Below are 119,061 nucleotides of genomic sequence, written 5' to 3'. Positions count from 1 at the left end.
ATCACTTTAATATTAAATTGATGAATCCAGCCACTAACAAAGAAAATGAATAAGAAATGCACTGCAATGCATTATTATTCCTATAGACTAATGATTCGGCAGGATGAAGAAAATTATATTTTAAAATGCCGTGAATTGTTTCACCAATTTGTCGTGGATATGTATGCTAAAATTGAATCAGAACGTTTGCTATATATCCGCCTGAATCAGACCAAGCTCCGCTCTGAACAATACATTCATTTGCGAGATGCAGTTATAAATGACGACTTGCCGTAAAAAAAAAAAAAACAATGGAAAACCTAATAGATGCCACAATCTTGACAGGGCCTTATGAGGGTGAGGCTGTTCTTATTCCTCGCATTCCCATGATTCCAACGGATCTGCTTTTTCAATTTAAAAGATTGCAATTCCCCAATTCGATTAGCATTTGCAACCACCATCAACAAAGCTCAAGGGCAATCACTAGAAAAATGCGGTATAGATCTTAATACAGATTGCTTTACCAATGTACAATTGTATGTTGCATCTTTGAGGGTCGGTAAACCTGACAATCTATTTATACGCACAGACAATGGGACAGCGAAGACTGTTGTATATTCACAAGTTTTACGTAGTTAATTTGTATTGTATCTATCTATCTATCTATCTATATAAAAACGAGTTGTGTGTATGCATGTTTGTTTGTTTGTAAATAGAGCGTTTGCATATGACGTCATTATTAGTACATACGGCTTTGTATATGGACAGACAATGGGAAAGCCAAGAATGTTGTATATTCGCAATTTTTACGTAGTTTGAAACACATATATAAATCTATCTATATTCACAGGTGGGACACAGGGACACAACTACAATGGCGCGTAACTAATATGGCGCGTAACTAATATGGCGCGTAACGACTTATGCGCGCAGGGGGGGCTTGGGGGGGCGCGAAGCGCCACCCCAACAGCTAGTATAGATATAAAAATAAGTTGTTTGTGGGTTATGTCTGTCTGTCGAGTGACGTCGTGTTTGTGTGTCGACTGACGTCATGTTTTAAACTGACGAAATTACAAACCGGGACATCGGGACACAAATGACGACCGGGACACCGGCACATAGGGAATATAAATGACGACACTCAAAGACAAAGCGACCGGGACAAAAGGAATGTTCGATTAGCAATCACCATCAGCAAATCACCGGGACACAAATGACGACCGGGAAACAGGGAACATAAATGACGAACAGGACATAAGTAAAAAAAAACTAAAAAAACTAAAAAAAAGGTAAAAACTATAAAAAAACTAAAAACTAATAAAAAACTAAAAAAGCTAAAAAAACTAAAAAAACTAAAACAGAAAAAAAAGAAAAAAGGAAAAAAATGAAAAATAAAGGAGAAAAACAAAACTAAAAAAACGAATGTATATACAGACCGGGACACCGGGATACAAATGACGACCGGGACACAGGGAATATAAATGACGACCGGGACACAGGGACACCACTACAACGGGGACGCCGGGGGGCACAGGGGGATATAAATGACGACCGGGACACAAGGAATATAAATCACGCCCGGGACACTCAAAGAGAAATCACAGACCGGGACACCGGGACACAGGGACACAACTACAAAGGGGACGCCGGGGGGCACAGGGGGATATATAAATGACGACGGCGACACAGGTAATGGTCGATTAGCAATCAGCATCAACAAAGCTCAAGGGCAATCATTAGAATCATGAGGTATAGATCTGAATACGGATTGTTTTCCCATGGACCATTATATGTTGCATGTTCAAGAGTCGGTAAACCTGACAATCTATTTATATGCACAGACAATGGGACAGCAAAGAATGTTGTATATTCGCAAGTTTTACGTAGCTAAAACATACATATATATATATATATATATATATATATATATATATATATATATATATATATATATATATATATAAAAATATAATTAAGTTGTCTGTCTGTGTGTCTGTCTGTCTGTCAGGTGACGTCATGTTTCTGTGTTGACTGACGTCATGAAATTAGTTGTCGTCATTTTTGCTTTGACGGTGACGTCATTAATGGTATTTAAGACATTTGTTCACGGAAAAATGTTTAATTGTAAAATGACTGAAGAACCTACAATGGCAACAGCCGAGGAAGCTGCTCAAAGAGTTTATGCCAAAAAACTTGCCGCTGATAGAGAAAGTAAGAAAAGAAAGCGTTCCAAGGAATCACAAGAACAGCAAGAAAACAGGCTTGTAGCTGATAGAGAAAGTAAGAAAAGAAAGCGTGCCGGGGAATCACAAGAACAGCAAGGAAACAGGCTTGCGGCTAAAGAACTTAAAACCGCGCAGTTAGATGAAAATCCACCTGGACAGCGAGAGTCAAAACATATCAAAACTGAAAATGATAGCGATGATGATTGGGTTTGGGATTTTGACTTGGATAAGGTCATCAATACCTACCAGATTTAAGTTAAAAAAACAAAGGTTCGTCATAGTGACGCTGAAAAATAAAGAAGAAAAAGAAAACTGAAAAAAGAAAAAAGGTAAAAAACTAAAAAAAAACTAAAAAGAAAAAACACTCAAAGAGAAATTACTGACCGGGACACAAATGACGACCGAGACAGAGGGAATATAAGTGACGACCGGGAACCTCAAAGAGAAATTACAGACTGGGACACCCGGACACAAATCACGACCGGGACACAGGGAATATAAATGACGACCAAGACACAGGGACACAACTACAACGGGGACGCCGGGGGCACAGGCGGATATATAAATGACGACCGGGACACAGGGATTGTTCGAATAGAAATTACAGACCGGGACACCGGGACACAAATGAAGCCCGGGACACCGGGACACAGGGAATATAAATGACGACCGGGACACTCAAAGAGAAATTACAAACTGGGATACCGGGACACAAATGACGACCGGGACACAGGGAATATAAATGACGACCGGGACACAGGGACACATCATTAGAATAATGAGGTATAGATCTGAATACGGATTGTTTTTCCCATGGACAATTATATGTTGTATGTTCAAGAGTCAGTAAACCTGACAATCTATTTATATGCACAGACAATGGGACAGCGAAGAATGTTGTATATTCGCATGTTTTACGAAGTTAAAAACATATATTTATATCTATCTCTATTCACAGGTGGGACACAGGGACACAACTACAATGGCGCGTAACTAATATGGCGCTTAACGACTTACGCGCGCGGGGGGGCTTGGGGGGGCGCGAAGCGCAACCCCAACAGCTAGTATATATCAGTGCTGCAACAAGTACTCCAAATTTTTACTTAAGTATCAAGTATTAAGTACTCATTGTTTTTTTACTTAAATATCAAGTAATAAGTACTTTCCAAATTCTTACTTAAGTATCAAATATCAAGTACTTGCCAAAATTGTACTTAAGTATTACTTCAAGTACTACTTCAAGTATTTATTCTATGTGTATATATTTATTCTATGTGTATATAGTCGTTACGCGCCATATTAGTTACGTTTTTTCTATTGTTTGGTAAATGACGACTTATACTTATTGACATGACTGCCTGTCCATGGATTATTCCACATGGTTGATTGTGTATGGCTATGCTGTTTGACCTATGTGATTATATGGATGAGTAGGGTTAAGGCCTCATTCAAGTGCTGGTCTATATTAATCACTAATTTAGGAAAACAGTCTTCCTTTTCTCCTTCTGTCTCTTTTTCTTTTTTTTTTTTTTTTTTTTTTTTTTTTTTTTTTTTCTTTTTTTTTTGTGTTTGTGCTGTTACATTGGTGATTTCTCTTTTCATGATATAATTGTCCATGGGAAAAACAATCCGATTCAGATCTATACTTCATTATTCTAATGATTGCCCTTGAGCTTTGTTGATGGTGATTGCTAATCGAACATTCCCTGTGTCCCCGTCGTCATTTATATATCCCCCTGTGTCCCCCGGCGTCCCCGTTGCAGTTGTGTCCCTGTGTCCCGTTCGTCATTTATATTCCCTGTGTCCCTCGTTCGCGTAAGTCATTACGCGCCCTATTATTTATGCGCCATTGTAGCTGTGTCCCTGTGTCCCAGCTGTGAATATAGATAGTTGTGTCCCTGTGAACCTGTGTAAACATATATCTATTTATATAAAAATAAGTTGTTTGTGTGTGTGTGTGTCTGTCGAGTGACGTCATGTTTGTGTGTCGACTGACGTCATGTTTTCGACTGACGAAATTACAGACCGGAACATCGGGACACAAATGACGACCGGGACACCGGCACATAGGGAATATAAATGACGACCGGGACACTCAAAGAGAAAGCAGCCGGGACACAAGAAATGTTCGATTAGCAATCACCATCAACAAAGCACCGGGACACAAATGACGACCGGGACACCGGCACATAGGGAATATAATTGACGACCGGGACACTCAAAGAGAAAGTGACCGGGACAAAAGGAATGTTCGATTAGCAATCACCATCAACAAAGCATCGGGACACAAATGACGACCGGGACACAGGGAGTATAAATGACGACCCGGACACAAGTAAAAAAAACTAAAAATCCAAAAAAAAGGTAAAAACTACAAAAAAAACTAAAAAAAAAAACTAAAAACTAATAAAAAAAATAAGAAAGCTAAAAAACTAAAAAAACTAAAAAAGAAAAAAAAATAAAGGAGAAAAAAAAACTAAAAAAATAAAAATAAAAAAAAAACTAAAAGAAAAAAAACTAAAAAAACTAAAAAAAGTAAAAACCAAAAAAAAAAACTAAAAAGAAAAAAAGGGAAAAATACAAAAATTTATTTCATCATATACCATTTCAAAAACGAATGTATATACAGACCGGGACACCGGGATACAAATGACGACCGGGACACAGGAAATATAAATGACAACCGGGATACAGGGACACAACTACAACGGGGACGCCGGGGGGCACAGGGGGATATATAAATGACGACGGGGACACAGGGAATGTTCGATTAGCAATCACCACCAACAAAGCTCAAGGGCAATCATTAGAATCATGAGGTATAACTAAAAAAACTAAAAAAAGGTAAAAAACTAAAAAAAAAAAAGACCAATTCAAAAACGAATGTATACACAGACCGGGACACCAGGACACAAATGACGACCGGGACACCGGGACACAAGGAATACAAATGACGCCCGGGACACTCAAAGAGAAATCACAGACTGGGACACCGGGGCACAAATGACGACCGGGACACAGGGAATATAAATTACGACAGGGAAACAACTACAACGGGGTCGCTACGCGACCCCGTTACGCGCCATATTAGACAAAGTCGTTACGCGCCATATTAGTTACGCGCCATTGTAGTTGTGTCCCTATGTCCCACCTGTGAATCGACCATTCCCTGAGTCGCCATCGTCATTTATATATCCCCCTGTGCACCCCGGCGTCCCCTTTGTAGTTATGTCCCTGTGTCCCGGTCGTCGTCATTTATACTCCCTGTGTCCCGGTGCTTTGTTGATTGCTAATCGAACATTCCTTTTGTCCCGGTCGCTTTCTCTTTGAGTGTCGTCATTTATTTAGATTGTTTCTCCTTTATTTTTCAGTTTTTTTCCTTTTTTTATTTTTTTTTCTTTTTTAGTTCTTTTAGTTTTTACCTTTTTTAGTTTTTTTTAGTTTTTTAGATGAAAATTTTTTTTAGTTTTTTTCCTTTTTTTCTTTTTAGTTTTTTATTGGTTTTTACCTTTTTTTTTAGCTTTTTTAGTTTTTTTCGTTTTTTCTTTTTACTTTTTTTTTCAGTTTTTATCTTTTTTATTTTTTTTATTTTTATTCTTAATTTTATTAGTTTTCTTTTTCTCTTCTATTTTTCAGTTTTTTCCTTTTTTTTAAGTTTTTTTTTTAGTTTTTAGTTTTTTTGTTTTTTTTTCCTTTTTTCTTTTTAGTTTTTTATTGGTTTTTACCTTTTTTTTTAGCTTTTTTAGTTTTTTTCGTTTTTTCTTTTTACTTTTTTTTTAGTTTTTATCTTTTTTATTTTTTTTTATTTTATTCTTAATTTTATTAGTTTTCTTTTTCTCTTCTATTTTTCAGTTTTTTCCTTTTTTTAAGTTTTTTTTTAGTTTTTAGTTTTTTTAGTTTTTTAGTTTTTTTAGTTTTTTTAGTTTTTTAGCTTTTTTATTTTTTTTATTAGTTTTTAGTTTTTTTTGTAGTTTTTGCCTTTTTTTAGTTTTTTCAGTTTTTTTTTTTTAGTTTTTAGTTTTTTACCTTTTTTGTGGATCGTCACCTGATCCACAGATACACAGATCCACAGACACACAGACAACTTATTTTTATATATATAGATAGATATATATATATATATATATATATATATATATATATATATATATATATATATATATATATATATATATATATATATATATATATATATATATATATATATATATATATATATATATATATATATATATATATATATATATATATAGATATATATATATATATATATATATATGTGCAAGATCTTATCCAGGAATTTTTTGGGTGGAGAGGAGTTACAAAAGAATTCGTTCGTGGGCGGGGGGTTTAAATTCATTTTTGTAATGTTTTTACGATTCAGAAATATATATATATATATATATATATATATATATATATATATATATATATATATATATATATATATATATATATATATATATATATATATATATATATATATATATATATATATATATGCAAGGTCTTATCCAGGAATTTTTTGGGTGGAGAGGATTTACAAAAGAATTTGTTCGTGGGCGGGGGGTTTAAATTCATTTTTGTAATGTTTTTACGATTCGGACTAATATATATATATATATATATATATATATATATATATATATATATATATATATATATATATATACTAGCTGTTGGGATGGCGCTTCGCGCCACCCCAACATCTAGTTGGTGGGGGCGCTTCGCGCCCCCCCCCAAGCCCCCCCGCGCACGTAAGTCGTTACGCGCCATATTAGTTACGCGCCATTGTAGTTGTGTCCCTATGTCCCACCTGTGAATATAGATAGATATATATATATATATATATATATATATATATATATATATATATATATATGTTTTTAACTACGTAAAACTTGCGAATATACAACATTCTTTGCTGTCCCATTGTCTGTGCATATAAATAGATTTTCAGGTTTACCGACTCTTGAACATGCAACATATAATGGTCCATGGGAAAACAATCCGTATTCAGATCTATACCTCATGATTCTAATGATTGCCCTTGAGCTTTGTTGATGGTGATTGCTAATCGACCATTCCCTGAGTCGCCATCGTCATTTATATATCCCCCTGTGCACCCCGGCGTCCCCTTTGTAGTTATGTCCCTGTGTCCCGGTCGTCATTTATATTCCCTGTGTCCCGGTCGTCATTTGTGTCCCGGTGTTCCAGTCTGTGATTTCTCTTTGAGTGTCCCGGGCGTCATTTATATTCCTTGTGTCCCGGTGTCCCGGTCGTCATTTATATCCCCCTGTGCCCCCCGGCGTCCCCAATGTAGTTGTGTCCCTGTGTCCCGGTCGTCATTTATATTCCCTGTGTCCCGGTTGTCATTTGTATCCCGGTGTCCCGGTCTGTATATACATTCGTTTTTTAGTTTTGTTTTTCTCCTTTATTTTTTTCCTTTTTTCTTTTTTTTCTTTTTTAGTTTATTTAGATTTTTAGATTTTTTAGTTTTTTTATTAGTTTTTAGTTTTTTTGTAGTTTTTACCATTTTTTTAGTTTTTTTGGTTTTTTTTTTTTTACTTATGTCCTGGTCGTCATTTATACTCCCTGTGTCCCGGTCGTCATTTGTGTCTCGGTGCTTTGTTGATTACTAATTTATATTATATTTATATTTATATTTTTTATATTTATTAATATTTTTTAGTTTTCTTATTCTCTTATTTTTCAGTTTTTTCCTTTTTTTAGTTTTTTCTTTTTTAGTTTTTAGTTTTTTTTTGTTTTTTACCTTTTTTTAGTTTTTTTAGTTTTTTTAGTTTTTTAGCTTTTTTAGTTTTTTTATTAGTTTTTAGTTGTTTTTTTAGTTTTTGCCTTTTTTTAGTTTTTTCAGTTTTTTTTAGTTTTTAGTTTTTTACCTTTTTTTAGTTTTTTTTAGTTTTTTAGCTTTTTTAGTTTTTTTTCTTTTTAGTTTTTTTTGTAGTTTTTACCTTTTTTAGTTTTTTTTCTTCTTTTGTATTAGTGTGAAATAATTCAGACGTCATATGCGGACAAACACGACGTCACTCGACAGACAGACAGACAGACATAACCCACAAACAACTTATTTTTATATATATTTATTCATATTTTTTTAGTTTTCTTTTTCTCTTTTATTTTTCAGTTTTTTCCTTTTTTTTAGTTTTTTTCTTTTTTAGTTTTTAGTTTTTTTTAGTTTTTTACCTTTTTTTTAGTTTTTTTTAGTTTTTTTAGTTTTTTAGCTTTTTTAGTTTTTTTATTAGTTTTTATTTTTTTTGTAGTTTTTGCCTTTTTTTAATTTTTTCAGTTTTTTTTTAGTTATTAGATTTTTACCTTTTTTTAGTTTTTTTTAGTTTTTTAGCTTTTTTAGTTTTTTTTTCTTTTTAGTTTTTTTTGTAGTTTTTACCTTTTTTAGTTTTTTTCTTCTTTTGTATTAGTGTGAAATAATTCAGACGTCATATGCGGACAAACATGACGTCACACCTGATCCACAGATCCACAGACAACTTATTTTTATATATATATATATATATATATATATATATATATATATATATATATATATATATATATATATATATATATATATATATATATATATATATATATATATATATATGTATATGTTTGTAAAAATCTGTAATTTCTCTTTGAGTGTCCTGGTCGTCATTTGTGTGCCGGTCTGTAATTTCGTCAGTCGACAAACATGACGTCAGTCGACAAACAACTTCATGGCGACATACAGTTCAATCCTTATAATGACGTCAGTCGACAACCATGACGTCAGTCGACGCACAAACATGACGTCAGTCAACAGACAAACAACTTATTTATGTATTATATATATATATATATATATATATATATATATATATATATATATATATATATATATATATATATATATATATATATATATATATATATATATATACTAGCTGTTGGTGGGGCGCTTCGCGCCCCCCCAAGCCCCCCCGCGCGCGTAAGTCGTTACGCGCCATATTAGTTACGCGCCATTGTAGCTGTATCCCTGTGTCCCACCTGCGAATATAGATAGATTTATATATGTGTTTCAAACTACGTAAAAATTGCGAATATACAACATTCTTGGCTTTCCCACTACTGGGAGCTTTCCGTTTCCAATTGCCAGCAATTGATCTGAAAATGTTTGACCTGAGTCATCGTTTTGCAATCGGACATGCATATTTGTAGTTAATTTTAATATTTTTACGTGTGCCCATAAATTAAAATTTTTCAGGCAAGCATTCATTTCGTCTGCAGGAGTTAAACTACGTAAAAATTGCCAATATACAACATTCTTGGCTTTCCCATTGTCTGTGCATATACAAAGCCGTATGTACTAATAATGACGTCATACGTAAACGCTCTTTTTACAAACAAACAAACCTGCATAAACACAACTCGTTTTTATATAGATAGATAGATAGATAGATACAATACAAATTAACTGTGTAAAACTTGCGAATATACAACATTCTTCGCTGTCCAATTGTCGCTGCATATAAATAGATTGTCCGGTTTACCGACCCTCGAACATGCAACGTACAATTGTCCATGGGAAAAACAATCAGTATTAAGATCTATACCACATTTTTCTAATGATTGACCTTGAGCTTTGTTAGTGGTGATTGCAAATGCTAATCGAATTGGGAATTGCAATCTTTTAAATTGAAAAGGAAGATCCGTTGGAATCATGGGAATGCGAGGAATAAGAACAGCCTCACCCTCAAAAGGCCCTGTCAAGATTGTGGCCTCTATTAGGTTTTCCATTGTTTTTTTTACGGCAAGTCGCGTGCCATTGCAAAGCTTTGGTGGGTTGATATTTCTTAAAAGTATTATTGGTACGCCTATTTTTAGTTGTAGCACGTGTGGTGGAAACCTTGAAAGATCTATGGAATTTAAAAATTCAGATGGATAATTAACCGCTTCATTTGGTTCCAAAACTGTGTCGACTGACTTGTAAAGGACTGCCTGGTCTCGAATCTTGGTCAAAACAATATTGTTGATTTCGTGGACGTCTATATTTTTGGGTGCGAGAATCGCTCTTTCACTTAGCCATTTATTATTTTTATAATTTTTTAGAATATTCGGAAATACTTTTTAATCAATTCATTTTTGGAGGTCACTAAATTACAGAAATCAGCAGGTTGTTGTATACGTCCTGAAATTGAGTCTAACTTCATGACGTCAGTCGACACAGAAACATGACGTCACCTGACAGACACACAGACAGACAACTTATTTTTATATATATAGAAGATATATATATATATATATATATATATATATATATATATATATATATATATATATATATATATATAAATATACATATATATATATATTTTCTTTTTAGTTTTTTTGTATTTTTTACCGTTTTTAGTTTTTTTCTTCTTTTGTATTAATGCTAAAGCCAAGGTTCAAACCTGGAGCCTCTCGGACCTAGAACCTGAAACATAACGCTTTACCAACTCAGCTACTTCGGCTTGAATACATTCGTTTTGAGCAGCTTCCTCGGGTGTTGCCATTGTAGGTTCTCCAGTCATTTTACAATTAGAAATTTCTCTTTCAACGGTCTTCTTACAATTAAAAATTTGTCTTTGAACGATATTCTTAAATACCTGTGTCCTGGTCGTCATTTATATTCCCTGTGTCCCGGTCGTCATTTGTGTCCCGGTATCCCAGTCTGTAATTTCTCTTTGAGTGTCCCGGTCGTTACTTATATTTCCTCTGTCCTGGTCGTCATTTGTGTCCCAGTTTGTAATTTCTCTTTGAGTGTTTTTTCTTTTTAGTATTTTTTAGTTTTTTATATTTTTCTTTTTTCAGTTTTCTTTTTCTTCTTTATTTTTCAGCTTCACTATGAAATACATATCGCCGAACCTTTGTTTTTTTAACTAAAATCTGGTAGGCATTGATGACCTTATCCAAGTCAAAATCCCAAACCCAATCATCATCGCTATCATTTTAGTTTTGATATGTTTTGACTCTCGCTGTCCAGGTGGATCTTCATCTAACTGCGCGGTTTTGCGTTCTTTAGCCTCAAGCCTGTTTCCTTGCTGTTCTTTTGATTTCTCGGCACGCTTTCTTTTCTGACTTTCTCTATCAGCAGCAAGTTTTTGGCATAGACTCTTTGAGCATCTCCATCGGCTTTTGCCATTGTAAGTTCATCAGTCATTTTAAACTTAAACATTAATAGATTTCTACGCGAACATATAAGTCTTAAATATCTTTAATGACGTCACCGTCAAAGCAAAAATGACGACAACTAATTTCATGACGTCAGTCGACACAGAAACATGACGTCACCTGATCCACAGACAGACACACAGACAGACAACTTATTTTTATATATATAGATATATATATATATATATATATATATATATATATATATATATATATATATATATATATATATATATATATATATATATATATATATATATATATATATATATATATATATATATTTATATATATATATATATATATATATATATCTATCTATATATATAAAAATAAGTTGTCTGTGGATGGATGTGTGGATGGATGTGTCAGGTGACGTCATGTTTCGGCTGACGTCATGAAATTAGTTGCCGTCATTTTTGCTTTGAAGGTGACGTCATTCAAGTTATATAAGACATATGTTCGCCGTCATGTTTCGGCTGACGTCATGAAATTAGCTGCCATCATTTTTGCTTTGAAGGCATCATTTTTGCTTTGAAGGCGTGACGTCATTCAAGTTATATAAGACGGATGTTCGTGTAGAATTCTATTAATGCTTAAGTTTATAATGACTGATGAAGATGCTCAAAGAGTCTATGCCAGAAAACTTGCTGGTGATAGAGAAAGTCAGAAAAGAAAGCGTGCCGAGGAACTACCAGAGCAACGCGAAAGCAGACTTGCTGCTAAAAGAGAAAGTGAAAAAAGAAAGCATGCCGAGGAACTACCAGAGCAACGCAGAAGCAGACTTGCTGCTAAAAGAGAATGTGAAAAAAGAAAGCATGCCGAGGAACTACCAGAGCAACGCAGAAGCAGACTTGCTGCTAAAAGAGAATGTGAAAAAAGAAAGCATGCCGAGGAACTACCAGAGCAACGCGAAAGCAGACTTGCTGCTAAAAGAGAAAGTGAAAAAAGAAAGCATGCCGAGGAACTACCAGAGCAACGCGAAAGCAGACTTGCTGCTAAAAGAGAAAGTGAAAAAAGAAAGCATGCCGAGGAACTACCAGAGCAACGCAGAAGCAGACTTGCTGCTAAAAGAGAATGTGAAAAAAGAAGGCGGGCCGAGGAATTACAAGAACAGCAAGAAATCAGGCTTGCTGCTGATAGAGAAAGTAAGAAAAGAAAGCGTGCCGAGGAATCAGAGCAATCTGAAAGTTATCGCCTGGCATTCAGGTACAACCCAGTCGATGATTATAGCTTGAGTAGCTGTGTTCAAATCGGGACAATGTCTAAAATTTGTCCCTATTGCAAGGCCTTGAAATTCAATGGTGAAACAATGGGAATGTGTTGCGCCTCAGGAAAAGTTAAACTTCCTCTATTGGCTGCACCACCAGAGCCATTGAAGACTTTCCTTACTGGAACTACGTCAGAATCTAAGCGTTTTTTGTCAAAAATCAGACAATACAACTCATGTTTCCAAATGACGTCGTTTGGAGCCCAAATCGAAAATCCAGATCAATTTATGTCTACTTTCAAAGTAAAAGGGCAAATTTATCATAAAGCAGGGTCCCTTCTACCATTATTAGGCGAGAATCATAAATTTTTACAATTGTACTTCATCAGTGATAGAAATTCTGAATTGAATGCACGTTGCGAAATTTCTCCCAACGTTGAAAGGACAATCGTTTCCCAATTGCAACATCTTTTCCACGAAAATAATAATTTAGTGCGTCTGTTCAAAACAGCCATCGATTTGATGCCTACTGATACTCATAAAATTGTTATTTCCGCTGACAAAACGCCTCCTGGCCAACATGTGCGTAGATACAATGCTCCGACTATCGACGAAGTGGCAATCGTTATGGTCGGTGATCAGTTTTTACCTCGAGATATTATTCTACATAAGCGAAACGCCCAGTTGTTAAGAATTGCTGAAACTCATCGATGCTACGATGCCCTACAATATCCTATCATTTTTTGGGATGGAGCCGACGGCTATCACTTTAATATTAAATTGATGAATCCAGCCACTAACAAAGAAATGAATAAGAAATGCAGTGCAATGCATTATTATTCCTATAGACTAATGATTCGCCAGGATGAAGAAAATTATATTTTAAAATGCCGTGAATTGTTTCACCAATTTGTCGTGGATATGTATGCAAAAATTGAATCAGAACGTTTGCTATATATCCGCCTGAATCAGACCAAGCTCCGCTCTGAACAATACATTCATTTGCGAGATGCAGTTATAAATGACGGTAATACCACAAACGTTGGAAGATTAACAATTTTACCTTCGTCATATGCTGGCAGTCCACGTCATATGCATGAATATGCTCAAGATGCTATTGCGTATGTTCGTCTCTATGGTCGTCCAGATTTATTTATTACATTTACATGTAATCAATCTTGGGACGAGATACTGCAGCTTTTACTTCAAGGACAATCGGCGGTTCATAGGCATGACATTACGGCACGTGTCTTCCGGCAAAAGTTGAAATCACTGATAAACTACCTTGTAAAACATGAAGTGTTTGGTTCAGTGCGATGCTGGATGTACTCAGTGGAATGGCAAAAACGAGGTTTGCCACACGCACATATACTAATCTGGCTACATAAAAAAATTACTTCAAAGGAAATTGATGATGTGATTTCCGCTGAAATACCTGATAAAAATGTCGATAAGGGGTTACATGATATTATTGTAAAAAATATGATACATGGACCTTGCGGTGCACTGAACGAAAATTCACCATGCATGGCCAAAGGAAGGTGCACAAAGCAATATCCTCGACTTTTAGTACCCACAACAATTACTGGCAATGATGGTTACCCACAATATAGAAGAAGATCTACTGAAGATGGCGGTAAAACAGCAATAATAAAGAAGCGTAACGGTACCACCATCGAAGTAGATAACCAGTGGGTTGTTCCATATTCCCCTTTATTATCCAAAACATTTAATGCACATATAAACGTTGAATACTGTAACTCCGTAAAGGCAATAAAATATATATGTAAATACGTCAACAAAGGCAGTGACATGGCAGTTTTTGGCTTGCAGTCCGAAATCAAAGATTTCGATGAAATCGTAGAATATCAGGCTGGAAGATACATAAGCAGTAATGAAGCTGTTTGGCGAATTCTTTCATTTCCGATACATGAACGTAGTCCAGCTGTTGTTCACTTAGCGGTACATTTACAGAATGGTCAACGTGTTTATTTCACGGAAACCAACGTGCAACAAAGAGTCCTGAATCCACCGGATACAACATTAACAGCTTTTTTTTCGCTTTGCAAAAATGATTCTTTTGCGAAAAAACTGCTGTATACTGAAGTGCCTTCGTATTACACGTGGAATACTAAAAATAAAGTATTTGAACGTCGAAAACAGGGTAAGTCAGTCGACGGCCAACCTACCATCTTCAAAGATACCACGATAGGAAGACTCTACACCGTTCACCCCAATCAACATGAATGCTTCTTTCTACGCCTGCTTTTGGTGAATGTACCCGGTCCGACATCCTTTGAGTATTTGAGGACTGTAAATGGTACTATACATGACACTTACCGTAGTGCATGCCAAGCTCTGAATTTATTGGAGAATGACCAACACTGGGATAACTGCATCAATGACGCGTGCGAAACGTCAACCCCAAGTCAAATTCGTGCATTGTTTGGCATCATTTTAACAACTTGCTCTCCATCAGCTCCTACAGAGTTATGGGAAAAATATAAGTCAAAAATGTCCGAAGATATACTTCATCGAAAACAGTTAGAGACGTCAGACATGACTTTTGATTTTACACCAGAAATTTATAACTACACTTTAGTTGTTATAGAAGATATTTGCATAAGTATGGCAAACAAACCTCTTCAGGGTTTGGGAATGCCTTCACCTAACCGTATCGCTGCTGTTTCGACATGTGTAGAATTGGATCGTGAACAAAGTTACAGTACGAGTGATCTATTGTCGTATGTACAAAATAACATTTCCAAGTTAACGTCGGAACAAAAAGACATTTATGATACGATAATGCATTGTGTCGATAACAACGTTGGAGAAATTTTCTTTTTGGATGCGCCAGGAGGTACTGGTAAAACGTTTGTGATAAAACTGATTCTGGCATCAATTCGATCTAAAAATGATATAGCGTTGGCAATTGCGTCGTCCGGAATAGCCGCAACATTGCTGCCTGGTGGAAGAACTGCTCATTCCGCTTTGAAATTGCCTCTGAACTTGCATTCTACAGAAACTCCCACGTGCAATATTTCCAAATCATCTGGGATGGGTAAAGTATTGCAGCAATGCAAACTTATTATTTGGGATGAGTGCACAATGGCACACAAAAAATCGCTCGAGGCTCTGGATCAATGCTTGAAAGATTTAAGAGGGAATTCGAAACCCTTTGGCAGCACATTAATATTGCTTGCAGGAGATTTCAGGCAAACATTACCTATAATACCTAGATCAACTCCTGCAGACGAAATGAATGCTTGCCTGAAAAATTCTAATTTATGGGCACACGTAAAAACATTAAAATTAACTACAAATATGCGTGTCCGATTGCAAAACGATGACTCTGGTCAAACATTTTCAGATCAATTGCTAGCAATGGGAAACGGAAAGCTCCCAGTAGACTCAATTTCAGGACGTATACAACTACCTGCTGATTTCTGTAATTTAGTGACGTCCAAAAATGAATTGATTGAAAATATATTTCCGAATATTCTAAAAAATTATAAAAATAATAAATGGCTAAGTGAAAGAGCGATTCTCGCACCCAAGAATATAGACGTCCACGAAATCAACAATATTGTTTTGACCAAGATTCAAGACCAGGCAGTCCTTTACAAGTCAGTCGACACAGTTTTGGAACCAAATGAAGCGGTTAATTATCCATCTGAATTTTTAAATTCCATAGATCTTTCAGGGTTTCCACCACACGTGCTACAACTAAAAATAGGCGTACCAATAATATTGTTACGTAACATAAACCCACCAAAGCTTTGCAATGGCACTCGACTTGCCGTAAAAAAAACAATGGAAAACCTAATAGAGGCCACAATCCTGACAGGGCCTTTTGAGGGTGAGGCTGTTCTTATTCATCGCATTCCCATGATTCCAACAGATCTGCCTTTTCAATTTAAAAGATTGCAATTCCCAATTCGATTAGCATTTGCAATCACCATTAACAAAGCTCAAGGTCAATCATTAGAAAAATGTGGTATTGATCTTAATACTGATTGTTTTTCCCATGGACAATTGTATGTTGCATGTTCGAGGGTCGGTAAACCTGACAATCTATTTATATGCAGCGAGAATTGGACAGCGAAGAATGTTGTATATTCTCAAGTTTTACGAAGTTAGTTGTATTTCGGAACAGACTGTTGTATATTCACAAGTTTTACGTAGTTAATTTGTATTGTATCTATCTATCTATCTATCTATATAAAAACGAGTTGTGTGTATGCATGTTTGTTTGTTTGTAAAAAGAACGTTTGCATATGACGTCATTATTAGTACATACGGCTTTGTATATGGACAGACAATGGGAAAGCCAAGAATGTTGTATATTCGCAATTTTTACGTAGTTTGAAACACATATATAAATCTATCTATATTCACAGGTGGGACACAGGGACACAACTACAATGGCGCGTAACTAATATGGCGCGTAACTAATATGGCGCGTAACGACTTACGCGCGCGGGGGGGCTTGGGGGGGGCGCGAAGCGCCCCCACCAACTAGGTGTTGGGGTGGCGCGAAGCGCCACCCCAACAGCTAGTTTTTTATATTTATTAATATTTTTTTAGTTTTCTTTTTCTCTTATTTTTCAGTTTTTTCCTTTTTTTTAGTTTTTTCTTTTTTAGTTTTTAGTTTTTTTTTTGTTTTTTACCTTTTTTTAGTTTTTTTAGTTTTTTTAGTTTTTTACCTTTTTTAGTTTTTTTATTAGTTTTTAGTTTTTTTTTAGTTTTTGCCTTTTTTTAGTTTTTTCAGTTCTTTTTTGTTTTTAGTTTTTTACCTTTTTTTAGTTTTTTTAGTTTTTTAGCTTTTTTAGTTTTTCTTTTTAGTTTTTTTTGTAGTTTTTACCTTTTTTAGTTTTTTTTCTTCTTTTGTATTAGTGTGAAATAATTCAGACGTCATATGCGGACAAACACGTCGTCACTCGACAGACAGACAGACAGACATAACCCACAAACAACTTATTTTTATATATATTTATTCATATTTTTTTAGTTTTCTTTTTCTCTTTTATTTTTCAGTTTTTTCCTTTTTTTTAGTTTTTTTCTTTTTTAGTTTTTAGTTTTTTTTAGTTTTTTACCTTTTTTTAGTTTTTTTTAGTTTTTTTAGTTTTTTAGCTTTTTTAGTTTTTTTATTAGTTTTTATTCTTTTTGTAGTTTTTGCCTTTTTTTATTTTTTTCAGTTTTTTTTTAGTTATTAGATTTTTACCTTTTTTTAGTTTTTTTTAGTTTTTTAGCTTTTTTAGTTTTTTTTTCTTTTTAGTTTTTTTTGTAGTTTTTACCTTTTTTAGTTTTTTTCTTCTTTTGTATTAGTGTGAAATAATTCAGACGTCATATGCGGACAAACATGACGTCACCTGATCCACACACAGATCCACACACAGACAACTTATTTTTATATATATAGATAATGACGTCAAATGCAAACCCATAAACAAACAAACATGCATATATACAACTTATTTTTATACATATAGATACAGTTTCTTCTTTAGTTTTTTTTCTTTTTTAGTTTTTTCTTTTTTTTAGTTTCTTCTTTTTATTGATTTGTTATCTTCAATTTGTCAATGTTCATTCTAACATTGACACTTGGAAAAATCTTTACGTGCCAAGCATGCTAAAGCTCCAACAATTTATATTAAACCTCAATAATGGGGTATCTGTTTTAAGGTTTTCGAATTACTTTAATCTATTGTCAAAATATATTGAAATATTTGTGCAATTCCCAGTTTTTTTAGTTTTTTTCTTTTTTTTAGTTTTTTAGCTTTTTTAAGTTTTTTTTCTTTTTAGTTTTTTATCTTTTTTATTTTTTTACGTTTTTTCTTTTTAGGTTTTTTCTTTTTTTTTTTTTTTTTTATTTTTTTAGTTTTTTCTTTTTAGTTTTTTTTAGTTTTTTACCATTTTTCTTTTTTCGAATTACTTTAATCTATTGTCAAAATATTTCGAAATATTTATGCAATTTCCAGTTTTTACATTCTAGTTTGTTTTCTTTTATATATATAGAAGATATAATCTGGCGTAACGGACAGACAACTTATTTTTATATATATAGATATATATATATATATCTATCTATATTCACAGGTGGGACATAGGGACACAACTACAATGGCGCGTAACTAATATGGCGCGTAACGACTTACGCGCGCGGGGGGGCTTGGGGGGGGGGCGCGAAGCGCCCCCACCAACTAGGTGTTGGGGTGGCGCGAAGCGCCACCCCAACAGCTAGTATATATATATATATATATATATATATATATATATATATATATATATATATTTCTGATATTAAGTCTATGCTACCTTTTTTTAAAGCCATTCTGGAGGCTTCTTACTCCCCTTCCCTTGCCTATAAAATATCCCCTGTCATTCTTCTTTTGGAAATCTTAATCAAGAACCAGAATTTCCGTTTTATCGTTTTTAACCGTTTTCCTTGTTTGGCTGGTACCCACCCAACGAAGTCCAAAAAATAATCTTAACCAATTTTCAACACAACGGCTTGAAAGCAAAAGCCTTTCAAAACAATTAAGTGCAGTCAAAAAACTACTGATTGGATCAGACAGATCACATGACAGGATTGACACAGTGCACGTAGAGTTGAACTTCTGGTGATTAGTGTTCAGTCAAATCTGGCACGTTTGAAAAAATACACGACTATTCTGAAACATGTGGGAATTATAAAAAAAAATAATAAAAATATTCTTTTCCCTTATTTGGCTGGTAGACACCCAACGAAGTCCAAAAAATAATCTGAACCAATTTTCGATGCATCGGCTTGAAAGAAAAAGACTATCAAAACAATTAAGTGCTGTCAAAAACTTCTGATTGGATCAGACAGATCATATGACAGGATTAATACAGTGCACGTAGAGTTGAACTTCTGGCAATTAGTGTTCAGTCAAACCTGGCATGCTTGAAAAAATACAGGGTTATTCTGAAACATGTCGGAATGGTGGAAAAAATATTGAAAATAGAAAAATAAACTTTGGATTAGCTTTAAAACAGATAAAAGGTAATAAAGTAGTTAATTCTCTGAATGAATAAGTAAAAACCTTAGCAACAAAAAAATTCAAATGTAAAAGTAAGGAGCCAAGTGAGTCAGTTGCAGACTTTTTTAATAAAAGAAATCAAAGCTCACTAAAAAAGAGCAGCAAGAGGGTCGTAAACGTGAATAACGTAGATAGTCTTTTTACATAAATCATCACTGGAAGACCGAATCCAAGAAGGCATATCTATTATACAAAATCGAGTAATTATTTTTCTGTTTTCGTGCCATCTAGGAAGCCGGAGGAGGAATTTGCAATATCTAAAATAAGCTGCAAGTAGAGTATGGCGATTTTTCTTACGAAACAGATGAGACATGCCTGATAAAAACAAAAGCACATGGGCACAATAAGCATTATAAATTATGCACAAACCGTTGCGGTTGTACCGGCTTTTGTTCGGGGATATTTTTCCGTAAGCGACGCGTAGGTTTTTCACGGCTTGATTCACTAGGGATGAAAAGGTAGTGGAAAGTGTTGGACCGAAACACAGACCAAGCCAACTAACTAAAGAAGAATATGGCAGAATTGCAGTCCCAGCAACCAATGGAGGGACCACACAAGGGCTATTAAAACAAATAAACTCGCATTTAGACGCATTAACTCACAGTCCAATCTTAGATAGTTCATTGGTTAATATAGTAAAATTGGAAAGCAATCCACAGCGAGTCCGGGAAACAAGAAGAACGTCGTCTGCATATTCAATAGAAGACAAACCAATATTACCGTAAGAAACAGACCTTTTAAGGGGACGCAGGGACGATGCAAGCACACATCTAAATATACTAGAAGACAATACGGCAGAAGTTGCAACCTATCCCTTTCTACCAGCAGTTTTCACACCATGAAGTTGCAAAAACCATGAGACTAAGTCGAAAATCTTCTGAGAAAAAAGGAATAAAACAAGAGCTAAGAGCTCATATGGCACTTGTGACGAAGTCGGAAGAGCCAAGAGCTCATATGGCATGAGCTCTAGCAAAATTATAAGAATCAATAGATTAATTTAAAAGAAAAATCGAGGGCTTAATGACGGTCGGCATTTAAAATAAGAGCTCTGAGACACAGGGTCCTTTTAAATATCAAAATTAATTAAGATCCGATCACCCACTCGCAAGTTAAAAATACCTCATTTTTCTAATTTTTCCTCCTCCCTTCTCCCTTACCCCCAGATGGTTGAATCGGGGAAATCAAACTAATCAAGTCAATTTGTGCAGGTCCCTGATACGCCTATCAATTTCCGTTGTCCTAGCACGTCCAGAAGTACCGGACTCGCCAAAGCACTGGATTCCCCTAACTACCCCAAAGATAGTAGATCCAGTCCGGTTTCGTCAATCACGTATCTACGACATTTGCTTATTCTACCCACCAAGTTTCATCCCGATCTCTCCACTCTAAGCGTTTTCCAAGATTTTCGGTGTCCACCTCCAACTCTCCCCCGATGTCACCAGAACTGGCCGGGGTTGAAAATAAGAGATCCGAGACATGAGTTCCTTCTTAATATCAAATTCGAAAATACCTCACGAATGGTCACCCGCTCTTAAGTTAAAAATACCTCAATTTTATAATTTTTCCGAATTCACACCCCCTCCAACTCCCCCAAAGAGAGCAAATCCATTTCAGTTATGTCAATCACGTATCTAGGGCTTGTGCTTATCCTTCCCACCAAGTTTCATCCTGATCACTCCACTCTAAGCGTTTTCCCAGATTTCCGCCCCCCCCCCCAAATCCCCCCAATGACACTGGATCCGGTCGGGATTTCAAACATGAGATCTGAGTTACGAGGTCCTTCTAAATATTAAATTTCATCCGAAGAAATTCAAGATCCGATTACTCCTTCGTCAGTTAAAAATACCTCATTTTTTCTAATTTTTCAAAATTAACTCTTCCCCCAACTCCTCAAAAGAGAGTGAATTCGTTCTGTTTTTGCCAATCACGTATCTAGGACTTGTGCTTATTTTTCCCACTAAGTTTCATCCCGATCCCTCCACTCTAAGCATTTTCAAAGATTTTAGGTTTCCCCGTCCAATGTCACCTGGTCCGGTCGGAATTTAAAATAAGAGCTCTGAGACAAGATATTCTTCTAAACATCAAATTTAATTAAGACCCGATCTAATTTTTCCAAATTAACCGTCCTCCCACTCGCGTGTGCCATACAAAATAATTTTTCTCTGGGGATGGAATATTTGGTTGAAGGTTGGCTTCAGTATGACTTATTTGGAAAAGGGTAATTTTTAGGCTTTGGGCAAGCCATGGGTGGAAGTAGTTAAAGACCCTACTAAACTGAAGGAAAACTCGACTTTCTTAAAACTTGAAACCACCTACCCCTCGCCCTATTTTATATAGGACTTGTGATATCAGAGCTCGATATGAGCCCTGATTCTAGTCATCTTTGGTCTAGCTTTCATTTGGATCCGTTGCTCCATTCGCACGTTATATTAAATAAAACCAAAAGCTTGACTTTTTCAGCACTTAAAACCCACTCCCCCTCGTTCTATTTGAGCTAGGGTTTCCATCTCAAAACTTGATGCCTGCCACGGTCTTAGGCACCTTTGGTTCAATCTTTTTTTTTTTTTTTTTTTTAGGTAGGTAGGTATGAGTTTATTTCATCAAATTTCATCAAATAAAAATTACTAAAATTGCACTTACAATCAATAATATACTGCTCAATTTAGGGACCTAAAATGTCCCTGTTCAGCAGCAAAACTACAACAAATAAATCATAACTATTCATTCAAAATCAAAGAAATACGAAAAAAAAAAGAAAAAAAAAAAAAAAAAAAAAAAAAAAAAAAAAAAAAAAAAAGACGAAACACTATACAATCTCTAAACAGCCATCTCTCATCATAAAAAAAAGAAAAAAAAAGGATAAAAATTTAAACAATATAATTTATAATTTATTCAAAAAATTATTTTTTATTCTTACTTTAAATAACATAAGATTTTCAGAACACCTAACACTCTCTGGAATTGAGTTCCAAATAACAACACCTACATGTTTAATCATAAACCCAGATCGCGTTGTATGCCTGATTTCACTAGTCAGCTGTTCAGAGCTCCTAGTAGAATAATCGTGATAATTTGAATTATATCGATAAAAACTTCTAAAATATTGAGGAGACAATCCATTTAAAACCTGGTATACAAAAATTAAAATCTGTTGAGATTTAATAAAATCAATATTCAAAATATCTAAATCTCTAAAACTATCTCTAGTACTACCACACGCAAGATACTCACCCAAACTTCTAATTGCCTTATTCTGCATAATCTGGACCCTTTTTACATGACTAGAAAAATTGCTTGCATACAATGAACAACCATACACTAAATAAGGATGGACAATTGAATAATAAATTGCTTTCAGGACATGTAGAGGAAAAAAATTATGAAATCTTCTTAAAATACCGACTCCGCGAGCCAATTTTGAAGATAAAACTTTGCAATGATGAATCCAACTAAAATTTACATCAAAATAAAATCCTAGATATCTACATTGAAAAACCTGACTAATGGAAACACCTTGTAAAAGAATACTATGACAGTTATTTATAACTTTACCAATACGATTAAATATCATATAATTAGTCTTCTCAGTATTCACTGCAAGAAAACTATGCTTTGTGAACTGAGATAAATTCTCCAAAGCTACATTAGTTATCTCTATAATATCTTTGACAGATTCCCCAATCACTGTAAGAGCTGTGTCATCTGCGAATGATGTAACTACGGCACCAGGAATGTAAAAACGCATTGTATCCACGTATATAAGAAACAGTAAAGGTCCTAATACCGAACCTTGGGGCACTCCACAATTCACATTGAAGGGTTTCCCTACCACATCATCTATCATAACTTTGATGGACCTACCATGCAAGTAAGACCTAAACCAATCCAAACACTTCTCACGGACTCCCAAACAAGCTAGCCTACTTAATAAAAGATTAAAATCAACGGTATCAAATGCTTTTTTAAAATCTATGAACACAGTAAGAGGGATAAGATTCCTTTCTAGGGCACTATTAACGCACTCCATTAGATGGTATGCCGCATGAACAGTTGAATGTTTAGTTCTGAAACCGAACTGTGACTCACTTAATATTCCGAGCTTGTCTAAATATTCATACAGCTGTCGATGTACTATTTTCTCGTATATCTTTGAGAATAGTGGTAACAAGCTTATAGGTCGATAGTTCGTCATATCTTGCTTATTGCCTGATTTGAACAGTGGTAGGACCTTTGCTTGCTTAAGCGCTTCAGGGAATTGGCCGACTTCAAGTGACAGGTTAACGAGGTAGAGAAGATATGGTAGTAGATACACTGAAACTACTTTGAATGCTTTCAGATTCAAACCGTCAATACCAGCAGCATTTGACTTTAAATTCTTCACAATTTTTGATAATTCTTCAATTGACGCTTTTTCAAATTGAAATTTATGATGCTCACCTCGATTATCTTCAAAGAGCGTGTCACTTTTCGCTGGGTCTCCGTGAGAAGTGTCTTCCCTGATTCTACTTCCAATACCAGAGTAGAATTTACCAAACTCGTCAGCAATCTGCTGCTTATCAGTCACTGTAACACCCTCGACAGTGATAGCATTTATGAGGCCATAATGTTTACCTGTGCCTTTAATCACGCCGTTAATGGTCTGCCAAGTGCCCTGCATATCACCTTTTTGTTCATTAAATTTTTCGATGTAATATTTTTTTTTTTTTGAACGTCTTAACTTATTCACTAAATTTCGTTGACGAATATATTCAATTTTACTTTCTTCAGATGAGTCATTTAAACTTTTAAAGAAGCAAGCGTTACGAGCATTTATAGCTTCAACAACTTCATCATCAATCCAGGGTTTTCGGGGGATATCTCGTTCTTTTTTCCTAGTAAGTTTCAAGGGACAAGCAGACTCAAATATCGGAGTAATTATCCCAAGAAAGTTGTTGAGGGCACGCGAGGGATCCGGTTCTTCATACACTTTCTCCCACGATATTACACTTATTTGTTCACGGAACTCATGTAAATTTGCCGGCCGAAGATCTCTTATAAGTTTACGCCTAAACTTTTCGCAAGTCGGGATCCGTTGCTTTATCGTACATGAAACAGGAAGATGATCAGATCCCGGATGGATCATGATATCACAATAAGAATCAGGAACTAAATTTGAAGGGAGAAACACATTATCAATAAGAGTAGCAGAATGTTCAGTTATTCTAGAAGGAAGGCGATTCATTGGAAAATAACCATGCGATAACATCAAGTTAAAAAACTCAAAATTATAGCTATTCAAACATAACAAATCAAAATTAAAATCACCCATGATTATGCATTCATTTTTTACAGACAGAAGTTTACATAAATAATCATCAAATAAATCAAGGAACTCAACCGAGGGAGTGCTAGGTGGTTTATAAACCAAACAAATTACTATCTTTTTATTCTCAACAAATACAATTTCCACAGAAAAAATTTCCACCTTCCCTTCAATCCAAAGGCATAAGTCATCCCTTTCTTCAAATTTTATTCCATTTTTCAACAAAAAAGACAAACCTCCTTGTCTCATCCGATTTCTAACCTTCGAAATCATTTGGTAACCTGGAAAAATGTAAGACGAGAGACAGCTGTCCATAGATAAAAACGTTTCACAAATATCTAATACATCAATACTACTATTCATAGCAGACAAAAAATTTTCAATATCCTCAGACGATGACGTAACATGGCAATTCCATTCAGACACACGAAAACTCTTATTTTCTTTCCGTATTGGAAATTCAAATGATACATACTGACTTTTTCTTACTGGCTCAGGGCATTTTACAACACTATCTTGAGCAATTTTACACTCTAAAATTTCATTAACATCTAAAGCATTATTTTCTAATTCATCCAACCGATCCTTCTGGTGTAACGGCAAAACTAATTATCAAGAAATAAGAACGATATAAACTGTACTGATTCCTATTGGAAAAAAAAAAAAAAAAAAAAAAAAAAAAAAAAAAAATCTAAGCGACATCTTGCAACGACCATAGGCGACGGGGGAAAGCATCACTCGCAAGGCGTATATAAATTCGGCCTTGATCAGACCACACTTGTTTATTACCGTATTTTTCACGTGCTAGGTTCAGAATATCCCGTCTCTGCTTTGTTAAATTTTCTGATACAAATACACCAGTGCGCACTAGTTTCAACTTAAGCTTAAAAACTTTTTGGGCAATTTCTTTCGACCTGAATTTGACCAGAACCGGAGCTATGGCATCTTGACGAGTTGTAGAACTGTTTATTTTAAATCTTCTCACTTCCACAATATCACCATCAGACACTTCAGATATTTCCATTTTATTGCGAATCACACCCCCGATTACAGACTTTAAGTCACTACTTGGAGGCTGTTTGATACCATTGAAAAGAAGACTATCTAGCCTTAAGTCCTGATCATACATATCTAATTTCTGCTCTGCATTCTTAACTCTCTCCTCAAGAAATATTATTTGATTTCTTAGGAATTTCAGCTCGTTACTGAGGGCTAAGAATTTCGGTTCAAACTCAACAATCAAAGCTGAATAAACTTCACTAACGATAGTTGAACTCTGAGCTTTTATGGCATGCAAAGTGTCACTGGATAGAGACTGCCTACCAGCAGCAGTGGCCACTAGTTTTTCATCCAGCTTTTCGTCTATTTTTTTAGCAAGATTTTCCATCACACTTTGGATTTCCTGTTCTGTCGCGGAAATGCGAGTAATAATAGCCGACGATCCCGCTATAGTTTGTTGCCCAGGAATTGGAATTTGGGTTTTTAGCTTCTCTTTGCAAAGTTCTATATAAATGTTCGGTTGATGAATAAAATCATCAAATGCTCCCTTTACACCCTTGCTAGTAGATTTCATAGCTTCAGCCTTATTTGCTTCAAACTGCATAAGCTGTGACTCGAGAACAAACTGGGTGTCACGGGACCCGTAGCAAAAAACCAGATACTTAAAGACTTTTGACTTTGAGTTCGTAGTCTTTGGATTCAAAACCTCAATAATACGAACTGGCCAATCGGGGAATCCTCGAAACTTTGCTAGAGCCAGATCATGAATACTAAATTTAGCCATTATCTGTAGCTCAAATTTATCAAAAGTATTTTACAGACCTGCTAATTGATTTCTTCACCGTACTCTTAAAAAATATCCAAATATCCAAGCATCCAAAATACTCGTGCCAAAAATCACACGTCACTAATTATCAGAGCTAGCGAAATGCGACTGCATTGAATGATCTGAGATCTATCGATCTCTCACAAGTTACACTGAATTAAATGAAAAACTCTACTTTTTTAGCACTTAAAGCCCTCTCCCCCTAATTAAGCTAGGGTCTTCATTTCCAAACATTATGTGTCTTATGGTTTTGGCATCTTTGGCTTGACTTTCATTGAGATCCATTACTTCATTCGCAAGTTAAACTGAGTCAAACAAAAAACTCAATTTTTTAGCACTTAAAGCCCCCTCCCCTCGCCCTAATTAAGCTTGGGTCTCCATCCCAGAACTCGAGGCATATATACTCTTAGGCATCTTATTCAATTTTCATCGAAATTCATCTCTCCATTTGCAAGTTACAGTGAATTAAATGAAAAACTCGAATTTTTTTAACACCTAAAGCCCCATCGCCCTAATTAAGCTCAATTTTAATCCAAATAGTTCAATTTTAATACAAATCTCATTGGCAGTTCTCCCGCTATACTCGATTGCACAGACGGGCGGACAGACAGACAGATCTCAAAAACCTATCTTGATGGATATTTTCCACCATCCAAATAGGTGATGATGCCTGGATAATGATATGCTATTGTTTTCTTTTTTGGATCCAGTGAGCCAACATGGCTACCTAAGTCCGTCCGTCTGTGTAATCACGTAAAGGGGGAGAACCGCTGGTTGGATTTGGATGACAATTTTTATGGCTAGATTTGGTGCCAAGGATCATGAGAAACATCAAGTTGAAAGATGAAGACCCTAGCTCAAATAAAACAGGGGGAGAGGGGTTTACCAGCTAAAAACAGTTTTTCGTTTAATTCAGAGTAACTTGCGACTGGAGTGATGGATCTGAATGAAAATTGAACCAAAGATGCCTAAGACCATGACACATATCAAGTTTTGAGATAAAGATCCTAGCTCAAAATTAACAAGGGTAGTGGGTTAAATTCCTGAAAAATTTAAGTTTTCTGTTTAATTTAGTATAACTTACAAATGGAGTAACGGATCCGAATGAAAACTAGACCAAAGATGCCTATGATCAGGGCTCATATCAAGTTTTGGTATTGCAAACCCTATCTCAAATAGGGCGAGGGGGAGAGGGTTTCAATTCTTAAGAAAGTTGAGTTTTCCTTTAATTTAGTAGGGCTTATAACTTATGAATGGAGTGACAAATCTGAAGTCAGATTCGTCTGAATACCTGAATTTGTTGGAACAAATTTGACAAAATATCACTGCATTGGATCCAGCTAGAATTCCCTTGACTTGTTTATTGCAGACAACATTTAGATGGGCAAAGATTCATAGCTTCAGTAGTTTTACCAATAATATGGTCCTGAAGATGATGAAATGGTAGACATCTGGTTCAGTTGACGAGATGACAAACCTTAAACACTAATGTCAGAAATATAAGCCCAAATAGACTACAGTATGCAACATTTAGCACAAAACCAGGGATTCTAGCTCACTCTCGACCAGTGAACTGTGAAATAATTTCAATTTTCTTTGTTATGTAACTTTAAAACAAAAATTAAACCAAGTGTTAATCATACTATAATTTTTTTCGTAAAAAAAAAAACACCTTATTTCATATCCAAAAACAGGGCATGGAATTATATCTGAGTCTACTCTAAATCTAAAGGGTGATGTTTTCTTGTACATTACCAAAGCATACACACACAAAAGCTATATCTGAGTTTGCTCTAAATCTAAAGGCGGTGTTTTCGTGTACATCGTCAAAGCACACACGCACAAAATTTTCGTGTCAAAGGTAAAGTATTTGAAAAACAAGTACATTAAAAGTATCTTAAGTAATAAGTATTTCGTAATCTTACTTAAGTATCAAGTAATAAGTACACCCTAGAGTTTTTACTTAAGTAGTACTTCAAGTAAAAGTACTTCAAGTAAGTGACAGCACTGGTATATATATATATATATATATATATATATATATATATATATATATATATATATATATATATATATATATATATATATATATATATATATATATATTGTTGAGCATTATTCCGTCATGAAGTTGTTTGTCGACTGACGTCATGTTTGTCGACTGACGAAATTACAGACCGGGACACCAGGACACAAATGACGACCGTCGAACAGGGAATATAAATGACGGACGGGACCACCCAAAGAGAAATTACAGACTGGGACACCGGGTCACAAATAACGACAGGGACACAGGGAATGTAAATGATGACCGGGACACTGGGACACAACTACAACGGGGACACCGGGGGGCACAGGGGGGATATATAAATGACGACTGGGACACGGGGAATGTTCGATTAGCAATCACCATCAACAAAGCTCAAGGGAAATCATTAGAATAATGAGGTATAGATCTGAATACAGATTGTTTTCCCCATGGACAATTATATGTTGCATGTTCAAGAGTCGGTAAACCTGACAATCTATTTATATGCAAAGACAATGGGATAGCGAAGAATGTAGTACATTTGCAAGTTTTACGTAGTTAAAAACATATATATATATCTATCTATATTCACAGGTGGGACACAGGGACACAACTACAATGGCGCTTAACTAATATGGCGCGAAAACACCTAAAAAAAGAAAAAACCTAAAAGGTAAAAACTTTAAAAAAAGCAAAAACAAAAAAGGTAAAAAACTAAAAAAAAAGCTAAAAAAAAAAAAAAAAGTTGGAAAACTAAAAAAAAAGAAAAACTAAAAAAGAAAAACTAAAAAAGAAACAATATCTATATATATATAAACAAGTTGTTTGTAGGCATGTTTGTTTGTTTGTGGGTTTACATATGACGTCATTATAAGCATATAAGGCTTTGTATATGACATCATTATAAGATGACACTACAGACCGGGACACCGGGACACAGGGAATATAAAACTACAACGAGGACGTCGGGGGGCACAAGGGGATATATAAATGAGGACGGGGACACAGGGAACGTTCGATTTGCAATCACCATCAACAAACCTCAAGGGCAATCATTAGAATAATGAGGTATAGATCCGAATACGGATTGTTTTTCCCATGGACAATTATATGTTGCACGTTCAAGAGTCGGTAAACCTGACAATCTACTTATATGCACAGACAATGGGACAGCCAACAATGTTGTATATTTGCAAGATTTACGTAGTTAAAAATATATCTATCTATCTATATTCACAGGTGGGACACAACTAAAATGGCGCGTAACTAATATGGCACGTAACGACTTACGCACGCGGGGGGGGGCTTGGGGGTGTTTGCGAGGGGGTGTTGGGGGTATATACAGCTAGTATATATATATATATATATATATACTAGCTGTTGGGGTGGCGCTTCGCACCACCCCAACACCTAGTTGGTGGGGCGCTTCGCGCCCCCCCCAAGCCCCCCGCGCGCGTAAGTCGTTACGCGCCATTGTAGTTGTGTCCCTATGTCCCACCTGTGAATAGAGATAGATATATATATATGTTTTAACTACGTAAAACATGCGAATATACAACATTCTTCGCTGTCCCGTTGTCTGTGCATATAAATAGATTGTCAGGTTTACTGACTCTTGAACATGCAACATATAACTGTCCATGGAAAAAACAATCCGTATTCAGATCTATACCTCAGTATTCTAACGATGTGTCCCTGTGTCCCGGTCGTCATTTATATTCCCTGTGTCCCGGTCGTCATTTGTGTCCCAGTGTCCCAGTTTGTAATTTCTCTTTGAGTGTCCCGGTCGTCATTTACATTCCCTGTGTCCCGGTCGTCATTTGTGTCCCGGTCTGTAATTTCTATTCGAACAATCCCTGTGTCCCTGTCGTCATTTATATATCCCGCCTGTGCCCCGGCGTCCCCGTTGTAGTTGTGTCCCTGTGTCCCGGTCATCATTTATAATCCCTGTGTTCCGGTCGTGATTTGTGTCCGGGTGTCCCAGTCTGTAATTTCTCTTTGAGGTTCCCGGTCGTCATTTATAATCCCTGTGTCCCGGTGTCCCGGTATGTAATTTCATCAGTAGACAAACATGACGTCAGTCGACAAACAACTTCATGACGCATACAGCTCAATCCTTATAATGACGTCAGTCGACGAAAGACGTCAGTCGACACACAAACATGAGGTCACTCGACACACACACACACAGACAACTTATTTATATATATGTACTAGCTGTTGGGGTGGTGCTTCGCGCCACCCCAACACCTAGTTGGTGGGGCGCTTCACGCCCCCCAAGCCCCCCCGCGCACGTAAGTCGTTACGCGCCATTGTAGTTGTGTCCCTGTGTCCCACCTGTGAATAGAGATAGATATAAATATATGTTTTTAACTATGTAAAACATGCGAATATACAACATTCTTCGCTGTCCCATTGTCTGTGCATATAAATAGATTGTCAGGTTTACTGACTCTTGAACATGCAACATATAATTTTCCATGGGAAAAACAATCCGTATTCAGATCTATACCTCATTATTCTAATGATGTGTCCCTGTGTCCCGGTCGTCATTTATATTCCCTGTGTCCTGGTCGTCATTTGTGTCCCGGTGTCCCAGTTTGTAATTTCTCTTTGAGTGTCCCGGTCGTCATTTATATTCCCTGTGTCCCGGTGTCCCGGTCTGTAATTTCTATTCGAACAATCCCTGTGTCCCGGTCGTCATTTATATATCCCGCCTGTGCCCCCGGCGTCCCCGTTGTAGTTGTGTCCCTGTCGTCATTTATATTCCCAGTGTCCCGGTCGTGATTTTTGTCCGGGTGTCCCAGTCTGTAATTTCTCTTTGAGGTTCCCGGTCGTCACTTATATTCCCTCTGTCTCGGTCGTCATTTGTGTCCCGGTCTGTAATTTCTCTTTGAGTGTTTTTTCTTTTTAGTTTTTTTTTTAGTTTTTTACCTTTTTTCTTTTTTCAGTTTTCTTTTTCTTCTTTATTTTTCAGCTTCACTATGACGAACCTTTGTTTTTTTAACTTAAATCTGGTAGGCATTGATGACCTTATCCAAGTCAAAATCCCAAACCCAATCATCATCGCTATCATTTTCAGTTTTGATATGTTTTGACTCTCGCTGTCCAGGTGGATTTTCATCTAACTGCGCGGTTTTAAGTTCTTTAGCCGCAAGCCTGTTTTCTTGCTGTTCTTGTGATTCCCCGGCACGCTTTCTTTTCTTACTTTCTCTATCAGCTGCAAGCCTGTTTTCTTGCTGTTCTTGTGATTCCTTGGAACGCTTTCTTTTCTTACTTTCTCTATCAGCAGCAAGTTTTTTGGAATAAACTCTTTGAGCAGCTTCCTCGGCTGTTGCCATTGTAGGTTCTTCAGTCATTTTACAATTAAACATTTTTCCGTGAACAAATGTCTTAAATACCATTAATGACGTCACCGTCATAGCAAAAATGACGACAACTAATTTCATGACGTCAGTCAACACAGAAACATGACGTCACCTGACAGACAGACAGAAACACAGACAGACAACTTATTTTTATATATATAGATATATATATATATATATAAATATTTCTATCTATATTCACAGGTGGGACACAGGGACACAACTACAATGGCACGTAACTAATATTACACATAACGACTTAGGCGCGGGGAGGGGGGGGGCTTGGCGGGGCGCGAATCGCTCCCAACAACTAGATGTTGGGGTGGCGCGAAGCGCTACCCTAACAGCTAGTATGATATATGGTTATAATCTATACGGTTATAACGTCATTCATCAAGCTAGTACACGAAAATGCAGTTTTTTTCGTCATATTGATTCTATTTTAAAAACTATTATATTTTTAATTACATAAGGCACTAGATGTAGCAATTTCCCTTATAATGAGCCATCATACAGGTCCTTGTGATTTTCCAGTGTCCAGCTAGCTGAGGAGAAAGAAAGTGGAAAGAAAGAAAAAAAAATACGGTATATGCAGAATATCGTGGTTGCATCCACTTCTTTTTATTTTCAAGCCAATGTAATTTCCTTGTTGTTCATGCCAAGAGACGGTAAAATTTCTGTATAGGGCTTTGAGATAAGGCCGTTCTAAAAGTGTACTTCTTTTTTTGATCTGGCTCTATTTTTAGGAGCTATGATTATTTTAGCTTTTACTATGGGGCTTGATGATTTGTTGCTAGGTTGCTAGCTATCGCTGCAACCCGGATCTCACTAGACAGCTTGTAATTGGCTACTACGGGCCATGGTTCATGCTTTACTAGTTTGCAGCTATCCAAGCAGTTATGTTATAAAACATCAATATTGTGATACTGATCAAAATATTGTGATCAGTATCACAACGACTGATCACAGTACTGTGATCAGTATCTATCAGATCAGCATTAATCTGATTCATTTTACCAGCATTAACACATCTATTTGCCATTGTCATAGAAAAGTACAGTCGTTTCTTTCAATGTAACCAGCAGGTCCTATGACAACTAAACTATCTTCTATCTGAATCTATATCGGAGTTGGTAGCTAAAACCTAGTAAAAAACAAACACGGCTCATAGTAACCAGATAAATTAGCCCTAAACCATCTAAAAATGGCGTCAGATCAAAGCAGAAAGTACAAAATTAGAATTGGCGTGACTAAAACACCACATATGAAACTTACTGTCCTTTGGCTTCAACAATGAGAAATGTCCAACGGATCAAAAAACAAGAAAAGTGGCTGCAACCTTGAAACTGCATTGAAAGTATTTTTTATTCGTTTTTCCTCCTTAAAGCTAGGAGGCAATGGAACACATTAGAGAGCAGTTTAATGGCTTATTTAAAAAAGAAATTGCTAAAATTACTTACTTTTGCAATTCCCTAAAACAATATTTACAACAAAATCAATTTTTACGAAATTATTTTCTAGAGCTAAAATATTTCCCTTTGGGATTTATCAGGTAAACTATAAATGCAAATTTTTGTTTCGTCAGTTTTGCATATAATGGATATAGAAGCAGCTATTGAAAACCAGTTGACCAATTTACCACCACCCTGAAAGAAGAGAGAGACTTTGGTCGCAAGTACTATTGAGGAAAAGGCAATACGTAACACCACTATAATGGCTGCAGGTGCGATTAATAACAAAGAGGAGCAAACTCTTGCAGAGCTAGAAATTCTTTATGCAATTCTCAGCGATAACAAGGCCAATAAAGAACGGAAATTTCGTGTAATTTTTGAATATGCAGGTCGTAAATACACGACAGACGCCACAAAATCAGACAATTGTCCATACTGGTCAGAAACTAAATGTAAATTTGTGATAAGTGATTCGAGAAGAATAAAATTTTTGGTTCAATGCAAACGGTTTAGATGGAAGGAAGTTGGGCATGGGTTGCTGGATTTTTCCAATGACAGCGTTTGTCAAGGAATTAGTTATGTCATCCTTTATCGTAGCAACAATAGCATTAAAGAAGATAAACCAATAACTAATCCTGAACAAGATAGGCAGGGTATAAGCAGTAAAGAAGATGAACCAATAACTAATCCTGATCAGAACATGGAGCTCAATAGTGGTAAAGAAGACAAACAAGTAACTGATCCTGAACAAGATAGGCAGGGTATAAGCAGTAAAGAAGATGAACCAATAACTAATCCTGATCAGAACATGGAGCTCAATAGTGGTAAAGAAGACAAACAAGTAACTGATCCTCAACAAGATAGGCAGGGTATTAGCAGTAAAGAAGATGAACCAATAACTAATCCTGATCAGAACATGGAGCTCAATAGTGGTAAAGAAGACAAACAAGTATCTGATCCTGAGCAAAATATACAGCTCGATAGTGCTATAGAAGACAAACCAGTAACTGATCCTGAACAAAATAGGCAGCACAATAAGGTTGAAGAAGATGAACCAATAACTGATCCTGAACAAAATAGGCAGCAAGATAGCGCTAAAGAAGACACACAGACACCTAATCTTGAACCAAATAGGCAGTATAATATTGCTAAAAAAGATGAATCAAAGACTGACGCTGAAGCTGAGGTTAAGGTTGGTCGTCTTTGTGTTCGTTTTGATATTTGGGACATTGAGAAAAGAAATCAACAGACACGCGAAATTAATGAATATTTTAACAAGCATAGGCAGTGTCCACAACCTTGATCATTAATGCTGAAAATACAGTTTACTTGCAAATGATGTTTAAGGTTCGTAAAGTTTCTAAAGAATATTGATAAAAAGGTAAAAATTTTAGTGTCAATAGCATGAGCGAAATATGACGTAAATGGCACACGATTCGATGCAGAATATCGTGATTTCAGCCACTTTCCTTGATTTTCAAACCAATATTTTCCCCTAGTAACTCAAGCCAAGGGACCGTAAGTTCCTTATTTAGGGGTCTCAGACAAGGCAGTTCTAATAGTGGACTTTTTGTTTTTATCTAAATCAATTTTCAGGAATTATGGGCTATTATATTTTCAGGAGTTACGGGCTATTATATTTTTAGCATTAGATGTGATAGTTTCACGAAATTCTAAAAGGTTCGGTGTTAAAACTACTTCAATAAGGGCAACTAAACCAAAGGACATTGACATATTGTCTGAAATAATTAAAATTCAAAATGAAGAAGAAAAAAAATGGTGCAAGAAGATAAGTGACAGCGGAGTGAAAACTTACCAAAATTGAAAATGATAAATATGATAGTTGGATTTGGGATTTTCACATGGAAAAGGTCATCAATGCTCACCATGCCTTTGTTTAAAAAATAATTTTCAGCAATATGTGTTTCATAATGACAAAAGACAAAATAGAGCAAAAGTCAAAGTTCAACAGTTTATAGAAGCTCCAAGCGATGAGACAGCAATAAATGACGACATTAGAGTTTATAAGCACGTAAGCCAAGAACCTGATACTGCATCCGCCTCTTTTTTTAAACAAAGGTTCGGCGTTATGTTTTCATAATGACGTAAGAAAAGCCAAGGCAAAAGTTAAAGTGCATTAACAAAAAAAATAATTTTACAATGGCATTAGTGGGAATCGCAACTGCTAAAGAAAAAGACGTGAAAAAAAACGACAGTGAGAATTGTATAGAATTGTAAACAAAATTTTTAACGGTTATCTGTGGTTGAAAACTGGAAAAGACACATTTGTTATCTATAAGACCTTAAAAAATTAAATAAAAGATGTATGAATCTAAACTGCTAAAGCAAACGCTGTAGAAAGAATTTTTCCACAGAATTCGCATTTTCACAGGGTGGCTGTATCGAACTTGTGGAACGTCATCACATAAAGAAAAGGCTCAAATTGTCTGCCGCTAGAAGACAAGCGATAACAAGAATCCATATATGGATGCCTGCCGCGTGCCTTTAAATGAGCAATGATTGCTTATGTATTTTTACTCGAAAACGGTACCATAATTTCTCAGGAGAATTGGTATCCTAGGATATTTTGGCCTAAAAAACGATCTATATACATCAGAAATTTGAGAAAATTCGTCAAAAGACTTAACTTTGGAAAAAACTAAAAGATTCGTGTGAGTGATGTTTATCACCATATTTGTGAATACATTCGAAAAGCAAACATGCGTCATATTTGCTTCAGTATTGGTTGTATCAATTTTAATGTCTACGATGCACGCATAATTACACAAGAAACATATCATTAACATTACAAAAGAAACAAAACCAAGCATAAAAATACCAAGGGTAATTAGTCTATTTGCAAAAGGCGTTTCAAGTCGTTTCATAAGGCCTAGAAGACAAATGAACAACAAAAATCATCAAACGTCACAAGATCAATCCGAGCAGCTAAGGTAAAGGGGATTGAAAAATCTCTAAAGCAATGATAAACGAAAATGAAGAGCAAAGATATACAGTCAGAATACTTGCGTCAGCGACAATTACAACTAGAAAAAGAAAAAGTGAATAAGAAAGAAATATCCGGTTGGAAGATAAGCGACAACAAGTATTAAACCAAATCAAAACGAAAGTGAAGAGCAAAGAAATATGAGGTTACAATACATGCAACAACAAGGAGTAGAACGAACTAAAAATGAAAGGGAAGAAAAAAGAAATATGCGGCTAAAAGATATGCTACAGTGAGAACAAAGAAATATGCGGTTAGATTATAAGCGGCAGCAAGAATTACAAGCGACAGCGAGTATCAGAACATGTCGAAAATGGAGTGAAGAACAAATAATTGTACCAAATAAATTCACCAAAGGAAACACATTTGTTTGCGGCAACTTTCGCGGCAGGCTTGTATATATTTGATTTTCTTATTACATAATTCGCGTAATCATCAGGTTATTCTTTAGTTTTAGTAACATTTGATGGTCTAAGTTGTTCGTTTTCACCCATTGTGAATCTACATTTCTCAGGTCGTCCCTCTCGATATTGTCCCACATTATGGTTAAATTTGTTCATTTTAAGCAACTGTCAATATACTTTTTTGTTCTCTGGGTATTATGTAAGTGGTGAAACCCCTTTTGCACATAGATTCATTATAGTTGGTATTTTATACTTATCTATGCTTCTCGTGTAATTTTGCATGCTTCATAGACACTAAAAATGATACAACCACTCCTGAGGCAAGAATGACGTATTAATACCATTGGAATTATCGAGCCGTTTTCAAGAGAAAAAACTTTACAAATAAAGATTCAATTATTGCTCGTTCAAAGAGATCAGACGTACATCATCATTCACTTTTGCAGTTTCATGTAAACTTTGGTATATTTTTTTTATATTTCGCAATATATCTTCCACGAAATCCATTAGACTATGCGAGATCCCATAATTTAAAGGATGCGCAAGGTATTCTTCAGCAGCTTCATCGAAGTCTAAAAAGTATATTTGGCCATATGAAGGTGGTTCAAAGTCACCTTCAGGGCTTTGTGATGAATGAGCCGGTAAATTGATTTTGCGATAAATTTGTCCATCTACAAAAGAGAGAGAGAGAGAGAGAGAGAGAGAGAGAGAGAGAGCAGTATACATGCAGTACCATTTGTATTGTTTGTGTAAATTTATTTTGATACAAATTTATTTATTTTTTACACAAAATAATTTATTTCTAAGAGCTCTTTCTTGTATTTTCACCGTTATTTAAAGATTTGGCAACAGGTGAAGCTGTACCGAGAAGCACTTTTCTAGATAGTCTCATTTTCCCCGAAACAGGATCTCGTCCAAAATATTTGACAGTTATTTCTTTTCCGGCATCAAGACCCAAAGCACTTGGATGATGAACCTAGAAATAAATTAAGTAAAAGTAAACGTTAGCAAATTACCTCCGAGATCTAATCGCAGCTATGTCGCAAGGGCAGGTCTCTTTTTTAAAGGCCTATTTTCTATCGGTTACATTCAATGCATTCATCCTGATGGTGATTGTGAAAACAAAATTTCTTAAGCCATGATTTTGACGTTGATTCCTACTTTCACTTTCTCATGAAGCACTATATTCAAAAGGAAATGTTCTGCACAAGGGCATACCTAGGATTTTTGTTCAGAGAGGGGGAGTTATTTCTCTTAGGGGAAGGGGGTTCTAAAAAACAATAACTTACAAAACGCAAAAATTCATTTATATGTATTTTGTTTTTTTTTTGAGTCGAACAAGCATTTCGGGGGGAGGGGGGGTCAGAACCGGTACCCCCTGGATTGGTTCTACACAAAGTGTTCAAAATATATGACACAGAATTTTGAAAAAGTCTCTCCACAAAAACTAAAATTTTCCAGGAAGTTAAGAAACAGTTTTAGATAATTAATTTCACCATAAACGTATTACTTACACGCTTATTACTTGGACAAAAGTCATTTTATGAATTTATCTTAAATACAAATCCAATAATAAATCTAAGTAAATGAAAAAAGTTAATGTGAATTGAAGTAATTAGTGATGAAATCTTCTCAAATGAGTTATCCTACCACAATATATCATATCATAAAAAAAATTAAAATTCAGTGCTTAATAGAAGCGCTGAATTTCTTTTCAGTATATACCCTTTTCTTTACGCGTCATTAATTCCGATAAGAGGCTATTGGATAAGGCGATTCCTGTTTAAATGTGTAAGAAGTGAAGAAATCAGAAGATTCCCGAGTCCAAAAAGGTGAGTAATGACAAAAAACACTAAAAACTCCATTGTGATAGAGCCCTTATTGCCAATTTTAGGAATAATTTATTCTGAGATCCCTCATTGAAGCTGAAGTTCCGTTAAGTAACGAAGAAGTTTTCGACACACGCATCGACAATTAATATCCCAAAAAGCAGTGACAATGATCATGGGAGGATAAAACAATACGTTAATATGAATCATGGGAAACAAAGCAATTTTTTTTTCATCACTGGTAATTGCAATTGAACAGAAATTGAGCCAATTATTAAAAATTTTCTTTTCTTTTTAAAAAAAAATGCTTCCATTTATTTTTAAGAATTAGTATTGACTTTTTCTAGCTTAAAATCACAGATGCACAAAAATTTGGCCTTTAGGAGGAAGTGCTTAAATGTTTTATGGCCAAATATTTTCAGTTTCACCTAATTATCATTGGGGGAAAATCGTGTGTGGAATGCGCCCCAGATCCTGTAAATAGTATCAGCAATTATAAATACATATTTACGAGCAATGAGGAAAACGACCAGAAAATTTGAAAACACGAATTTATTCCATAAAAGATTCAATAAGAAAAGAAAAAATATTATTTTTGAAAATATTTTCCATCTTGAAAAAGACAGTTCAATCTGTTCTTAAATTATTTTTTTGAGCGTTTTTTTAACACTTCAATCCAGAAATCAGGTGGGACTTGTACTCTATTCAAAAATCAATGATCTTGAATCAAAGAAAGAAGTTTTCCAAAGAAAAGTAAAGGTAAAAATAAATGAATCCTAAAAGGAACGAAAATTAAAGTAAATAATTACACAAAAAAATTAATACAACAGCTATTACATTAGAGGAATAAATAAATCCAAAAATGAATAGAAACTAAAATGAATAACCAAGTCAAACTCAAAACGAACAATATTTACCAAAAACAGGAGAAGGGTTACAACCCCTTAAACCTTCAAGTTACGCACCTGCCCCCTGATTTTTTTGATCATTCACAATATTTCGGGAATAATTTGGAAGATCGAGCTGAAACTTCAAGGTACTTTTGAGTAATGGTGAGGGGGAGGAAGAGAGGTTGATGCAAGAGAACTTCAAATTTTATTGTGGGGCGGTCGAGGGTTACATATGTTTTGTGCGAAATCAACCTAAACACTTTTGCACTATAAGCCATTATGGGACTTATAATCTGTTTACGGTTAAGTAGTGAGATGGATGAAAAGCCACTGTGGGACTATAGTTACTAGATCATCAAACTAGCTTATCTGCAATATCAGAGGCAACGCTATATCGTTACCTATAGTAAAGGCCATGCGGCTTCAAAGTTGTTTTTCTTCCAGAGGTACTTCATATGAAAGAGATCGTCGTATAAACTTCAGGGAGCTCATTTGATTGGAAATCCGAAGTTCTAGTGATCTTTCTACGAGTTAAAAGTGATCAAAGGGCAACTAACCCCAGAAGCACTTTTTCCCTAAATACATCCGATAAAATTTTGAGATTGCCATTTGATTAAAAATAGCTCAAAGACCATATAAAAATAAACTCCGGGGTCGACATATTCCCCTAGGGTCCGGGGTTGTAAGTTATGCCCAGGGGGCATATATGGTTCTTAAATAAGGAATGTTCGTATAAACTTCAGAGAGGGCTCATTTGATCAGAAATCGAAATTTCTAGTTAACTTTCTTTCAGAATCAAATGTGATCAGAGGGCAACTAGTCCCCCCCCCCTTAGCCCCTTGTTCCCTAAACCCAGTCGATAAAAAATTTGAGATAACCATTTTGCTAAAAGTAATCCAAACATCGGATAAAACAACTCCAGGGTCGACAAAATCCCCAGGACCCGTGGGCAGGCGTTGTAAGTAATGCCATGGGGGCATATATGGTTCATACATAAGGGGTGATCGTATAACATTCAGAAATGGTTCATTTGCTTAGAAACTGAAAGTTCTAGTTCACTTTTTAAGAGTCGAAAGAGATCAGAGGGCAAATAGCCCCCCCACGCTCTATGTTCCCTAAGCCCATCCGATAAAAATTTTTAGATAATCATTTTGTTAAAAATAGTCCAAACAATAGATAATAAAGACTCCGGGTTCGGCACAACCCCCCAAGACCCGGGAACAGGCGTTATAAGTTACGCCCTAGGGGCATATATGGTCCTTATAGAATGAATGCTCGTACAATCATTAGAGAGGGCTCTTTTGATTAGAAATTGAAAGTTCTAGTTCGCTTTTGAAGAGCCAAAAGAGACAGAAGGGCAGCAATTCCCCCCACCCCTTTCCCCCAAACCCGTCCGATAAAAATTTTGAAATAGCCATTTTGTTAAAAAAAAGTTCAAAAATCAGATAAGTAAAACTCCAGAGTCGACACAAACCCCAGAGCCCGCGGCAAGTATTTTAAGTTGTGTCCCGAGGCCATTAAAGGTTTTTATACAAGGGTACGTCATATAAACTTTGGAGGTGGCTCATTTGATTGGAAATTGAAAGCTCTAGTTACCTATTTAGGAGTAAAAAAAGAGGGTATCTATCCGGCACCCACACACAAACCCTCAAATGCGTCCAATCAAAATTTCGAGATTGCCAGTTTGTCTGAAATAGTCCAGCGATCAGATAACAAAACTTCGGGGTCAAAACACCCCCCCCCCCTTGAGACCGGGAAGGGTTTTAACTTATGCCCTGGGGGCATATAAAGGTTTTATGGAAGAAGTGGTTGTAAAAGCCTCGGAGGGGACTCAAATGATTAGAAATTGAAGTTTCAATTTCCTTTTTAAGGTTTAAAAGCAATCCAATTGCAACTAGCCCTCCTCTCCCCACCAGCCCTCTTTTCCCCAATGTGTCCGATTGAATTTCTTATATAGGCATTTTGTTCAAAATGGACCAAAGATCGCATAACAAAGACTCCAGATTTTTTGTCCTGTGGTGGCGCAGTGTATTTGACCTTAGCTTGGTAATACGGGACCCAGAGATCGAATCACGCTGCAGGAATGCACTGCAGGGCCGACGCAGGGACCTTAGTAGTCAAGAAGCGTCGTTAATTCTTAAATAAATAAACAAAGACTCCAGGGACAACACAGCCCACCGAAACCTGGGGACAAGTGTTGTAAATTATATCCCAGAAGCATATAAGGCTTTTATGGAAGGGATGGTATTATAAACTTCGGAGGGGGCTCATTCAATTGTAAATCGGAATTCTAGCATCCTTTTTAAGAGTCAAAAGGGATCGGAGGGGACTCTCCCCAATGGCCCCTTTTTTCCCCAAATGCATTTGATCAAATTTTTGAGCAAGCCATTTTGTTCACAATAGCTTAAAGATCAAATAACGAAACCTCAGATGTCAACACAGCCCCCCAGAGCTCGGGAGAAGTGTTGTACGACATGCCCCGGGTGCATATAAGGTTTTTATTAGGGGAAGTCGTATAAACATCAGAGGTGGCGCATTTTATTGGAAAATGACTCATTTCCATTTACCTTTTTAAGAGTCATCAAAAGTGATCGGCAGGCATATATACCCCCCTCCCCTCTTTTCCCCAAATGCATCCGATCAAAATTTGGAGATAACCATTTTGTTTGAAATATTCCAACAATCAAATGACAAAACCTTTGGGTCCACATACCCCCCTCCTGAAACCCAAAGGAAGGGTTGTAACTTATACCCCGAGGTTATATAAAGTTTTTACGGAAAAGGTGGTTGTATAAACTTCGAAGGGGACCAAATAATTATAAATTGAAAGTTCTTGTTTCCTTTTTAAGAGTCAAAAGTGATGCAGTGGCAACTAGCCTCCCCCAACCACCTCCTCCAAGCCCATAAGGCTCCAATTTTTTTCTCCAGAGGTACTTCATATGTAAGGGGTGGTGTTATAAATTTCGGAGGGGGCTCATTCAATTACAGATAATAATTTCTAGTGTCCTTTTTAAGAGTCAAATGTGACTGGAGGGCATCAAGATGACCCTCTTTCCCCCAATACGCATCCATTCAAAATTTTGAGATGGCTATTATGTCCAAAATAGTCAAGAGATAAATAAATTAAAATAATTATTCCTCGGGGATTGACAAAACCTCCCACTGCCCACAGGGCAAGGGGTGTAAGTTGAGCAAGCTGCCTATTGTTCATATATAAGGTTTTTATCGAAGACTTCAGGAAAGCCGAAGTCTTTTCGTTTAGACTTCGGAAAAGCCCGATTTGATTTAAATCGAAAGTTCTAGCTCCATTTTAAAAAATCAAGAGTAATCAGACGGTAGGCAACCTTTTTCCCACCTTTTTTTCTAAATGCTTTCAATCAAAATTTTGAGTTGGCCGATAACTGTGGTTAAGGGTTTGAACAAGCCCCCCATCCCCCAAGCCCTGGGGGACAAAGCTGTAAGTTATACTAGCAGCCTACCGTTAACATATAAAGCTTTTATGGAAGGCGCAGTCGTACAAACTTTGGAGGAAGTTCATTCAATCTGAAATGAAAATTTATTGTACCCTTTTCAAGAATCAAAAAGATCAATAAGTAACAAGTCTTCCCCCCCCCCCCCCCCCGAATGCAGTGTAGCTAGTATGGTCTCAGAACATATTTGCATCTTAGAAAAATTTCGAAATAGCCATTTTGCTCAAAAATAGTCCTAAATTCAAATTATTGTAACTTAGAGGCTGAGAAATTCTCCATCCAGGCAAAGGTTTGAAACTTGTGTAAATTGTACATTATTAGAGTATAAGTTTTCCTGTGGAAGAAGTGGTTGCATTAACTTTGGAGGGTGCTCATTTGATCGGCAATTGAAACTTTTAGTTCTTTCTTTAAGATTCAAAAGTGATCAACGGGCAATTAGCCCACACCTCATTTTCCCAAAGGGTATCAGGTCAAAATTTTGAGATAGCCATTTTATTCAAAATAGCTCAAAGGCCAAATAAATATGTTTCCGAGTTTGAAGCCCCCTCCCAGCCCCAGAGAAATTGCTCTGAGTTACGGAACTTGCTTATTGTTACTCTGATATTTTGTTTTGATATCTTGTTTACTTAGACACTTTCTTTACTTCGATACTCTGGTACTTTAATAATAGTTTTGATACTTTGAGGAAATTTTAATGTTGAAAAGAAAAACTTTAAACTTTTTGCAATAAAAAACGAACAAAAATCAATTTAAAAGAAAACTTTCCGAAATCAGGAGTTTTTCAAAGAAAAGTAAAGGCCATATTAACTTGAGATCAGCAGATACTAATACCTTAGTAAAATTCAAACTAGAAACGACAAGAAATTACTATTAAAGAACAAATGAAACCCCAAACGAACAGAAATTACATAAGCAATCATAGCAAAAAACTATACAAGTACTAATTTAAATGAATAAATTACAAGAAATTACTATCAAAGAAACAATGAGACCAAAACCAAAGGAAACTAAATAAACAATCATAGCAAACAAACATACAGTAAATAGTAATATAAATGAATAAACAAATCTTAAAACAAGGGAAACTCGAACTTAATATATAAATCAAGCTTGAAACGAACAAAAATTACTACAAACAAGACTTTGGGTTTTACCTCTATCTCTAACTGTAAAAGTCTAAAACCTACTGCGTCATTGGCGCTTTATAGAAAATTAAATAAAAAAAACAAGTTTTTTTAACTAAAAGTAAGGAGCGACATTAAAACTTAAAACGAACAGAAATTACTTCGTATATGAAAGAGGCTGCTTCCTCTTCAACGCCCCGCTCTTTACGCTAAAGTTTGACTCTGTCTCTCAATTCTTCTTTTTAAAACAGTAAAAAACTTTAGCGTAAAGGGCGGGGCGTTGATGAGGAAGCAGCCTCTTTCATATACGAAGTAATTTCTGTTCGTTTTAAGTTTTAATGTCGCTCCTTACTTTCAGTTAAAAAAACTTATTTTTTCTATTTAATTTCTGAACGTTTTTGAATCAATGCATGTTTTGATTTTAGCTCTCCGCAGAGGAATAATTAAAACGAAATTTGCATTTGTGTTTTTTTTTGTTTTTTTTTGGCTAAATGGCTTTCTCATAATTTTGATCGAATGATTTTGAGAAAAAAAAAGCAGGGGAGGAAGCCTAGTTGCCCTCCGATTTTTTGGTTAATTAAAAAGGCAACTAGAACTTTTAATTTTTTACGAATATTTTTATTAGTAAAAGATTTACGTAACTTATAAATTAACTTACGTAAAGAACGTTTGTATTCTCAGATTTTTATTGCATATACGAGGGGGTTCGCCCCCTTGTCAGATCCTCGCTCTTTACACTAAAGCTTAAATTTTATCCCATTAATAAATTTTAATTCATTAAGAATGGCCCCAGAATCACAAAAGCCGTAGAATAAATAGTTGAAATTACTAAAAATACTTTAGCATAAAGAGCGAGGTATTAGGAGGAGGTGAGCCCCTCAAATGGGTAATAATTTCTGTTTGTTTTAAGTTTTAATGCTGTTCCTTACTTCCAGCTGAAATAACTTTTTCATATTTATTTTTTCATTTTTTTTTTAAATAATGCTAGTAAATCCTGCGCTCCCTTCATGGGGATTTTCTTCCCCCATGACAAATTATCGATGGAAAGTTCCCCCAGCATATCCCCCTCTTCTCAACCCCTCCCCCAACCAAAAAAATCCTCCTGAAAACGCCTGTACACTTCCCAATAACCATTACTATATGTAAGCATTGGTCAAGGTTTGTAACTTGTTGCCCCTCCCATGGGGACTGTGGGGGAGTAAGTCGTTCCCAAAGACATAGTTATAAGGTTTTTCGACTACGCTGAATAAAATGGCTATCTCAGAATTTTGATCCGTTGACTTTGGTAAAATAATTAGCGTGGGAGGGGGCCTAGGTGCCCTCCAATTTTTTTGGTCACTTAAAAAGGGCACTAGAACTTTTCATTTCCGTTAGACTGAGCCCTCTTGCAACATTTTAGGACAACTGGGTCGATACGATCACCCCTGGGGGAAAAAAACAAATAAACAAATAAACACGCATCCGTGATCTGCCTTCTGGCAAAAAATACAAAATTCCACATTTTTGTAGATAGACGTTTCCCCCTATTTTCTAAAATAACGCAAATTTTCTCAGGCTCGTAACTTTTGATGGGTAAGACTAAACTTGATGAAACTCATATATTTAAAATCAGCATTAAAATGCGATTCTTTTGATGTAGGTATTGGTATCAAAATTCCATTTTTTAGAGTTTTGGTTACTATTGAGCCGGGTTGCTCCTTACTACAGTTCGTTACCACGAACTGTTTGACTATATGTGTCTTAAACAGTCTTGGAAATTACAAATAAAATCAAACTAAATATTTGGTATACAATGATGTCAATTGTTGAAAGATAATCAGTTCAAGATTTTATTACGCTGTAATTTCCATTTTCAGTTTCAATGCTGTAATAACTGGAAAAAAAAATATTTGTAATATAATTCGTTTTCAGTGAAGCACCAATGACGGAGCAGGCTTTAGACTTTTACAGCTAAGGAAGGAGGCAGTATCCAAACTTTTGTTTGTAGTGAAATTATATTTGTCTTGAATAGTCTGGGAAAGAACTGGTAAAGTTAAACTGAATATTTGATACGTTAAAATTAAACTGAATATTTGATACGTTATGATATTAGTTGCTGAAAGCTCATCGCTTCAAAATTGAACTCTACTCTAATTTTTATGTTTATTTTCAATGATAGATAGATATATAAGTGTATTTCAAAAGCCCATGGGCCATATACACGCAAAAATATGAATAAATAACAAACAAGCAAGGAAATTAAACTACAGTACGAATTACAAATACGCACAAAAACAGAATACAACGCGAAAATGCCAAATCTAACAACAAAAGAAATTAATCCCCTTGTGTTGGGTTGTTGCCTCTGAATTATTTGTCTTTATTGTTTCTATTGTTTGATAAATGACGACTTATACTTATTGACGACATGACTGCCTGTCCATGGATTATTCTTTATGGTTGATTGTGTATGGCTATGCTGTTTGACCTATGTGATTGTATGGATGAGTAGGGTTAAGGCCTCATTCAAGTGCTGGTCTATATTAATCACTAATTTAGGAAAACAGTCTTCCTTTTCTCCTTCTGTCTCCTTTTTATATGTGTTTGTGCTGTTGCATTGGTGATTTCTCTTCTCATAATATACAACTTTTTCTTCTTATTAAGGATTTATCTATATACACTCCCACTCAAAATATTGTGGTTAGGCTACTATTTTGCAGAATGCCCGGAAGCATAAAATCAATCCCATGCAAATAAATTTCCTGTAGATCCAAGAGCACCGGGCATTTCTGGAGAAAATGATCCAAGTCATCATCCTCATCTTTAAAAAGGGGACAAACATACCGTCTATCATCTTTTTTTTGGCAAACATTTTTTGCCTGTTCTGGATTGGAAGACAACTCGCCCTAAGCTGAATCCAACGACGTAGAATCAGAGCCGATAAATTAAATTTAAAATGTTGTAACAAGTAAAAAAGAAATTGTTTGTAATATAATTCGCTTTCAGCAATTCATTTTAAAGAAACAATCATAGCAAACAAACATACAATAGGTGTTGATATCAATGGAAAAATAAATCTTCCTGTTAAATTTTAATAGAATTTCTATGTTTGTTTTCAGTATTGTAATAAGTCCGAAAGAGAAACAGATGAGATTCCTTCATTGATCAATTCACAAAACAACAAATCAAATTAAACAAACATAGCCACTACTAGAAGGTCAAATAACCTTTGAAAAAAGAAAATACTTTTAATTAAATTCGTTTTCAGCAAACCGCCAATGATACAAGAGGTTTTAAACTTTTACAGTGAGAAAAAGAGGCAAAACTCAAAAATGTATGTAGTGATTTTTGTTCGTTTCTAACATGATTTGCATATTCAATTTCAGTTTCACTCGTCTTAAGGTTTATTTATACGTTAATATTAGTACCTATTGTAAGTTTGTTTGCCATGATTGTTTATTTAATTTTTGTTCGTTTTGGGGTTCATTTATTCTTTGATAGTAATTTCTTGTAATTTATTCATTTATATTAGTACTTGTTATATGTTTTTTGCTATGCTTGCTTATTTAATTTCTGTTCGTTTCGGGTTTCATTTATTCTTTAATAATAATTGCTTGTCGTTTCTAGTTTGAATTTCAACAGGTATTTGTATATGCTGATCTTAAGTTTAATATAGCCTTTACTTTTCTTTGAAAAACTTCTTTAACGGAAGTTTTTCTTTTAAAATTAATCTTGGAAACGGCTCAACGGATTATGTTGAATGTTTTTTTGGGGGAAGGGGCCATCCGGACCTTGAATTCTAACCTGGGGGGGGGAGGCAGAGACGCCCTTGATCAGGCTTAAGCTTTCAATAGCCATAAACACACAGACAAGGATGGGCGGGTTTGAAAATTTTAGAGGGGTTCGATCCTAAAAGGAACGCATTTTCAAGACCCAAGCAGCCAAATTTTCTGTATTCTAGCAGCTTTCCTTATTAGTTTTTTGGAGGCCACCTTTGGACTGGCGTAGGGAAGGGGTAAAGGGACTCACTATTCTTCGTAAGAGTGCTCAAATGGTTGTGCCCCTAAATCACGGTTTTTTCGCTTACCTTTCTTGTGTCTAGTTGTGTATTGTGTAATAAAGCTGGGACCATGTTTGGATATAATGTAACCATCACTCCAGTTTCTCTGATTTCAACAATTTTCGCTTTATAGATGGCACCAAAAACAAGTTCAGGCTCTTTTTCTTCTTCCAAGAACTTATCAATGAGCTCTTTTCCTTCTGTCATTGCTGTTTGATTTGGAGCAAATAGCATAAAAGTAGTTTCGTCAAGAGAGGATATCTGACAATAGAAGCAAAGAATTAGACTAATCAGTTTGTATTTGAAAATAAAGAGAAAAACTACTACTATGACTAAAACTCTTCACAACCAGTGGCATAATTTCATTGAAATCCTTGGGGGATAGAAGGAGAAGTTATACCTAATTTTTTGAAATCCGTTTCTCTGGATTCCTGATATGTGAGTTTATATTAGTTTTGACAAGATTTTGAAGCAACTAAATTTCAGCTGGGGGGAAACTGTCCTCCCACCTGCCCCATGGCAAATTACCCCCCCCCCCCTCCTGTTCAAAAAGTTAATCCATTTGCTAGCAAGAGACTTTCAGACACTACCTTTTCACCTCAGTTGTTAAAGCTTCTTCTTTGGCCATCTCATAAAATTCGCTAACACTATACGTCATACAGTTTTATTCCTAACTAATCGGTGGAAACATTATAGACTTTTCAATGCAATGTGAGGAAATGTTGAAAACAGCTACCCACTTCTTTCATAACCGACATGCCAAGTGGACTCAAACCACGTCGGTCATAAGGAGTTGTATTTGACATCATCATCAGCAAGCTTTGTTCCTAAAATTATCCTTAAACAGTTCCACTCAAATGGAACATCCGTTCGTCTTTCTTCAGTATCAAGTGTGACATGATGCTGCTCTGAACTTTGAAAAACTCATGGTTGCAGGCTTGAAAAATCTAAGTTTCGACACTCTTCATATCCTATCCTCCCAAATACTTCCTAGGTGAGCGACAGAGTAAGCAGTCTCATGAGTCATGCCCATCTTTTCCCAGAAGAAGATAAGCAAAAAATCGGAAGATAGTTGTTTTTTCCCCTAAATATAAGCTTTGCAAAAGACACGTGCGACGCAATATTTGTCCTTCCAGTGGCTCCGTGAGGGATATGGTAATGGTGTTTTTTGGATCTTACGCTTATCTTTAGAAATCCCGGTTCCTGACTGCACTCAGGTGGGTACAGTTCCAACAATCAATGATACGTGGCAATGAGCTTGCAGCGAATTGTTCTAATAAAAATTCTGGTTGAAAATTTTCTGCTTAAAACTTTAAAAGCAGACCCCTCCCTCCGGTAGTTGAGGGGAATTCCTCACCTCAGTCAATTGGTCTGTACTACAGATATGTGAGCAACCTAATTGCACTAAAATTTCCACTAAAGACATTTTGCTTGCTACTTGAAAATTTCACTCCGAATCAGCTAGTTGATCTGATAGTATATCTTCAAACATTTAATAAATGGCGCAGTAATTATTTTTTGGTAGTATTTTTACTAGGATCAAGTCATGGATTACTTCCTGATTTTTTAACGGCGGTTAATCTGGTTCCTAGTCAGAAAAAAACAGTATGCGTGAATCTGGTAGTGCCGATAATTTTTAAGCAGTGTCATTGACGTCAACAACATCAAAACTGCTAGAGCATCAGTTATTTTTTCGACAGGAATCTTTTCTACATTCAACTAACAATCAATTTGCCTATAGAAAACGTCTTTCAGAGTAGACTGCAACTTTCATTCTACGTGCTGTTACTGAATGTGCTATTTTCTACGTTTGTTTACGCAAACATAGTCAACGCAAACGCAAATCGCGTCAACAATTTGAAATTGCTTAATATTCTAAAATATCGTAGTGTATTTTAGACATTACGATTTAGATTTGCATTATTAAGCATAAATGTTACGGAAGTGATATTTGAATATTTTGAAAACCAAGCTTTAGTCAGAGATTCAATATAAAAAAACAAGTTTTTTCAACTGAAAGTAAGAAGCAGCATTAAAACTTAAAACGGACAGAAATCCTTACATATATGAAGGGGTTACTCCTTCAAAACACCTCGCTCTTTACGCTAAAGCTTTATAGTACTTTTAAAAAAGCTTCTTATTGTTCTAATTAAACGAACATCGTGTTTCAGGAGTCGATCTTGAAGGATTTGGACATGATTCAAACTTTAGCGTCAAGAGCGAGGTGTTGCAGAGGAGTTGCTCTTACTTTCAGTTGAAAAAAACTTGCTTTTTTTGTTTAATTTCTGATCTTTTTTAAATAATGGCAGGAAATCTGGCTACTCCTCCACGGAGAAAGTCCTCCTCCCCAAGGATTTATTCTCTAGAACAGTCGTTATCAAACTTATTTAGTCACTGTACCCCTTTTAAAACACGAAAGGTTTTAGGTATCCCTTTTCGTTTTCAGTTACCGGTACTAAGTAAACGATAGCTAAAATATTAAGCAATTCTTAAAGCCTTAACCTTTTATACTCAAATATGCATAATGCCAGTAAAAACAAAAATATATATTTTTTTAAAGCATTTTTACTTAAAAACGAACACACAAAATTTAAAGAATAAAAAGCACTTACTTTCAAAAAGACTTATAAGAAGGATGAATTTTTTTTTCTCTTTACACTGTTTAGCAAAATTGGGTTCTAACTTAGTTAAATACAATCTTAAATCATCTACAACATTTAACTTGTTTCTACATTTACTTTGCAGATAGGTTGAAATCGAAAAACCCTTTTCCCGTCAATAAGTGGTGGAGTACCCTACAATAAATTTAACAGCAGTGCTTGACAGTTCTTTGTATTCCTTCCCAATAGCGATCCAAAAATCTAACAGTGTAGTATCAGCAGTCAAATATTTACTTTTCAGCGTCATATCACATGAGACTCCAACGAGTTGCTCCTTTTGAAAGGTAGTCAGGTTAATGACAATAGCATCAGGATTAAAGGGCTCACACATCCAGTCCAACTGCTTCTCCAAAAATGGAAAGTACTCTCTTATGCGTATCTTCAATGCATTCAAATGCTGGATCATTTGAGCCATGAGTTCAGTAAAAGCACACATGTTTTTCTCATTATCTTACAAAAATGTATGTAATATTTCAAACTGCTCGCAGTTGTTATTTTCTATTGGTTTTTCGCAGAGATTGATCCATTTTGCCATCGCATCACTTTTATTTTCTGCACAGCCGGCATGGATAAATTCCGGATGTTGAGTTTTTCAAAAATATCATTCAAATAAGCCAACTTCAAAAGCCAATCAAAACCAGTAAGTACAGAAAAGACCTGGGAATTTGTGTTCGGTAAAAAAAAAGTCATTTTTTGTGGAGTTCAAATACACAGACAAAACATTTCCCCAAGAAAGCCATCGTACCTCAATATCTAACAATAACCTATCATGGAGGCTCCCCATTTCCTGGCACAGAATTTTAAAGCAACAAGATTCAGTAAAGTAACAAGATTCTACTCGAGCTGGTTTTCGGAAAAACATAATCTAACAATTTGAGAATATCTTCACCTTTTGTAGAAGTTTTAAGTATCTTAAAAAATAAAATAACTTCAAATGTTTCATCTTGAAAACACAATGTACAAAACCGAATAGTTGGGCAATGTCAGCGACATGCGTGGTTTTATCAAGTTGTATACCAAAGCGAAAACCAACTTGAAATGCTCCGAAAAGTTTTTTTTGTGTCATACGCCATATGACTAATTCTGCTTGAAACTGTATCGTTTGACAATGGAATTGTTTCAATTCTTTTTGCCTCTTTGTCTCCAAACACGCAAGAAACAATTTCTGCTGCGGCACGGAGGATTTGATATTCATCAATAGTAAGCTTTTTACCAGTCTTCGCGATCAAATGACTAATTTTGTAGCAACCCGACTTCAGCTTATTTCTAGAAAGTGATAAGGGTCTAACCTCTGCGGCTTTTATGGAAAGTGTGGACCTTAGGCCTGATTGATGAATATGACTTCGCATTTTTGAAAGCTTCACAGAATTCTTGTCTGGGGTCAAAAATCTATTGATTCTACCCATTTCTGTTCGTGATTTCAGCCGAGTTTATCATTGGTTTTTCGCACTTGGTATTTGCAGTAAAGGAAATGTATCAGATGTGCCTCTTAAACTTAAAAAGTTCTCTCATTGCCAAAGAAATTAGAGTTTATCCTTTATTCCTTTCTAAGTGATGACGTTAGCAACTCGGCCTACGGCAAAAAAGTCAACTTTTGAACTAAGACAAATATATTTTTCGCGACGGCAGTCTATAGCTCTTCAAGAGCTGATCAAATATATATCAATATATGTCATCCATTTTTTGGTAGAAAAATTCCTTCATGAAATATATCAGTATGAAAGTTTAAAGGGGTTGAGAACTTCATTAGTAAGGTACACACAGAAACCAAAAATAGGCCGATACAGAAATGGTATCAAATGGGCCTCTTAAACTTTAAAAGTTCTTTCATTGCTAAAGAAATTAAAATTTATTCTTTGCTCCTTTTTAAGTGATGACGTTAGTTTTAAAGTCAACTTTTGAACTAAGACAGGTAGATTTTTTCTCGACGACAGTCGATAGCTCTTGATGAGCTGATCAAATGTATGTCATCCATTTTTTGATAGAAAATTTCCTTCACGAAATATTAAGTTTGAAAATTGAAAGGGGTTGACTACTTTAATGGTAAGGCACATGCTGAAACTAAAAATAGGCCAATACGAACTGTGAGACATATAGGGGAGATTTAAGCAACAGCCGGCTGTTAGCTCATAACCATCTTCTGCAATGAGGGGTTCGCAACTTTTGCTAGTTGGTGTAGCCTACCTATTATTTGTTTCCGGTGTATTTGATGGTAAGACCAATTTAGTTCTAGTGGTAAGACATGTGGGAGACTTGTCATCAATAATCAGCTGTTAGGCTACAATCATATTCAGCGATGACGGGTTTGCAACTTTTGCTAGTTGCAAACTACTTATTAACAACTTCAGCGTTTAATTGAAGCGAGGAAACAATACCAAAATGTTGCTCTCTCAACACTTTGGTTAAATTTCAATTTGGTTAAATCAATTTTTCTTGGATAAAATTTCAGAACAAACAACACGCTGTGGATTAGGCTCGTCTGAGCTTCCAGCCCAAGTAAAACCTAATTTTTAAGTACAATTCGTCATATTTTCTTCTTTTACTTTTAGATTTATTTGCCAGTTTTCCGTTTTTATTTTTTCCTTGTGGTGCTCATTAGTAACAAGCCTTCTTCCATTTTGTGAAGTTGGTGGCCCAGAACTTTGATTCAGATCTTCATGAGGCCTTTTTCTTTAGGAGTCTTTTATCCATTGTTAATTTTTTTTGTAAAATTCACTTACGTACTTGAATCTATACATTGACGTACTGTATGAATAGGATTGAATGTCTGCAGAATAACAGAACACACCACAAAAATAACAGAATGCTTGTAATAACAGGCAATGCAACAGCAATGTAGTGATACGACAGACTAGCCGAGCACGAAAAAAAAAAACAACAACAAATAAACACGTATTCGTGGTCTTTCTTCGGGTAAAAACTATAAAATTTCAAATTTTTTCAGATAGGCGTTTGAAACTTCTACAGTAGGGTTATTTGATACGCTGAATCTGATGGTGGGATTTTAATTAAGATTCTGACTTTCAGTGGGTGTTTCCCCCTTTTTTTCAAAATCAGGTAAATTTTCTCAAGCTCATAACCCTTGATGTTAAGATTAAACTTATATATTTGAAACCAGCATAAGATCCGGATTCTTTTGATATGTATATTGGTATCAAATTTCCGTTTTTTAGAGTTTCGGTTACTATTGAGCCGGATCGCTCCTTACTTACAGTTCGTTAACAAGAACTGTTTGAGAGACATGAAATTGCTCTATCCTTCGCTCCACATATCTAAGAGCTAGACAAGGGGCATTTTGCTCTCATTACATAAACGCATGGTCCGTATAATAGTTGATTATTGATGACTACTCTAAACTATTCAAGGGTGCGCATCCAAGGTTGCCACCCCCTAGTGATTTATCACTATTTCTACTAATTTTTCATGTTGCCTAAACAAAAAAAAAGTCCCTAAATCAACTAGAAAATTACTAAAAACCATGGCATGGTTTTTTTTTTTTTTTTTTGTCACCAGGATACAGCCATAGTCGTATCACTAACTATAAGTCTACGTACAAGTCCACTAAACATAGGCCGAAAAGTCGATCGTCAACTTACTTAAGAAACATTTTATTTAGTTTACTAGACAACGATTTTTGATTCGCTGGAGTTATGAATAATAGAGTCTACTTTTCCTGCAGGAAACGACGTTCGTCAGAGGCGAGGGAGGGGTGTGTGTATTGTCTGCTTCTCTTTTTTGATTTAGTGTGATGACCGTCATGAAATTTTGTATGATTTTTCTAAGTTTGAACGTGTTTCCGGCACAGTAGACTACCTAAAATAGAGACCCGCAGTGCCATAAAGTTGACCAGAAGATAAGTCTTCGATTTGAAGACAGGCACACACTAAGTGGTTTTTGGGCCCCTGCTAGAAAACTAAAATACAAAATTTCCAGAAATGCAACCATTATGAATTCAAACTCCGCATAATTTAGCCCTTGTAGAATTGAGATCTAGAACAAGTGTGCCACCAGCACACTTGGTCTCCTTCATATGAGTCAATCAGAGACCAAATAAATCAACTCCGTACAATATATATATATATGTATATATATATATATATATATATATATATATATATATATATATATATATATATATATATATATATATATATATATGTATAATTGAAGGTTTTAGCTCTTGTTGAATTGAGATCTAGACCAAGTGTGCCAGCCAGCACACCTGGTCTCCTTCATATGAGTCAATCAGAAGCCAAATAAATCAACTTCGTACAATCCCCCAAGCCCCCCCGCGCGCGTAAGTCGTTACGCGCCATATTAGTTACACGCCATTGTAGTTGTGTCTCTGTGTCCCACCTGTGATATATATATATATATATATATATATATATATATATATATATATATATATATATATATATATATATATATATATATATGTTTTTAACTACGTAAAACTTGCGAATATACGACATTCTTCGCTGTCCCATTGTCTGTGCATATAAATAGATTGTCAGGTTTACCGACTCTTGAACATGCAACATATAATTGTGCATGGGAAAACAATCCGTATTCAGATCTATACCTCATGATTCTAACGATTGCCCTTAAACTTTGTTGATGGTGATTGCTAATCGACCATTCCCTGTGTCGCCGTCGTCATTTATATGTCCCCCTGTGCCCCCCGGCGTCCCTGTTGTAGTTGTGTCCCTGTTTCCCGGTCGTCATTTATATTCCCTGTGTCCCGGTGTCCCAGTCTGTAATTTCTCTTTGAGTGTCCCGGTCGTCATTTATATTCCTTGTGTCCCGGTGTCCCGGTCGTCATTTGTGTCCCCGTGTCCCGGTCTGTATATACATTCGTTTTTGAATTGGTCTTTTTTTTTTAGTTTTTAGTTTTTTACCTTTTTTAGTTTTTTTAGTTATACCTCATGATTCTAATGATTGCCCTTGAGCTTTGTTGATGGTGATTGCTAATCGAACATTCCCTGTCTCCCCGTCGTCATTTATATATCCCCCTGTGCCCCCCGGCGTCCCCGTTGTAGTTGTGTCCCTGTGTCCCGGTCGTCATTTATATTCCCTGTGTCCCGGTCGTTATTTGTGTCCCGGTGTCCCGGTCTGTATAAACATTCGTTTTTGAATTGGTATATGATGAAATAAATTTTTTATTGATTACTACTCTAAACTATTCAAGGGTCGCATCCAAGGTTGCCACTCCCTAATGATTTATCACTATTTCTACTAATTTTTCATGTTGCCTAAACAAAAAAAGTCCCTAAATCAACCAAAAAATTACTAAAAACCATGGCATCGTTTTTTTTGTCACCAGGATACAGCCATAGTCGTATCACTAAGTATAGGTCTACGTACAAGTCCACTAAACATAGGCCGTAAAGTCAATCGTCAACTTACTTAAGAAACATTTTATTTAGTTTACTAGACAACGATTTTTGATTCGCTGGAGTTATGAATCGAGTCTACTTTTCCTGCAGGAAACGATGTTCGTCAGAAGCGAGGGAGGGGTGTGTGTATTGTCTGCTTCCCTTTTTTGATTTAGTGTGATGACCGTCATTAAATTTTGTATGATTTTTCTAAGTTTGAACGTGTTTCCAGCACAGTAGACTACCTAAAATAGAGACCCACAGTGCCATAAAGTTGACCAGAAGATAAGTCTTCGATTTGAAGACAGGCACACACTAAGTGGTTTTTGGGCCCCTGCTAGAAAACTAAAATACAAAATTTCCAGAAATGCAACCACTATGAATTCAAACTCCGCATAATTTAGCCCTTGTAGAATTGAGACCTAGACCAAGTGTGCCACCCAGTCCACTCGGTCTCCTTCATATGAGTCAATCAGAAGATATATATATATATATACATATATATATATATATATATATATATATATATATATATATATATATATATATATATATATATATATATATATATATATTCACAGGTGGGACACAGGGACACAACTACAATGGCGTGTAACTAATATGGCGCGTAAAGACTTACGCGCGCGGGGGGGCTTGGGGGGGGGCGCGAAGCGCCCCCACCAACTAGGTGCTGGGGTGGCGCGAAGCGCCACCTCAACAGCTAGTATATATATATATATATATGTATATATATATATTATAAAATATATATATATATATATATATATATATATATATATATATATATATATATATATATATATATATATATTGTACGGAGTTGATTTATTTGGCTTCTGATTGACTCATATGAAGGAGACCAAGTGTGCTGGCTGGCACACTTGGTCTAGATCTCAATTCTACAAGAGCTAAAACCTTCAATTATATATATGTATATATATATATATATATATATATATATATATATATATATATATATATATATATATATATATATATATATATGTATATAAATATATATATATATATATATATATATATATATATATATATATATATATATATATATATATATATATATATATATATATATATATATATATATATGTATATATATATATATATATATATATATATATATATATATATATATATAACGCAAGTTTTACGTAGTTAAAAACATATATATATATATATATATATATATATATATATATATATATATATATATATATATATATATATATAATTGAAGGTTTTAGCTGATACAAAAATTGTTTTGCGTTAGCTCATATGTCAGATGATGGGAAATACGTTTACACAAAGCTTAGTCAGGAGCAATCTAAATCAGCGGTCAACAAAATATCATATAATCCAATGGCCAGAATAAGTTTTTTCGCTATGAATTTAATTACTGATTCTTATTGTTAGGAAATTTTCTGTGAAGGTATGAAGTCAAAAATCGTTTAGGTGATTTTAACTCTAAAACCTAGAAGACAAAGAAATGGCGAAGTCGTTCAGTTTGTCTTCTAATACTAGAGGAAACTTTATTTGAATATTTACAAGTCATTTATTTAACCAAATTTTACCCACTCAAATGATCTTAAAGTTTAATTTTCCTTTATTTTGATGACATTCCTTCAGTTACTAATGCAGTTATTTTAAGTTTGGACGACAGGCTTGTTACCTGTCTCTGTAAACTAGACCTAGCAACTAAAACACTGATTCAACCCCCTTATGCCCCGTCAATGGCTCTGGAAGATCTTTATACTTTATCTTAGCATAGCAAGTAAAGAAGCTCCATCAAAAGCAAATCAGAAATAAAGAAGAAGAAATAGAAATTTGTGGAAAATATTTCCTTTTGGATTTGGAACTTTTATTAAGGATTGACAAATTATTCAAAATGTTTTCTTCCCTCAGATGACCATCTTAGTGTTGCTATTAACATAGCATTGGGGGGCCAGGCCATTTGAAAAAGGCTGAATAAAGCTTGGATCTTTCCTGGAGACTAACGTTAACATCTCAGCGGGAATAAGCACTGTCTGTCTTCCCCTCACACTCATTTTCCAATGCCTGATCATCCCTTAAAACTCTGTTATGTAATATTGAAAAGCATAGGTGTCAGTGGCTAGTGATAGGTGACTTTAATTGTGATTACTCCTCTACTCGTCCCAACTTAGTTTCAGATTCGTTACCAATTGATTACCGTATAGCACCAAAAGCTCATAATTATAATTATATTCATAATAGTGATACGGTGGCCAATATTGACCATTGTATCTGCTCCACCAATGTTCCCTGTTCTGTCGTTCATGTTGGCGAAGACGAAAATGATTTTGACCACCTTCCTCTTTCCCTTACTGTGACATTAATCCCTGATGCATTTAATAATCTTTGTATTACTACTCATATAAAATGGTCCATGAAACGAGAGTGGAGCAAAGCCAATTGCCCTTTAAACATTTCTACCCTAACAGCTCTATTATCCTCCGTCAAGATTTCTTTTAACCTACTGTGCACGAGGGTTTTTTCGCCACAAGCCAGAGTAAAACTGAGTGTTTATTAGCTTCGCTTAGTTGAGTGCATGAAACAAGCCAAGAATGTGGATGTCCACATTCGGGTGGATTCGGGAACAAGGGATGTCCCTTGTACGGGTTAAAATGAAAACTCGAAGTCTAATTTGAAAAGAAGACCCAGGTCTTAAACCCGTCAAAAATCGTACTAAACTCTGCCTTCGCATCTGGATTGCGTGTGGGCGGCCCTTACGGGGCCAACTATTTGATATAAAAAGTAAGACAAAAGCAAAGTTTGGCCGGTATGTTCGTTTCGTTCAGACGCAAAAAAGAGCTGTAAAAACTATACTTGGACAAAACTATTCAACATACGAGGATGCACTGAAACAACTCAATTTGGACTCACTTGATAGTCGTAGACATGGCTTAACACATAGATTTGGACTAAATTGTTTGAATTCCCCAACTCATTGTCGTCTACTACCCAGCCTTGAGAGCCCCCAAACTGAAAAACCAGTAACTGAATATATTAATTATATATTGATTAAATTTTCCTGTGAGTGTTTTTGAAGTTATAAATTATTTTTGTCATGACATGCTAATGCCAGCTTCGGTTATTGTAGTGAATAAATATATTTTATTCTATTCTATAATATATTGATGCTGAATTCCCTAAAATCACAGTACGATGAAAAGAATTCATTAATGCATCTAAATTTGATTCATTAGAGACCAGTGATATTATCCCAGATCCATCTTGGCTTAGGCATTAAAAATATTTTTTGTAAGATTGAGTATAGTGTTCATTATCATTTTCAGTGCTTAGTTTCTAAATTTTTGCCACCTAAAGTTTTCCAAAATCATGCTCTTCCTGTATCAACTAGAAGTATTGTTAATTGTGTGCTTAAACTTGAGTCAAAATCCAGTGATCTTGATGGGATTAGCACTCATCATTTATGTGGTGACTGTCCGGCACTAGTCACTCAGCTCCAGTTAATTTTTCAGTTCTGTTTAAGTTTGTCAATGGCGCCTCATTCCTTCCTTTGCAGGACGGTAACTTCTATTCTTAAACGTGGAAGAGACCCTTTTGATTGTGGTTCATATAGGCCCATCATCGTTGCTTGCAATATTAGTAAGATTTTTGAATATGTTCTCCTCCCATGTCTTATTGAACGGACTACGAAAGACTCAAACTAATTTGGGTTTCAACGTCGTATTGGGTGCCAACGAGCGCATCAAGGTTTTTACTTCAATTCTTTATGACGCCCAGTCTAAAGGTTATGAATTACATATTTGCATTTTAGATTTGTCTAACGCTTTCTATAGCTTCCGATAATGTGGCAATCTTAGTCAGAGTTTGGAGTGAACCCTTCTGTCATCCCTGTACTTAAATTGTGGTATAGTAATTCGTTTCTTCGTTTAAAATCTGGTACAGGGCACTACGGTAATATATCGGTTTAATATGGAATATACTAAAGGAAAGTACTAAGACTCTTCCATGGAAGTGGGCCCCTAGTATAATTAGTACACCACAGCAAAGATCCTCAACAAGTAGTATTGCATCTCCATTGACTAGCCCTAAATCTCTTCTGGCTGATTTAAATTTCACCCCTTCAGGAAGAAGTAACAAATCTAAAAATAATGACTCCAAGCCTCAAAAAAGTAACAATGCCCCCATGCCTAGTGTACTGCCCAATTCTGCAATATCTGCCAAGGATCATATTGCTCTATCCAAGCTGATACAGTACCTGATCTCAGTCACCTTTATTTCCCAAATAGATATACCAAAACATCTGAAGGCCACCATTCTGAGAGAAATAGCTGTACACTATTTTTCTAAATCTGTTGTTGAAGAAACAGATAATGAGGTTATTAGTATCCTCAATCAATGTCAGGCTCTCCATTATCTCACAGAAATACATGACTAATGATATTTCTGTCCCTTTAAAGATACTCCAGTGGAATTGCGCATCAATTAATACAATGAAACTAGTGGACTTATCTGATTACATAACACAGAACAATGTTAATATTGTGTGTCTTCAAGAAACTAATCTACATAGACTAAAAAAGATTACCCTGCCTGGTTATAAGTGCTATCGTAAAGACAGGGGTACAAAAAGGAAAGGCGGTGGAGTAGCAATTTTTATAGATAGTAATATTATCCATTTCCCTTTGCCTACAGTTTGCTACGATTTTGAAATAGATGTGATTGGAGTATCTATCAACTTAAATAATGGCAAACATATAAAAATCAAATCCTTTTATACCCACGAGGTGAAACAGATATCATTAATATTCTTGAGAAAGAAACAGTTGGAGGAAAAACTCTTATACTTGGTGATTATAATGCTCACAGTCCATTATGGGAAGTAACTACCTATGAAAATAAGGCTGGAAAAAGTATAGAACAACTTCTGATAAATGATATTAATCTCTCTTTGTTTACTCCTTATAACTTCCAGACCAGATTTGATTCTCGTAATAATAGTTTGTCCACAATTGATCTCCAGATTGGCCCCACATATCTTTATGCAATGATTAATATTACAAAGGTCCCTGAACTGCAAAAAGATCATATAGCCATTCTTACTTCATTAAGCAACACACAAGTTATGGCCACAAATCCCAAACCAAAGTATAATACCAAAAAAGCAAACTGGCCACTTTTCCAAGATATACTTGTATCTTTTGATTACTCAGAGGTACATAACCTACTAGATATAAATAAAAAAGTTGAGAAATTATCATCATGGTTAGTTACTGCTGCTGATGCTGCCATTCTAAAATATTGTAATAAGAAAAAGCTAAATCTTAAGAGGCTGCCTAAGACATGGTGGGATGATGACTGTGAATTAGCAAAACAAACTAGAAAAAAAGCCAGAAAGCATTTCCAGAAACATTCCTCACCTACCACACATCTTGAGTATAAACATGCATAGCAAAGCTCAAAAGAATATGCAGAAAGTCCAAAAAGATAGCATGGGATAGGTTTTGCTCCCAGATTGACTCCCAAACAGCCTTAACAAAAGTCCACAATTATATCAGCCAACTGAATGGATACAATAAACCTATTGATGATAGGAAATATGATATATGTGTTAATAACAGATATATTCTTAGTGACAAAGAGAAAACTGAACTGTTTGCAGAGCATTATAAAAAAGACATCATAAGACAGTCCCTAAGAAGACCTCCCTTTTGTGTTCTGCCAAAATCCTGCTCACATAAACTTTCTCTTGAAAAGCCCTTCCTGTTTGAAGAAATGAAGCAAGCCATCAGCCTTAGCAATCCAAAATCAACTCCTGGACACGATTATATCCATATAAATTGGATTACAAAAACGCCAGATTTATTTAAATATGCACTTTTGCACATTTACAATCACATATACAGGATTTAGAAAAGGGCACTGCTCACTGGACAATGTTGCTTGCCTTGAAAATGATGTATCCAACTCATTTAACCAAAGGCATTCAACCATCGCCATACTTTTTGATTGGGCTGATGCCTATGGTAATGTCATTCACCAAAAATTGCTGGAGATATTAATGAATCTTGACTTTCCTATTGGCATTGTTAACCTGATCTATGATTTTCTAAATAATAGAACATTTGTTGTCCAAATTGGTAATTGTAGGAGCCACAATCACCCTATTAAAGAAGGCTTACCCCAGGGAGCCATCCTTAGTCCTATACTGTTTAATCTATATATATCTGAGTTTCAATTAGAACATGCATCATTTGGGCTCTATGCAGATGACCTAGTAATCTGGAAATCAGGCAGAAACGTCACTGATTTAGTCAAAGATCTTCAACAAGATATCGACATATTCTCTTGCTTCTCAGAAGCATTAGGTTTGTCTATCTCCACTTCCAAAACCAAAGCAATCCTATTTACCCGACAGAGACATTCAACCATACCAAATATAGTCGTGAATAACTCTACTATAAACTATGAATCTTCAGTGAATTTATTGGGAATTGTTTTTGATTCCAAACTAAGATGGCATGATCAAATCAAATCACTCAAGAAGAATATAATCCAGAAACTGACCCTACTTAAACGACTCGCTAATTCGAAATGGGGCTCATCACCTAAAACAATGATAGATTTTTATAACGTTTATATAAGGGCAAAAATGGAATATGGTATTCAATTTTTTGCTAACAGCTCGCCACAGATTTTTAACATGTTGGAGTCATTGCAAAATTCTGCAATCCGTATTGCTATGGGATTTCATAAGCATACTCCAATAATTAAAATGAGAAACCTGTCGGGGATCACCTCTTTGGAAGAAAGAGCTTTGCTTCAGAGAAGAAGATATTTCACCAGAATACAAGCATATGGTAATCAACATTATGTATACCAGAAAGTCTTTAACACACCCTCTATGATTTCGGTATCATCTACCTGGAATCTTTTTGTAAAAGAGTTTCCAGAGTGGTCTTCTCAGTGGATGGATACTTTTCCCTTTGTGGACTCCCCACCATGGGAGATGGCCCATATTGAGTGTCACATGAGTATGCTAAAAAAGAATAAATCCTGCTATTCAGCGAAGGAAGTCGAGATAATTTTTAAAAATTATGTGAATACACATTTTCCCAATTATATGCATGTTTACACTGATGGTTCTGTTAAAGATTCTAAAGCTGGGGCAGCTGCCTGTATCCCTGATCTAAACCTGAATATTTTTGCCCCCCTTCCAATTAATTCATCAGTACTTTCGGCTGAATTATTTGCAGTTCGACTTGCATTAGATGCTTTAAGTGAGCTTGGGACCTCTTCAAGAAATGTCTTGTTCCTGTCAGATTCCCTTTCATCAATTCATCTTCTCAACAAGATAAATTATCAAGCTGATGTTTATGACCTGAAAAATATACGCCAAAAGATTGGATATCTGTTCTCGATGGGATGTGGTATTTCATTCCTTCACATTCCTAGTCATAAAGAAATCAAATACAATGAAATGGCAGATAATTTGGCAAATAAGGCTGCTGAGATCCCCCCCCGGCAAGAAATTTGAGAACAAAGAATTACAGAGATGTTGTTAGAGCTACAACAAATATTACTTACCAGCGTTTTTTGTACCCTCCTTTCAAGTCTAAGGATTTTAATATGATCTACTATAAGTTAAAAACTGGAACAATTTTACTTAACGCTGACCTTTTTAAATGGGGAATCCACCACACCCCACTATGCAGAAAATGCTGTCAGACGGTGGAAAACGCTCAACATGTGCTATTTGATTGCATCCCAGGAGATAATGATTCCAGGAGACTGAGGAATTACTGCCATCAATTAAAGATCCCCTTAACTTTTGATGCTCTCATCAATTGCTCCCTATCACATGAATTAGAAGCTATTATTTATAGGTTGATGATATCAATCCTGAAAAGACGGCATTATTACTAGCAACACGTTGCTTGTTGTCAACCGGCAGATTTTTTTCTAGGAATATTGCCAGAAGCTTCCAATAATCAGTGGAGTTTTTCCTGTATTGTCTAAGAGGTGAATGGACATCATACTGATCCACAGACCTCATAAACATAAGAAGAAGAAGACTTCGTAATCTTATAAATTATCTCGGGTTTCTTGTATTGCGTACGCGGACGACCTGCTAGTTTTAATCCGAACCAAATCTATTTTGGAATTATATGTCCAACGTATTTCTACCATGTTTCAAAATGTTGGTCTTTTTTGAATCTTGATAAATACGAATATTTAGTTTTAAATGCCAAATCATCAGTTCATAATTTATCCTGTGGATCCTCAGCAATTCGCAACGTTGCGAGTTAGGGATCAGTATTTATTTTATATTTCCTTTTTCACGACTTCAGGTTCTAAAAGATGTCAAAGAAAAGTTGAAGATTAGATATGCAAAAATTGTACCTAACCGTGGAAAATATTCACACCAAGCTATAGCTAAAATGTATTCCACATATTGTGACCATTCTATCTTATTTTTGAGAGGAATGCATTTGTTATTGAATAAGAATGATTTGCGCCAGATCGGTAATGCTTATTTTAGATATTGAAAATTTTTACTGTACCTTCCCACTTCATATCGTACTGCACGTACTATTGAGAAGTAAGGTGCTACCGAAATTATCCAATCGTTTGAGTAGCTTAGTGCTAATTTAATAAGACATGCCTTTGAGTCCCTAGGCCCAAACCATAATATTATTCGTGTGTTTTTGTCTGTGATTAAGTTTTAAGTTATCTATGTTTCTGTGTATTTGATTTTTCTTCCTTTTTTAGTGTAATTTACTCTGCTTGTTTTGAATAAAAGTGGGTTATAAATGAATTATTGTTATTAATTATTATTATTAATCTTTCAAACGTGCAAGATTTAACCTAAAAAATAAAAGATCTAGAAGTGTTTTTTTTTCTTTTTTAGCTTTTATCCACACCGAATTTGATTATCAACAAAAATATTTTATCTTGTTTTATGTTTTTCATTTTAATTTGAAAACTGACTCGGGTTTCTATGCTGATTTTGCTTTGCCCTTTTATTAGATTTGAATATACCTGAACACCAGTCACCGCCGTTAGCTTTTTTAGGTTTCCACCTCCAAGTCCAAATAGACGACTTCGTTTATGAACTGGAACTTCAAGTTTCTCTGTTACTGGCCAATTATCTTTCCTCTGAAGCCTGAAATAAACATTGGTATACACACAGCAAACGCAAAGAGCAATATCCACTTTTAAAAAGTCTACCTTACGACGTTAAAAAGGAAGTGTTGCTATAAAAGAAACAAAGAGCTATATTAGAATCTACGACTAGCAGAAATAAAGTCAAACAGTTCATGGTAGCGAACTGTAAGTAAGGAGCAGCTTGGCTCAATAGTAACTGGAAACTCTGATTTGCCTGATTTTTGAAAAAGAAAGGAAAATCTCCCCAAAATTCAGAGAGATCCCAATGAAAATCAGATCCAGCATATCAGAGATCCCTATTGAAGAGGTTTGAAGCTCCTATATGCGCAAATAAGGAGTTATGTATTTTTTGCCAGAAGAAAGATCACGGAAATGTGTTTATTTAATTTTTTCCCAAAACTTTACATGGGGAAATTTGCCAGAATTCATATTCGGGAATTTTTTTATTCGTCTTGCTTTCTCTTCAGCGACTCATTTTCACACTTGGAGATTTTCAAAGGGCATTGTCTTGGGGAAGTTTTCTGCAAGAAGGGAATTGTCTGGTGGGATTTTTCAGTGTGGGGGGATTTCAAAAGAGAGAAACATTCCATGGGGGGATTTCTAGCATGATTTGGAAAACGATCAGAAATTAAATAAAAAATTCAAATTTTTAAATTAAAAAAATCGTTGAGAGTAAGGAGGATTTTCCAGGGAGAATTATCCGTGGGAAATTTTCCAAGGGAATCTTCAGCGAAGCTGGAATTACTCAAGATACTTTCTGGAAGGAAGAATTTTACGTGGGAGGACCTCTCACGGATGGCGGAGGCCGTTTTCCCGACATATATGAAAAACAATCAGAAATTAATTTTAAAAAATAAGGTTTTTCCAACTGAAAGTAAGGAGCAAAAGAAATCACACCGTATATGAGGGGGGGCTGCACCCTCCTAAATCCTTTGCTTTTTACCCTAAAGTGTTACCTGTTGTCCCAATCCTTTAAGAACGACTCCTGAAACACAAGGGCCGTTTAATTGGATTAAGTTCTTTTTTTAAAGTGCTAAACACTTTAGCATAGAGCGAGGGGTTTAGGAGGGGGAATCCATCCTCATATACGGTATAATTTCAGTTAATTTTGCGTTTTAATGTTTTTGCTTACTTTGAGCAGGAAAAACTTTTTTTTATTTAATCACATAGTAGCTGAAGCCTTAAAACGAACAAAAAGAACTAGGAATATCAAGAGGGCATCTGAACGAAAATTGAAAGATATATCCTTTTACATAATAAAAGATATTGTGCCGCAGAAAAGTGACATTTCGTGCCATTTTCAAAACAATTTCGGCCCCAAAGAATGTCAAAAATCTCTCGAGTAAAAATTTTCAGATAGCCAATGGATGTAAAATTGAAAGATATAATATCCTTTTACATAATAAAAGATATTGTGCCGCAGAAAAGTGACATTTCGTGCCATTTTCAAAACAATTTTGGCCCCAAAGAATGTCAAAAATCTCTCGAGTAAAAATTTTCAGATAGTCAATGGATGTAAAATTATCAAAAAACTATGTATTGAGATTCCCAATTTCAGAGGCAGTAATAGCGCGGGGTAGTACATTTGTTCCTAAAAGATCACGTTGTCTACACACAAAACAAATGGTCAATATACACAATTATTTTAAACCTTCACTTCATTAAGTTGATTCATTTGAGATCTGACAGAATTATGTACAGTGGAGCATAATTATGCATCAGCTATTACGAAGAAGGGCAAGTAGATCTTTGTATCGGTGGGGGTGTACGTAGCTGAGCCCTCAAAAAGTACGTTTCCATGCTCAAATTTTCTAACCCTGAGCGAATCTTCAGAAAAAACGGAGCATATTTTGGAGGGTGGGGGATATAAAAATTAATCTCTGACCCCTCTTCATTCCCAGGAACAGTTTAGGACTAAGCCTGTAAAATGGTGCCGTAGGTTCATGGCTCCCCTCTAATGGCAAATGTAATTTCGATATAACATCAAAAAACTGCATTCACTCACTTACCGGAGCAAAAGTGGCGAGGGGGAAGGGTCATCATAAGAAATATCATAAGAAAATGTCTCAGGGGAGGGGGCAAGTCCTACTGGAAGCTTTGTTTTACTAAGATTTATATGGAAATATTCATTGGTTTCATACGACATTTTTATTGTCTTATTGTTTCCTCAGAGCGGAGGGGATGACCTCGTTTCGGTTTCCATTAGGGGCATTCCTATCCCATGGATTTGTTCAAAGAAGTCATCTTTTAATTCAAGAATATGATTCTATAATTCATTTTGAGTATTTGAGACAGATAATGAACTGTCCTCACAAAAATTGTAATTTAAATGAAATATTAGCTATAAGTATTACCCTAAATTTGCATATCTTCATTTAACAAATCAACTAGATGGGTAAAATTAGTTATTCGTTGAAATATGAAACTGAAGCATGAAACCAGTCATGCGAGGATAATTCTTTTACTATATTTTTTACATTCTGGAAATTTAGAATCAAAAATATTCCCAGCAAAAGCAAAAGAAGGTATCCTTGTGATTACAATTTTCATTTTTGATTTAACATTGAAAGTGAAAGCAAATATAGTCTTTCGAGCAAAGATTTACGGAAAGAGTGGCATCTACCAGTTTTGCATACATCATTAAACGATAAACCATGCAAAATGAACAATATTATAAAAAATACTTAAAAATTTTTCCCAAATATTGTTAATCTGCCCATCTAAATTGCTCTCCCTTTGGCACAATCCTTTAAATGAGAAGCCTTTACATGCGGTGCTTATAATGTAAACCATGGTTCGACTCTAAGAAATAGACATTCAACATGGTATAACTATGTTTTGAGATCATAGCTTATACCTCACCGACCCTTCTCTTTCCTCTTTGCAACATATTTGACCTGAACAAGGGTGCCACAAAGAAGGGTAGGTTACCATAGGTACAAACAGATATAAGCCTTTGCGGGAGGGGGGAAGGTTATTGGAGCAGGTAAAAATGGGGATTTTGCCTTTACAAGTATTTTTAAATTCACAAAAAAGAGGCTACGTATAAAATCCGTTCAAAAAAGAAACAGTTGAATTTTCGTATCTTAAGCCTTTCAAGAAACTAGAAATCAATTCAATACTTTTGACAAAGACAACAAATGAAACCTATAATTTTAGTCGTTTTGCTCTTTTAACGATTTTTCTCTTAAACCGGAATTTTCGGTCGATTTTATCAATAGTTTATCTTTCCTGACTTGTAGTAGTCCTGGGTAGGTGTAGGAGAAATGTAGTAGCAGGTACATAAGTATCAACTTAAACGGCGTATTTGAGAAGTATGCCATATAGTTAGGACACAAAATTAGGCATCAAAGCATCAACAAAAGTGGTAACGTTTTTTTTTGTTTTTTTTTATAATTCTAGGCTCTTTATTAAAATTTGGTTATCTCCAGGTTTTCTTGGGTACAATTTTCTATTTTTCAAATCAATTAAAATGACTATACGCTTTACAGTTTTTTCTGAAGGCTATCGTTTGAGGAAAATTCTACTTTGAAAAATGCCATACTTTAAAATGTTATTTTCCTGTTTTCTTTTTTTCAAAATTTTCAAACAAAGGGCTCTATTCCCTTTTTTGTATGTAAAAAAAAAAACAACAAAAAACAAACAACAAACATCTAAACCAAAAACTTACCTTGCTACGGGTATTGTTGATTTCATAATGTCTAGTATATGTTTCTTGGCATCATGTGCCCTGTAAATAGCTTCAGATACAACATCCATGGTTATTCCAGGTAGTTTTATGTCTGCTTGGAGAGCTGTTATACCCGTTCCGGTGCCAGCTATTTTGAAATCCATATCTCCTAAGTAGTCTTCTATACCCTACAAAAAAAACTAACGTTAAAAGACGCTCAAGAACAGCCGCTGAAGATATAAGCATACTTAGGCATTGTACTACAGAATAAATGGCTATGGCTGGAAAATTAGTGTGATGACATACACCCAGGCACTTGAATCAATCCAGCCATGTGATTCTTGGATTGTCTCATTATACAGTGGGCTGCAATAGGATTGTGATGAATATCCGGAATATCATAGTTTTAGGAATTATAAAAGAGCATTCGAGGAGTATTTGCTTTTAGGACTATAGTTATTCATACAGCTTAAATAAACGTTTTTTTACCTTTTTTTGGGGGCATATAGGTGAAAAACTCAGTAAGGGGTTGGAAGCCCAGAGTAAACGACAAAAGGAAAACCACAAATAACAAGGTTAAAAGCAAAAAATAATGCTGAATGAAAAGGACAAGGATTCGATCATCACCAAACCGGATGATAAGAGATTTCATGATAAAAAAAAAAGCAGAACAGTCAAACACCCGAGCGAGTGGATGGGCGGCAAAACCTAGCTTTTCGCTAGCCTAAAAGTAAGTGAAATGGACCTTTTTGGCTGGTCGATACATATTCCACCTTTACCGTCATACTCTATCAGGTCTGCTTTCTAAACTTCATAGCAATAATTTCTGTTAAGTTCTTATTACTTGGGCAAAGTTATTTTTGTCTAACTTGACTAGAAAACAAAACCACTTATCTGACTATTCTATAGCGAAAAAAATATTAAAAATTTGCATTTTCCAAGCGAAGAAGCTAGGTCAAACAAGGGTTTTCCAACGTGTTGAATTTGCTAGAAAATGTTTTATAACAAGATCTACGACAGCATCGCTGGAAATAAGAACAGGTAACAGATTCAAAAGGGAAAAATTCTCCAATGACAAATAAGAGTCATTGCATGGACATAGGACCATTTTGACGGCAGTTACTCCTTTCTATCAAATTATAATAAGTATTACATTTAAATTCCTTCCCGTGGGTTAAGACCCAAGATGATAATGTTGATGATTGTGATATGTATACTGGCTTGAGCAAATACTACGGGAAACTATTTTAGACTGGAACATCCCCCAAGGTTAGTCTGAATATCTTCCCCCTTCTATTGAAATTCTTGGCGAAAGAATACCTTGTGAAAGAATACCTTGTGAATACCTTCACATGCTTTTGATTACAATCCAATGACGAATTTTCTTATCCCTCTTCCCAAATAAACGTCAAGCCTGTATGCACCTGTGTTCTCTACTCATCCGGCCTGTCCCCATACAACTATCTTTATATTGATATGCGAAATAATAATAATACTCTGATAACAGTCTTGTATTACAATCAGAAGGCAATCAACACAAAAGGTGAGATTATATACAAAAAAATGCGAATAGTAAATTACTCTATCGTTTTACTAAATGTAATTACTTACTTGGTTACTTTACATCGGATTGATTAAATAAATCCTGGATTAAATTTATATTAACAAACATCAATATAAATAAATTTTTGGCGTCTCAATCAAATCTCAATTGATTCCATAGACACTAGAAATAGCTAGTTTGTGTAGCCAGAAAGGGGGTTGAGGAAGGTTCCCTCAAAAAATATCTTTGTAATTATATATTCAGATGACCAGGCTGAGACCTATTAAGGATCCTTATTTCTGTATGGAACCAAATATTCAAGTCAGTGGACCTTGTCCGTCATGAGTCATCCCAAAAATCTCGATCGTCTCTTGGTTCTATGACTATCTACGTAAATTGGTTCCTGGTGTCAGAGTAATCTAGCGTCTCTTAGTAAAAAGCCTAACCCTAGGTTCACACAGAGGTAGCAGGAATGAAATTTGCCCTTTGCCAATTGCCACATTTTGATTACCAATTTTAAAGATTTTAATTATTTTATCGAGCAATTTATCAAGATGAAAAATTCAACTTATGTTGGACAACTGAGCGATTTTTTACATTAAATATAGTTGAATGATATCGAAAATAAAGAATTGAAAGCGATTCGACTGAAAAGCTGATTAGGGCTATCCAGTTCAGCAAAATTATCTATGAACAAATAAGACACATGGTACGGGAAACAGAGGATCAAAACATATCATCCTGCTCTATTGTATTGTATTGTATCAGATTGACGACGCTTCTTGACTACTAAGGTCCCTGCGTCGTCCCTGCAATGCATTGCTGCAGCTTGATTCGATCTCTGGGTCCCGTATTGCCAAACTAAGGTCAAACCCACTGCGCCACCACAGGACATCTTGCTCTATTTCAACCAGACCCTTTCAGCTTTTAATATTTTGCCAGTAAATGCTGGGCGACTGAAAAATCATGTGTATACAAAACGCCAGATAAAATTACTCATTGATGCAATTCACGAATATTGTCTGTAGCAGCAGTTTTTTCCTGTGTGAATCTACAGTAAAGCTAATTATGCTTCCCATCAAAAGACTTGTTGGGCCAGTATTGAAACGGGTTAAAATTATCGCTCGAGCATCAAAACTTTTCTAATCATCAAAAGCATCAATCATCATCTAATCATCTTAACTGGACTTGACTTAGGCCTCCTGCTGGGTCCTGCACTGCAAAAAGTGAACTCTACCTGTTCCATCCGCTTCGGTCTATGGCAAGCGTTTGTGCTTGCTCGGTCTGATGTTTGCCATCGCCAGGAACAAGATAGACTGTTGGACCACCGTTTCTTCGATCGGCCGCGAGGTCGCTTCTAAGCGGCTTTTGTAGGGTCGAAGGGTCGTCTTTGTGGGTAAATGCAAGGGCACTCGACATAGGTGTCAAAACTATCGCAGGGAAGGCTCGGCTCCTTGGATCGAAAACTGAAACTGCTTTGCGAGCTATAGCAGCTACTCGTTACTCAAGAAGGCAAACCACCACAGACCTTCGATCCTTCTCAGGCTATTCAAAAGGAATGTATCAATGGCCTTTTGGGTTGCAGCTGGTAATTGTCATGTCTTGGCTCCGTAAAGCATCACAGAACCTAAGAGTGCGTAAAAAATTCGCAGTTTAGTTGAACGACCGATAATCAGATTTCGCCAAAGGTGATGACTCAAACCGCCCATGGCAGAAGTCATTTTGGATATTCTTGCTTGCAGCTCAAAGAGAAGCGAGCCATCTGCAGAAATAGTAGAGCTCCAGAAGGTGAACTTTTAGCCCACTTAGAGGCTAGGTGTTCTGTCCGGGCTAACTGGAGAACTGACCACAGGAAAAGATGGATCTATAACCATTATTTTAGAATTATTTCAGTTTATCTGCAGTCTAACTTTTGCGGCCTCTTCTCGTATGATTCGACGCACTTCCAGCAATTGATCCATGAAGTCCGCCAGGATGGCCGAACCATCAGCAAAATCAGTATCTGAGATGACACCATCTCCAAACTTGAGCCCAAAGCTGAGACGTGAAGTGGTCTTTGTTATATTGTGGTATGTGATGACAATGAATAGCTTGGGGTCCAGTGCACATTCTTGATGTAATCCTGTCGTGATTTGGAAGAACAGGCTGCGCCAGCCATGGATTGTACACAGCTCTCTGTACCATGGTGCAGAGCTTTGAAGAGTCTACAGTAATTCTCAGGGAGCCCAGTCGATACTAGAATCCACCAAAGAGCTGTTCGGTCCATCGAGTCGAACGCAACACGGAAGTAGGTGAGGGCAAAAAATCTTTATATTGGAACTCCGTGGCCTTTTCTATTATCTGTCAAATCATTAAAATCTGCTCGGTGATTCAACGGTCCGACATAAAACTACCAAATTTTACTAATATTCCGACATCGATCCAGTAGGACAAATGAGAAATGTTTTCCGGGGATTTAAAGCAGAGCCATTCCATGGCAATTCAAGCAGTCGCTTCTAGAGCCTTTCCTCTTCCATAAATTGGTAATGAAATCATTCCACCATTCTCTGAGAATTATTTCAGTTTGCCAGATTATGGAGAAAAGGGGGTGGAGAAACATGAGCATTCTAGGACCCACATATTCAGCAACTTATAGAGTTTAAGCCACAAATTCCAGCAGCTTTAATATTCTTGCCTTTTAACTGCGTTTCTGATTTCTGAGGGGCTGAAAGGCTCATCTGGAGGAACAGTTTCAAGCAGTTCGGAGGGCCAAAGGGGTTGGTATTTTTTAGGAGCGAGTAGAAGTGGTCCACCACTTAAGACAAGAGTCTTCATCAGAAAGAAGTGTCCCACCCCTCGATAGGACTGTACCAATGTGGAATTTTATTTTCTGTGAAAGCTCGGAAATGCTTGAGTAGACTATCCGTATCTGTTTTTCAGGTAGTTCAATTTCATCGGCTTCAGTCCTTGTGAATGAGTTTGTTCCACACTCCATTAAGCCTTTGATAAGTGGGATATCCCCGAAGTATTTTACCCTCCGTCTTTGCTCTCTGACCTGCAGCGTTTCAATAGTTAGTTACGAATTCTTTGGATACCAAGCACCAGTTGTGTTGCTTCGCTCGTCTGCGATTTCAAATACTTCCAGGCGCCGTCGCTGCGGTTACGTGTGCCAAGGAGCTCGAAGCGAACCGATATCTTAATACTATACTTCAGGTAAATATTTGGACTTCTCAAGTTTCCCAATATCTGCAGCGACTGGTATTCTTTCCGATTGTTGTCCTTGGAGGCGAAACTGGACTTCCGCACATATAATCTTAGGATCTGCATCTCCGAACTCGGCTGGTCTGTCAAGTTCTGCAGCTCTTCATCGATGATCTCCAGCGTTTAAAGATAATGACATAGTCGATCATCTTCTTCTTGCCACCGTCATTACATACCACGTTTACTGGTGGATAGTTTTGCGTTGAAAGTAGGTGAGTGCGATAACAAGGTCAGGGGATCCATATAATTCAAGTAGGAGAAGGTCGTATATAGTTAAGTGGATCGGGGAGTACAAGACGAATTGTGCCGCGCCAAATCATTGCGCACTTTCGCGTTGAAGTAACGAGAAGGACATTTATATTGCGGGGGGACACTGTCATGAGGCATCTGGTCAAAGCAGAGTAGAACTCTTCCTTGGCTGCATCGTCAGAATCGTTGGTCGGGGCATAGCATATGACGATGGTCATCTTACCATGCTCGTGTCCAAGTGGGTCTTCATGAGTCTGTCTGATACGATTTCGCGCAAGAATATTGCCTCTCTTCCGAGACTATTTACCACAAGGTCAAGACCATTCCTTCCCATGGTCTCTTCAGACCAGAGCAACAAGCGATTGCCTATTTGCTCTTCTCTGATACCAGTAAGACAAGTTTCTGTGAGACCAGCAATCCCCACTGTAATCTTAAGAAGCCCTTCAGAAAGTAGGTTCTTTGATGCAGGCCTAATTTAAAGCTGTAGACAAGCTTAAAAATCATAACTAAGAGTAATTAACAAAAAAGGAAATCTACCATTGGTTACTTCAGTCTTTCATCTATTGCTATGACAAAACACATGTCTTTTAGTTACTGGGCTGGCCATAAAAACTACAATCAATTTACATTCTTTCTTGTTTCTCAAAAGAAGATAGAGGGGATGAGGGTAAAGGGAAAGAGCTTTAACTAGCCTACGATTTTTAATTAACAAGTATTTCGGCCAAACTGTGTCTTGCAGCATCAATAGAAGACAAAAAATTGACACAACTCGACTGCCTGATAAAACAACTTAAATCTCTTCACATTATTAACCATAAGAATTGATACCTTTCTTCCTCCCTATACGTCAAGGGGATTTATACGGGGTAAACACGGATAGATTAAATTAAAGAGCAAATCACTGTTTCTATAGGCAGCTAAAAACTACTACATGACCCATACAAATATCCCTCCTGTCATTCACTACAACTAATGTTATATATTACAACCAAATAGATCTGAGGCTCTTGTGATAGAACTCAGTTATAGTCCCAGAATTACCCTGACAAAAAAGAGAAAAACATACCAGAAGATCTGTTAAAATTTTATATTCAGGAAAGCTTTTATTCTTTTCTTCGTCTAATTTTGTCACCAATCCGATAGCAACTCCGGCCGCTGGACTACTTATTTGCACTCCTGCATCCATGAGGGCCATAGACCCTCCGCAAACAGTTGCCATTGAAGATGAGCCTAAATAAAAAAAAATAAAAATGAGAAATATTAAGGATTTGTGAGATCTTGCAAAAATGGATTTTAGGGAAATAAAAATATGCATAAAGCAGTATTTAAAAGGTAACATAATCATTAAGGACTATCTTGCCCAAAGCAGAGGCGTGCCTTACATTTTCCAAGAAAGCAACAATAGCATTTTTAAGCTCTTCAAGGGGACAGGTTCAGGTTGTATGAATCAAAGGAAGAAAAACCCTAATAATTACAGTTCGGCTAGATTTTGGCATATAGTATAGAAAAATATATTTATTAGTGTCAAAGGTATAAGAACTGAAACATTTTGCGTTACAGTCGGTCTACCTCATCTCCTTACAAGGAAATACGCCTGCACAAAGGCGGGCAGTAAATAAGAGCAAAGAAGACCTAGATTAGAAAATTACAATTCTTCTAACATATTTATTCGTAATGTCTGAAATGTCTGTGGCCTAAAGGGGAGGGGGTATGAACACCAAATGGGTTACTTCTTGGGCCTCATCACTCTACTCATATTTAAAAAATACAGAACTAACAAAACATTATCATAAACCTAGGAGTAAACAGTTCCCCAGTACCCCGTTCGTTTATTGGTATGTTAAAAAAAAGTACGTTAAAAACAGTCAGAGACAATCCTTTGGTGCAGCAACGCACTAGGAGACACTGGGTGGTGCAGAAAGAGAAGCAAATAAATTCCATTTCTTCTTTTAATTGAGAAAAAAAAACGAGTTGTTTCAATTGAAAGTAAGGGGCAAGATTAAAGCTTAAACCGAACAATTTTGGAAAAAACAAAAACAAAAAAACGAACAACCTCAAATAAGCACACATCCGTGTACAAAATTCGACATTTTTGCAGATAGAACCTTGAAACCTCTACAGTAGGGTTTTATGATACGCTGAATTTAATGGTATTTTAATTAAGATTCTATGACTTTTAGGGGTGTTTCCCCCTTTTTCAAAAATCAGGCAAATTTCCTCAGGCTCGTAGCCTTTAATAGGTAAAACTAAACTTAATGAAACTTATATATTTGAAATCAGCACAATAAGCCAATTCTTTTGGTATATTTATTGGTATCAAAATTCAGCTTCTTAGATTTTCGGTTAGCATTGAGCCGGATTGCTCCGAACTTACGTTCGAAACTGAATTCAGTCTCGGCCAGCAGAGCCAAATAGTAAAATCAGATTCTTTTGAAGAGTTTTCAAAATAGCTTCAAGTCAAGCAGTTCGTGGTAACAAACTGTAAGTAAGGAGCGACCCGGCTCAATAGTAACCAAAACTGTAAAAAACAGAATTTAGTCTTACCAATCAAAGGCTATGAGCCTGAGAAAATTTGTCAGATTTTCGAAAAAAGGGGAAACGGGAAAACACCCCCTAAAAGTCATAGGACCTTAATAAAAATCACACTATCAGATTCAGTCTATCAGAAAACCCTACAGTAGAGGTTTCAAATTCTACCAGCAAAAATGCAGAATCTTGTGTTTTTTTGCCAGAAGAAAGATCACGGATGCATGTTTTATTTGTTTATTTATTTTTTCTTGGGGTGGTCGTAACGACCCAGTGGTCCTAGAATTTCGTGAAAGTGGTCATTCGAACGGAAATTAGAAGTCTTAGTGCCGTTATTAAGTGACTAAAAAGATTGGACGGCAACTAGGCTCCCCGACCCTTTTCCCCAAAATCGTCTGATCAAAATTTTGAGGTATTCGTTCGTTCATCATTATTGGAAGACCCAGTAACTATGCCTTTGGATGCATCATGACCCCTCCCACCACAGCCTCAGGGGAAAGATCTTTAATTTTTATAAGATTTCGCGATTGTTTAACATAGTATTTGTTATTGAGAAGTATATATGCATTTTCGTATGGGGTGGGGGAATTTCTGCTTGGCTTTTTCCACAAGAGGAGTTTTCCAGGGGGAGAGAAGTTTCCAGGGGGTGAACTGGTCAGGGGAAATACAACACTGAGGGAATTTACCAGAATTTCTAAACAAAATTCTTTTTTATCTCTTGCTTTCTCTTTTCCATCTTAATTTCACACCTGGAGTTGTTAAGCGTAATTGTCAGGATATATTTTTACCGAGATTGAATTATCTAGAGAATATTTCTGTGAGAAGGGGGATTTCTCCACGGAGGTGGAGCGAAATTTCCTGTCATTATTTAAAAAACGGTCAAAAAATAATAAAAAAAACAAGCTTTTTCAACTGAAAGCCAGGAGCAAATTAAAACTTAACAAGAGCTAAGAGCTCACATGGCACTTGTGATGTCCCTGACACACCTACCAATTTTCATCGTCCTAGCATGTCCAGAAGCACCCAACTCACCAAGGGATTAGACACACCCCCTAACTCCCCCAAAGAGAGCGGATCCAGTCCGGTTACGTCAATCACGTATCTACGACATTTGCTTATTCTACCCACCAAGTTTCATCCCGATCTCTTCACTCTAAGCGTTTTCCAAGTTTTCCGGTTTCCCCCCAATGTCACCAGATCTGGTCGGGATTTAAAATAAGATCTCTGAGACATGAGTTCCTTTTCCGATCACCCATTCGTAAGTTAAAATACTTCATTTTTTTTGAATTTTTCCTCTCCGTCCAGCCCCCAGATGGTCGAATTGGGGAAACGACTATTTCCCCCAACACCCCCAAAGAGAGCGGATCCATTTCAATTATTTCAATCACGTATCTAGAACTTGTGCTTATTCTTCCCAATCTCTCTACTCTAAGCATTTTCCAAGATTCCGGTTTCTAAGATTTCTGCTTCCCCCCTCCAACTCCCTATGTCCCCGGATCCGATTCGAATTAGACATACGATCTTTTAATACATCAAGTTTCATTTAGATCTGATCACCCATTCATAAGATAAAGATAGCTCAATTTTCACGTTTTCCAAAATTTCTGGTTTCCCCCTCCAACTTCCCCCAATGTCACCGGATCTGGTCGGGATTTCAAATAAGAGCTCTGAAAAAGCTCTTCAAATAAGAGATCCTTCTAAAAATAAAATTTCATTAAGATGTGATCATCCGTTCGTAAGTTACAAATACCTCATTTTTTTCGATTTTTTCCGATTTTTTTTTTTATTTTTCCGATTTAACCGTCCCCCACTCCACCCAGATGGTCGAATCAGGGAACTACTATTCCTAATTTATCTAGTCTGGTCCCTGATACGCCTTCCAAATTTCATCGTCCTAGCTTATATGGAAAGGCCTAAACTAGCAAAACCGGGACAGACAAACCGACAGAATTTGCGATCAATCAACCAATCAATCACTATTTATTAATTCAAATTAAAAATATACAAAAAATGTATTGCGATGGTTATAGCGATGGTTATTGCGATTATCACTTGGTAAATATCGAGTGCCATAAAAAGAACAGAAATTTTTACGTGTACGAAGGGGATTGCCCCCTCCTCAACACCTCGCTCTTTACGCTAAAGCTTGAATTCTGTCCCAGTCTTTAAGAACGACTTCTGAAACACAAGGGTCACAGGCGAAACAACAAAAACAAATCGGTAAATTTATGCTTATAGTAATTTTTTGCCAAGTTCAGCGACTTTCAGACAATATTTCTCCGGATTTTTCTTAGAGGACAGTAACAGCTATCGTCAGTTCTATAACTCGAATAACGCTTAGGAATTAACGGGTCAGTCAGGTCTATAGCTCGAATCACCCCTGGAAAACACGGGTCAATGAACACGATTAATTGATGGTTTCGTAAAAATTTTATCATCGCGCCACAAGGACAACTTTTCCAGAAAACGGCATGAAAATGACATACTGTGATTATTCATTTTAATTTCTGTTCATTTTAGGTTTTATTTACCAAATCAAAAAGATTTTGTTCGTTTATGTTTGAATATTATATGACTTTATTACGACATGTTTGAGCCCTATTATGGCTCTTTTTTTAAAGGGAAACTTTCTTTTTTTAGTAAATCTTTTTTTAAATCAATTACAATTAAATGGCCTGAAAGATTTACTTTAACCTACTACATAACATATCATTTGAAGCAGACTTACCGTTTGATTCCAAAACTTCACTAGTAAGGCGAATAGTGAAAGGAAAATTAGAAGGTATTACTGGCCTTAGACCCTTCTCCGCCAGAGCTCCATGTCCAATCTCGCGTCTTCCATAAGCACCAGCTCGGCCTGTCTCATTCGTGGCATATGGTGGGAATTCATAATGTAGAAAGAAATTTTTCTCTTTTAGGCCTCTAAAAATTAGATAAAAATTAATCGACACTCCTGTTAAATATCAAAATACTGAAAAAAAATACCGGAAATACCGATTTTTACTTAACACAAGTTTTCTTTCGCATAATACATCCGTTACGTAAATATATATATATATATATATATATATATATATATATATATATATATATATATATATATATATATATATATATATATATATATGTGTGTGTGTGTGTGTTTATTTCGAAAAAAATTTATGTGAGCGATGTCATTTCCCAGAGCGGTTGTATCGAGCATATGGTGACGCCATGACGCCAAGAAGAGGCTCATATTGTCTGCGGTTAGAAGACAAGTAACAATGAGAATCCATATTTAAAAGCCTTCGGCGAAGTTGTGCTGGGGCCTGAGATATTTGCCATCGGGCTCCCGATAATATATATATATATATATATATATATATATATATATATATATATATATATATATATATATATATATATATATATATATATATATATATATATATATATATATATATATATATATATATATATATATATATATATATATATATATATATATATATATATATATATTAGTTTAAAGTGCTAAAAAATCAAATCGACTTATTGCAAATGCCATTTACGCTGCCTGTGCAACATAAATCTAGTTAACGTCTCCTTGGCCACAGGTATTCTCCTACCATGTTTGAACGATGAGGACACTTTAGCGCGGAAGATAGTTGGGGCTTAGAGGGGGGCAGACTTTTCTTGAATCCATCTGCTCGGTTCACTTGGCCCAAAATTTATGTCCCCCATAAATTTCAAGCAAACCTGAGCACTTTGGTGTAAAAGGATTGGAAGAAGACTACACTTCTGAAAATCATTATTCTCATCTTCCATTTGCCAAGGATATTTGACCTAGGGCCCACATTGTGTCCCTAATCATATATATATATATATATATATATATATATATATATATATATATATATATATATATATATATATATATATATATATATATATATATATATATACATATATATATATATATATATATATATATATATATATATATATATATATATATATATATATATATATATAGAAAATTTGTGCACGATTTCACTGAAAAGAAGTGTGACATCCGTACTACTCTCCTAAAAAGTTGGTGATGGGAGGGATTGGAGGAACGTGTGGGAGTCCACGACTTCACTAGGCTTTCAAGTACCCTTATTGAAAATTTTTACAGGATCATGGTTAAAAAAAGTGCTGCATTTAGTTGAAAAAGTCCAACTAAAACGCAGATGTATGTGGAGGGGTGGAGGAGCACAATATTAGAGCCGCATAGTACCTCATTGGTCTTTCAATCATGTAAGTTGAAACTCCTTGCATAAGTCCGGTTTAAATAAGGTGCACCATGTCTACTATGTGTTAGAAAGTCGGCTTTGAGGGATGGGGGAGGATAGGATCGTATTCCAGGATCTCTAACCCACTTCCACTTTCCAATCATACCAATTGGGAAATCTTACTTAATTCGGGTTCAAACAAGGTGCAAATTATATACCTTTATGCTGAGAAGCTGAAGTGAGAGGGAAAGGGGATTCGGGGAAACGTACAGCCGTAAATCCCAGGGCCAACGGAGTCAAATTGAAAAAAAAAACGAAGTACGGTCTTCCCAAATATGGGTTCAAGAAGGGCCAAAAACTTATTTTTGATGAACTAAAACTCGAATCCCTGGGCAGGAGAACCTAATAAAAAATAAAAAAGATAAACGATTCTCCCAAAAAAAAGCTAAAAAGTACGGCACCCCAAAAGCGGAGCCCAAACAGAGCCAAAAACTATTTCTCTGGTCAGATCAAAACTTACTTCCTCAAGGCTTTGGACCAAGAGGACTCAAATGAAGAAAAATATTGGGTCCCCCAAAAAAGGACCAACTTTTTTTTCTGAACGGCTTGAAACTTGCATACATAAGCTCTGGGGCTAATTGGACCCTAAAAATGGTCCATTTTTATCGATTGGCTTGAAACGTATATCTGAAGTTTTGTGCGCCAAGGGGACCTTAACTCACAACAAAAAGATGGGTATCTCTCTTTCAGAATAGAGTGAAAGTTAAACCTGTAAACCCTTGGACAAAGTAGACTATATGGCTTGATCGGTACTGGGCTAAGGGGACCTTATGCTTTTGTTGGATGGCAGGGGAAAGTTAGGTAGAGGGCCCAGATGTTGACCGAAAAACTTGTTGTCCTAGATCAGTTAAAAACCTCAAATCTCAAAAAGAGTTCAGTTGGCAATAAGTCCTGAGACAAGGGAGCCTAATTTAAAAAATGTTTTGGGCTAACTGGGGCATTAAAAGAGCCAAAAACATTTTGTTCTCATGACCAGATTTGGAAAACCACAGACATGTTTCCAATCGGTTTTAAGATTACATGTAGACAGGGTCAAGAAAGCCTTTGCGAAGACAAAGAGAAAATTTGAAAAATCTAGGTGAATCGATTCATTTCGACAGAAAACAGGCAAAATATTTTTGAAGACAAAGCATTTTGAACTTAGATTCATATATTGCTGTCCCCATTGACTCAAACTTACATGTTATGTAGTCAGGGGCAAGGGGACCTCAATGAAGACAAAAATATCGAAAATAATTTGTTGTGTTTACTCGCGACGCCAAATTAAGCCCATTCTGTTGTCTCCGATAAGCTTGCAACTTGCTTGACATAAAACACTTGGCAAAATGAGCCTAAGAGGGGAAAATATATAAAAAAAAATATAGGTTATTATCAATTCTTGACAATTCAAAATAGGCCAACCATTATTTTTTTTTATCAGGATTCATCTTTCAGGGCAAGTAGACTGGACATTAAAAACCTTAATAAGTAGAGTAGGTTCTGGAATATCGATTCATTGCGCATTCTTTTTTTATTATTCTTTCAGGACATGCAGACAGGACTAAGGGAACCTTCACTAAGACAAAAAACCAAGGAAACATTTCTGGTAGTACTGATTCGTGGTATGCGCAGGTTAAATAAAAAAAGGTAAAGATGCGGCACTAGATTTTATTCTCTAAAGCGTTGGTGCTCATGCTCTTTTCATGGTACTTCAGCCAAGAAGTGCAATAGCGGGGAGGGAAGGCTAGTCATCCTGTTCTTTCTTATACCTTTCCTGTTAACTTAACCCACATTTCCCCATGTACTTATTCAGAGGTGAATCGACTCTGGCTGAGCTTAGAGTCACACCGCTGACCCTTGTCTCAAGTTAAAAAGTCAGCGACACAAGGATTCGAACTCCAGCCCTGAATGACATCGGATTTTAGGTTCAGCACGCTGAACACCAAAGTATTATATGATTATCATAGAGTAATATTACTATTTTCTTGGAGTTAGGGGACAGTCATAAAGTTCACGCCAATACTATTTTAAGTGAATTTTCACCAAATGATCTAATAAGCCCTTAAAACTGGCTATGGAATTTTCAAAATCTCCCTAGCTAGATAAAACTTCGTTCCATACTTTTGAAATTTATGCTGGGTATATTTCTGATAAGTTTGGTTGCCAAATCCCGATTCTATTAAGTTTTGACAGAAGATAGTAATTTTTGTCAACAGCCACAAAGCAACGTCATCATGTTTAATTCCTGTCAATACGTTTGATTTAAAGCAAAATCCTCTAAAGTTGTCCAAAGAAATTCATCGGAATAAAAAAAAAACTTCTTTGAATGCCGACCTAAAAAAAAACACATTTTTGAGCGTATATAAGTAGAAGGATTTATTTTATCCTAAGCACAGTTTTACCAAACTTTTCAACAATGGTCAAGACAGAAGTGAATCAAAACATTTTCATTTTCATTCGTTGACGAGGAATCTGACAGCCAAATTGAAATCCGATCATCACTAGAGCCTAGCTTTACACCATTTGAAAGAATTAATTTTTTTCTAACATCAATGTGCTTCAATGATTTGCACAAGTCTCACTTGCTTCGGTTATTGGCTTAATAAAGCCTCACTTGTCTGGTGAAACGCCAAATACCCTTTCTTTTTTTAACAGGCATGAATACAAAGAGCCAACAATTTGCTACTCAATCATTGTGAGAAGAGACTCGACTAAACCCAAAAAATAGAAGTGGAAAAGATTGGTAATAAAAGTCGAATATATTAGAAATAATTGGTAATAACATAAATAATTGCAAATAAAGCTGAACCCCTTGATTCTTAGGATTAAAAAAAAGCCAAGGGGAGAGGAAAACAATTTTTCTCTGAAGAGAGTGGTAACACATTAGTAAATTCATAACCAAAAAAGGGTTATGTTTTTCAAACCTGCTGGAAGTGTGCCAGTCACACGTAAAATAAAGAGAAGTGACACTCAATGCGAAAGATTAATCGTCCATCCCCAGAAGAATAGCTCAACTGACATGAAACAAAAGAATGAGAAATATGGAAGGTCGTTAAATTACAAAAAAGGATAAGATTACCGGCACCCAAAAAAAAGGAAAAAAATGGCAAAAAAACTTATAAAGACAATACAAAAGAAACAAGAAAATTGGCAAAAAGCCAAAGAACTAAAAACAAAAAACTAAATACCAAGAATATACTTGTCAAAAATATGTACTTGCATTTTCAATTGTTGAATTACAAATTAATATCATTCGTGGATTACACCACCATTATAAATACAAGATTGTATGCTTTCCAAGCTTTTTTTTGTTTATTGGTTTTTAATCCTTTTTTCTATTGAACTGCATTTCAGTTTATTTTTCTTGTCTTTTCACATTATTTTACCTTCGTTATTATTGCTCTTAGCTCTTTACTATGATTTAAACATTTTTTATTTTCTAATTCATCCTGGATCATTTCATTAATCCATCATAGTTCAGTTTCATGACTTACCAAGGCTTTACCATAGAAGTCATAAAAATAATCCTAAACAGATCAGGAATGCCACAAACAACAAATGCATTTATTCAGTATGGTTAACTAAAAAAAAGAAAAAACTGGAAGTCAAAAGAAAATTCAATACAATTAAAACGTCAAAAGAAGCAGTGAGGGAGCGACTTTCTTAACAAGATTTAAATTTTGATAATCTCTCTTCTTTGATTATTTAGAGACTCTAATGCACAGTCTACATGCAATTTCAGGCCCTGTGGCAGACGAAACTGAACAGATCCAACTCTGCGTCTAAAATAACAAAGTGGAGAACGACCCTACTGAGGCACCATGAATTTGATTCTATTTCTAAAAGGGGCTAAAGAAACTTTTATTATTTCTTTTTTTTTACTTTCCTCATATATTTCCCTCTTTTTCCTTCATTTTATTATCTTCATTTATTAGAGTAATTGAGAATGGATGATTTTATTCATGTTCAATGTTGATTTTCTCCCAGTCCTTCGAGCTCTTATTCCCTCTAAGAAAAGTACTAATTTTTTCTAGTATTCTAACTATGTGCCCATTTTTTCCTTTTTTCTTTATTGTATTTGATGCGTTGTATCCTAATAAATATTTAATTGCTCAAGCTAGATGATCAAAAGTAACCTTAGAATATACTAGAGTGTGGCAAACATTCTCTTTAGCGATAGAGAATAATTAACTAAAAGAGATGAAAAATGAGGCGAAAAAGCAAATTAAACATAAATAAACTTAACGACATACCCAAGGAGCACCGAAAGAGCATCGCCTTTCATCGCTGAATCTGGGGAATCAAAGGCAACTGTAGAGAATACTTGCGTTTGGCCACGCTGAAAGAGAGAGGAGCCATGCAGAGGCCTTTGTAGATTCACTTCACAGCTGATGGGTCTCACTTCAGTTAGAAGCCTTCCATCGCACCTTCAATAAAAATACTACGTTAGACTGGCATCATTCACAAAACAACTTTCCAGTTTAATTACAATTAATTTAAAAAAGAAAACATTAAATTTAAGAAGAGAATTATAAAAAGGAAGCTGACAAACTAAAGACATTCTTTACTCCACCATACACGTCTATAACATTTAAAATATTTTTGGAACAGTGACTAGGCTAAACCAAACTTTCTGTGCCAGAACAAATCTGATTACGAAAGTGTACACATACCAAGCATTTCTGAAGAGTTCAAAAGCTAACTCAAAGAAGGGGTCAGTTTGAAATAGTTGTCAGTGATGTACTGCAATCTTCCAACATATAAAGGTGCTTTTTAGAAGAAGTTTAATATACCTAGAGGACGCAACTAGTGCAAATGGGTTTTGGGGAGATTACTGGCTTAGTCTGATTTTGCATAGTGGCAAGTCACAGTAAATACCTTTTTTCCATTTTATTTCCAACCCTTAACCAGAAGTTTTCATTTCTCTATTTTAAAAATTAAAGAAAATTACATTTTAGCTTGGGAAGCCATGATGTGTCGCTTCCCCTTTTTTAGCTACGTTTAAAGTTTTCTTTCAACTCTAAATTCTACAGGCTTATGGGTAATTTCCTTATTGATATTCTGCATAAACTGGTGAATTTTTCAATAGTTACGAACTAAACCGTTTGACGTTTTTAAACGAAAAAGAATTTGTAAGTTATGTGGTCCTAACTTCCAAATTCAAAAGTACTTAGCCAATGACTTTGGAAAATAGCAAATAAGCATCAAAAATCAAAAGGAATTAAGTATTGAACTATTAGCAGAAGAAACTGTCAAAATTCAAGCCGCAAGAACAGGTTTCATAGTCATAAATGGGTAGGGAAGGGGGTATTCTATTTTGAGAGGAGCATATATTCTGCTGCACAGGGAGATTCAGTTTATCGTTATTACCGATTACGGTTCGTTAAACTAGGAAACTTACTCAAACTTTATATTTGGCTCACAAAATAAAATAGTTGACCTAACAGAGCTTTCCGTGGTGAATTCAATAAATACAATAATAATTTTTGTGTCACCCAAAGTTTTGCATGATAATATTAGTTTTCTCATTTTAACAGTTTACAAGAATGTTTATGCTGAATCTAAAGGTATAATGGCTTTTTTTTAGCAAACAAAGTTGTTGGGTGCACCCAGTTTTTTGGAATACGAAAATTCGACAATAATTAGAACAAAATTACGAGCATTCACGTTTAGCGATATTTTCAGAAAACTATAAAACTAAGTATCCACTGTAAAATCAATTTAAAATTTTAGACTTATTTGGTGGTATAATTAGAATTAGAAACCTTTCCCGAAATTTTCAATTTCCTCTTTAAAATATGATTACGTTAAAATCTACCCGTGTCACTGCTCAGAAACAAAACAAATTTTATTGCTTCAAAACTAAAACATGGAATTCCAATCAAGCTTTAAATGCAAAATCTGATAATTTGATCCAAATTCTTTCACCACCTACAGTTTTACACTGTTACTTTCAAGCTGTTTAGGTAAAAAAAAAAATCAAAATTACAAAAAAAAACTATTACTTAAAAACTATGAATCTAATTAAATCTTGGAATTTAGCATATAAAACTACAACTGTTATAACCAGTTGAAGTTCTTTTTTGGTAAATCCGAAAACAAAATTTCACAAAACTGAGTCAAGGTAATTTTACAGGACAACCATGAGTGACGAAAAACTAAAATTTAATCCAATTATGAAAGTAACTTTGGATGTACAACAAACTTTCTAGCGAAAAAAAACTGCTTCCTAGTGCTGTTGTAACTTAAGTAAGTGAGACAGCACTAGACCCTTAAGGACTAAACCGTTGGTGCTGATCTCCGTTTCATGACCCTTGGGCTAGGTTGGGCTAGGGGCCAACCATCCTGTGCTTTCACATACCCTTCCCGCTTACCTTGCCCAGATTTCTCCAGGTACCCATTTAGAGATGGATCGACTCTGGCTGAGCTCACAGAGTCACGCCACTGACCCTCGTCCTAAACCAAATAACTGGGCACAACTGGGATTGAGCCAGTGCTCATTAGACAAAGAATTCTCACACCAGCGTGCCAACCACTTAGCCCATTTAGTTGGTACCTTGCTGTAAATTTAGTGTACAGTTGTTAATTTACTGTATAGTGTCACAGACTATTTTTCTGAAAGTAAAAACGAGATATCTAGACGTTTCTTAAGCGTCATCCATGTCCTGAGCAAGGCTTAGGATTCATTAGCATGGACAAGGCAAACTCAGTGTCTTGATTTTGGATAAACAAATGCCTTACGTACCTGCGCTCAGTTTCAAAAATTAAATTCCTAAATATTTCCTTCAAGATTTTGTTAAAATATTCTGAACAGACAGCAGGGTCGGCAGTTGGGAAATTCATTCTAACTTTTTCCAAAGTCTCAGCCCTCACTTGAGACACTGACACATCCCTAGATATTTTATCGTGAGTAAAATCACTGAAAATATCTCTAAGTTTGTTAACACAGAGCATCTTTAGAAATGTCCTAGTTTCTTCATCAGGTTGAGCGATAGACTGAACTTCTCTTTTAGGTTTTCCAGCAACACTTTGCAACCTTTCTATAGATTTAGTAATTATTTGGCATTCAGCAACGCCGTCTTCAATGCATTTGATAAACTTATTATTTTCTAGGTTATTTCCACTTGCTTCCAGCATAACAATTAGATTATCTTTTGATGCGGATACTACTAGATTTAAATCACTATGGGCCAGTTCTTGTCTTGTTGGGTTTATTATTACTTCATTGTCAATGTATGCAACACGAACAGCAGCTACTGGTCCATTCCAGGGTATGTCTGATATGGATAAAGCGGCCGACGCAGCATTTATGCTCAAAACTTCCGGATCATAAACACCGTCCACTGCTAGTAAGTTACACATTACCTAAAAATGAGAAATTTCCTTCATGATTGCCAATAGTTAACGATATTTCTACTTCACTAACGGCATAATTTGTGAATTGCGACGTTTCAAACTCGAAAAAAAATCTCATAATAATCTCATTACTGACAAAGAGCTACTGCCTCTCTCTCCTACTTTAATACCGTCATTTTCCACCCGAATTACCGAAATAATTGCTTAAATACAGGAATAAATGCGACATTTACTTTTTTTAGAGGGTTGGGAGAGGGATTTTGGTATTGCAAACAAAAATTCAGAAAGCATGAATATTCAAAAGTTATGGGCCAAGAAAACTCTGTGTGGTCACTCAGGGTTGGTTGACTCAAGTTTATGCGTTGGAACAGAGTCATTAAAAAGATTTTAAGACGATTGAATATTAATAAACAAATAATTAGATAAAATAATCTGGTTAATGACTTCAACCACTTGGGCTTGTATCATCAAAGGCAATCCAAAAATATCTGGGTACAACTGACACCATAATTGACAAGTCCCTATTCATAGCTAAAACCGTATATGCAAGCCAGTAGAGACGCAAGTAGAACCGTTAACGAATGTCAATAGTAAGCATAAGTTGATAATTCCAAATAAAAACAAGAACAAAAGTATTTCCTTTTGTAAAATTATTATCATTTCATTACTCCTGGAGCAATTACTGCCTTATGGTACTTGATTTCCTTCCAAATATTGATTTGAATTTCGTCAAAGATTGTGCAAATGCCTCGCTCCAAGTTGATTTTTGATTTATTCCTTTCACAGAAAAAATATCTTCCATGTAAAATCCAAAGCCATGTAGACACAAAAGCGATTTTTCTTTGTCCATGTATGTGTTATAGAAATATAAATTGATGGTTAGATTCATAGGTATTTTCCATTAATTATTCTATTGTTTTAATATATAACCCTTTGATTCCAAGTTTTGCCTTTGAAGAAGAAGATAAAATAAAAAGTTGCTACACGCGACCAAAATAAAAATTCCTTTTTTTTGCATTTTCTGTAATGTGAAAACTGTGACTAAAATGACAGTGTAGTGATGAGTCACAACATTTAAAACACGTTACAAAGCACTCATAGTATGTTTACATTCATCCCATGGATACAGCTGCCCCCTTTTCCCTCCCTTGAGGATATTTCTGGATAGAGGTATTGTTTTTTTTCATCTTTCTTTCTTCTATCATGAACCTATAGAATCTTGGGGAACGATTCTTAAGGGGTTTACAAACTACATAATAGTGTTTGAATGCACAACTAGTCACAGAATCAGGGTTGTCAGGGTGACACTTTCAGGTCTTTTCACCTTTTCATCTTTGGTCACATCAACCCGATTCAGGGGTAAAAAAGACCACTAATGAAAAAAGGGGACGCTTTTTGTAGATTTATCTTTATTTTCCCCTTATCTGCCCATTGTAAAAAGTTAAACCATGCACGGGTTCTCAACACCTGCAGCCATAAGTATAAAGTGGGTCCATGGACTCTCAAGCAATCCCCCTACTCCTCTCGTTACCAGGTTCTAGGCACATACGCGTAAATATTGTATCCTGTATAGACCGAAATCCTATTGCAAGGATTTTAAGTAACAAAGTGAGCCAGTGAACTTCTTACCTTTTTATCCCTCCTGTCTCCAGCTTTACAACTGAGCTTTAGGCCTATTTTTCGAAAACAAAGAATATATAATGATTTCCAATCAATAGGGTTTGTAAAAAAAATGACCGCTGCTCTCTCCAGCTACCCTCTTCTCCCTTTTTTGAACGGATAGATAGAGTGATAATGTAACCCAAACTATTTACAACTCAGTCTCGTTTATCTCAAACGTCGTTCAGCTCAACAAAAATTCAGCTTAACTCCCATTTTATTCAACTCGATGTAACTCAGCCCCCATTCAGCTTAATACCATGCAGCTAAACCAAATACAAATCGGCCTCATAAAAATCCATTGCATTCAAATTGCATTAATAATGATTTAAAGTTGACGGTTTAATCAATTCCTTTGAAGTATTTTGTCCAGTTATATTAATGAGTCAATTAGAGTGGATTTGAATGGAAGTTGAGTTACATTTAGAAGTGTCGAGTTGGATTATGGAGGCTGAGCTGCAGAGGGTTAAGTTGAACGGGGGGTTGTGTTAAGTGGGATGTACTTGACTAAATTGGGTCAAGTTACACAGGGATTGGGCCAATAGAGGTTGAACTGAACTGGGTCGAGCTGAATCTTGTTGAGTTGAATTGAAATGGATTAAACTGGGTTGATTTAAACGACCGTTGTATTAAATGAGTTGACTTGAACCAGACTTGATTTAAATGGGACTGAGCTAAATTAGATGGAGCTTCATGGGATTGAGGTACAATGAAACCGATAGGTAAACACGCTGTACCTACTTTGAAGCGATATCATACAAGAATCAGAAAGTAGGGAACATGAATTTTCACTTAATGACTTGAAATTTATGAATCGAGTACCTTGGGCCAACAGGACCTAAGAATGATGATTTTTAGAGGCGTAATGTCCTTTCTGAATCTTAGAGAACTTGTAATTTTGGGCAAAGTAAACATATCGGATCAATTTTCAGAGACATCCAACACTCCATAATCATATAAGCCTTCCGAAATAAAGGGCATCCATTCCATTAAAATTTGGCAGGAGATTACCTACTGACAAAGAGATGTCATGCAATACATAAACCTCTGATCTTTAAAACCAAGGTGATGGTAGCCTTCAAACTTTCATTATTGAGGGAAGTCACATCTACCACAAAGAGTACCTTGTCAGGACGAATCGCAAAGCTTGTTCCACCTCAGGGACGTGGGTTTACATACTTGTGCTAATTGGTCCTTCTTTTATTTATTGTTATACATTAGAGTTGGGAAATTTGTCTTCACACAATTGGATATGCATGGATAATGAACAAGAATATAACTCGAAGACGTAACTTTACATAAATTAGCGAACTCTTTTTTTTTTTTACAGTAACTCAAGGATAGACTTAGAGGCAAATTGTTTTTATTATGAATTAAATAGGAAACAATTAATAAGCGTTATGTTTTAACGCAAAGCAGCATGGCTAGGCTTCTACATGCTAAAATTTTAGAATAAAGCATTGACTGCAATGGGTTTTATGTTTCGAGGCAAAGTATCAAAGCATTGGCTTGAATACATAGTGTATCTAAACCTAACAATATTGATTGGGTTCTGGAAAATTGAACATAAAGTTAGGTTTAAGAACACGACATACTTTGAGACCGTCTTTAATGAGTAAGTCATCCTTTTTTATTCTTTTGAAAAACTTAATCTTCGCTAGATATTTCATTTTCTTAAGCTTCAGGGGGTTGACAAGTATGAAATTCTATCAATGTGAAGAAACAAAACTAAAGTGCTACTCTAATAAAATCGATATAAGGTTGCAGCAGCCCTTCATGCTACGGCAACAACATAAATATAGTGTAGAATTCTGATTTTATTTATGTTACTATACAAATTAGGACAAGATAGATTTAAGCAAAGGGCTTGATTACAATATAAGGCTCAGGCGGGAAGGGAAGAAGGCCTCACCGCGACACATTCGATCAGCTAGTCGAATTAAACAGATGACTCGGATTAAACAGATAGCTTAATATTAATATTAAGTTAAATTAGTCAATCATTTTTGAAAATAATAACATAGCATCATCCGGAATTCCAATGTATGTCAATAAATGAGATTATATGTACTGAAAATAATGAGCTATTACCCTCATTTTTGGTCGAAAAAAGTAACAGTTGGCAAAAATTGCCTGATGGTTAGTCCAATCTAATGCTCTTTCCATGAAAATTGTAGCTAGTAACATTAAGTTTCTATGTATGGTACTTTTAATTCTCAGCTGAACTGAAGTAGATATTTATTCGAGTTCCAACTCTCGGATATATATTATCGTGAGGAATATAAAGAATCGCTGATACCAGATTCACCTTTTTTCTTGCTTGCATGATATCATAAAACAATAAACTGTTTCAATTTTTGTTTTACAATCTATTGTGTTTCAAACCATGTTCATTTATGCTATACAGTAAAGATTATAGAGTCGTGTTAAAATACCAATGTAAATAAACGAAAATTTACTTGTGTTTCATAGAAATACCCTACAGGAAACAATGGTCGAAGAGACCTGTCAATCATTCTACTGGTCAAAATTTCTTTTTCTGTTGCCCCCAATTCTCTTCTTAAAAAGTTAGTAGGGATTCTTCCAGCAGCTGCTGCTTTCTGCCTGTAGTCAACAACCAATGGCAAAAATGAAGTATTGGTGGATTTTGCTTTACTGACTGCAGTTACCATGACTGAAGTTTCTCCTAAGCTTGCTACAGCTGCTCCATCCGCAAATCTAGCAAGCTTCCCTGTACTCAGTCGGACAGAGCGACTAAAATAAAAAAAGTTATTAGTATGAAAACAGAGAAGAGAACCACCTTAAAACAGAGCAAATCAAACAGATGGGTAACAAGGATTCTTATAGTATGGTAAAGTTTCATATAATATGATCAATAGAAAGGATTTCATTTTCAAACAATATCATCTCATTTGGGGTTAAGGGGTACTAGCCCTAATGTTAAATGATTAACATTTAAAGGCCAGATTGATAAAGCTAAAGAAAAAAAAAATAAAGAACAGAGTTAATTCAACAAGAAAATTAACTTCTATTTTTAAGTTTAATTCATTAGTCACGTGATTCTAGCCATGCTAATCAAGTGGTTAGCTTGCTAGACTTGCAATCATATACCCTTCATGATGGAAGTTCGAGTCCTGGTGTTATGGTTATTTGGTTTGGAACAAAGGTCAGTGGTGCAACTCTAGCCATTATTAACCAAGCTCCAAATTGGTACCCGAAGAAATCCAGGGAAGGCTAACAAGAAAAGCGTGTCAAAGCACAGGATGGCTAACCCTCGGACACTTCCCTCTCCAATTGAACTCGCTGACTAAAGGGACAAAAAGCGGAGATCAGCACCGCCAATAGAGATTGTAAAATCCGGTGCCGTAACTTTTTCCTATGTTTAATCCCGTGGTATAAAAATGCGCACAATTCGTTACACACAAGAGCACAAACTCTGTCCCACTGGCTTTCAAAGAAATTATTTAGTGTTTTGTATCAAAATGCGTTGTCATTTGTCCGAATGGATTCCTAGGAATATAATCATGAACGTACACAATTGGTATGGTTTTTTTAAGGTCTAGGTGGGGGTAATTGTACCCTGATCCCAGTTGACATTACTGGGGTTTGAATATTTGCTTCAAAACGACTATAGTATCAGCAATTTCGTAAAATCCTTATTGTACAGGGTAAACTTAATTATTTCAAGACAAATTAATATATTTTTAATATATATTTTCGAATTTGGAGAGGGATCTGAACGTTTAGATTTCTTTCTTTAGTCAATATGGGTGGTACAATACACTACAGTAAACTAAAAAAAAGTTAAAACTTTCAAATTCTATATTAACAATTACCCCAATATTAAGCATGTATAGCCCAATTCAGTAAATCTTAGGGCAAGTTCATGGTAATTTAGACCCCCAATAGATGAAAATGAGTTCACTCTATAGGTAATTCGAATTGTATTACCCTAAGGAGCATCGGAATTTTTGAAGATGATCTGATTGACATACAAAGGTAGAGAACCGTTGCCCTAAATTTAAATGCTGGACTAAAACTCAGGATAAAGACATCCTTACAGCAGGGCTAAGGGAGCTACAGCCCAAGGCAAAAGGATCAAAGGGACTATATGTTTATGACATAGAAGAAGACCCAAGACGAAACCAAGATATAATAACATTGGTGTGTGTGTGTAACCAAACTCTCGTGCAACTGAACTCCCATGCAACTCAACTCACCCCCTCAGCCCTCATATAACTCAATCCCTATTTAAATCAAGCCCTGTTTGACTCAGCCCAACCCAAAGCTCTTGTCGGGTTTAAACCTTAATATGATGTAATCTTTAGTGTAGGAGTACACAATAGTAAGAAAACAATCGATGAAAAATTTAGAGGTATTGGGAAGAAAACCAAAGTTTTACTTTGCATTTTCTCAAAATTTCGGCTGCAAAAAAAGGTTCTAACGGAAGATCGCGACGATAGCGATTATTATGCTTAGAGGCATGTTTCAATGGTGAATCAATCATCTTTATATTTTGAATTTGTTTGGTAAAGTATTCCATGCAACATCAAAACCAGTGACCACTTAATGCACACCTTTATGGGGTGGGGGGAAGGAAATACTAATTGAGAGAACCTTGGATAGTTACCCATTTCAGTGCCTCTACGATGTTCCAGTTACCCGCTAGTCCTGGAGAGAAAAAAAAGCAAAGAAAAAGAAAATACGTCTGGGTATCAAGCACTTTTTTTGGATTTCCCAAGAATTTGTCTTGTAATTGTTTCCAGTGTTGATATGAAAATAAATAGAATCTATCATTAAAGAATCAGCTTAGTATTTGAATGATTTTTTTTTTCACTTGCAGATTTTAAACAGCAAATTAAGGGTTTTTGATCATGGAAATTTCAATGGTATACCTTATATGGTTTCAACACCTTTACACCCCAGAAATGACACCGAAATCGCATCTTGGTACCATAAGGTATTTTATGATGGTGTTATCATGACGAAATTATAAAAGCGCGTAATGTGAATATTAGCTTTGAAATGATCTTAAACATCTCTCTATGCTGTTCTGGCGCGCCATTAGTACTGGAGATATAAAACAGAAGAAGGGAGACCCATCAGCGTTTCCAGCTCTTTTTGAAAAGTCCCACAAATTAGCTTCCGCATTAAACTTTTACTATTAAGATGAATCCAAGTAATACCTATCATTCTTGAATCAGTGTTAATGGCAAATGTTTCTTACGGGACATTGTTTCTTAACGTGTTTTTAAGGTTTTGGGTACAATTGGCCATCGTTTTCTCTGTACTAGGGTGCAGCTATTGCTGCAACCATAACCTTCAAGTGTGTTAGGGCACAGGACATGAAAAATTTCGCTAATTTCCGAATATATAAGACTAGAGGATAAATTGTTGTTTTTAGAGAAAGGAATAGTTTTGCACTGAAATGGCATAAAATATGATAAAAAACTTACAAAAATTAACCAGGGGGGAGGGTTCAGTGCCAAGGGTTCAGATAAACGAGAGCTCAGTTGCATAACAGTTCAGTTGAATAAGGCTGAAAAGATATTCAGTTGCACGATATCAGTTACGATATTATTATGATAAGATATTAGTTACGTGAGGATTCGCTTACACAGTGCTTAGTTAAAGAGGGGTTCAGTTGCAATGGAACCGAAAAAATTACTTATATAGAAATCATATACGACTAACACAACCACTTAAATACTATAATAAGCAGAATGGCTCACTCATATAGAAGAGTTTAAAACAGGTTTTAAGCCTTGGCCCCAATAAGGGCTTAAAATATAATTTCCCCTGGAGGCAAATATTGAATTATAAGGAGCATATCAAGTGATACATTCACTTTCATCCTAGCTAAATTATGGTAAAAACTGAAAATTTACCAATTTTTTGTTTGTATTTTCATAAAAGATTTTTTTTGCGTATCAGTGAAAAAAAAAACCAACTGGAAAGCAACATAAATACCCCCATCCTAGGTTATGACTCATACATTTTGCCCCCTCCTCCAACTAGATTTCTGTGAAAGGACACTAGGCCTCAGCCACTGCATATTTGGAAACAGTGTAAATGTCAAAATAAATGGCACTACTCGTTTGCCTAGCCTAGTGTTTATTTCAGAAGAAGCTTTGCATTAGTGTTACCATTCCCCCCCCCACATAAATGAAAATAGAATACAACTCTGCTTAATCCTGATTTAATAATAAAAAAACAGAAAATAACCTCATTTCATCCCTTAACTGCATCAATGTTATTCTTTTAGATAGCACTAACCACGTTAATGTATTTATATGGTATTACAGGCAGTGCAATAGTGCTGCTTAAGTAAAGAGTTTTGCAGGCACAATGTATTATATATTTCTTGTTTAGACCAGGGCACTTTATATAGAAGTAATTGTAAATTGAGAGTTTTAGTGCCCGTTTTAAATGATTGGAAAAAATGATTGGAGGGCAACCATCCCAAACCCACTTCCATCATTCCTCTAAATACATCCAATAAAAATTTTGAGACAGCCATTTCGTTCAACATAGTCGGAAGGTGCAGAGATTATGTATTTGAGGATGGCACCCCCCTCCCAGAGCCTTCACCAGCAAAGGCTGTAAGTTATACCCTGGGGGTATATAAGTTTTTATTGAAAGGGTGGTCATATAAACTTTGGAGGGGGCTCAGTGGATTGGAAATCAGAAGTTCTTTAAGAGTCAACGGATCGGAGGGCAACTAGACCCCCCCCCTCATGTCTTATTTTCCCCAAATGCATCCAATAGAAATTTTAGGATAGGCATTTGTTCAAAACAACATTATTTTGGCTTTTTCTGGTATATACCAGTGAGCATCCAGCAAAAAAGATCCAGCATTGAAAGTGGTTTCACAAATGGCCGAGAAGAAGAATAACCTATTCAATATACTAACTCATATTTGAATATACACAGCATGCACAACTGTATCCATAAGATGACGTAGCCCGTTCTCAAACTACGTTTAGTGAGGGTGGACTCTTAAATGTTTCTGAGAACCTCCAAAAGGCTTGGCTAGATAAAATATCTTCTAAGCTTATAGAGCTTGTTCAGATCACACTCTTCACAATTGTCAAATGCCTCAATCCGCGTCTCTAGAAATTATATGAACCTGATAATCTTCTCCAAGTTGAAAGTAAAATAGCAAAATACATGGATTGGACCTTACTGGAATCTGTATCAGTAAATATAAGTGCAGAATCAAGAATCAAGCCATTTTTGGGGATCACATGATGAAGTTTTAGTAGGCTAGTCAATTCAATACAAGCTTCATCAACAGCTGCATTTGTCACGGCTCTCTAGACTTTCCTTTAGGGGGTCTTTAGTTCCAAGAAAAACTCAGCTACTCAAGAGGTGGAAGTCTTGTAATGTGGGTTTGAGAAATCTGAGAGTGGATTCCAAGCCTCATTAGCTATTCAAGCAGTTGGTGGTAACATACTGTAAGTAAGGATCAACTTGACCAAATAGCAACCAAAACTGTCTAACAAGGAATTTTCCTAATAATGGATATATCAACTGAGTTGGATTTTTATGCCAACTCCAGATATATAAAATTCATCAAGTTTTATGAACCCACCAAAGACTACGAGCCTGAGAAAATTGGTATGAATTTTGAGAAAGGGCAAAAACGCCCTTAAAAGCAAATCATCTTTATAAAAATCACAGATTTGGTATAGCAGAGAACCATACTGTAAGGATTTCTAGCTTCCATCTGAAAATATGTGAAATTTTGTAAGTTTTGCCAAAAGAGAGATCACAGATGTGTGTTTATTTGTTCTGTTTCATTAATTTTTTTTTGCTAGGATGATTGTATTGAACTAATAGTCATATAAAATCAGGAGGGGGCCTGCTCAAACGGAAATTACAGTTCTAGCTCCCCAGTTCATGACCAAGCCGATTGGAGGGTAACTAGATCCCCCTCCCTCCCATGCTCCTTTTTTTCCAAAGTCATCCAATCAAAATTTTTAGATAGCCATCTTGATCAGCATAGTTGAAAGGTCAAGTATCACCCCTCTAGAGATGACACAACCCTGCAAGTCCATGGAGAAAAAGTTGTGAGTATGAAATTTGTCTAGTGTTTACATATAGTTTTTGTCATTGGGAAGTAAACAGACATTTCTGGGGAAGAGTAAATTTTATGTATTTTACAAGTATTTTACAAGAAATAATTTTTCATGGGGAGGGAAGTTCCCAAGGAAGAACTTTCAAAGGTAAACTGTACACAGGGCAATTTACCAGAATTCTTATACACATTTTTTAATTTGATTTGTTTTCTCTTTACAAATTTAATTTTATATATGGAGATATTCCAGGAAAATTGCAAAGGAGAAACTTTCAAAGGAGTTGCAATTGTCAGGGGAATTTTCCATGGAAGGGGAGGGGGGGATTTTCCGCGGTAGTTTCTCCATGGGGAATTTCATGGGGACAAACTTTCCATTGAGACATTGGGTGGAGAGAATTTCCAGTAACAATTTTCCATTGAGGAAAATTTCCGGCATGTTTTGAAAAACGGTTAGAAATTAGAATAAAAACGAATCTTTTTTTTTTCAAACAAAAGTAGGCTAAAAATAATTTTCCTGCCGGATTTTGTCTGCAAGAAGTTTTTTGGGTGAGCTTTCAGCAGGGATGAAATTATCTGGAGGATGGGGGATCTTAAGCGAGAGGAACTTTCCAAGAAGGAATTTTCTTTGTTTTTTTTTTCCATAGACAGAAAAGACAAATTTTCTGGAAATGTTTGAAAAACAATTAGGAATTAAATAAAAAACTAATTTTTCAACTACATCTAAGGAGCATTATTGAAACTTAAAATGCACAAAAATTACCCTGTATACGAGGGCAAATCCCCCTCTTCAATATTTCACTCTTTATGCTAATTTTTACTTGTTGTCCTAATTATTTGAAAGGAACTCCTGAAAAACAAGAGCTGTGTAATTAGAGTAAGGAGATTGTTAAAATACAAAAAGAAACTTTTTTGTGAAGAGCAGGGTATTGAGGAGGGGTTATACTCCTTATACACAGAAAGGCTGAAGCAATTCTCAGTAGAAAATATTGACATGTTGCAGATTTGAATAGCCAAAAATAGCCAGTGGCTTCTTTTTTTTCCTGAGCTGGAGGAATTCAAAACCAGGATTTTTGCAATATTTGTTCATGTAATAGAAGTTTTTCTATTTTTACTCAAAATTTGGAAAAAAAATATGTAAAATGATCGTTTTGTTATTGAATTGCTTTATTATTGAATATTGCCAGACCCTAAAGTTAATCTGAGCAAAAAAAAAATGATAAGAAATATCAAAATTTACATATTGATTATCAAATATCAAATGTAAAAATGTCAATATATCATTTAATCATACTATTGCTCAAAACTAATAACAATGCCTTCAGGATGGAAGGCATATAAAGTTTTTTATGGAACAAGTGGTCATATATCATGTAAATTTCAGATTGGATGGGGCTCATGTAATTGGAAGTCAGAAGTTCTAGTGTCTTTTTCAAAAGTGAATGGAGGGCAACCAGCCCCTCTTAACCAAGCCTATAATTCCCAAAAAAACATCTGATTGAAACTTTAACACAGCAACCTTGTTCAGCATTGTTGAAAGGTCTAGTAATTATGACTTTGGGGATGTCAACCTCCCCAAAGGCCCCAGGGCGAGAGCTGTAACCTTTAAAATTTGTTCATTGTTTACATATAGTATATGTTATTGAGAAAGATATGTACATTTGAACTTTGCTTTCCAAAAAGACAAAGGACATCATGTGAGCCTTTAAGAGAATGTTGAACTGAATCAAAGGATGCTATGTGCATACAGATTGTTAAAAGGGCATAACTTATGAATGACTGGGTAAATTAATTTGGATCTTTCAGGAAATAACAAGGACAATCAAAAAGGCAATATTTACATGCTACCATTACTACCACACTACTTTATTTAAAATATTGAAGGGAAAGTTGAACAAAATCAAAAGATGCAATGTGCATGTTCATTGTGAAAAGAGTGTCTCACCTGATACTACTATCACTGCTACATTTACTACTACTACTACTACTTCAACTAGTGCTTCTATCACAATTACTTGTCAAGGTAATATGTTACTAGGAATATGAAGATGAAATTTTCAAGGATTTTTTTTTTTTTGGGGGGGGGTGAACTTAATCACAACAGGCTGTATTTATGCAGGTTGTCAAAAGGGCATAACACCAATATCTTAGGAATAGTTTGGTGTGTGAAGTTGAAACTAAAGAAAATACTTGGATACTAATACTATTGTTTCTACTCATACTACTGCTGCTAATATTATTACTACTTCTACTACTACTATTGCCACTACAGCTAAGGCTACTATTATTAATGCTACTGCTACTACTACTACTACTACTACTACCTAGCTAAGGGTATTAAGGCAAAAAATGTGGGAAATATAGAGACTGTATGGAAATAAATCAAACCAAACTATGCCCACAGAGGTTGGAAAGAAAACATATTAGAAATACTTCAGTAATGGTTAACAGCATTAAGTAAAAACTTTTAGCATGTGTTGAAAGGGGTGTTGAAGAGACCAAAAGTGCTATGCATTTCTCAAGGATTTTTTTTTGGGGGGGGAGTGAACTTAATCACAACAGGCTGTATTTATGCAGGTTGTCAAAAGGGCATAACAGCAATATCTTAGGAATAGTTTGGTATGTGAAGTTGAAACTAAAGAAAATACTTGGATACTAATACTATTGCTTCTACTCATACTAATGCTGCTAATATTATTACTACTTCTACTACTACTACTGCCACTACAGCTAGGGCTACTATTATTAATGCTACTGCTACTACTACTACTACTACCTAGCTAAGGGTATTGAGGCAAAAAATGTAGGAAATATAGAGACTGTATGGAAATAAATCAAACCAAACTATGCCCACAAAGGTTGGAAAGAAAACATATTAGAAATGCTTCAGTAATGGTTAATGGCATTAAGTAAAAAACTTTTAGCACGTGTTGAAGCGGGTGTTGAAGAGACCAAAAGTGCTATGCATATACTGCTACCAATGCTACTATGCAAGCTAAGAGTATTAAAGTGAAGCTTTCAAGGAATATTTAGGCAGGCATTGAACTGAATCAAAAAGTTTTACTGCCATTTTTTAGAGTCAAAAGAGACTGTGGGGCAAGCAGCACTCCAACTATGTCAATAATAAAAAATAAGAGAAATTTTATAACATTTTTCCACAAAATAAGTTTTTCAAAGAAAAGTAGAGAGCTCTATGAAACCAAAAATGAGCAGAAATAAAGTCAAATAACCTTCTATGCATATAACTACCACAAGTCACCATCAATAAGTAAATGAGATAGCCAATTCTAACTCAAAACAAGCAAAAATTAACATGAGCAGGGCTGACAACCCCTATGCCATCTCAAGACCAGAACATAATTTGCACTTTACTGAAAGAAAAGAAATGACAGTAAAATTCTAGTTAATTGACTTCTTGCCATCTCAGAAAGGGTTTAGGTTAGGAAAATGAAACTTTCAGGGATGCATATACAGACTAAAGTATGTCCCAGGAAGGCATTTTGAAGCAACTACCTCTACTCCTTCTCCCTCTAGAGGGTCCTGACCTTTGATGACCTTTAAAAATATGTGTGTTATAAAAGTGAAACTTTTGCAAAATAGATCTTCTGCTTGAATTATGCACAGCAAAATCGTTTTCAGCTTCACAACTGTACTCAATCCCAATTTATAAAGTTTTAAAGAAATGCAAATACATTTCCTAAATGTTGAAAAAGAAACATTTATATGGCTCAAAATTCTACTCAAATAACAGAAATTGCATTTCCAGAACGAAAAACAGAGAAAAAGCAACTAGTAACTGAAAATTAAGGTAACATGTTGTTTTGTCAAAATTTCAATAGGTATAGATAGACCTGTCATGTAGGCAAATTTCAGGGCCCTCTAGAGGGAGAAGGAGTGGAGGTGGGTACTTTAAAATACCTTCCCGGGACATACTTTAGCCTGTAGACCCATCCCTGAAAGCTTCATTTTCCTAACTTAAACCCTTTCTGAGATTAAACCCTCTGTCCTATTTTTATAGGATTTCCCGGGCCGAATATAGGATTCAGAAGTCCTCGGGATCAGATCTGTGGTAGATGGCAAGGGATGCCTTGTCACATAAATTGCCAAGTTTCATCCCGATCCCTCCAATCTAAGCATTTTCCATAATATTAGGTCCCCCAAAATTCCCCCCAATGTCACCAGATCCAGTCAGGATTTAAAATAAGAGCTTTTAGACATGATATCCTTCTAAATATCAAATTTCATTGAGATCCAATCACCCATTTGTAAGTTAAAAATACCTCATTTTTTCCAATTTGTCAAAATCAACCCCCCCCCCCCCCAATCTACCCCAAAGAGAGCGAATCCGTTCTGGTTGTCAATCATGTATCTAGGACTTGTGCTTATTTTTCCCACCAAGTTTCAGCCCAATCCCTCCAATCTAAGCATTTTCCATGATTTTAGGTCACCCCAAACTCCCCCCAATGTCACCAGATCCGGTCGGGATTTAAAATAAGAGCTTTGAAACACAATATCCTTCTAAATATCAAATTTCATTGAGATCCGAACACCCGTTTGAAAGTTAGAAATACCTCATTTTTTCTATTTTTTCAGAATCACCCCCCCCCCCCTCCCAACTACCCCAAAGAGAGCGGATCCGTTCTGGTTATGTCAATCATGTATCTAGGACTTGTGCTTATTTTTCCCACGAAGTTTCAGCCCAATCCCTCTGCTCTAAGTGTTTTCCAAGATTTTAGGTTCCCCCTCCAAACTCCCCCAATGTCACCAGATCCGGTCGGGATTTAATATAACAGCTCTGAGACATGATATCCTTCCAAACATTAAATTTCATTAAGATCTGATCAACCGTTTGTAAGTCACAAATACTTCATTTTTCTATTTTTTCTGAATTAACAGGCCCCCCACTCATCCCCCCAGATGGTCAAATTGGGAAAACGACTTTTTCTAATTTAATCTGGTACAGTTCCTGATACGCCTGCCAAATTTAATTGTCCTAGCTTACCTGGAAGTGCCTAAAGTAGCAAAACCAGGAATAACTGACAGACAGAATTTGCAATTGCAATATGTCACTTGGTTAATACCAAGTGCCATAAAAACACTATGCTACAATGAGATTAACCGAACAGACTGACCAAAGGATGATGAGGCAATAAACGATAAAAATCTGATTCTGACAACCTTCCATGCAGGAGGGCCAACTTTGCACTTCTATCAGGGACATCAAACTTACAAATTATCTTACCATTGCTATACCAAGGGGGGAGATAAAGTAAAAATTTACAATATCTGAAATAAAAAGTCCAAATCTGATTAACATCATTTTTCTTTAGAAGGGGATAAAGGACAGATTGATCACAGAATGTAGCATATAGCCTACCCAGTGCACATCTATTATACTTCCCTCAATTAGCAACTATCTTAGAATAGCCCATTTGAATAACTGGGTCATATTCACATCAGCCAGCCAGCGTTCAGCCAGGAACACATAAGTCACAAGAACTCTAGTCTCATTAAGCAGAGACTGCTAGCCTATATACTGATCTTCACTCATTTTGGACAGGCCCAACATGACAAAAAACAAAACATAGGCTACTAAGTCAACACAACAGCATAGCCCAGGCAGAAGCAGCTTACTAAGCCCAACATAAAGCATTAGTTAAGTTCAAAAAGCTCAACAGTTGTAATTAATTATCAATCTACACCAAAAGACAGAAAATTGCAAATCATGAGCAATGTTCTTAGTGCTCTTCAGCCGAAAATATAGGAATAATAGGATTTTAGCCAAAATATAGGCATTTTATATTATTGCATTAAAATATAGGAATTTATTGGAATTTATAGGCGAGTCCAAACACTGTTAATTAGAATTTCACCAAAATGACTGTGGACTGTCAATCTAACATACATATAGGCTAATGCTATTTATTCCTTGAATTTCTAATATTTTTTATTTGCTAAAGTTTAAAAAAATTTCAGTAAAGTCCATATTATGTTCTGATCTTGAGAAGGCATGGCAGTTGCCAGCCCTACTCATGTTGAAATTTGCTTGTTTTGAGTTTGACTTGGTTATGTATTCTGCTTGTTTTGTTCTTGATTTATTGAATGATGGTGAACTGTTGTAGCTTTATGCTTGAAAAATTACTTGACTTTATTTCTACTCATCTTGGTTTAATGGAGCTCTATACTTTTCTTTTAAAAATTATTTTGTGGAATAAGTGTTCAAAATTAATACCATACTAGGATAGGACCTTCACTAAAGCACTTCAATTAGCTATATCAAATGCTTGCTCATAATCTATAAAACTGAAGACTAGAGGAGTTTGACCTACCCATGCAATTTTCAATTGTCTATCTAAGAAAGAAAATTTGGTTAAAGCATCCTCTACATTTCCCAAAAAAACATACTGTTCTTCTCTTAAAACTTAATCTACAGCATCTTCAAGTCCAAAAAGTATCACCATACTAAGTAATTCACTTTGCCTACTACAGAAATCAGGATTATGCTTCTGTAATTATCACACTCACTCTTACCACCTTTCTTACAGATAGGTTTAATTAAAGTTTTCCTAAAATCAACAGGCACTTCCCCCTTTTCAAAAATCATATCCATAATCTTCAGTAACTTATCACAGCCACCATATCTAAAAAATTCATTTACTGCATAATCAGCACCTGACACCTTATTATTTTTTATCCTTCTAGTAGTGTTACTCATTATTACTTACAAAATAAATCTTCTTTCAAATCAAAAGTGCTACAAATGTTTTTGTTTGTTCTATATCTTTTCCTGTGACTCTATCCTGGCTTAGCATATTCTCAAACTGTTCTGTCCATTTCTCTTTAAGTATTTCATTATCACTACTTGTAGCCCCATTCTATCTTTAATTGGAAAAAGTCCATATTGACTATTTCCTCTCAATTTATTAACATGTCAGTAAAATATTTTACTATTATTCTGTCTGCCTGCATCTTCTAGATTTTGGCAATTTCCTCTATGGCCTCTGCTTCACACCTCCTTAATTCATAATTTAATGTTTTTCCGATGTCGTTGCATTCCTCTTTATGTCATTCACTAAAAAATTCTTATACAAGCCCCTCCTCCTTTCTATTAAACACAAAGCAATTTTCCCTAGCTTAAAACTGACTGGCTAGTGAAAACAATTTTGACTACAAGAAAACAACCAACCCATTCGATAACTTAGCTTCTTCAGCTACATTTGAGCTGAAAAGTCGATCTGCTAGCTTTCTTAAGACTGGTCTCTCGCTTATGCATTTAGTTTTCTGAATCAGCATTTCAGTACTTTTAAAAATTACTCCAACTGCTTAGCCATGCTATCTATTTTGGAGGCGATATAATGCAGATGTCTCTATAAAAAATATTAGAGCACAAAAAATATTTTCTGGAGTTTTTTTTTTGGGGGGGGGGAGTATCACAGAGATAGAAAAAACAATACAGGGTAGATTCCAAACAGTATATCTATCCATCCCATTCTTGAATTATGGAAACTTCACTTTGAAATATAGTGTTGATCCGGGTTGTCGGTAGAATCGGACCGTAAAATTTGGACATCGTCCTCCCGGGTTTGAATTTGTAGTTATTTTAAAATTGCATCTTCATCACCTAATCAGATTCGTTCATTAGCGTAATGTATAAATAATATTTATCACTATTTCTGATTTAGATCGGGAATCAACAGGAAATTTTTTATGAAATTCTCAGTGGTTCTCCGACTAAAATTAACAGGAATTCTAAAACTAGTAAAATATGTGATCTTGAATACTTTCAGCCAGTTTATGAAATGCTGGAAGGTATTTCCAGGTCTAAATCAGACAGTAATGCATGTTATTTATATTATGTGCCTTTCAACAAATGTGGTCACGTAAAAAAAAATACTTCTCTCAGAAATACAGTTTCTCTCATATAAAAGTTCCAATCTATTTTCAAAAATACTACCATAGTCAAAGTTTAGCGTACACTGTTTTAATGCAATAGCCAGTGAAAGTACTCTAAGAAATTCAATTTGGTGAATCGATCTCCTTCTGGTATCTACGGACTTCGTAAACCCATGAAAAAGAAGACAGAGTTTAGTGTAGATTTTTGGTGCTCTGAGTCTTTACATTACCAAAATGGGTTGATTTTTAAGCAATGATTTCATTAATTTTTTTACGTCTTTTTAAGCTCGTGACATCATTGCCATTTGTGACAAGATAGGGAGGACAAAATAAAATCTTCTCCCTGAACACATATGTTGCCCTCAAATTTTGCACGAAAGAGAGGGGCTTCTTGTTCAAAATTATTCTATGAACAAATCCATAGTAGGCCACTATTATTCCAAGAAAAAAAATCCTCAAAATTAAAGTAAATGACGTCTGATCATGGAAAGCAGCTTCTTATGAATTGTCCTTACCGTGACTTTTCTGATGCTTAAGGCTATCAGCACCAATCTCCAGACATTTCTATGATGCAGTACCATTATAAAAGCATTCCTTTATACTTTTTTCCTTGGTTAATCCATTGAATTAGTATAATAATTTGAAAGTTGAGTGTAGTCTTTTTCCTCTTACATCTTCAATATGTATTGCAAATTTACAAATAGAGTAGGAATCGTTCTTTGTAAAAAAGTTTCCATATAAGAATAATCAAATAATGAGTAATATATGTCAAAATTTAAAAGTATGTCTCAAAACCTTATTGAAGCTTTAAACCATAATACAAAAACAAAATCAACAAACATTACTTAGAGTTGATATTGTCCTGCTAAACTTTATTTGTAAATTCTGCTGTGTTACTTGCCTTGTGATCATTGTGTTTGATTATTTTTGTTCTTGGGGGGAGGGGGTGTTGTATAAATATAATCCCAAATTCTAGGGTGGTTAAATTTGTTTTTTTTTCAATTTTTCAATAGAAATGCCAAAAACAATCAAAATCCCCCCAAAAGGTATTGTCAAAATGTAGAGGGGGTTAGTTTACGGGGACACATTCTCCTCCTACCCCTTCTCTCATTGACCCCACCGATGCTACATTTCGTTTTAATGGCTTGTTTGCTTGTTTAAATTAATGCGTAACAGGGTCATCAGCTAAAATAGTTATATTTTATTGTCTTGTAAAAATAATACGTTAGAGATTACTTTAGAAAAACCCATATACTGTGTACTGTATTATTATCCAATCTTTTAAGCCTCATAAATAAGGAAAGAGTTGAAATAGTAGCTTGAAAAATTTTTCTCAGTGTATATCTTACGCCTTCGACTGAATGCAAAAAGTTTTATTTGTCTAACATAACTATTCCAAAAGATGCCAAAAAGCCCCTCTTCTTAGAATTTCTCTTCGTTTTTTAGTTGACGCAATTTCATTGCTGGCATATTACATAAATATTACAAATTTCCTACAGTATAAATATTTTGCGACATCAATTTACGTGACTTAAGTCCATTCATCCTCAAAGCTCGTTACAGGGCCTCTTCTTTCATCATTCTATTGATGTAACTCCTGCACGCACTTCTATCTTCTGCGAGGCGGAAAATATTTGTTAAGCTAAGTGACAAGAAGTTGTCCTTTCGTTTCTTTCGTGTGTGCCCTCTAGATCTGGAGCCACGCACCCGGCCATTAAAACCCATCTTTGGGATTCGAGTCCTATCCCAACGTTGTTTGTGCCCTAGCCATCTGAGCTGCTGCATTTTTATTCTGTCGAGGATGGTTAGTCTCACCTTGAGGTTGTGAGACAATAATTATCACCTGATTTTAGAGTCCAGGATTCACAGGCGATTTAAATAGCCTCACTTCAAGCGTTCATGATAACTCTTTATTCCTCCAGATGGGCGTCAGACTTTTAAAGTTGAAATTCGTGAGTACCAGAAGTATCTTGATATCTTTGGAATGGTTACTGTCGGAGGTGAGTAAGCTACAAGAGAAATTAGATTCATCGACCTACTCTATATAATTATGTTCAAGATGATGGCTAGAGATTACCTGAGAATAAGGTTTACGTCAGCAATGCAAGACCATCATTTTCGAGGTGTCGATGATCATCCCAAAGAGGCTGGTTGGCGTGTGGACGATGTCAGTCCAGTATTGAAGATCACAAAGGGACTCAGAATTAGGGCTATACCATCGGTATAGGCAAGTTTGTCTATCATTACCCCTCCTACAAGGGCACTGGATGGGCTATCAGTTATTGAAAGGACAGCAGTTAATAGTGATTGAAGAGATCTAGAGATAGCAAATAGCCCTGTAGAAAACCGATTGATGTTGTAAAGCTTTCGATAAGGCCTTCTTCAGTCATTTTACGGCTTCTGAATTTCACGTACCTGTTCCTTATGAGGGAGGCTAAATTAGATGGAGTTCCAAAGTTAAGAATAATTTGCCATAGGCCCTTGGATAGAACCAAACGAGGTCAAAGGCTTGTTTGAAATCTATACAGAGTTTGTAGTGGTCTCGTTTAAGATATTTTTCTATGATCTGATGGACTGTGAAAATCTGGTTCACTGTTGACCATTTGGTTTAAAACTCACTTGGTATTCTCGAATGACTGCTGAGCATATAAATGCACCCTAGCATGACTTTTGTCATTATTTTAATGGCATTAATGTTAAAACTGATGGGTCGGTAGTTGTCCAAGACTGCTTTTGAGCTTTGTTTATGGAGATGGATTATTGTGGCGTCACACCATAGAGTGGAAAAGGGATCTAATTCTTAGGCAGCTGTTGTGATTTTACAATAAAGATCAACAAGGGGTTCACCATTAAATTTCATATGTTCTGGCTGTATTTCACCAGGGCTAGCAGCCTTATATGTCTTCAAATCTCTGATGCCTGCTTTAATTTTATAAAAAGGGAAGGTGAGCTTGGGTCAGTAGCAATTACGGGAAACTGGATAGCACAACGGGGCCAAGAAGGAGGGTTGAATTTAGTTTATTTTCAAAGTGCTTTTTTCATCTAGATCGGATTCCATTTGTGGATTTTATATGGTTGCCTTGGTCGTCAAGAAAGGAGCAAGTCCTAAAGTCCTTCTTTTTAGCCATTTCCTTTACTCTTCTGTACAGGAAGTGTGAGTCTCATTTCTTAAAAGCCATATTTCACATAAAGCTCATATTTTTATTTAACAAAGGCACAAAGGGCACGGCGTATTTTTTTCTCTGCAACCATTTTTAATTGCTTGGATTGGTCTCTGCTTTCTGTCAAGCTTGTTGGTTACGCTGCACTTTTCGTCGCAGAGATGAATGATCTCGTCTGTGACCAGGGTTTCTGGTTATCTTTATGAACATCTAGTGTCAAGAGAGACATATCACGGACAATTGGCGTGGCGCTAGTCACCAGATTTTTAATGTCACTCTTATCCAAAGGTGATGGAAAGTTTGAAGTGAGGTCCGTGATTTCGTCGGATAGGGTGGTTATGTAGGCTGTTTGAGTTTGTTTGTCATTCAGGAGATCAAGTCGAAATTTGGGGAGCTTCCTAGACAGGTTTGAGGCTGTTTTAAATCTCTTCCTGAATTTAGACATTGCAAGGGAGCAGTCACTGTCAAAGCCACCATCAGCTAGCATAGTCGTATCAGAGACGGATAATTTCCAATGACTAAAAAAATGATGTAGTCAATTAGATTTTGATTTCTTCCCTTAGGACAGTTCCAGGTAGTTTTACGTCGGGGTCTGTGTTTAAAAAGGGTTTGTGATGACAAAAGTGCTGTCTCGGCAAAATTCTATTTGGGGTTCCCCTCTTTTGTTTAGTTGACCGTGCCCAAGTTCGCCCATCACATCTTCATGGCATGTGTGGTCCTTGCCAGCAATGGCCTTAAAATCATCAATACCAAAAAGTACATCCTTTTTCGGGGGATAATTGGCTAGAAATTTAAGCTGGAGATGGAAAGTTTCAGACTCTTCATCATCTCTACTGGAGTCAGGGGCATAAACTTGGACTAATGTAATATTGGCAGGCAATCCTTTCAGCCAAATCGTAATAAGCTGTTCGGATATGGGAGTTGCAAGCATCAAACATTTTCTAGTCCTCCTAGACAGGAAAAAGCTAAGTCCCTGTCGATGTTTTCCATCATTACGTCGAGAGAGAATACGGTGGCGTTTCCATATTTCTATTCACCAGTGAATGCGAGATTGGGTTTTCAGATAAATTAATAACACCCCAGGCGTACCGACTAATCTCTAACAGTAGTAAGCCTGCCTTTCCTTGTTTGGCAACGGTTCTGGTGTTGACGGTACCAACTTAAGGGTTTGCTGTTGGCAATACAATAGCATCTGGGATTGGAACTGTTGAACATGATTACCGGTCGTCAAATCGTCGGTTGCCTTGGACGCGGTAGTTCTTAACGTATGGTACTCATCGGTTACCCCGGACGCGGCAGCACTGGCTTTCACAATTAATTTTTTTTCAAATTCACAGGCATATTAAAAAGAGGTTTCTTGGCTGATTGGTAGACGGCAGGAAGCCACTCCTCACTGTTAACTTGCAAGAGTTGTTGTCCGTGTCCGAATCTTCTACCCTTTTGCAGCTGTCCTCCTGAAGAAGTTCCTCCCACGAAGATACCATGTAGTACCATGCAACTTGACCCATTGCTGGAAGAAGGTTTACAGATGAAGGGGTGTGTCCACACACTGTTGGACCCAGCTCAGTCTCCATCAGAGTGGCCTTCATCCTTAACCTCTTTTATTTATGACCCCTGGGTAATTGTCCCAGTTTCAATTATGGACCCAAAGGATCTAGATCTCCCTTGGTCTGCGCCTTCTATTAAGTGGAGATACCCTACATATCTGTTGGGCGTTCCCCTATCTGTCACCTGGCGTCTGCTGAGCGGCCTGGAGAAGGCCCCTACTGAGAAGGCAATATTAAAGATGTTAAAACTGGAAGTTCTTGAGTGGAGAGAAGGAATACTTCCCTTTTCATGACCTTAGAATGCTTGTTATTTAATTGCCGGAATTTTACTATTGGTTAATCACACAAAAAATTTCGATTTCTAGAGCATAAATCCTACGCAATATTAAGAATGTTCAAATCTTAGCTGCTAGAGTAGGGAAGGGGAGTAATCTACTTTCCACAACCATCAATCTCGGATACATTCCAATTGCATTCAACATAATTATTCCAAAATTTTGATTTAATTTGAAATTAAAGTTGTGGACGGTTCATGAACTAATGTTGTGATTCAACTGCAATCTTTGGAGAATATACCCGAAAGAATCATCGTGAGAAAATAATCAAAAGATAACAACTGAACAAAAATAGAAGGATAAAATAAGTATAATATGAAAAGATGCACTCAGCACTCTTTCTTTATGAGTAACATCCCTTTTTTTCTGCAACAGTACCCTGATGTCTCAGCTCCGTTATCAAAAGCCGGTCTTAAGATATTGCAGATATGCTATTTTAATAACCTAGATGTTTAACTCGATCTTCCCAGCTATACTTCTGCACTAATGCTATGCCCTCTACCTAAAAATCTAGTTCAACGTCCTCTTACCCTTCTTCTAAATATTCCCAGGTAGCTCAAACTTAATAAACCAAGTCATTCGTGAGATATTAAAGATACGCCATTCTGAATACCCGAAAAGCTTAGTGTCTTTAGATATACTTGCCTGTTTAACTCTGCAGAGATTACAAGTCCCACGGAAGCTTATAGTTTGAACTTTTTTGTGTATCAGAGATGAAAATTGTTTAGCGCATTCAGTTCGCCCATGGAAATGGCTTTAATTGAAGGAAATTAGAATCCCAAGTGATTATCAAAATAGTACAAATACGTTATTGCGATGACCTGGGTACACACAGCGTCTTTTGTCTCAAGACCATTTCAGAGATATTGCAGACAATCCGAAAACAAAGGGGCAGATAGCGTCTTTTGATTTACCCAGGTACGCGTTTCGTTTCTAGAGTATACCCTTGGGAGGATTTAGGAATCTTGGTCAAGTAAACAACTGATAAGAGCTCCTAGCTGATCAGAAAAGCCAGATGAATATGGCCGTGTTTTCTACTATAACCTATTTGTGAACAATGGGTAGTTTAAACGATTTAGGGCCACTGCAATGAGCTTGTGGGGGTGATGTAGACCGTAGAGGCGTAACTGTTACATTTTTCATTGCCCTTAAAAAATGATGATTTAATGTTTTATTTTTTATCCAGTATCATGGGGTTACGGAAGGGGTGATCAGGAGAAAAAGCCACGGGAGGGGGGCTGTTTGCCCTCAGATCCCTTTTATCCCTTAAAAGAGGACAGTAAAAATTTCAGTTTCAAGTCAAGTGAGCCCCTACCGAGTTTCTGCGAAACCCTCTTAAATACGAAGCGACCATGGGATTTCTTTTACTTTTTGCTGGGCTCTGTCTTGGGGGGAAGAAATTGTTTCTATTCTTTCTTCTTTCTGTGGGTCCATTGTACTCAAGGATTTAAAAATGTAGTTCCGATACAATCAGACCCTTCTTTGCCCTATGCTGGAATGGAGACTGCACCCCGAGAATCTTTTTGTGCATTAAACTCGTATTGGCTCATAGGATTACGCCTGCATGTTTGAAACTGATCAGGGATCAAAAGTTTTTGGGCCTATTTCTGGCATCAATAGCCTAGGCCCTCCCATAACAAAATGTTTGATTCTTGTTACCGAGGGACCGATCTCTGAAAAGTACGAGCCAATCACACAGCCAAAATCAATCAAGTCCCCTTTTTCCATAATAAAACTTGGGCGTAAACAACTGACAATTTGTAGTATTTATGAGTCTTGCCCTAGGGGCTGTAGAGGTCATGTCTTCACTGTGGGCATATTTATTGGACTTAATGACTATTTTGAACAAAATTGATATCTCAAATGAGCTCCTCCTAGGTATCTATGGTCACTCTTCCATAGAGAGTGACTAGGGAAAGTTTTTGGCCCTTTCATGGCCCTTTATTGGGCCAGTTTTAGAGAAAAACCAATTTCCTTTATTTTTGTATCCATATTGAGATCCTATTAGTCACTTAAAAAAAATAAGTCCATTAGTTGTGACCTAAAAACATATAGTTTCCAAACCGATTACGGAAATAAAATCTGTGCGGCCCTTTTTTGGGTCCCTAATTTTGGGTACACTAGGCGGCTCTTAGCCCAATTTCCTGTTGATCAGAAGAGAAATGTGTTCGAACTATTTTCTCACTTAACCCCGCCCCTCCCCATAACAAAATGTTTAATATTTTTGACTCAGCGAATGATCTCTGGAAGTTTTGAACCAATCGCTCTTCAAACATCAAATAAATCTCCTGGTTTCCAATATAAAACAAAAGTTTAAATAATAGACAATTTGCCTTATTTATATCCATTCCTCAGGGGCTGGAAGGGTTGTGTCAATCCTGGAGGCATATTTATAGAATATTCTGCCTATTTTGAACAAAATGGCTATCTCGAATGAGCCCCATCCCGAGATTCTACGATCACTCTTCGATGACAAGTGGCCAAGGAAAATTCTTGACCATTTCCTGGCCATTTATTGGGCCAGTTTTGGAAGAGAAGCAATATCTGTTCCTGGTGTATTGAGATTCTATTGATTCTTGGAAGTAAAAATGCAGTTTTAAGCTGATCAGGAAAAGAAATTTTCGTGGCTCTTTTTCGGGTCCAATTTATGGTTGTATTAGGCTCCTCTTGGCCCAATTTCAGATTGTTCAGAGGAGAAAAGTGTTTAAGCCATTTCATCATTTATTTGCATCACTTCGTCAGGGGCTGTGAGGATCATGCCATTTCCGGAGGCAAATTTATTAAATATTTCGTCTATTTTGAACAAAATGGCTATTTTGAATGAGCCTTCTCCCAAGTTTCTATGATCACTCTTCCAAGACAAGTGGCCAAGGAAAAGTTTTTGACCCTTTCCAGGCCATTTATTGGGCCAGCTTTGGAAGAGAAGCAATATTTGTTACTAATGTATTGAGATCCTATTGAGACTTGGACGTAAAAATGTAGTTTTCAAGCCGATCAGGAAGAAAAATGTTCGTGGCTCTTTTTTTGGGCCACAATTTATGGTTATATTAGGCTCCTCTTGAACCAATTTGATATTGTTCAGAGGAGAAAAGTGTTCGACCCATTTCATCATATATTTACATCCCTTGGTCAAGGCTGCAAGGAACATGTCATTCTCAAGGGTATACTTATTGAGTCTTGCGTCTATTTTGAACAATATGACAATCTTGAAATTTTGATCGTTTGTATATGGAGGCTAAGGAGAGGGGAGGGGGCAGAAAAGGTGCGATAGCTGTGATGGTTGCCTACCAATCCCTTACAGCTCTTACAAAATGGCAGTAGAAGTTTCAATTTCCTACACCACGTCAAAGTTTGCACGACCAACCTTCCATACGAAGTGACAGTGTACAAAAACAAGAGCTAAGAGCTCATATGGCACTTGTGACGAGGTCGGAAGAGCGAGCCAAGAGCCAAAAGCACATATGGCATGAGCTCTAGCAAAATTCTAAGAATCAATAGATTGATTTAAAAGGAAAATCAGAGACTTATTGCCGGTCGGGATTTAAAATAAGAGCTCTAAGTCACGAGGTCCTTCTAAATATCAAAATTATTTAATATCCAATGATCCACTCGTAAGTTAAAACCTCAGTTTTTCTAATTTTTCCTCTCCCTTCAGCCCCCCAGATGCTCGAATCGGGAAAACGACTTTATCAAGTTAATTTGTACAGGTCCCTGACCCGCCTACCAATTTCATCGTCCTAGCACGTCCAGAAGCACCAAACTCGCCAAAGCACTGGAACCCCCTAACTCCTTCAAATAGAGCGGATCCAGTTCAGTTACGTCAATCACGTATCTACAACATTTGCTTATTCTACCCACCAAGTTTCATCCCGATCTCTCCACTTTAAATATTTTCCATGATTTTCAGTTTCCCCCTCCAACACCCTTCTTTGTCACCAGATCTGGTCAGGATTTAAAATAAGAGCTCTGAGACATTAGTTCCTTCTAAGTATAACATTTCATTAAGATCCGGTCACCTGTTCTTAATTTAAAAATACATCAATTTTTCTAATTTTTACCCTAACTTTGAATTACCCCCCTTTGAATTACCAAGACCCTATGGTCTTGTCCTTAATACGCCTACCAAATTTTGTCGTCCTAGCTTATCTGGAAGTGCCTAAACTAGCAAAACCGGGTCAGTCAGACCGACAGACAGACCGATTGCGATTGCTGTGTGTCACTTGGTAAATACCGAGTGCCATTAAATGTGACCAAACAGTTCGTGGTAATGAACTGTAGTAAGAAGCGAACCAGCTCAATAGTAACCGAAACTCTAAAAAATGAATTTGGATCCGAATAATGAACTCTGATGCCAATAGTTACATCACAAGAATCGCATTTTAATGCTGATTTTAAGTTTCATCAAGTTTAGTCATGCCCATCAAAAGGTACGAGCCAGAGAAAATTTGTCTTATTTTAGAAAATAGGGAAAAACATCCCATAGCCTAGATGTCATACAATTTTAACGAGAATCACACCATCAGATCCAGCGTATCAGAAAATCCTACAGTAGAAGTTTCAAGCTCTTATCTACAAAAATGTGGAATTTTGTATTTTTGCCGCACGACAGATCACAGATGCGTGTTTATTTTTTTGTTTTTTGTTCTGTTGTTTCCCCAGGGGTGATCATATTGACCTAGTGGTCCTAAAATGTCGTGAAAAGGCTCATTCTAACGGAAATTAAAGTTCCAATGCCTTTTTTAAAGTGACCAAAAAAATTGGAGGGCACCTAGGCCGCTTTCCACGCTCTTTTTTCCCAAAGTCACCGGATCAGAATTCTGAGATAGCCATTTTATTCAGCATAGTAGAAAAACCTTATAACTATGTCTTTGGGGACGACTTACTCCCCCACAGTTCCCGTGGGAGGGGCTGCAAGTTATAAACTTTGACCAGTGTTTACACATTGTAATGGTTATTGGGAAGTATACAAACACTTATAGGGGGATTTTTTGGTTGGGGGGAGGGGTTGAAAGCGGGTGGGGGTCTTTCCATGGAGGAATGTGTCATGGAGTAAATGGTTTCCATGAAGGGGGCGCCGGATTTTTTTGCATTTTTTAAAGAACAATGAAAAAATAAATGTGAAAAAGTTTCTTCAACCAAAAGTAAGGAGCAGCATTAAAACTTAGAACGAACAGAAATTATTACGCATATTAGGGGTTCACCTCTTCCTAATACCTCGCTCTTTACGCTACATCAATTCTATTAATTTCAACTATTTATTCTGCGGTCTTTGTGATTCAGGGGTCATTCTTAAGAAATTGGGACAAAATTCAGGCTTTAGTATAAAGAGCAAGATAGTGACGAGGGGGTGAATCCCCTCATATTATGATAAATAATGCGAATACAGAAGTTCGTTACATAAGCTAATTCGTAAGTTACACGTATTTTTTACTAGTAAAAACATTCGTAAAAAATTAAAAGTTCTAGTTGCCTTTTTAAGTAACCAAAAATTGGAGGGTAACTAGGTCTACTTCCCTGCTCTTTTTTCTCCAAATCGTCCGGTCAAAACTATGAGAAAGCCATTTAGCCGAAAAAATAAATTAATATGCAAATTTCGTTTTAATTATTCATGTGCGGAGAGCCAAAATCAAAACATACATTAATTCAAAACGTTCAGAAATCAAATAAAAAAGCAAGTTTATTTTTTAACTGAAAGTAAGAAGCGACATTAAAACTTAAAACGAACAAATTTACTCCGTATATGAAAGGGGCTGTTCCCTCCTCAGCGCCCCGTTCTTTACGCTAAAGTTATTTTACTGATTTAAAAAGTTGAGTTGAGAGAAAGAGTCAGTGGAAGTCTGCTTAGTTTGTGGAGACAAAATTTTGAATTCACGATTCTAGGCATGAATTATCAATTGATTTTCTATGTTCTTGAAAAAAAAATGTTGTAAAAGCAAGGAATTCAGGATAAATTTACTGCTTAGTAGACTAGAAATCATACTGATTGTTAAATTTTATAGACGTTTCTTCCTGAAAGTCTTATCAATTTCTCATTTTATACTATTGTAGTAACAAAGTAAAAACTCTTGAAAACCGATTTTGTTTTCATTAAAGCGGAAATGACACTTTGACTTCTAGATGGTATGGGGGGGGGGTGGAAGTGGCATCACTATTCTTATTTACAGTAATTTTATTTGTTTAAGTTCGACTTGATTATTCATCTGATTTGTTTTTCGTTCACTTTTGGGTTTCATTTTTTCATCTGTAGCAGTGTCTTTTATCTTTGCGTTTGATATGACAATCTATTTTAAGTTATGTTTATTTTGGGTTTCATTTGTCTAGCATAGTAATTTCTCCCTGTTTTAAGTTCTGATTACTATACAAATTATTTGTTTTTGTTCTAATTTTTAATATAGCTCTTTAATTTCTTAGAAAAGCTATTTTTTTAGGAGACATTTTAAGGTTAATCGCTATTCACCGTCAATTTGTGCCATTAATCGTCAATTGTAAGACTATTTACAATTGTTCTCAGTTTAAAATGACACTATTCAAATAAATATTGGAAAACTCTCCATACAAAACAATGATAGACTACGGACCATGAATGCCACCACGGGATTTCCAAAGGGGGGAATAAGTGGCTTTATTATTACCAGCAATTAGATCGAAGCACTTCTTATTTACTACACATTTTTAATGTCCTCTAGTTCCCAGGAAGCCACTAACATCCAGCTCATCCTGGCTGTACCCATATTATAGAGGCCAGGGAATTTTGGACTATTAATATATCACGTGAAACTGAGCTGAAACATGTTCATAAAAAAAGTGCATATTCGAATTAGCGTAAAATATTACAATGAAATCACAAAGACACTTGAACAAAAAACTATGCTTGCCAGTACTCTTATAAAAAGTTGTTCCTACAATGTACGCTGTCAAAAGGCAAAGGAAAGAACTTCATATCTAGAACTATTCCTTTTTTTATTAATGAAAAATATTTCTCAATAACACAGAACCATTGACAAATTGAAAGTTATTGGCGCCTTTATGTGTATCATAAGATTGCAAATCCCAAAAGCACATTATTTAATTTTGTCACGACTTTTAGTTGGTTAAATTGAATATTAATGTCAATCCTACTGCATTAATTTGAGAGGGGGGGTTAATAAATTACTAGACATTCCCTTTTTAATCTATATTACTGATACTAGTACAAACAACTCGTTGTAGCTCCAAGCCAGTTGAGAACAAGACAGCGGCACATTCTTTTCCTCCACCTCAATTTATTCGATGTACCACTTTTTGACCCTCCCACCAGGTTTCATTTTACTTAAAATCTCTTCTTATGACTCCCTACCACTCCATTTGGAGACGACCTACTTTTCCGAGACGACTCCATATGGAGTCGTACAACTTGGTCTAACTATCATAAACTTTCAATCATAGTATCCCTAGGATTCGTCAATATTACATATCAGGATGTATTTACAGTAGAAAATTTTTTTTTATTTTGGGCAGTCAAATAAAAACAGAGGGCAGAGGACGGTCAAACTAAGTATGGTGGCCGTAACATGCATTCTAGATTCCAAACCGAATGAAAATTGGACAAAATAATTACCGATGGGTAGACGTTTGAAGTGAAAATATGCCCGCAAAAGCCAAATTAGACTTGTCAAGTCTTATCAGTACCTGGCTTAACTGTTACTTGGTTTATTATAATTGTTGTGAGAATATTCATTTGAGGCTCGCGAAAAAAGGGCTTAGCGATCTACACAATGTTATAATCAAGCCCGTAACACAATTTCAACTGAAAGTATTTTTCATTTTTAAAGAAACTCTGAAGTCATTCATCATGACTGGGACATAACTTTCTTTCTTGCT

The 119,061-nt window shown here is 35.9% G+C and overlaps 1 protein-coding gene across 2 annotated transcripts; it reads right to left on the bottom strand.

The window, feature by feature from the left end:
• Positions 1–37,792: 37,792 nt before the first annotated feature.
• LOC136029319 (polyribonucleotide nucleotidyltransferase 1, mitochondrial-like) lies at positions 37,793–105,593 on the bottom strand. 2 transcript variants are annotated; one of them, XM_065707587.1, is made up of 10 exons: positions 105,452–105,593; positions 92,648–92,942; positions 87,919–88,538; positions 85,427–85,600; positions 79,607–79,800; positions 75,419–75,582; positions 69,321–69,508; positions 65,525–65,648; positions 48,448–48,681; positions 37,793–38,044 (listed from the first exon to the last, which is right to left on the bottom strand). In XM_065707587.1, the coding sequence occupies exons 1-10, from the start codon at positions 105,556–105,558 to the stop codon at positions 37,871–37,873; spliced, it is 2,274 nt and encodes a 757-aa protein (XP_065563659.1). In that variant the 5' UTR covers positions 105,559–105,593; the 3' UTR covers positions 37,793–37,870. The 2 variants fall into 2 exon arrangements, with proteins under 2 accessions (XP_065563659.1, XP_065563660.1); XM_065707588.1 differs by lacking the exon at positions 48,448–48,681.
• Between the last annotated feature and the right edge of the window lie 13,468 nt (positions 105,594–119,061).

The sequence above is a fragment of the Artemia franciscana genome, chromosome 7 (assembly GCF_032884065.1).
Source record: "Artemia franciscana chromosome 7, ASM3288406v1, whole genome shotgun sequence".
Taxonomy (NCBI): Eukaryota; Metazoa; Arthropoda; class Branchiopoda; order Anostraca; family Artemiidae; genus Artemia; species Artemia franciscana.
The sequence above is the reverse complement of the archived record's forward strand: the minus strand, read 5'-3'. Positions and strand labels throughout refer to the sequence as shown.

Excerpts from the sequence above, each read along its gene's own strand:
- LOC136029319 (XM_065707587.1), bottom strand. The coding sequence starts at position 105,558 with ATGCTGATTCAGAAAACTAAATGCATAAGCGAGAGACCAGTCTTAAGA. Across the intron at positions 92,943-105,451 it reads GAAGCTAAGTTATCGAATGG|TCGCTCTGTCCGACTGAGTA; the intron begins GTTGGTTGTTTT and ends TTTTTATTTTAG. Across the intron at positions 85,601-87,918 it reads ATTTTTGAAACTGAGCGCAG|GTGCGATGGAAGGCTTCTAA; the intron begins GTACGTAAGGCA and ends TTTTTATTGAAG.